Source organism: Canis lupus, chromosome 35 (genome assembly GCF_048164855.1).
Source record: "Canis lupus baileyi chromosome 35, mCanLup2.hap1, whole genome shotgun sequence".
NCBI lineage: Eukaryota > Metazoa > Chordata > Mammalia > Carnivora > Canidae > Canis > Canis lupus.
The window spans coordinates 6,249,204-6,368,322 of NC_132872.1; the positions used below are offsets into that span (position 1 = coordinate 6,249,204).

The 119,119-nt window shown below is 37.0% G+C and overlaps 2 protein-coding genes and 1 long non-coding RNA gene across 5 annotated transcripts; 1 reads left to right on the forward strand and 2 right to left on the reverse strand.

The window, feature by feature from the left end:
* Window positions 1-206: 206 nt before the first annotated feature.
* Window positions 207-33,738, reverse strand: EAF2 (ELL associated factor 2). 2 transcript variants are annotated; one of them, XM_072811592.1, is made up of 6 exons: window positions 33,525-33,738; window positions 24,446-24,540; window positions 17,441-17,577; window positions 14,729-14,874; window positions 10,592-10,852; window positions 207-625 (listed from the first exon to the last, which is right to left on the reverse strand). In XM_072811592.1, the coding sequence occupies exons 1-6, from the start codon at window positions 33,628-33,630 to the stop codon at window positions 579-581; spliced, it is 792 nt and encodes a 263-aa protein (XP_072667693.1). In that variant the 5' UTR covers window positions 33,631-33,738; the 3' UTR covers window positions 207-578. The 2 variants fall into 2 exon arrangements, with proteins under 2 accessions (XP_072667693.1, XP_072667694.1); XM_072811593.1 differs by lacking the exon at window positions 17,441-17,577 and having other exon boundaries at window positions 33,525-33,568.
* A 54-nt stretch (window positions 33,739-33,792) lies between these two features.
* On the forward strand, window positions 33,793-100,149 carry IQCB1 (IQ motif containing B1). 2 transcript variants are annotated; one of them, XM_072811590.1, is made up of 15 exons: window positions 33,793-33,971; window positions 34,419-34,499; window positions 37,378-37,489; window positions 37,920-38,082; window positions 40,283-40,412; window positions 50,327-50,420; window positions 55,244-55,343; window positions 65,222-65,400; window positions 67,395-67,504; window positions 68,131-68,240; window positions 86,809-86,951; window positions 89,210-89,358; window positions 95,116-95,247; window positions 98,563-98,719; window positions 99,576-100,149. In XM_072811590.1, the coding sequence occupies exons 3-15, from the start codon at window positions 37,390-37,392 to the stop codon at window positions 99,803-99,805; spliced, it is 1,797 nt and encodes a 598-aa protein (XP_072667691.1). In that variant the 5' UTR covers window positions 33,793-33,971; window positions 34,419-34,499; window positions 37,378-37,389; the 3' UTR covers window positions 99,806-100,149. The 2 variants fall into 2 exon arrangements, with proteins under 2 accessions (XP_072667691.1, XP_072667692.1); XM_072811591.1 differs by lacking the exon at window positions 33,793-33,971 and adding an exon at window positions 34,148-34,271.
* On the reverse strand, window positions 51,990-85,580 carry LOC140624684 (uncharacterized). The gene is made up of 3 exons (XR_012024137.1): window positions 85,563-85,580; window positions 67,157-67,252; window positions 51,990-52,655 (listed from the first exon to the last, which is right to left on the reverse strand). It is a non-coding gene; the product is annotated as an uncharacterized lncRNA (long non-coding RNA).
* Window positions 100,150-119,119: the final 18,970 nt, after the last annotated feature.

Below are 119,119 nucleotides of genomic sequence, written 5' to 3' on the forward strand. Positions count from 1 at the left end.
GCTCCCTGCATGGAGCCTGCTTCTCCCTCTGCCGGTGTCTCTGCCTCTCTCTCTGTGTCTGTCATGAAGAAATAAAATCTTAAAAAACAATAAAATAAAACAATTATGTAGCTTTACTTTTACCTTAACTTATAGCTTAATTTTGTCAAGAATTAAAGTATTCTTAACCAAAATTTAAGGACTATCAGATATAAAAGGCTCAGAGATGTAATTAAAACCACGGACATTTATTATAAATCAATTATTTTGACATTTCACAATCGGAAAGCAGTAGTGTGGTAAAACACTGTGAACTTGAACTCTTTAGAACACCTGATCTGACACTTGTTAACAATATGTGGGCAAGTTACCTAACCTCTGTTTTCTCATCTGTAAAACCTAATAAATGGAAAGCACATGAAAATGCTACACTTAAAAAAGGTCAAAAATATAATATCAACTGAAAATTCTGAATCACATTTAACTTATTTAATCATCAAAAGTTAAGATACATTTTCTTCAGTCTTAGGAATCTCTAGTCTTAATATAAAGTAAATTATCACATCTTACAAATTTTATATTTATAGCTGGATGTTTCTTCAATCATCACTGTCACTTCCTGATTCACTCAGCTGCAAATCATTTCCTAAAATAAAAAAATAGAACTGTAGCAATTATTTAATATTTTCATATTTACCATACTTATTTTTGGATAACATAAATATCATGCAAAATATAATACCAACAGTGATTCCGTTTGAACCAGCATTTTGTAATGACAAAATAATTAGATTGCTTGTCCTATAATTTAGTCATATCATTAATAATTCCAAAAATTAATACTCCTCATAAAAACATACATCATCAATCTTCAGCATAGTTTTAGTATCATCTGGCAACTATGTCAGTCTTTTTTCACACACCAACACCACCTTTCTTTGTTACTCCTACTGATTAAATTATATCAGGTGATGAGTAAAATGTGGTTTAGAAGATCAGCCTAAATCATTTTGAAGAATAATAAAAAAAAACCTATTTAAAACTAATTCATACTTAAAATTCAGTCAAAATATTAAATAATATATGTTAAGAGTAACTCATCATTGGTTCTTTTTGTAATTCATTGATGTGCTTACAGAAATGGAACTTACATTCCAGTGGAGGGAGATAGATAGTAAATAAACAAATATATAATATGATGCCAAACGGGGATAAATACTATGAAAAAATGAAGATGGGTATGGGAAGAGTGATAAAAGGTGCTATTCTAGATAGGATAGTTGGGAAGGCTTCCTTGAAGGATGACATTTGAACAGAGATCCAAATGTAGAAAGTTATGAAAATGTGGATGGAAGGCAGGTACTGTCCAGGCTCAGGGAACAGCAAATACAAATGCCCCAAGGCAGAAGCATGCTTGCTGTGTTCTCTGACTGTAGGAAGGCCCTGAGGCTTGAGTGGAATGAATGAGGAAGAGATGATAAGAAATGAGGTCAGAAAGATATCCAGAAGACCATGATTTCTAGGTTATCATAAAAACTTTGGATTTTGTTTGAAATGTAATGGGAATTCATCAGAAAATTTTAAGCAAGTAACTGACTTGAAATGTTTTATAGTGAATAAACTATAATATACTCTACAGTGAATATACTATATATACTTGCTTACGCAAGCAACTGATTTGAAATGTTTTACAGTGAATATATATATATATATACACACTCTGTGATATACTATAATTGTATTCCAGCTTCTCACATAAGAAATAATACTGGCTTTTCCTCACGTGGCTCGGAGAAGTAGTGCTAAGCAGTTGGGATTATAATATAATGATAGAACTTCCAGGATTATCAAAAGTACTGAATTTAGGGTATGAGAGAAAGAAAAGTGAAGAAAGACCCCTAGCATTTCTGATCTAAATAACTGGATGGTGGTATCATTTACTGATATAAGAAATACCAGTGGAACAAGATTGTGTGAGAAAAATCACAAGTTCAATTTTCAGCATGACACATTTGAGACACACAGTAAATATTCAAGTAAATATATTATAGGCAATTGGATATATAAGTCTGGAGCTCAAAGTAGAGGTTACTCCTAGAAATAAAGATTTGGGAGTCACCAGCTGCAGGGGTTTATTTGAAGATATGGGATTGGATAATATCATTTGAATAGTAAATTAGAATGGTTAAAAACATTCTTGTATTTTTGAACTACTCCAAAATCAACAAAAAGTGGCATAATTTGAAGCTAATTCCCAATTTAAGAGGAGTAGTTTCTGGCCATAAATAAATTGTTGTAAGAGAGCTCAGGCCACTGGATGAACTCCAGAACTATTACATTATTTGATAAAGAAATCTGCTAAAGCTTCTTTTGTGTATCTGGTTCCCATGACCATTTTATACTTTTCAAGGATTAAGTTTCTATTTATTACACAACTGTTCAATGCCATAAGAATGTTCAACTTGGTATGATACCCATAATCTGAGTTTCTTAGGTCAAACCCGAATGTCCTAAGTTCCACTTTTGTTAACAGACTTCATGCTGTACAGGTTATATGCATGGTATTACCATGCTGTTGACATGTTTGGTTGATTTTTAATTTATCAGGTTAGCCTGTGACCATGACATGCTACTAAAGGAAACATTTCCAATCAAAATGGAATAAAGAGTTAACCCATAGCAAATGCACTCAGACTCTTAAACCAAAGGTTCTCAGTGAGAAAAATAGTGTTCCCGCAGAGATGTTACAGAAATTTATGTGAAATGTTACTTGTCCAAATAATTTGCAGATTACTAGTGGCAGTTAGTAGAAGGGGAATTTAGGAAAGGTAAATGTATTACAATGCAGGGACCAGTCTTGCACAATAAAGAACTCTACTATGTTCTGCAAAACTTTTGAAAGTCCAGTGGTATATTCATTTACTTAGAAGGCCTGTTTGTAAACTACTCTTTTGCATAGATTTAAAATTCACTGAAACTTACAAGGATGGAACTATCATGTAAACTGAAAGAAGACTTTATTTTCCCAGAACTTTACAAAGGTTTTCTTTATTTAATTGTTTTGGAAAACATATTAGTGATACTGATGCTTTTCTAATTCTTAATTCAACAAATTAAATAAAAAGAAAAATTGTTAATATTATGAGTGGTATGTTACCTTGCTTAATTCTAAATTGAGTCATTAAAGATTTCAAGCTATACTACGAAGCTGTAGTAATCAAAACAGTATGGTAGTGGTTCAAAAATAGACATATATATCAATGGAATATAGTAGATGGCTCAGAAATAAACCCATGTTTATATATATGACAAAGGAGGTAAGAATGTATAATAAATGGTGCTGGGAAAATTGGACGAATATATGCAAAAGAATGAAACTGGCCCACTGTCTAACATCATGCACAAAAATAAACTTAAGATGGATTAAGACCTAAATGTGAGGCCTAAAACCATACAAATCCTAGAAGAGAGCATAGAAGCAATTTCTTTGACATCAGTCATTGCAACATTTTTCTAGATATGTCTCTTAAGACAAGCAAACCAAAAGCAAAAATAAACTATTGGGACTACAACAAAATAAAAAGATTTTGCACGATGAAGGACCCATCAACAAAACAAAAAGACAATCTACTGAATGGGAGAAGATATTTGCAAATGGTATATTCAATAAGGGGTTAATATCTAAAATATATAAAGAATTTATATGACTTATTACCAAAAACCAAACAATCAGATAAAAAAGTGGGCAGAGCCAGTAGAGGTAGGAGCCACTTACACCAAACCCTGGTTCCCTGTGCCTAGCAAGTGCCTATGTACTGGAGCAGGACTGATTATGAGCCAGTAGAGTAGGCCTCTCCCGCTGAAGACCAGCACAGCCAGCACCCTACATGCATCAAGTCTACTGATTAGACAGTGCTTCAAAGCATCATCTTCAGTTCTGGTATTAATAGGACCAGGCTGTAGTTTTTTTCTTCTTTTTTCTTTTCCCCTTTGGAATCAGGCTTTTTTGTTAGTTTTATTTCATTTCTTTTCTCTCTCTCTCTCTCTTTTTTTTTTGGATCAGCTTTCTTTTTCACTTTTCTTGTTCTTCCCTCTCCTTTCTTTTCCTTTGGAATCAGGCTTATAGTTTCTTGGTTGTCTCTTTGGGGTTTTTTTTGTTCCTTTTCCTTTTCTTTGTTTTTGAATAAGGGATTCTTTTTAAGTTTTTTCTCTTTCTTTTTTTTTTTTTCCCCAGGCTTATTTTAACAAACAAAGCACACCCGGTTAAAGCTCCAAACACTCCCTACTGCAAACAAGAAGGAACTCTGCAGAGGGCTGACCAGTACGAAAGAGCAGCCAAAACACAACAGCAGAGAGCACACAGCATATACCAGAAACACTTCCTGAAGTACCAGGCCCTGGACAGTCTATGACTCCTTTTTAATACAGCATTACTCGCAGGTGCAGAAAAACATAACAAACTTTTATAACATGCAAAAGACAGAAATTTAGCCAAAATGACAAGATGGAAGAATTCTCCCCAAAAGAAAGGTCAGGAAGGTATCACACACAGCCTGGGACTTGCTCAAGGCAGATTTAAGCAATGTATCTGAACAAGAATTTAAATCAAGAGTTATAAGATTACTAGCTGGACTTGAAAAATGCATAGAAGACGCCAGAGAGACCCTGCTGCACAGATAAAAGGACCTAAGACAAATCAAGCTGAAGTTAAAAATGTTATAACTGAGATACAAAACAGGCTATATGTAATTACAACAAGGATGGAAGAAACAGAGGAATGACTAGATGATATAAAAAATAAAACTAAGGAAAATAATGAAGCTGAAAAAGAAGAAGAAAATAAAACTATTAGATCATGAAGGTAGACTTAGGGAACTCAGCAATTCCATAAATCCAAATAATATCTATATCATAGGAATCCCAGAAGAAGAGCAGGAAAAAAGGGCAAAAGGTTTATTTAAACAGATTATAGCTGAGAACTAATCTGAGGAAGGAAACAGGCATTTTGGTCCAGGAGACACAGAGAATTCCCTCAAAAAAAAAAAAAAAAAAACAAGTTAACACCACAACCTATCTAGTGAAACTTATAAAATACAAAGATAAAAACATAATTCTGAAAGCACCTCAAGAAAGTCCTGGGATGCCTGGGTGGCTCAGTGGTTGAGCATCTGCCTTTGGCTCAGGGTGAGATCTTGGATTCCCAGGATTGAGTCCCATGTTGGGCTCCTTGCATGGAGCCTGCCTCCTCTCTCTGCCTGTGTCTCTGCCTCTCTTTCTGTGTCGCTCATGAATAAATAAAATCTTAAAAAAGAGAGAGAGAAAGTTCTTATCCTACAAGGTATTTGAGACCTTATTCTTATACATAAGAATGGTGGCAGACCTGTCCACAAAGACCAGGCAGGCCACAAAGGACAGACCTGATATACTCAGTGTGCTAAATGGGACAAATGTGCAGCTGAGAATACTTTATCTAGCAAGGCTATTATTCAGAATAGAAGGAAAAATAAAGAGTTTCCAAGACAAGCAAAACTAAAGGAGTTTGTGAACACTAAACCAGCTCTGCAAGAAATATTAAAGGGGACCCTTGGAGCAGGAGAGACCAAGAGCAACAAAGACTAGAAAAGAACAGAAACAATCTACAGGAACAGTGACTTTATAGGTAATACAATGGCACTAAATTCATATCTTTCAATAATTACTTTGAATGTAAATGGACTAAATGCTCCAATCAAAAGACACAAGTTCAGGAGAATGGATTTAAAAAAAAGACCCATTGATATATGCTGCTTACAAGAGACTCGTTTTATACCTAAAGACACTTCCAGATTGAAACTAAGAGAATAGAAAACGATTTATCATGCTAATGGACATCAAAAGAAAGCTGGAGTAGCCATCTAGCCAATCTAGCCAAATTAGATTTTAAACCAAAGACTGTAGGTGAAGAAGGGCACTATATCATAATAAAAGGGTCTATCTAACAATTGTAAATATTTATGCCCCTAACTTAGGAGCAGCCAAAAATATAAACCAATTAATAATAAACTTAAAGAAACTCATTGATAATAATATAATAAAAGTAGGGAACTTTAACATCTCACTCAAAGCAATGGACAGATTATATAAGGAACAAAGGCTTTTAATGACACAATGGACCAGATGGACTTAAAAGATATATTCAGAGCATTTCATCCTAGAGCAGCAGAATACCCATTATTTTTGAGTACATATGGAACTTTCTCCAGAATAGACCACATAGTGGGTCACAAATCAGGCCTCAACCAGCACCAAAAGACTGGGATCATACCATTCATAGTTTCAGACCACAATGCTATGAATGCTATGAAGCTTGAAGTCAACCGTAAGAAAACATTTGGGAAGACCACAAATGGAGGTTAAGGAACATCCTAGAAGATAGAAGGAACATACCTCAACATCATAAATGCCATATATGAAAGACTCACACACAGCTAATATCATGCTCTGTGGGCAGCCCGGGCGGCTCAGCAGTTTAGTGCTGCCTTCAGCCCAGGTGTGATCCTGGAGACCCGAGATCGAGTCCCATGTCAGGGTCCCTGCATGGAGCCTCCTTCTTCCTCTGCCTATGTCTCTGCCTCTCTCTCTCTCTCTGATGAATACATAAATAAAAAAAAATCTTAAAAAAAAAATAATATCATGCTCTATGAAGCAAAACAGAGCTTTCCCCCTAAGGTCAGGAACAAGACGGGAATGGCCACTCTCACCACTGTTGTTCAACACTGTTTTAGAAGTCCTAGCCTCAGCATTCAGAGAACAAAAAGAAATAAAAGGCATACAAACTGGCAAGGAAGAAGTCAAACTTTCACTCTTTGCATACAACATGATACTCTATGTAGAAAACCCAAAAGACCCCAACAAAAAACTGCTAGAACTGATATAGGAATTCAGCAAAGTTGCAGGATATAAAATCAACACATAGAAAGAAGTCTGTTGCATTTCTATACACCAATAATGAAGTAGCAGAAAGAGAAATCAAGGAATTGATCTCATTTACAATTGTACCCAAAACCGTAAGATACCTAGGTATCTTATGCAAATATGCAGCTGAGAATACTTTATCTAGCAAGGCTATTATACAGAATAGAAGGAAAAATAAAGAGTTTCCAAGACAAGCAAAACTAAAGGAGTTTGTGAACACTAAACCAGCTCTGCAAGAAATATTAAAGGGGACCCTTGGAGCAGGTAAGGTAACCAAAAAACCTAACCAAAAAAGGTAAAAGATCTGTAGTCTGAAAACTACAGAACACTTATGAAAGAAATTGAGGAAGACACAAAGAAATGGGAAAACATCCCACACTCATGGATTGGAAGAACAAATATTGTTAAAATGCCTATAGTTCCCAAAGGAATCTATACATTCAATGTAATACCTATCAAAATGACACCAGCATTTTTCACAGAGCTAGAACAAACAATTCTAAAATCTGTATGGAACCAGAAAAGACTCTGAATAGCCAAAGTAATGTTGAAAAAGAAGAGCTTGTTTCCCTCTCTTCTTTTATTTTCTCCCTTTCCATATGTTTATGTTTTCTTTCTTAAATTCCACGTAAGTGGTATCATATGACATTTCTTTTTTATTTTAATTAATTAATTATTTATTTATTTATTTATTTATTTATTTATTCATTTATTTATTTGAGACACAGAGAGGGAGAGATAGAGGCAGAGACACAGGCAGAGGGAGAAGCAGGCTCCATGCAGGAGCCTGATGTGGGACTCAATCCGGGGTCTCCAGGATCAGGCCCTGGGCTGAAGGTGGCGCTAAACCACTGAGCCATCTGGGCTGCCCAACATTTGTCTTTAAACAAGCCATAAGTGACTCTTAATGACAGAGAACAAATAGGGTTGATGGAGGGAGCTGGTGGGGGATAGGCTAAATGGGTGGTGGGTATTAAAGAGGGCACTTGTGATGAGTACTGAGTGTTGCATGTGAGTGATGAATCACTTAATTCTATTCCTGAAACCAATATTTCACTACATGTTAACTGACAACATTTATTTATTTAATTTTTTAAAAAGATTTTTAAAAAACTCAGTTGAGAGAGAGACACACAGAAAGAGCACAAGCAGGGGGAGAGGGAGAGGAAGAAGCAGACTCTGCTGAGCTGGGAGCCTAATGTGGGGCTCGATCCCAGGACTGGAGATTGTGACCTGAGCCAAAGGCAGAAACTTGACCATCTGAGTCACCCAGGTGCCCCTAACAAAATTTAAATTAAAAAAAAAAGAAGAAAAAAAAAGAAGAGCAAAGTGGGAGGCATCACAATTCTGGACTTCAAGCTCTATTACAAAGCTGTAATAATCAAGACAGCATGGTATTTCCACAAAAACAGACATACAGATCAATGGAACAGAGCAGAAAACACAGAAATGAACTCATAACTATATAGTCAACTAATCTTCAACAAAGCAGGAATGAATATCCAATGGAAAAAAGACTGTCTCTCAAATGGTGCTGGGAAAATTGGACAGCCACATGCAGAAGAATGAAACTGGACCACTTTCTAACACCATACACAAAAATAGATTCTAAATGGATTAAAGACCTAAATGTGAGACAGGAATCCATCAAAATCCTAGAGAAGAACACAGGCATCAATTTCTTTGACCAAAGAAATTTCCAGAGGTAAGGAAAACACAAGCAAAAATGAACTATTGGGACTTCATCAATAAAAAAAAAAAGCTTTTACACAGCAAAGGAAATAACAAAACTAAAAGCCTATGAAATGGGAAAAGATATTTGGAAATGACATAATAAAGGGTTAGTATCCAAAATCTATAAAGAACTTATAAAACTTAATAACCCCAAAATTTAAAAGTCCAGTTAAGAAATGGGCAGAAGGGGATCCCTGGATGGCTCAGTGGTTTAGCACCTGCCTTCGGCCCAGGGCATGAACCTGGAGTCCCGGGATCGAGTCCCGCATCAGGTTCCCTGCATGAAGCCTGCTTCTCCCTCTGCCTGTGTCTCTGCCTCTCTGTCTCTCTCTCTGTCTCTCTCTCTGTGTCTCTCATGAATAAATAAAATCTTAAAAAAAAAAAGAAATGGGCAGAAGACAGAATAGATACTTCTCTTAGGAAGACATAAAAATGACTAACAGACACATGAAAAAATGCTCAACATCATTCATCATCAGGGAAATACAAATCAAAACCACCTTACACCTGTTAGAATAGCTAAAATTTGCAACTCAGGAAACAGTAGATGTTGGCAAGGATGTGGAGAAAGGGGAACTGTCTTACAGTGTTGGTGGCAATGCAAACTGATGCAGACACTCTGGAAAAACTATATGGCGGTTCCTCAAAAAGTTAAAATTAGAACTACGTACAACCCAGCAATTGCATTACTAGTTATTTATCCAAAGGATACAAAAATAGTTATTCAAAGAGGCACATGCACCCCAATTTTATAACAGAACTACGTACGATAGCCAAAACATGTGAGGAGCCCAAATGCCTATCAACTGATGAGTGGATAAAGATGACATGGTATGTGTATATATGTATATACATATATACACATACATATACACACACACATATATATATATACACATACATATAAAATTATATTTTAGTTATGAAAAGATCAATATGGCTGCAATGTACATAAAGGATCAAAAATGGGTTTGAGTAGGTAAGTGGTAAACCAGTTAGAAACCACTGCAGAGTTAAAAGCAAGAAATAATAGCAAGTTGAACTAAAGTGATAGTAGTGGAGATGCAGAGAAGTAGATGAATTTGAGAAATATTAAGGAGGTAAAATAAACAGAACTTGATGAAGGATTGACTACACTGTAAAAATGAAGATGAAATAAATCTTTGTATACCATTAGGCTTCTAGATTGCATCATTAGATGAGTCCTACCTTTCTCTAAGAGGAAACAGTGAGCTAATGATTATAAGTTGGTTTTGGGCAAAGTGAACTTGGGATGCCTTTATTAAAAGATGATGTTGGACCTACCTGTTTCCAGAGCTCAGAGGTCTGGGTTGGAGATGCAGATTTATAAGCTATCTATACGTAAGTATTAATTACAGCAGAAATATGGAGGAGATTCTCTAGGGAAAGAATGTGGAGTAAAAAGAAAAAAAGACCTAGAATTAAGGCTTGATGAACTCCACCTCTAATGACTGAGTAGAATATTCTAAACTGCCAAAGGATAGAGAGGAAAGTATCTAGAGAGATAGAAGAAAAACCAGTAAGACATTATGTCACAGAGTCAAAAGAAAAGGAGTAATTCAACAAAAAGGTAATGATTAATCATAGTATCAAATGAATAAGAGTTTTTCTCTTTATCCAAATTTTAGATCATAATTGCTACGATGCCACTGTGAGTTCTTACTTTTCTAATTACTCATGTTTTTTTTTTTTAATTTTTATTTATTTATGATAGTCACACAGAGAGAGAGAGAGAGAAAGAGAGGCAGAGACATAGGCAGAGGGAGAAGCAGGCTCCATGCACCGGGAGCCTGACGTGGGATTCGATCCCGGGTCTCCAGGATCGCGCCCTGGGCCAAAGGCAGGCGCCAAACTGCTGCGCCACCCAGGGATCCCATAATTACTCATGTTTTTATATACTTACTTAAAGTATTCATCAGAAGGCCACTGTGGTCATGAGATCTATTCTGGCTGTCATCCATATAAGGAAACCTACACTGTGGCATGGCAGACAGGGCAGGATGTCCCGAGACATAATTCCCTGGATCAGAAGGAGAGGATCTGCATTCCTCATTATCTGAGTCACTGGAACTATCCTCACTGCTTGAAGATGATGAACTTCTGGAATCCGATGAACTATCACAACTACTCATCTGGTCCATTAGGCTAGCTTCTGCCTTCAGTTCTGAAAATAAATCAGAAATTAACTGATAGGTTAAATAATATCAAATATAAATAATAAATAAAATTGGAATGTGTTAGCTTCTAACTGTTGAGGAATGAATAAGATTAAACATACATTTAGAGCATTTAAATCATTTTATTTAAAGAGCTTCTTACGGGGCACCTGTGGGTGGCTCAGTCAGTTAAGCGTCTGCCTTTGGCTCAGTTCATGATCCCAGGGGTCCTGGGGTTGAGCCCCACATGGGACTCCCTGCTCAGTGGGGAGCCTGCTTCTTCCTTTCTCTCTGCCCCTTTCCCTCTAACTTGTGTGTACCCACACCCTCTCTCTCTCTCAAATAAATAAATAAAATCTTTAAGAAAAAAGAAGCTCCCCTACCATTAAAAGACATAGGCAGTGCCTAAATCTAAATACTACATTTATTATATCATTATACTTAAATATTTATATATTTCAAATAAAATAAAGAATGTAAAAAATTGAAACTGTAAAAATTAAAATCTATTTATGTAGAAACCATCCTCCAATTCCTCTTACTCTCCCAATTCATAAAAGGCAATGCAATATGTACAGATGAATTTCTTTTTTTTTTCCCCCCGGCTTTTTTGACCTGCAATTGACATAAGTGTTTATATTTACAGTGTACCAACAGGCTCCTGGCCCCAGTATAAGTGGCTCAACCTGAGAATATACTTCCTCTTGAACCAAGAATCTGGACATTCAATGTGAGCAGTTGAGTGACCCTGGATGAAGAGAGGTCCCATCTCTGATTTAGCAGTTCAAAGTGGTCAGGCTGGACAATGGAGGCCTCATAGAAGTATGCTGCAAGGATAGCAGCTCTGCTCTCTGGGCCAACCCTTCCCTGACAGAGTTCAGCCTTTGCACCAAAGAGCAGGGTGATGCCAGTATGTACCTGGTGCTCCAGGGCCTGCAGAGCCCCACCTGCGAGATACAGAAGCTCAATCTCCAGAACTGCTGTCTGATGAAGGCTGGCTGTGGGGCCCTGCCCTTTATGCTGCACTAAGTGCCCATCCTGCATGAACTGCATCTCAGCGAGTGACAATCTGCTGGTAGGTGCTGGCTTGTAGCTGTTCTGCAAAGATCTCCTGGACTCCTGCTGCTACTTCAGCTGGAGTACTGCAACCTGACAGCTGCCAGTTGTGAGCCCTTAGCTGTGGTGTTCAAAGGCCAAGCAGCATTCAAGGAACTCATGCTGAACAACAGCGACATCTGCCAGGCTGGTGTCTGAGTGCGATACCAGGGCCCGGCAGACTCTGCCTGCCAGTGGAGATGGTCAAGCTGGAGAACTGCTGCCTCACATGGGCCCACGATAAGGACCTGTGTGGTATTGTGACCTCCAATGTTTCACGGCAGGTGCTGGGCCTGGGTGACAAGCTGTGCCCCAAACTGCTATACCCCAGCTCCTGACACAGGAACCTGTGGTTCTGAGACTGTAACATCACAGCTAGAAGTTGCAGAGACCTTTGCTGCATCCTTAGGGCCAAGGAGAGCCTAGTGGGGCAATGTCCTGGGGGGCGAGAGTGCCTGGCTGCTATGTGAGTCTTTGGGAGACTGGCTGCCAGCTGCAGTACCCATGGGTAAAGTCCTGCAGCTTATGGCCATCTGCTATCACCACTCTGGTACCATGTTGATCCAAAACAGGATCTCTTGAGCTGCAGATGAGCAACAACAAGCTGGGGGATTCTAGAGTCCAGGGACTCCGCCAGGGCCTGTACTAGCCTGGCACCATACTGGGAGTGCCCTGGCTGGGGGAATGCGACATGACCAACAGTGGCCACAGCAGCCTGACCTTGCTCCTGCTGGCCAACCTCAGCCTGTATAAGCAGGACTTCAGGCAACGACTACTGGAACAGCTAGTCCTATACGCCATCTACTGGATGAAAGAGACAGAGAATCGTGTGCCAAGCCTGAAGTTCATCTCAGGAGTAGCTCCCTGCCCCAGCTTCTGAAGCTCTCCTGACAGGCCCTACCCCGCAGGTAACTGACTGCTCTTAGGGTTCTCACTCTGTGTGTCCTAGCTTTAACTGAAGAGAAACACTCAGACCAACTGACTTTTGGGAGAAAATTTTAGACATTTTATAATTATTAAATATTTTTTTATTTTTCGCAGGAAGAAACAAATCCAAAATGTACAACTTAATGCTCTGATATACATTGTGAAATTATTGTGATAATCATGTTTTTCTTTAGATTTTATTTATTTATTCATGAGAGACACAGAGAGAGGCAGAGACATTGGCAGAGGGACCAGCAGACTCCACACAGGGAGCCCAGTGTGGGACTAGATCCCAGGACCCCAGGATCACACCCTAAGCCAAAGGCAGACGCTCAACCGCTGAGCCACCCAGGCATCCCATGACAATCATGTTAATTAACATCATCTCATAGTTTCCATTTATGTATGTGTATGTGTGTGTGTGTGTGTGTGTGCGATGGGAATACATAAGATCTGCTCTTTTAGCAAATTTAGACACCGTATTACTGGCACAAAAATAGACACATAGATCAATAGAACAGAATAGAAAACCCAGAAATGAACTCATAACGTCGACAAAGCATGAAATAGTATCCAGTGGGAAAAAAGACAGTCTCTTCAACAGTGTTGGAAAAATTGGACAGCAACATGCAGAAAAATGAAACTGGACCACTTTCTTACACCATACACAAAAATAAATGTTAAGTAGATTAAAGACCTAAGCATGAGACATGAAACCGTTAAAATCTGAGAGGAGAACACAGGCAGTAACCTCTTTGACATTGGCTATAGCAACTTCTTACTAGATATGTCTCCTAAGGGAAGGGAAACAAAAGCAAAAATAAACTATTAGGACTTCGTCAAAATAAAAAGCTTCTGCACAGCAAAGGAAACAATAAAACTGAAAGGCAACCTGTGGAATCAGAGAAGATAGTTGCAAATAACATATCTGATAAAGGGTTAGTATCCAAAATATATAAAGAACTTATTAAACTCAACACCCCCAAAACAAATAATCCAATTAAATATCAGGCAGAAGACATGAATAGACATTTTTCTAAAGAAGACATGCAGATGGCTAACAGACCCATGAAAAGATATTCAACATCATTCATCATCAGGGAAATACAAATCAAAACTACAGTGAGACCTCAATACCTGTCAGAATGGCTAAAATTAACACCACAGGAAACAACAGTTATTGGTAAGGATGTGGAGAAAGGGGAACTCTCTTACACTGTTGGTGGGAATGCAAACTGGTGCAGCCACTCTGGAAAACAGTATGGAGGTTCCTCAAGAAGTTAAAAATAGAGCTACCCTAGATCCAGCAATTGCATTACTAGGTATTTACCCAAAGGAACAAAAATACTGATTTGAAGGGGCACATGCATCCCGATGTTTATAGCATTATCAGCAACTGCCAAATCATGGAATCAGTCCAAATGTCCATCAATCGATAAATGGATAAAGATGATACGGTGTGTGTGTGTGTGTGTGTATACAATTGGAGAACTACACGCAAATTATGAAGGAAGAGTACAGAAGCAAATACACTGTGACCAGGTGACCAGAGTTCTACTCCTCCCACAACTGCTATACCAACTTGAACATCCAACTTGAACCTAGAAAAAAATGGAGATTTAAGTTTCCTTACTTTCAAAGTGACTGTATCTCCCTAGAAACACCTTCCTGCTGAGAAGTGAGCAGTAATTCAGAAGAACTTACTGTATCTTATTACATCTCCTCACTTCACTATTGAAGTGAGGACACTTTTGATGTCAAAAAGTGTCAAAGTTAGACCCGTTGTTAATTAAAATGAAAAATTTCACCTAACATTTCTTAGTAATGTCTTACAACGAGTATTATACACACTTAGATTTTACCTCTTTCAATATCATCCATTGGAGATGCTGGGGACAGTTTGTCTTCAGATGGAGAATGTTTCATAAGATTTGGAGTCCTAGCTGAATTCCGCATTTGTTGCTGGTGTTGCTCTATGCGATACTGAATTTTACTACTTCCTTCAAATCTGCAATTAAGAATATAAAAGGTCAAAACAGGGGTGATTGAAATTTAACAACTGCAACTTACAAAGTTACTAAAATTGACCACTTGTTTCCCTAGAGATCCTTAAAATGAAATCCAAAAATTAAGACATTAATTTAGCTCATTATTTAACAAATATGTTTTTTTAAAAAGGATTTTATTTATTTATTCATGAGAAACACAGAGAGGGGAGAGAGAGAGGCAGAGACACAAGCAGAGGAAAAAAGCAGACTCCACACAGGGAGCCCGATGTGGAACTTGATCCTGGGTCTCCAGGATCACACCCTGGGCTGAAGGCGGTGCTAAACTGCTGAGCCACCCGGGCTGCTCAACAAATATGTATTTAACAAATACTTAAAAACAAAAACAAAAACAAATACTTATTGAATCCTATTATATACATGACATATACACAGATCCAATAAGGGATACAAATGTAACAAAAACAAAACTACTGCTCAAAACTGAAGAGATGAGACACACAAATTATTAAATAAACTGAAATGATACATACGTATATAACAAATATAACATATTCCCTAAATTCTAAAATTATCATTTCTGTTAAAGTCAAATCACTTTCACATTTTTCTTTTTTTTTCTTAAAGATTTTATTTATTTATTTGAGAGAGAGAGATAGCAAGAGAAAGCACAGTGATGAAGGGCAGGGGGAAAGGGAGAAGTAGGCTCCCCGCTGAGCAGGGAGCCCCGATATGGGCTCAATCCTGGGACCCCAGGATCATGACCAAAGTGGAAGGCGGATGCTTAAATGACTGAGCCACCCAGGCATTCATTTTCATTTTTCATTCCTAACTTTAAGACATGTTACTAAAGGAGATTCACATACTTTCTTTTGAATACTTTTAAGAGTATAAAATGTAGTTATGCTTGACTTCTGTCTCTTCCATTTCCAGTTACCAAATCCTGTCATTTTTACCTTCGAAGAGTATTTAGAACCTCATTGTTATTTTCAATCCTACTTTCAAAAATCATGGTTTATGCATTTTTTTGTTTCCCACATTGTTTCATTGTTTCATTTTACTCAACTTGTTTGGTAGATTGTTTATAAGTGTGTCAATCTTCTTTTCATGGGCACAGAAATCTCTGCTCTATTCAAAGAGGTCTTACTCACTGGCTTCAAATAAGTCAAATATATTCCTGCATTCAAACCTTGCCTACAACTTCATCTTCTCTGTGATATTTTCCAAACTTTCCTACTAATAGAAATTACTAGCACAGGGAGGGGATAATAAAAATAGAGCTTCCCAGGGTCCTTCTTTGATCTGAAGTTAGATCTGGGAACTCATATTTAACAAGCACCCATGGTAATTCTTATCACCAAGTATATTTGGTAGAAAAAAAAACCCAAATCTTTTTTTCTTTTCCTTTAAAGTTTTTATTTAAATTCTAATAGATGAACAGTGTAATACTAGTTTCCAAGTATAGAATTTAGTGATTTATCACATACATACTACACCCAGTGCTCATTACAAGTGCTCTCCTAAATCCCCATCACCCATTTAACCCATCCCTCCCTCACCTCCCCCCATCAGTTTGTCCTCTATAGTTAAGAGTCTGAAACTTGGTTTTCTTCTTTTTCCCATGATTGTTTGTTTTGTTTCTTAAATTCCACATATGAGTGAAATCATATGATATTTGTCTTTCTCTGACTTAATTCACTTAGCATAACACTCTCTAGCTCCATCCGTGTTATTGCAAGTGGCAAGATTTCATTCTTTTTTATGGCTGGGTAATATAGATATAGAGATAGATAGATAGATAGATAGATAGATAGATAGATCGATCGATCGATCTTGACCACCATTGACCATTCATCAGCTCAGTGGGTTTTTGGGCTCTTTCCATATTTTGGCTATCTGTTGATAATGCTGCTATAAACATCAGAGTACATGTATCCCTTCAAATTCTTAACCTCGAGGCATCAGTAAGGACTCCCTAAAACCTCCAATCAATGATACCTTTCCCCTTCCTTTAGGTCCTAGAACAACTTTTGTCTATGCCATTTTTATGGCTTTTAGTGTACTTCCTTTATATTACACGATAATGTACCACCTATCTGCAAATAAGAATTTCAGATGGATATATTCTTACTTTTTAAATGGAATGATCTGTTAATCCAATTAAAATGCAGGGTTAGTATTTGTATTTGTATAGGAAACTTTCATTTTCCTAGTGCCTTACATATTCTAGGTGCTAAATAAATTTTCACTAATGAAGATGGAATGATTTTGGAGAGTTTATAATGGCTCAGTTTAATTCTATGGCAGCATCTACAATAAAATAAAAGGTATACCTATACGTATAGAAAATATTCAGAAACAAAAAGGCTTTTATATATCATAGGAAGAGGTGGTAAAAGCTTTTGACTAAGGGTCTCTACCAAATTTAAACTTGGAAAAAGATTAAAACATTTTTGTGCCACGCAGAAACAATCCTTATAAAATAATGTGACTTAGTACAATAATTCTTTTCACTGACATTTCCTTTGCAATTTATATGTTGATAAAATAATTTAATTAATGACATACCTTGTTTTTTTTACAGTGATGTTGCTGCTGAGTTTTTCTAGCCGACATTCTCCAGTGTCATGGTTAATAATTAAAATGCATTCCTTTAAGTAAGGTTTCTTTGAACCCTTGAAAACAGTTACTGGTGGAGTTGACCCCTGTTTAAAAAGTTAATTATAATTACTTGAAATTTATCACATAAATTTAGTTGGGAGGGCCTTTGGGATCTTCTGTGTTTCTCAATTTATGTTATACCTCATGTCACCTAACTACCTAAGTTTATTACTCTAACAACAAGGATTCATAGTAAAAAAGATAGAGATAAAGCAAGGCTGAGGTCTCAAACCTGCTATTTTTGAGGAAAGGGAAGAGGAAGCACTTGCCCTGAGTCATTAAAGATTTGTTACATTGGGCCTACAACAGGCAATTGGGATTCAATTTTAATGCAACCAATACATTTTATGGATAAGGGAACAAAAGCCCTGAATCGTATTGCCTACCCACCCTCTTCTTCCTTCATAAGTTTTTAAAATCTGGTATTTTCTTAAAGTGGTGCTTCCCTATGCAGATCACCTGTTATATTAAACCCACTGATTAATTTTAGCATCATTAAAAGTGGGACAATCAGATATTATATGCTTCATGATGTGATATAAAAGCAGCATCACCTATCAAGTATTCTTGCCTAAGCGAGCGCACGCGCACACACACACACACACACACACACACAGAATCTAACTCTTATCAAGCCTTTAGAGATAACTATCCATTAATAGGAAATAAAAGGAATAGAGGAGCAGATGAGTAAGATACCTCTGAATAATAATCCAAGGACTCAAATTACAGTTGATAAGAGATATGTGCAACATTCCTTTTAAAGATATTTGTATTCCTACTTAGAATAGATCTTAAAAATATAATACTTATTGTACTTTGAGTTCCTGAAAAATAAAGGACTGGAACATAATTTCTTTTATTGCTCCTAGCACCTAAAGTACAAACCCTTCACAGATACTAAATGGATGCTGAATATGAACAGTATGAACATTTTGATCCTAAGTAACAAGTTAAATAACTGCCTTCTCTATAACTGCCTTCCACAACTTGTTCAAGTTTTTAAAAAGTAAAGTTCTTTTCCTTATTAAATTGAGCACCATTCCTTTTTTAAACTTGAATTACTGCCCATTCCCTTGTTCCACACCTCAAGAAAGGGGTATTAAAGTATTAAAGTGCCAGGAAACTCCTAAGCATATAAACTATCTTTGCCTCTAAATAACTATTTTGTGAGCAAATGAAATTTAAATCAGAGGCAGCCTGAAAGATAAGGACTTAGCCACTGTGAGAACTGGGGGAAGAGGGCTCTAGGGAAAGGGCATAGCAAGTGCAAAGGATCTGAGGCCAGAAAGATGAAGTGAGGGGCAAAGGGTGTGGGAGAGCTTGGGTGGATGGATGAGTGCTAGATCCTGAAGGGTCTTCCTGGCCATGGGGAGGGTTTGAGATTTTTTTGAGAGTCATGAGAAGCATTTGGAGGCCTCTAAGCTGAAGAATGACCATTCATTCATTCATACATAGCATGGGAGAACACATGCAAGTAGGGGGTAGGGCAGAAGGAGAGGAAGAGAGCAAATCCTAAGCAGGCTTCATGCTTAGTGTGTAGGCTGGTGTGTGGCTGGATCTCAGGACCTTGAGATTGTGACCTGAGCTGAAATCAAGAGTCTGATGCTTAACCAACTGAGCCACCCAGGTGCACTTAGAATTACTTAGAATTACCTTTTAAAAAGACCACCTTGGGCAGCCCCAGTGGCTCAGTGGTTTAGCGCCGCCTTCGGCCCAGGGCATGATCCTGGAGACCTGGTATCAAGTCCCACATCGGGCTCCCTGCATGGAGCCTGCTTCTCCCTCTGCCTCTCTTTCTGTGTCTCTCATGAGTAAGTAAATAAAGTCTTTAAAATAAATAAATAAATAAATAAATAAATAAATAAATAAATAAATAAATATAAAAAGACCACCTTGTAAAAACATATGTGAACTTCTACAGAGTGCTAAACACTGTTCCAAGTATTTTGTGTGTGTAATATTAAACTCATTCAACCTTCAAGAAAACCCAAACTACTGAATACTACCAATTATCTCTATATTTACTGCTATTACACAACTTTAGAACCCAGTCATCATCTCACCTAGGTTACTATTAATCCTTCTCTCTACCCTCCTTCCAGTTTTGTCCCCCATTTTCTGACAGGAAAAATCTGATCATGCCTGATTATGAATACCAGGAAAGGAAATTAACCAGTAATGGAAGGGAAAATTACAACCATACTCCCAAATAGAGGGGGAAAAAAGAAGAGATACTTAATGAAACTAATAAAACAAATGAGAGAAAAATTAAAATAACTAATAAACATACTATAAGGTGATAGATATAAAAATCTAGTACATTAGCTTTTAACTAAATGGAGATAAAGTTAAGTTCTCCTAATAAAAACAGAAAGTGTTGAACTGGGTTTAAAAATAAAATAAAATAGGGGTACCTGGGTGGCTCAGTCGGTTCAGTGCCAGACTCTTGATTTTGTCTCAGGTCATGATCTCAGAGTCATGATCTCAGGGTTGTAAGACTGAGCCCCACATTAGGCCCTATGCTCAGTGCAGAGTCTGCTTGGGATTCTCTCTCTCCCTCTCCTTCTGCTCTTATCTCTGCTCAAGTGCTCTCTCTTTTTCTCTAAAAAATAAACTTAAAAAAGTGAAACAGAATATTCTCTTAACAAAAGATATACTGAAAACAAAGTGTCAGCTAAATAAAAGAGACACGGAAATTCCATGAACATGCAAATCAAAAGAAAGCCAGGGTGGCAATATTAATATCAGACAAGAAAGTACTTAAGTTTAAAATCACAAGAACAGGATTAAAAGATATATATAATAAAAAGATACAATTCATTAAAAAATATAACTGTAATAGGATGTTAAAATAGAACCAGTCCTAAAATAGACTGAGGTCCGAGTGTGGTGGGCTATTCTCTCATTTGAGCTAAATACTCGGTGGATGGAACCAAACCAAGTTCATCTTGGGAGGGATGTTGCCCAACAGTTTGGTTTAGAGTAACATAGTAGTGCATCTGACATACAGAACTTTCATAAGTCCAGCATTTGGGGTCATAAGCAACCATTAGAGATACATTTGCTACATAATAGGAAGTGTAGATGGAAGGAGCGGACTATTTCATTGAGGCTCACAAAAATATCCTCAAGATAGGATCAGCACTAAAGAATGCCAAACTTGTCAGCACCATTGGACAGCACCAATGACAAATCATAACAGTTAATTCAGTTTTTTTCCCTTCAAAATTTAACATTTTGAAATTTTATAGTAGTCAACCATAGAAAATTGTTTTTTTTTTTTTTAAAGATTTTATGTATTTATTCATGAGAGACACAGAGAGAGAGGCAGTGACATAGGCAGAGGGAGAAGCAGGCTTCTCGAGGGCAGCCCAATGTGGAACTCAATTCTGGGACTCTGGGACCATGCCCTGAGCCAAAGGCAGATGCTCAACCACTAAGCCACCCAGGCGTCCCCATAGAGAATTATTTGTAAGGAAGAGAGATTTGTAAATGCCCAATATTAACCAGATTATCAGCTTTCATTTTCATTAGTTTCTTCTATTTGATACTACCAAAGAAAATCTAGAGGAATGAAAATTAGAAAAATCTACCCTATGAAGGAACTGCCGTTCCTTCTATAATATAGAACTATTATACTATACATTTATACTATCTTAAATGTATAGTATAATAAAAGTTCCACTTTATAGGATGGCTTCTAGTTTCTAGCCATTTTTACTCAGATAATGAAAAGCAAGTTCATAAAGAAAACAGAATCTAAACACTTTAAACTAACAATCATTACATTTCCACAAAATTAAGAACTCTGAAGAAATGTAAACCTCTTACTTGTTTAAAGAAGTTCTTTAACTATGGGAAGAAAATCCACAAAGTGTATATGAGAATGTAATTTCTATTCTTATTCACAATTGTTCTAGGACTGTATGGCCAGCAGAAAAAAAAATATTGGCTTTCTACAGGTGGTAATTTTAACTATTTTCTTTCAACTATCTAAAAGAGTTATAGGATAAAGTTTAAATTCTTTTGCATTACAGATTAAGCCCTTTTTTATCTGATTCCTAAATACCTTTCCATCTCCCACAATGTCCCTAGTGGACTCCTTCTGGTCTAGTGACAGTGGTTTATATGTAGTTCTTCAAATGTAACAGACTCTTGTTGCCTTGTCTTAGCCCATGTCTTTTTCTTTTCTCTAAAATGTCTTCCCTCTTTTCTTTACCGAATTTCAACTCTTCTTCAAGACAGCATACCTTGGCATCTCTTCTTTTTCTGTTAACTGAGTTCTCTTCTGCATTTCCATAATATCCTGTGTACACAGGATACTCTGTGACAATCCTTACATTTCTATATTTTCATCATTTATTTCCTGTCTTCCTCATTAAATGGTAATATTTTTCAGGACAATGACTATGTTTAGTCAATAACCACATGGCACAGGAGTTATCACACAGAAGGCATATGTATATATAGTCCATCTGTTTCTCTTTCTCATGCATAATATATACACACACAAATATTGAGACATATTCTTTTTGTATATCTCTGGTGGAATGGGGTGCAGGGGTACTACTTCTTCCCAAATTACTTTTTTTGCTGTTTCAGAAATTTACAATTTGAAGGCTTGAAAACTTCCTTCTAGAACTGTCATTCCCTAAAGAGGTATTTCTTTTTTTTAATAAAAAGATTTTATTTATTTATTAGAGAGAGAAAGAGAGAGAGCGAGAGCGCAAGCAGGTGGAGTGGCAGGCAGAGGGAGAGAAAAAAGCAGGCTCCCCACTGAGCGGAAAGCCCAGCATGGGGCTTGATCCCAGGACCCTGGGATCATAACCTGAGCTGAAGACAGATGCTTAAACAACTGAGCCACCCAGGCCCCACTCTAAAGAGATATTTCAATTGAGATCATAATCATATACAAGGTAGATGGTAACCCTTGCTTAAAGGATATATGCAATTAAGAAAGGTTAATTAATAAATGTAAGAATTCCCCCCTGCTTGTAATAGAAAAGCAGTGCAAGGAATGAGGTTGGAAGGATTGTAATTTAAGAAAAGAATATTCTACATGGGAAAGAAGAACTTAGCTAAAGTTTTTTTTGCAAACCAATCATCACTGATCAATAATCCTATGACTTGACACCAGGCTAGGGGTACCTGTTATCAACTGAGGGCTTTTTAATAACTTTTAGAAGTCAGAGGATGGCTTAGGTTTTTCTTTAAAGAGGTTCATAAAGCAAAAAAGGCTTAGATTTATGGGAACTAAATTTCTTTTTTTTTTTAAAGGTTTTATTTATTTGTTCATGAGAGAGAGAGAGAGAGAGAGAGGCAGAGACGCAGAGACACAGGCAAAGGGAGAAGCAGGTTCCATGCAGGGAGCCCGACATGGGACTCGATCCTGGGTCTCCAGGATCACGCCCTGGGCTGAAGGTGGCGCTAAACCGCTGAGCCACCCGGGCTGCCAGGGAACTAAATTTCTAAACTGTTTTAGAAATGCCAGTTTTTCCATAACAGAGTAATACAAAGGTTTATTCATCCATATGTCTTACACTGAATTGGTTTTTCATTTCCTTCAGTTTATAAGGGAGCAAATGTGAAGAAGTCTCCCCCACAAATTTAACCAACCTTAGGAAAACTTCCAGAGGCCATAAATGATACAGTCTGATATAATAGAGGGGTCTCAATAAAAGTGTTGACTGATAAAAATAAGAAAAGATAGAAGACTAGAGGATAGAGCATTTCCTTGCTCTACCTCTAATCACAAATCATCTCATAAATACATATAAGGGAATGTAGATGAACTGGCACAAAACCATTTCCTTTAAAAAATTAAACAAAAAAATCTCAGCCCAGTGCTTTCTCTATATGTTAAAATACAAAGTTACCATACTTGTGCTCTCTGAGAATAGATCAAGTCAGTGTAAAAGAAAAAAAAAGAAACAAGTTGAATGCTAAGAAATATCTAACTCAAAGACTGAGAAAACTAAAGCAGCAAATAATTTGTCTATTTATGTAAATAGTATTTGACAGTGTCACTTGGAAACATTTGGAAATCTTTTAAATAGACAAAACTTTGGTTAAAGCCTCCTGACCTAGCCTCTTTCTTTTCTAACCCATTCCCCCAAACTATTGCTAAAATCACTCTAAAAGCACAAATCTAATCATGTTACTATTCTGCTTAAAAACCTCTAATGGTACTTTAATACCTATGGGATAAAGTCTAAATTGTCCATTAGAACATAAAATATTTTTCATAGTCTGATCCCAATCTACCTTTCCAGCCTCTACTCCTATCAATTATTTTTCATAATTCTGTTATTTATTTACTACATTAATTCATTTATTCCACAAACTTTTCTTCTTTCTCTATTGTCTAGAGGCATTCACATACTATTCTTTCTGACTGGAATAGTCTACTCTCTTTCTGCCTAATGAAATTCTACTTGTTCTTCAAGGCTTAGCTCAAATAGCATCTGCCTGTGAAGCCTTTCAAGATTCCACCAGGCAGAGTATTTGATTCTACTTATGTGCTTGCAAAGAATTTTGTACATGCTCTAATGTATAGCATTAGACATTTGTGTGTCTTTCTGCTATACCAGATTGGGACTAGAAGGCCAGGGATATGCTATTATTCCCAGTTTAGAGTACAAAATCTGGCTCATAATAAGTAAATGTTTAGACCTCCAAGTGTTTCAAATCATTTGAAATGATAGTTCTCGAAACTTATGAAATAGATCAAAGTATTTTTTTAAAGTATTTTCAGATTGTTTTACCTAAAATAGCTTAAAATAGGTGTTTTTGCTTTGGTGTATTTGTTAATTACTTTATCACTATATGAATTGTGCAATTATTTTTATTTAAATTTAGTAAAAATCCTGCAAAAGAATACTTTCAGTCTAAATATATAGAAATACTCACTTCTATATTTGGGAGAGTTATTGTCACCTGTTCACCTTTGCCGACTTCAAGCTCTCCTTCACAGGAAGTGTCAATAGAAGCAGGTTTGAAGTCATCTAAAAATAGAGACAGATACAGGTTTTTATAAAATGGAACAATACCTGGGTACCTGGATATTAAAAATATGAGCATGTTTCAGAATGACAAATCATTTTGTAACAGCCAGTAATTAAAATGGTTTAGAAGAGTCTTCATAATATAAATAAAATCCAATCCAGTTTATTTCTATATGTATAATTCTGAAAAAAAAGAAAAGAAAAAGAAACAGCTAAACTCTAAAACAGTATTCCTCAAACAATGCTCCTTCTGAATCCTGTTTAGGTCAAGATAGACTAGACTAAGATGTTCCACTGCTAAAAACTACATAGTGTCAGTGTTTCCACAATTGGATAAAAACTGGTATAAGTAGAATGTTTTCGATTTTCAGTCTTTCTCTCATATTTTTCTTAAACCACCTTGGGGGCTTACTATCACTTGCCAGCTGTCCTAGCAGAATACATAATTAATGAATACATGGCAAATACCTATTCATGGGAAAACTTAAGAAAAAGCAATCACTGAGTTTAACAGTTTGAATTTTTCACAAATATACCTTAAAGAATATGCAAATTTAACCAAATATGCAACTTCAGAAGAACTTAAGACATATTTTCATTTTGAGTTAAATCATAGTTCAAACGATATCAAAATATATCACCCAGAAGGAGTTTAGGGTGCTCAGATATCTCACATGCTGAACAAGTTTAAAAACCTCCAAGATAGGAAAGCCCCTTAAAAATAATTTACATCAATTTATTCGAATGACTAATAATTATGATATAGAATTCCCTGGGTAATATATATATGTTTTTCTAGGCTAACTCTTTATTAAAATATAGCATACATTGGGATGCCGGGGAGGCTCAGTGGTTAAGCATCTGCCTTCGATGCAGGGTGTGATCCTGGAGTCCCGGGATCGAGTCCCACATTGGGGTCCCTGCATGGAGCCTGCTTCTCCCTCTGCCTATGTCTCTGCCTCTCCCTCTGTGTCTCTTGTGAATAAATAAATAACATCTTTAAAAAATATATATAGCATACATTGCAAACAAGAACATGAATCAAGCTTAATGAATTTTCACAAAGTGACAATGTGAACAGCAGCTAGATCAAGAAATAGAACATCATCAGCCTCTGAAAGGCCTCTCCTAATTACCCCTACCTCATGAGACTGATCTTTATATTCACAGGGAAGCCCCAAAGACAAAATGTCTAAATCCAAAGCACTGAACATTTATTAGAATTTAGGGAACTATAATAGATAGATCCTGGGAAAGGAGAATCTTCCAGCACTCATGAAAGTGCTGTCAATAAACAAAAGCTGGCCCTGCTTCCCAGTGATAATTATAATGGCTAACATTTATGGAACACTTATTTCCTACCAGATGTCTTGCTTAGCATTTCATATTTAATTTGTATAACAGCTCTATGAAAATAAATGAAATCCATTCTTAAATTCCTTAAGCACATATGGATATAAACAATTCACACTAAGTATTCTTTATAATATGATTTATTCTTCATGCTGCTTTAATTCAAAACTGAATGCATGCAATGTCTCTTAAAACCTTGATGCTTATTTCTAGATTTTAAGAAACATAAAAAAAAAACATAAGTGATACAAAAAATGTGAAAGAATTTGATTTACAGCGTATCCCTAGGTAGTACCACTGAAGATAAATTAGACTGAAAATAAATTGAGGAATTTATTAGTGGCAGTAAGGTAATGGAAAGATAAAAAATAATTAAGGTGTTAAGTTTTAAATGCTTAAAAGATGTTCTAGGGAATTAAGTGTTAATATCATTTGATGAAGAGACAACACTATTGAAGAAAACAAATCAGAACTGAAATAAAGTATCTTGAGTATCACAGAAATAAGGAGAAAGTAGAAAGCAGAAGACAAAAATCCAAGAGAATAAACAAAGGTACAAAACAAAACAATGATCACAGCTATTACTTATATGCTAATTATTTTAAAATCTTTCCATATTATTTTTATCTCAAAGCCTCACAAAAATTCTGTAAAGTACTGATTATCCTTATCTTACAGATAAGGCAAATGATGGTGGTAGAATTAAGTCCCTTGCCCAAAATCACACAATTAATATTTGCTAAAGCTAGAATAAGGAACCACCAAATTTAGCTAGACTAAAAAGAAGTTGACCAACAATCTTTGATGTCAGTCTTATTTTTAAAAAATATTTAATTTATTTATTTGAGAGAAAGAACACGAGCAGGTGGAAGGGGAGATAATGGGGGAGGTGCAGAGGGAGAAGCAGACTTCACCCTGAGTGGGGAGCTTGACATGGGGCTCAATCCCCATGGACCCCGGGATCATGACCTGAGCAGAAGGCAGACACTTAACCAACTGAGCCACCCAGGTGCTCCTCATATCAGTCTTACTGATATCAACATTGATGGAGAAAGAAGATACGTTCAATTTGAGCTAGTATCATTTGAAACCCTAAAGTAAGAACTTCATTTTATAAGGATGTATACAGAAAAAATGAAGTAAATACTACTTTAAATATTTTAATATAACTGGGGCACCTGGGTGGCTCACAGGTTGAGCGTCTGCCTTTGGCTCAGGCCCTGAGTCCTGGGATCAAGCCCTGCATCAAGCTCCCTGCAGGGAGCCTGCTTCTTCCTAGGTCTATGTTCGCTGCCCCTCTCCCTGTGTCTCTCATGAATAAATAAATAAATAATCCTTTAAAAATTTCAATATAAGTAATTTATTATCATGGCCCATGGAGGTATCCCTAGTAACAGATTTTGTTGGTCTTAAAGTGTCTGAAACATTTTATCTTTCAAACTTCTGCTCATCATTGTAAATATTCCTCAATTTTTTTCATCATTCACTTCTAAACACTACGTCTTTTTCCATAATATCTTTCTGAGCCATCTCCTTCTATTCCTGCTGAGGACAAACTACATTTCAATCAACAAAAAACTAAACTTCAAAGTACCTACAGCTTGCCCATCTACTTTTCTCTGTTTTTGCTCTTAGAATGTGAATCCTATTTTATTTTTTAAATTTTATTTATTTATTCAAGATAGAGAGGGGGGGGGGGCAGAGACACAGGCAGAGGGAGAAGCAGGCTCCATGCAGGGAGCCCGACGTGGGATTCGATCCTGGGTCTCCAGGATCGGGCCCTGGGCCAAAGGCAGGCGCCAAACCTCTGCGCCACCCAGGGATCCCTGAATCCTATTTTAAAGTCTCTTCTTCCCTAAAGTAGTCATTGGGTGAAGCCATTTCCTTTCTCCAAAAATCTCAATTTTTTTGTCTACTTCAGTAGCATTTACCATACTACTCATCAAAACCTAACATAAATGACGGGGCATTATTTACCTATTTCTGTACATGCCCTTTTGGATTGTAATTTTTTAAAGCATAATGTCTCCTTTTTTAATTCCTCCTGAATTATGGCTCCTAGCATGCCTTTAATATAATGAGCACACATGAGATCTTTGTAACTGACTGGTTCATATTTTTATCCTTCTCTGAACTATCTCCAAATTTAAGTATAAGCTTATTTCAGCTAAATTGTGGGCAAAACATTTGTTTTCTAATTTTTTTTTTTAAATTTTATTTATTTATTCATGAGAGACAGTGAGAGAGGCAGAGACACAGGCAGAGGGAGCAGCAGGTTCCATGCAGGGAGCCCGACCTGGGACCCGATCCCGGGTCTCCAGACCACACCCTGGGCTGAAGGCAGTGCCAAACCACTGAGCCACCCGGGCTGCCCTGTTTTCTAGTTGTTACCTAAAGATCAGACTCTTCTGTATTTCAAGACTCTCATGTCTTTAGGGTAGACACTGCCATATTCCTTTTGTACTTTTCACTAGTACATTTCTGTTCCCCTAGAGGGCACCCATCTCTTAATATTTGACAATAAAGAATTCTGTAGATAAATAGGTAAAACAGAATTGACATCCTAGAGTAAAACCATTGGTCTCTATCCTCCCATATTTTTCTGACAGTGACACAAAGGACAATACTAGGAGATACGACTGTCATTTAACTATAGCTACTACTGCTTCAGAGAAGAGGCCAGAAAGGTAGCCCAAGGCAGTGAAGCAGACCGAGGAGGAACCACAGGGAATAAACCCAATCTCAAGAAGACAATCAGAACGTGGATCCAATCAACTCCTGCCAAGAGAAATATGGGTTTGTTGTGGCCAGGTTATCTTCTAATTTTCTAAAGAGAAGCTGGTAATCCAGATTTCTGTATAAAAGATCTTGATTTTTACACATTTACAACTAATTTATGCTAAAACATAAACAACTATGTGGGTCAAACTCAGCCAAAAGGCTGTTATTCTATAACCTTTGTTTTAGTGTTTAAAAACTGATTATTTTTTTCTTTATATCATCACTTTTGATCTTCACAAAAACTCTTTGAATTAAGGATTCTCACCCACATTTTACCAATAGGAAATACTCTAAAGTAATGAAGCCAGTAAAAAAATCAAGTCAGGAACTCAAGCCACATACTCTATTCACTCATAACATATAGCCTTTTTGTCTTATATTTATAGTTCTTAACTTTTGCATGTATGGGGGGGCGCGGTTGGTAGGAGATGAGGAATAGTCGAAAGTCCCTATGGGAGTCTAATGAAAATTATAGACCAGCTAGAGATCCTCTCCACAGGAAAAAAAAAAAATGCATGGATGAACGTACATATCGAATACTGTATAATTTCACGAGATTTACAAGTCCCTGAAGCTTACCCATAGACGTCTATGAGACAAGAATAAGAGACAGAAATGTACTCAAAATAGCTGTTGCTTTAGTGATAAGAATGAATTTGTAATCAATAAAACTATCAAAACTATTCTGAACCTATTTACATTTCTAATGATTCTGCTGTTAGAATAAATTCTACTTTTTATTACCTGTTATATGAAATTTCTCTTATTTACCGTCAAACAAGTTTTTCTAAGTATACAGCTTTTGAGTTGCAAGGAAATTAAGTATAGATCTAGAATTATAGACTTTGTTGAGTAATCTCATGTTTTCTATATGCTTCCAAATGTCAAATGTTTTTTCAAAGTTGCTATGATTCCAAACTGCATAGTTTCTTTCAGTTCTTGGTTTGGAAAACTCACCACCACTTTTACCATTTATACATTTTCTGTGGATTTCCTTCATCTATGTTATTTCTTCTTCCTTTTTAAAATTATATTTGCTTATCTATTTCAGAGAGAGAGAGAGAGAGAGAGAGAGAGAGAGAAAAGAGTAGGGGGAGGGGGCGAGGGAGAGAAAGAAAATCTCCAGCAGACTCCCTGCTGAGCGTGGAGCAGACTACAGGGTTTAACCTCATGACCTTGAAATCATGACCTGAGCTGATATCAAGAGTATGATGCTTAATTGACTGAGCCACCAGGAGCCTCTATGTTATTTCTTCGTGACAGTACAATTACTTATATTACATATAGAGTTGAAAAATATTTCCTACTTTGCACTTAATGCTTTTTCAGTCAATGCTGATTACTTCTTCTCTATTTCAGCTATAGTGTCACATAATATCTATATCATCATAAAAGAATCACAATTACTATAATAAATTTACTTCCTGGGATAGGAACTAATTCAACTAAGTCCAAAACCCACACCCTTTCCAGTATACCACATTGATCAGAGAACATTCAATGTAAATATAATTTTAAATCCATTTTTCATTAGTGTACCTTCTAATGTTTGCTCACACCAAAGCTTAACAACCACTTTTTGGGATGTGGCTCCACTTGAAGCCTCAAACAATCTTCCTATAATCACTGCCCATGAGTTCATCATTTAGTGTCAGCAAAAAATCATGTCATTTACAAATTTGGGAACTTCAATGTCTAGTCCCTTATCTAGATATAAGTTGAAAAATTGGCACTAGCCTAAATTCAAAATTTATTCTAGTGCATCCAATTACTCAAAGTCTTCCACCCACTGAAGTATCTGCTACTAAACATTTAGCTTATCACTTACAGAATATCCCATGTCTTCCCTACCACATGCCAGATTATGTTTTTGATAGGTTTTATTGCTAAGCCCTGATAACTGCTTTTGAAAGTCTAAGTTAATTATATTCATCTGTATTCCTCATACACACATTAAATATAATCCTTCAAAAATAATAGCGACTACTCTTTATTCTCTATCAGTGGTAGGTTGCTTAGGCAACTTTATTTAAAATCTTAAAAATGGGGGATCCCTGGGTAGCTCAGTGGTTTAGCGCCACCTTCAGCCCAGGATGTGATCCTGGAGACCTGGAATGGAGTCCCATGACCGGCTCCCTGCAGGGAGCCTGCTTCTCCCTCTGCCTGTGTCCCTGCCTCTCTCTCTTTCTCTCTCTCTCATGAGAGAGACATGAATAAAATCTTTAAAAAAAAATTTCTTTCAAGGGGTGTCAGAAAAAATAAAATCTTAAAAATGTCTGAAATGTAGATATTATGATTATTGCCATTTACATATAAAAAAACTGAGACTGAGTGTTTACAGAATGTTCCAAAAGTTACATTACATATAAAGGTGGTGGAGGCTAGAATTCACATCCAGTTTTGTCCAAAGCCTCAGTATATTGGACAGGCATAATTACCCCTGTACATAAACACAGAATATTACTTTCTCCCAGATGACACTGACTCAATTGAGTGTTTGTTATAAATTAGGTCCACCTGAACGAAAGTAGGATTTCCTGTTCTAGAGTTTCATCCGTTATTCTGAGACCTTAAGAGTGCAGAGCATATGGTAAATGAACCTATCCTTGAGCATAATGATTGGTTTTATTCAAATAAATCTAGAAATAAATCCCAGGCTCTGCCTGCTTCAACAAGAATAAAACTGAGGCTGGAAACCCTTTTAATGTCTTTCACAGCCCTAAAAGTGTATTCAAACATCTGGGTTTATTGTGATTATTATTCCTATGGTTGTTTTGTCTATTTTTGGTTTTGTTTGCTTTTATTCTTATAGGTAGATCAACTGATTTTTGATCTCTAAAGGCATAATTCCAGCATGTTGAGAACTTTTATGAAGGAAAAGGTTTGAAGCACCTGCAAAAAGCTTTTCAAAGGCTATTTTTGATTTTCTTCATTTGGGGTTCATACCCTTAAAAAGAATATATACCCAAGTTATATGAAAATATAACAAACAAATGAGCAAATTTTTATACTCTTAAACCTTATGATTTCAAAAATTACTAAAAGGCCACTGCAAATCTGAGAAAGAAGAGGAGAGAAGATACTCTTTGTGAGAAAGGCATGGAGAAACCAGGTAAAAGCTATAACACTTTTGGAAAATGGGACTAAAGGAGGGAAACTAAAATAATAAATAAATAAATAAATAAATAAATAAATAAATAAGGAAAGAAAGAAAGAAAGAAAGAAAGAAAGAAAGAAAGAAAGAAAGGAAGGAAGGAAACTGCATAGCCAGTACTAGCTGTCTCACCGTGGTTAACGTTGGAGGACAGAGTATGGCCAAGAAGAAAAACACTAAGGATGGAGTGCCTGATGGCTCAGTGGGTTGGGCATATCTCAGCTCTGGTCTTGATCTCAGAGTCATAAAAAAAAAAAAAAAAAAAAAAAAAGGAGAAAGAAAAAAAAGAAAGAAAAGAAAAAGAAAAAACAAAGGACGCTTTTGTAAAATGCAAATACATACGTGGAGAGTTAAACCTATTGGTCTTTATACCTTTACTCTGAGTTACTATAATTAGATTATCTACAACTTAACTAAATTTTTGGAGAATGTTGAGTTGTAATTGGGTATTTGGCACTTGGAAAAGTTCAGAGTAAAAGCCATGAAGATCTCTGGACAGGGCAGCCCCGGTGGCTCAGTGGTTTAGCACCGCCTTTGGCCCAGAGCTGATTCTGGAGACCCGGGATCAAGTCCCACGACGGGCTCCCTGCATGGAGCCTGCTTCTCCCTCTGCCTGTGTCTCTGCCTCTCTCTCTCTGTGTCTCTCATGAATAAATAAATAAAATCTTAAAAAAAAAAAGATCTCTGGACAGTCTAAGGACAAGACGACAGGGAAAGGTGGAATGATGAGACACTGAGGAGGAACACAGCTAGGGAAAGGAAGTGAAAAAAGACCTACTTCACAATTTTGCCACAGAAAAATAAGAGGTCATGGTTCAAAGATCTCAAAGTTTCCTTTCCGCTCTGTAATTCTGAGGGCTACTATGCAAAGAATGAAATGTTTTACATACCAAGTCACAATATGCTGTATTTTCCCTCCTGTAAGCTATACCAGCCAACTGTCAAAATAAAAGAGCTCCTTTTCCTACCTCAACAACATAACAGAGCGTGATTGATCAAAATTAGTTCCAGAGGACAATCAAAAGGAGAAAACAAAGGGAAGTAAATATCTTTATTTTTAAATTTTTTTAAATATACCTTTCTTTAAAAAGAAAACAAACAACAACAAAAAAACGAATAACACACCCTCCAGTACTTATGATAATCAGTATCTGATCATTGAATGAAATCAAAGGTTCAAAAGAGATGCAGTTTACTGAGATGGTTCAGAATATCTACCCCCGCCCCCCGAAAAAAAGAAAGAAAGAAAAAGAATATCTACCCAAGGAACAGACTAAACAAGACCTCTCATCAGCCAGAGACAGTAAAAGTGAACTGGGGAGGGAATATTTCCCTATCAGCCTCAGGGCATTGGCTCCCCCTCTCCACAAAGGTGGGTCCTTTGCGCCCTTCCAGCTGTCACCTTACTATTTGCGCGTTCATCGGCAGCACCCCGGGACAGCTCCGCAAAGTTTCCCTCTCTGCTTCCCGATCCCCTGGAATCTGTCCGCACAGGGTTTACGCACAGCTGCTCAACTCCGGCTCCTTCCACGAACCGCCCGGGACTCCAGGCAGGGCAGCGGATAGCGCCGGGCACCCCATTTCCCAGCAGAGCAAGGGGGGGTGTCTGTGGCAACACGATTCCGGAGAGGTTTGTGCCTCCACTTCCCCACACGGCCAGAGTCCCCCCTTCCTCCCGGGGACCGTCCTCACTCACAGCGTACGGTGTGGAAGGCGCAGCGCGGATGCTTCTCAAAACTCTCGCCTAACTTGAGAACCCGCTCGCGCCGGTCCCTGGACGCCGGTCCCGCTGCTGCATTCATCTTGACTCTCCGGCTCCAGCTTCGCCGCGGCCACCTGCGCTCGCTTCCAGCGGCCACCTGGTCCCGGAACAGCTGCACCTGCGGCCGCCAGGGCGGCCTGCAGACTCCGCCCCCGCCGGACGCGCGCGCCCTCCCCCGCCCCGCCCCCCGGCGCCCCTCGAGTGCTGATTGGCTGCCCGGAAGGGCGCCCCGCCCCGCTCCAGGATCCCGCTCCAGGATCCCGCTCCCGCCTCCGGGTGCCTTTCCCGCGTCGCGACGCACGGCGTCCCGGGGAGGCCGCGCGGCGGAGGTGCGTGGTGGGAGTCGGGAGCTGCGGCGGGGGAACGCCGAGAGAGGCTGAGGTAAGCCGGCCGGGGCGGCGGCCGGGGAGCGAGAGGGAGGCCTGGGCCCAGCGTCCCGGCACCGGGGAGCTCCCAGCGGGAGAGTCTGCCCCGTTTCTGTGGAGATCTGTGGTGGAAACTGAGGCCCGGGGAGGGGCGGGAGCGGGGGCCCGCGGTGCGTGTTGCCCGCGGCCTGGTGGCGCCGGAGCAGGTGGAGAATCCGGAGCGAAGGAGCTCGCTGCCTCGGAGCCTCGGACCTGGGACCTCACCGGCGGCGACGCCGTTACCTCGGGATCGCCTCCTGTTCAGAGGAAGTCCCCGGTGCTGTGAGGGTCCCGACCGGGGACGGGGAGGAAGGAGAAGGGAAAACAAACAAAAAAAAAGATTCGGAGTTAGGAACTGCGGCGGCGTTTAGGATCAGCGGCAGCCACGTTGCATCAAGTAGCCTTTTATTTATTTCCTTCCCAGGGATCTTTGGAGGCAGTAACGGCAGGCCCAGGAAGACGACTTCCCCAAGCCTCAGGCCCCAGCTCGTGCTGTGACAACAGGGTAAATAGCATTAATAATTGAAAAATAATTGCCTTTTTTTTTTTTCTGTCAAAAGTTCATGAGTGTCAGGATAAAGATGAGGAGGGAAGGGTTGTGTGAGGAGAAAGTTTACAGACGGTTGCCGGAACGGGTGGTGGCTTTTCAGGGTAAGTGTGTAATTACGCTCTGCTCCCTTACTTGACCTGTACCGTAGCCAAATTTGCAGATTTATTGTTCTGGGCGAGTAGGTGACTAGGGCTCCTCAATCTGTCTGCTTGTCTCAGTTTTACTCTTGAAAGGACTTAGGAAGGCTGTGTAGTGTTGTAATTAAGCACTCAGGTGCTGGAGCCAGAATTTTTTTTTTTTTAAGATTTTATTTATTTACTCATGAGAGAGGGAGAGAGAGAGAGAGAGAGAGAGGCAGAGGGAGAGAAGCAGGCTTCACGCAGGGATCCTGACGTGGGACTCAACCCCGGGTCTCCAGGATCATGCCCTGGGCTGAAGGCAGGCACTAAACTGCTGAGCCACACAGGGATTTCTCCCCTTTTCAAATTTTTTTTTTTTAAGATTTTATTTATTTATTCATGAGAGACAGAGGCAGAGACGCAGGCAGAGGGAGAAGCAGGCTGCATGCAGGGAGCCCGACATGGGACTCATCCCAGGACCCCAGTATCACACCCCGGCCTTCCGTGGCTAACCCACTGGGCCCCCTGGGCTGCCCCTGGAGCCAGAATTTTTGTATTTGAACCGCAGCTTCATACTTTACAGTGTAACTTCATGCAAACTAAAGTATGCTCATCGTTAAAATTGGGGGGTGGGGGGTGGATAATAGTGTTTACTCCTTAGAGTTGTTGAGAGGGTTAAGTGAATTAATACATGAAAGGATTTAAAACCATTCACAGCACACAGGAAAAGCTCTTCAAATGGTTACCATTATTGATGTGTAACCCTACTGTCCGACAACATTTTTTTATTTTATTTTTTATTTCTTGAAGATTTTATTTATTTATTCATGAGTGACACAGAGAGACAGGCAGGGACACAGGCAGAGGGAGAAGCAGGCTTCATGCAGGGAGCCGGTCCTGGGACCCGATCCCCGGGACCCCAGGATCACGCCCTGAGCCAAAGGCAGAGGCTCAACCTCTGAGCCACGTAGGCGTCCCTCTGGTAACATTTTAGAACCATCCTTGGTTTCTACTTTCTTTTCAAAACCTTTAGTTATTCTAGAAAGTAGGAATTGCTAATTTGTTTACAGATAAGAAAACTGATTCAGAGAAGCCCAGTTTTCTGACTATGCGGTCTGTTTTCTTATCATTTGTGTTATCTATTTGGCACTTAAAGTAGTTTATATAATTATTTTATATCACATATGTGTATATATGTGCATGTATACTTTTTTCTTTCCCAAACAGAACATGAATATCAGGGACTTTGGTCCCATATAAAATTCTTGTGACCCATGCATCCAACATTGTGCCCTACGCATGTGTTTGGTGATGATGATAATGTTTCACGGGTGTTTTAGTATGTTAACCAGAGGGCAAGAGCTGTGTTTTAAGCCTATTTTACTTAAAAAAGACTACTAATTAGAAATCTGAGGTTTCCATATTGTAATAAGGAAGAAAGCAGAGAGTCAAGAAATTAAGCTTTGAAATGCCCAAAGTTTGTGCATTTATCCCTTCTTTCAACATACATTTGTATAACATATATTAAACTTTTTCATACAGAAAAGTTTTAGCAAATAAAATTGGGATGCGTTTTTTGACTTTAAAATAATGGATTTTATATACTCTTCTGTTTATAGACAAGCTTCTATTTATGTTATAATTAACATCTCATTTCCAAGTTGTGTGTTGGAGATGAACACACAACAAGACCAACGCCAGGTTCAGTGATTCATTGGGAAGGCTCACAGTTCTTAAGATATAATCAGATTCATAACTATGATTTTTTTCAAGATTTATTTATTTATTCATGAGAGAGAGAGAGGCAGAGAGACAGGCAGAGGAAGAAGCAGACTCCTGCGGGGGCCCGATGTGGGACCCGATCTCTGGACTCCAGGATCATGCCCTGAAACCAAAGGCAGACCGCTCAACCGCTGAGCCACCTAAGAGTCCCATGGCTATGATTTACTACAGTGAAAGGATACAAAGCAAAATCAACACAGAGAAAAGGCAAATGAGGCAAAATCCCAAGGAAAACTGGTGTAAACTTCCAGGAATCTTCTCCCCATGAATTCACATTTGACACACTTAATTCTTCTATAATGAGTTGTGACAGTTTGAAGTATTGTCTACCAGAGAAGCTCACTGGAGATTCAGTGACAAAGGTATTTATTGAAATATGATCATGTAGGTATCCTCTACTACCTAGTACCAGAATTCCAAATTTCTGGAAGGAAACAGACATTCTGCATAAACCACATTGTTTTCACACACTTTGGGCACAGTGAGCCACTCTTACTCGGGAATCATGGAAACCCTCTGAAATCCAAGTTCCTAGGCACCAGCAGGGCCAATCTTGTCTCGGGTCTATGTTAGCTCTTTTCTGCACCCAGTGTCTCTTTTATGATAAAAGAAAGCAGTTTCTATCCCTGGATTATTGTGCAGATCAGAGAGAGTGAATGTGGAGCACCTAGTACTTCCTGACTCTTGGTGCACAATAGATAATATGTACCGTAGCTGTCACAGTAAGTTATAGGAGTTTCTAGCTCTTTTAAAAGTATTCTAGTTAGAAAAACCGGAATCTACTATAAGGAAGAAATTGAAAAATCTACCTTTTACTTCTCAAAGCAAGCAAAGCTAAAGTTTTATTTGTATTGAAACTTTTTCAAACATTATTTAGGGAGCAAATATTTTAGGGCTGTTTGACCTTTACCTTTCTGTCTGTCAAAATATAGGTGATGTAAGAAATGAAGCCAACAGGTACAGACCCAAGGATCTTATCTCTAGCTGCTGAAGTTGCAAAAAGTCCTGAGCAAAATGTCCCTGTTATACTATTGAAGTTAAAAGGTAAGAGAATCTTGGAGCACCTGAGGGTGCATTCAGTTAAACATTTGACTCTTGATTTTGACTCAGGTCGTGGTCTCAGGACTGTGAGATCAAGCCCTGTGTTGGGCTGACTCAGCACATAATCTGCTTAAGACTTTCTGTCTCTCTCTCTGCTCCCCCTGCCCCAAATAAATAAATAAATCTTAAAAAAAAAAAAAATACTAAGAAAGTCTTTTTGTGATTGGCTAACATTGTTTAACAAAATAATTCTATCATGGATATAGTTTTGGCATTGGTTTCTAATTTGTTCAGAGAAATTTTAGCATTGTGACAAAGCAGTAATTTTTTTTTCCTTTTAAAAATATTTTTGGTTGTTATTCAGACTATAAAATACATAAAGCTCTTGGATTTATTGAGCAAAAATAAGTATATTTATTTCCTTTTCCCTTAGAAATAATAAACAACACACCTTTAGGAAGCTCAGAGTTGAAGAAAATCAAACAAGATATATATTGTTATGACCTCATTCAGTATTGCCTTTTGGTGCTCAGTCAAGATTGTTCTCGAATCCAGGGAGGTTGGACTACAATATCCCAACTTACACAGATATTAAGGTAAAAATGAAGCAATAAGTCCATTTGTTCTTGAGGGATATAGTAGTAGATTCTTATTTGCCATTTGCTTCTTTTTATTCTTCTGATTAATAGCACTGGCAACTTTCTGTGTGGTAGGTTGTTGTACTTTACCTTCATACCATATATTATTGTTTGTAACTAAATTTGTTAGTATTTCACCATCTAAAATTTTGCTGCATAAGTCCTAGAAAGACGGTGATCATGTCTTTTGCTCACCACTCAGTTTCAAGAACCTAACAGACTTTTTATTGACTAAAGACTATATGAAGAAATGAAGATACTAAGGCACTGGCTCTATACTGGAAAAACTTACAGTAGAGATGAGATGAATTGATTTAGTTATCTCAATTGTATATTTCTTTAAGTAGCCCAAATTCTGTCGATAAAATTCAAAAGCAGCATTTACTGACCTACTGCCATGCTAGAAATTGAGAGAAAATACCAAAATTGTTTGTTTTTAAAAGAGGCAAAAAATAAACCAGTTGTTCACAGTGCCTAAGCTACTCCTAATTAAGTAACTAAAAGTATGCATTATTAATTGGATCTTACCTTTCACAGCTGCTGTTCCTAATTTGTTACTACTACATAAAGGCCAGGTTCAAGGTGTATAGTTAGAAAAAATAATTAACAAGTGTATATAATGTTCTTTTTTTATATACTTTTTAAAGATTACTTTCTTAAGTAAATAAAGCCTTTGTTTTGATTAGATATGTTAGCTTATGAAAATATTTATTGAGAAAGGCTCTCTGGGGTGGAACCCGAGTCTTAGGAAATCCCCATGTTTCTGAATCTACAAAAACATACTTTTCATTTATTAATGTTCACAATCAAAATAGATACTCTTGAATAATTAACTTTTGGAACCAAAGTAAGAAGAGAAACTGACAGGGCACCTGGGTGGCTTAGTGGTTGAGCATTTGCCTTTGGCTCAGGTCATGATCCCAGGATGCTGGGATTGAATCCTGCATCGGGCTCCCCACAGGAAGCCTGCTTCTCCCTTGCCTATGTTTCTGCCTCTGTGTGTCTCTCATGAATAAATAAAATCTTTAAAAAAATGAGAGGAATTGACATATGTGAGCATTTGTCCATTAACTTTAGGACTGATGTGCAAAAAAAATAAAAAATAAAATAAAAATAAAAAAATAAAAAATAAATACATTGAGCATTAGCCAGTTTTTAGCATACTCCTATGTAATCACTTTTGATTATCAGTGTCTTCACTTATGTTGAATAGCCTCTGACAGCAATATTTACTCATTAGAGATCATTCTTGGGTTGGGGGGACTCTTGTTAGTTTTAGTCTACACAAATACATTTTATTATCGAGGGGTTTGAATATACCCATTTTATATCCAGGGAGTGACTTTTATGTGCAGTTTCAAAGGACTCATTTCTCTAAATGACTTTCTCCTTTAATGTAGATGACAGTGTTCCTAATAGAGTTAGATTTTTACTGTTTACTCTTCTGCTATAAGGAATATGTAGTCAGATATTTTGTAGACTTCTTAGATCTGTTGGAGAGTAGAATTGGTATTAGAGTGTTTGATCTCTTAATCAGTCCCTTGCAGACTAATCCTACCCAAGGTATTTTTTAGCAATTAGCACAAATAATTTTCATGAATTAGACTCCCAAGGTATTATATTGCTTTTAAAGTGAATGCTTTTCATTCACTGAAAACTTGCCTCATTTCTCTTTATTGTGAGTCAAGTGTATTTTGTTTTCCAAAAGATTGACAAGTAGCGGGCAGCCTGGGTGGCTCAGTGGTTTAGCACCGCCTTCAGCCCAGGGCCTGATCCTGGAGACCAGGATCAAGTCCCGCGTCGGGCTCCCTGCATGGAGCCTGCTTCTCCTTCTGCTTGTGTCTCTGCCTCTCTCTCTCTCCTCTCTGTGTATTCTTATGAATAAATAAATAAAATCTTAAAAAAAAAAAAAAAAAAAAAAGATTGGCAAGTAGGTTTTTAGGACATAAGAGTCCTGGCTCTAAGTATAGGCAAAGTCCACATCACTCACTTTTCTAGAAAGTTGTAATGTTAATTTTTCAGCAGAAGTTCTTTTTTGAGTTGGCAACAAAAGCGATAACTAAAAATTCTCACACAATGTTGTCTGGAGAAGCTCTGACATCTAATTGAAATTTATAATTAACACAAACTGAGTCACAGACTTGTGCTCTTATTTCAGCCACTGCTGTGTGGGCTTGGAGCCAGGAGAAGATGCAGAGGAATTTTACAATGAATTACTCCCATCAGCTGCAGAAAATTTTCTGGTTTTGGGGAGACGATTGCAAACATGTTTCATCAATTCAGCTAAGGTATATGTATTTATTTAGTGTTTTTTATTTATTTATTTTTTATTGGTGTTCAATTGGCCAACATGTAGAATAACACCCAGTGCTCATCCCATCAAGTGCCCCCCTCAGTGCCCGTCACCCAGTCACCCCCACCCCCCTCCCACCTCCTTTTCTACCATCCCTTCTTTGTTTCCCAGAGTTAGGAGTCTCTCATGTTTTGTCTCCCTTTCTGATATTTCCCACTCATTTTTTCTCCTTTCCCCTTTATTCCCTTTCACTATTTTTTATATTCCCCAAATGAATGAGACCATATAATGTTTGTCCTTCTCCGATTGACTCATTTCACTCAGCATAATACCCTCCAGTTCCATCCATGTTGAAGCGAATGGTGGGTGTTTGTTGTTTCTAATGCCTGAGTAATATTCCATTGTATACATATATCACAGCTTCTTTATCCATTCATCTTTGGATGGACACCAAGGTTCCTTCCACAGTTTGGCTATTGTGGACATTGCTTCTATAAACATCTAGGTGCAGGTGTCCTGGCGTTTCACTGCATCTGTATCTTTGGGGCAAATCCCCAACAGTGCAATTGCTGGGTGGTAGGGCAGATCTATTTTTAACTCTTTGAGGAACCTCCACACAGTTGTCCAGAGTGGCTGCACAAGTTCCCATTCCCACCAACAGCGCAAGAGGGTTCCCCTTTCTCCACATCCTCTCCAACATTTGTTGTTTCCTGCCTTCTTAATTTTCCCCATTCTCACTGGTGTGAGGTGGGATCTCATTGTGGTTTTGATTTGTATTTGCCTGATGACAAGTGATGCGGAGCATTTTCTCATGTGCTTGTTGGCCATGTGTATGTCTTTCTCTGTGAAATTTCTGTTCATGTCTCTAGTCATTTCATAATTGGATTGTTTGTTTCTTTGCTGTTGAGTTTAATAACTTCTTTATAGATCTTGGATACTAGTCCTTTATCTGATACGTCATTTGCAAATATCTTCTCCCATTCTGTAGGTTGTCTTTTCGTTTTGTTGACTGTTTCTTTTGCTGTGCGAAAGCTTCTTATCTTGATGAAGTCCCAATAGTTCATTTTACTTTTGTTTCTCTTGCCTTCATGGATGTATCTTGCAAGAAGTTGCTGTGGCCAAGTTCAAAAAGGGTGTTGCCTGTGTTCTCCTCTAGGATTTCGATAGAGCCTTGTCTCACATTAAGATCTTTCATCCATTTTGAGTTTATCTTTGTGTATGGTGTAAGAGACTGGTCCAGTTTCATTCTTCAGCATGAGGATGTCCAATTTTCCCAGCACCATTTATTGAAAAGACTTTTTTCCAGTGGATAGTCTTTCCTCCTTTGTAAAATATTAGTTGACCATAAAGTTGAGGGTGCCCTTCTGTATTCTCTATTCTGTTCCATTGATCTATGTGTCTGTTTTTGTGCCAGTACACAGCTTTGTGATGATCACAGCTTTGTAGTACAACCTGAAATCTGGCATTGTGATGCCCCCAGCTATGATTTTTTTTTTTAATATTCCCCTGGCTATTCCAGGTCTTTTCTGGTTCCACACAAATCCACTCTCTGAAGAAAGTCCATGGTATTTTGATAGGGATTGCATTAAACATGTAAATTGCCCTGAGTAACATTGACATTTTCACAATATTAATTCTTCCAATCCATGAGCATGGAATATTTTTCCATCTCTTTGTGTCTTCCTCAATTTCTTTCAGAAACGTTCTATAGTTTTTAGGGTATAGATCCTTTACTTCTTTGGTTAGGATTATTCCTAGGTATCTTATGCTTTTGGGTGCAATTGTAAATGGGATTGACTCCTTAATTTCTCTTTCTTCAGTCTCATTGTTAGTGTATAGAAATGCCACTGACTTCCGGGCATTGATTTTGTATCCTGCCACACTGCCAAATTGCTGTATGAGTTCTAGCAATCTTGGGGTGGAGGCTTTTGGGTTTTCTATGTAGAGTATCATGTCATCAGCGAAGAGGGAGAGTTTGACGACTTCTTCGCCAATTTGAATGCCTTTTATTTCTTTTTGTTGTCTGATTGCTGAGGCTAGGACTTCCAGTACTATGTTGAATAGCAGTGGTGAGAGTGGACATCCCTGTCTTGTTCCTGATCTTAGGGGAAAGGCTCCCAGTGTTTCCCCATTGAGAACGATATTTGCCGTGAGCTTTTGTAGATGGCTTTTAAGATGTTGAGGAATGTTCCCTCTATCCCTATACTCTGAAGAGTTTTGATCAGGAATGGATGCTCTATTTTGTCAAATGCTTTCTCTGCATCTATTGAGAGGATCATATGGTTCTTGTTTTTTCTCTTGCTGATATGATCTATCAGGTTGATTGCTTTACGAGTGTTGAACCAGCTGGTTCAACCAGCTGAATATCCTGGGAATAAATCCCATTTGGTCATGGTGAATAATCTTAATGTATTGTTGGATTGTACTGGCTAGTATCCTGTTGAGAATTTTTGCATCTGTGTTCATCAGGGATATTGGTCTATAATTCTTTTTGGTGGGGTCTTTGTCTGGTTTTGGAATTAAGGTGATGCTAGCCTCATAGAACGAGTTTGGAAGTGTTCCATCCCTTTCTATCTTTTGGAATAGCTTTAGTAGAATAGGTATGGTTTCTTCTTTAAACGTTTGATAGAATTCCTTGGGAAGCCATCTGGCCCTGGACTTTTGTGTTTTGGGAGGTTTTTGATGACTGCTTCAATTTCCTCCCTGGTTATCGGCTTGTTCAAGTTTTCTATTTATTCCTGTTCCAGTTTTGGTAGTTTGTGGTTTTCCAGAAATGCATCCATTTCTTCAAGATTGCCTAGTTTATTGGCGTATAGCTGCTCATAATATGTTTTTTAAATCTTTTGCATTTCCTTGGTGTTGGTAGTGATCTCTCCTTTCTCATTCATGATTTTATTAATTGGAGTCTTTTCTCTTTTGTTTTTAATAAGGCTGGGTAATGGTTTATCTATGTTATTAATTCTTTCCAAGAACCAACTCCTGGTTTTGTTGATCTGTTCCACAGTTCTTCTGGTCTCTATTTTGTTGAGTTCTGCTCGAATCTTTATTAACTCTCTTCTTCTGCTGGGTGTAGGATCTATTTGCTGTTTTTTCTCTAGCTCCTTTAGGTGTAAGGTTAGCTTTTGTATTTGAGTTCTTTCCAGTTTTTGGATGGATGCTTGTATTGCGATGTATTTCCCCCTCAGGACTGCTTTTGCTGTACCCCAAAGATTTTGAATGGTTGTATCTTCATTCTCATTAGTTTCCATGAATCTTTTTAATTCTTCTCTAATTTCCTGGTTGACCCTTTGATCTTTTAGCAGGATGGTCCTTAACCTCCACATGTTTGAAATCCTTCTAAACTTCTTCTTGTGATTTAGTTCTAATTTCAAAGCATTATGGTCTGAAAATACGTAGGGGACAATCCCAGTCTTTTGGTTTGGGTTAAGCCCTGATTTGTGACCCAGTATGTGGTCTATTCTGGAGAAACTTCCATGTGCACTTGAGAAGAATGTGTATTCAGTTGCGTTTGGATGTAAAGTTTTGTAAATATCTGTGAAATCCATCTGGTCCAGTGTATCATTTAAAGCTCTTGTTTAGGGATCCCTGGGTGGCGCAGCGGTTTGGCACCTGCCTTTGGCCCAGGGCACGATCCTGGAGACCCGGGATTGAGTCCCACGTTGGGCTCCCGGTGCATGGAGCCTGCTTCTCCCTCTACCTGTGTCTCTGCCTCTCTTTCTCTGTGTGTGACTATCATAAATAAATTTTAAAAAAATTAAAAAAAAATAAATAAAGCTCTTGTTTCTTTGGAGATGTTGTGCTTAGAAGACCTGTCGATTGTAGAAAGCGCTACACTGAAGTCCCCAAGTATATGTATTATTATCTAAGTATGTCTTAACTTTGGTTATTAATTGATTGAAATACTTGGCAGCTCCTGCATTCGCGGCATATATATTGAGGATTGTTAAGTCCTCTTGTTGGATAGATCCTTTAAGTATAATATAGTGTCCCTCTTCATCTCTCACTACAGTCTTCGGGATAAACTTTAGTTTATCTGATATAAGGATGGCTACCCCTGCTTTCTTTTGAGGACCATTTGAATGGTAATGGTTCTCCAACCTTTTATTTTCAAGCTGTAGGTGTCCTTAGGTCTAAAATGAGTCTCTTGTAGACAGTAAATAGATGGGTCCTGCTTTTTTATCCAGTCTGAAACCCTGCGCCTTTTGATGGTCATTAAACCCGTTCATGTTCAGAGTTACTATTGAAAGATATGAATTTAGTGTCATGATACCTATTCAGTCCCTGTTTTTGTGGATTGTTCCCTTGGGCTTCCTCTTCCTATTACAGAGTCCCTCTTAATATTTCTTGGAGAACTGGTTTGGTGGTCACATATTCTTTCAGTTTCTGCCTATCTTGGAAGCTCTTTATCTCTCCTCCTATTCTGAATGAGAGTCTTGCTAGATAAAGTATTCTTGGCTGCATGTTCTTCTCATTTAGGACCCTGAATATATCCTGCCAGCCCTTTCTGGCCGCCAGGTCTCTGTGGAGAGGTCTGCTGTTAATCTAATATTTCTCCCCATAAAAGTTAGAGATTTCTTGTCTCTTACTGCTTTAAGGATCTTCTCTTTATCTTTGGAATTTGCAAGCCTCACTATTAAATGTTGAGGTGTTGAGCGGTTTTTATTGATTTTAGGGGGGATCTCTCTATTTCCTGGATCTGAATGCCTGTTTTCCTTCCCAGATTAGGAAAGTTTTCAGCTATGATTTTTCAAATACATATTCTGGACCTCTGTCCCTTTTGGCGCCCTCAGGAACCCCAATTAAACATAGATTTTTCTTCCTGGGGCTGTCATTTATTTCCCTTAATCTATCCTCATGATCTTTTGTTTTCCTCTTTTTCCTCAGTTTCCCTGTTTGTCATCAACTTGTCTGTGTCACTCACTTGTTCTTCTACCTCATTAATCCTTGTCGTTAAGAAGTCTAGTTTGGATTGCATCTCATTTAATTGATTTTTAATTTCTGCCTGATTAGATCTAAATTCTGCAGTCATGAAGTCTCTTGAGTCCTTTATGCTTTTTTTAGAGCCACCAGTAGCTTTATAATTGTGCTTCTGAATTGGCTTTCTGACATTGAATTGTAATCCAAATTTTGTAACTCTGTGGGAGACAGGACTGTTTCTGATTCTTTCTTTTGAGGTGAGTTTTTCCTTCTAGTCATTTTGCTCAGTGCAGAGTGGCCAAAAACAAGTTGTATTGGGAAAAGGAGAAACAGAGAGAAGAGAAAGAAAAGAAAAAGAAAAAGAAAAAAAAAGAAGGAAAAAAGAGAAGAAAAGGAAAAAAGGGGGGGAAGCAAACAGAAAACAAAAAACAAGGGGGAGTATCCTCTGATTCTATATACTGTAAATCCCTTGACTTCTCCTGGAACTTTCCAGTGCTGCTTGGTCAATAGTTTATTTTTCCCCTGTCCGTGTAGCTGGTCTTCTGTGGGAGGGGCCTGCTGTGCTGATTCTCAGGTGTGAGCACTTGGGGGAGCTGCTGAGCCACCTGCCTGGTGCAGGGCTCAGTGAAAGTTGTTTAACCTGTTTATCCTGTGAGGCCACTATGAAGCTCTGTGGGGGTTGTTTATCCTGTGAGGCCCCAGGAGGAACAACAACTGTGGTGGCCAGCTCTCCAGCCCTGGAGTCAGCTCCCGCAGTAGCTACCGGAGCTCTCAGTCCACAGGGGCTTGGATGCTCCGGGGGTGGGGGGTGCGGATCTTGGGCTGTATCCCCGGCGCCCTGGGCTACCGGCCTACGCTGTTGGAATTGTGCTGTCTCCCGCCGCAGCCCCCTCTGAGCGGAGCCTCTGCCCAAGCCGCCTCCGAGCTGCTCCCAGGGTCCAGCTGGATGCACGCTGCAGCCCTTTAGGGAGCTCCGACGCGAGGTGTGGCGCGCTCTCCCCGGAGCCTGAGGGCATCCCTGCCCCTCTTGAGATCCTGCTCCAACTCCCTGCGAGTCTGGGAAGATTGGTGAAGCTCCTGCTTCTTTGGGGTCAGGGCTTTCCTGTCCTTGGGGCACTTGCCGATGGGCCTTAGCCCAGCTCCTCACGGGGCCCCTCCCCCTTGGATGCCTTTTGTCCCCCCCCCCCCCCAGCCCCGTCTTCCTACCTTGATAGAAGCGCTAACTCTTCACACTGTAGCATTCCAGCTCTTCTCTCTTTAAATCTCAAGCCATAGGTTTTCAGGATGATTTGAAAGTTATCTAGGTAATTTGGTGGGGACAGGTGACTTGGGGACCCTACTCTTCCGCCATCTTCCTACTCTTCTGCCATCTTCCTACTCTTTCTATTTAGTGTTTTAATAGCCAAAATTCTTGAGAAGATGTTCACATGTGCAGTATTTGCCTGAAAGTACAATTAGCGTAGTAGATTCAAACATTTAAAAATTACAACAAAAAGTAATCTCTATATGTGAAATTTTAAACTGCTGGCTAATGCATTCTGTATGACTTTTTGAAGGATCTGCCTTCTGCGTAATGTTGAACAGCACAGCACCCATAGACATTTATTTCCATAGCATCTTCCAAAAACATCTTCTACTTAAATTAGCAGTAGAGGAAAGTATTGTTCTGTGGCCTAGCACTTTTCTAATAGCTTCAGTGGCAAAGAACAATAAAGGTTATTTATTTCTTCAGACTTTCTATAGTTGAAATATTTCAACCTAAGCATAGGGCTTGTTCAATCCAACAAGTATTTCTTGGATCAGTTATGCTAAATGCTATATGTATTTTTTTTTTTTAACCCATGGGTTACTTACAAGTATGTTGCTTAATTTCCAAATATTTGAGAAATATTTTGTTTTTATTTGAATTCCAGCTAGTTAACATGCAGTGTAATATTACTCTCAGGTGTACAATTTAGTAATTCCACAGTTCCATACAGTACCTGTTGCTCATCACAAGTGCATTCCTTAGTCTCCATTACAAATTTAACCCATCCCCCTAACAACCTCCCCTCTGGTAACCATCATTTTGTGCTCTGTAGTTAAGAGTCTGTTTTTTGGTTTACCTTTCTTTTTTCCTCTATGCTGGTTTATTTTGTTTCTTAAATTCCACATAAGAGTGAATTTTCTTGATATTTTATTGTTACCAGTTTCTACCTTAATTTTCTTGTGGTCAGATAACATACTTTATCATTTCAATCCAGACTTGTTTTATGGCCCTTTTATCTTGGTGAATGTTTCATTGTAAGTCCTTGCTTTGCACTGTGCCATCTTAATTGAATCTCATGCATATCAGAACCATGTAAAGATTTTGATATGCACAAGTTTCATTTAACAGGGTACCATGCAAAAAGCAAGGACTGCCTGTATACTTGAATGTGAACTCTGCATTTGTTGTTCTGTGAATGTCAGGTCAATCCGGTTATAGTATCTATTGGAATCATAAGTTTACAAGGCTGAAACTCTTATCTTGTAGTAGTTCTTGGCTATGAATACATTTGGGCCTACCGCTATATTAAAGATTGAGCCAATTCACAACTTTGTGAATTATGAAGAGAAATAACTAAGTCATCATAGGATATTAAATTCCATTTAGAGTATTTTAAGTATATAATGAATAGACACAGTCTTGTACTTAATGCCTAGGCTAATAGACAGGATATTTAGATATTCCTTATAGAAAACCTAAGACATGTATTTTTAATTAAAAAAACCCAACCAGTTAAAAAATTATGAGTGAAATTGAATGAGACATATAACATGGATAAGATAGTGATTTGAGTATATGAAGTATTATTGGCAGAGAATTAAACTTAGAGTATAGGCTTTCTATGTAATAGGTCACAAATTCTTCCAGCATCTCCATTGGCGTTTTGAGGGATGTTAGCATTAAATAAATTTTGCATATTTGCTAGATTTAATTAATTCAAGTTAATTAAAGTGCCACAAAGTATGGGAATTTGTGTGAGACTTCATTTCTCTTCCTGGCTATGCCACAAACTAATCTTAGGCAGATTACTTGATTTCACCATACCTCAGTTTCCTCCTTTGTAAAATGATTTCTATCTCATGAATAGCTCAGACTATTAAGACAGCTTTATATTTTCTTCAGAGTACTTGTATTGAACATAAGGAGCAATAGTAATTACATTCTTTTCACTTATATAGTCATTGATACTTTTCATAATATCTTCCTATTCTTTATTATGTTATTTGTATAGAGACTAAAAACTTCTTTAGGGGACGCCTGGGTGGCTCAGTGGTTGAGCGTCTGCCTTCGGCTCAGGGTATGATCCTGGAGTGCCAAAATCGAGTCCCACATCAGGCTCCCTGCATTCAGCCTGCTTCTCCCTCTGCCTGTGTCTCTGCCTCTCTCTCTCTCTCTGTGTCTCTCATGAGTAAACAAATAAAATCTTAAAAAAAAAAAAAAAAACTTTTTTAGTAATACATCAAAGGGGGTAAACCACCTACAGAAGAGGGCTGAGGGCCACCTTACCACAGGATAAAATTAAAATAGGGTTGGAGATTACAAGAGAACTTATTAGTTATATCTACCTAGGTGTTTCCCAATCAAAAAAAAAAATTTAATTAGCTAGCATATGGATAGTAGGTCACATGGTGATGCAGACAGGTTAAAATAATACACACACATACATATATATGCATATATAGGTACACATGTGTATATTTACATTCTTATATGCCATAAGAAAAATAATCTATCCAAAAATTTTGAAATGATTTAAGGATAAGTTTTCTTAATCAGTCTTAAAAACCATGAATTTATGGGTGGCATTATCTAATGGATTTTTTTAAGGAAAATAGGAAGTCTAGGAGCCCAACATTATCTTCTGAGATTGACAACAGTGACAATTACCATGCTCTTTCTGCTGTGTCTTTTGGTGAAGCTGGCAAAGGCACTTTCTGGGACTAAAGGACATTTAGTAATGTGACATTTCTTTCTTTTTTGTTTTTTGAATTTTTTGATTGTTGTATTTAAGTTAGCATATGTCTGTGTAAGCACCTATCTAACCCTGTGCTAAAATAACAGGAAGAAAATACTTGTATTATTACAAAGAATAATCAATGCAATCATAATGCTGTCATCATTAGTTTTGTGCTAGTACAAACATGTAAGACATGGATAAAATTAGTGGCCTTTTTACAACTTTCCACTGAAGTTACATGGCCAGCAAATGACAGAATTATTAATGAAATCTGCTTCTTATTTGCCACTGTGACACATATTCTAATCTAGAATAATTTCTCACCCTACTTTCCAGAAAGGAAGAAGTAGAAAATAATTGTCACTTATTTGTTGAGTAAATACAGATTGAACATTTATGATGTCAGAACTGTTTCAGACATTGAATGTTTAGTGGAGAGCTAAGTAATATGGTCTCTGCTCTCATGGAGTCATAGGTTAGAAGCTACAACTGAAATGCACTAATAATAATGCTTTCCATGCTGACACATTTGCATTGAGCAGTGATTTTCAACCTGACTGCATAACCAAATCACCTACCCAACTTTGTAAAAATACAGATGTCCGGCTTTGACTATAGAGATTCAAATTCAGTATGTTTGGGTTAAAGCCTGTACCTGGGTATATTGTTAAAAAAGGAAAAAAAAAAAAAAAAGCTCCACAGTGATTTTGATGCATAGCCAATGTTGAGAAATCCTAGTATATCAACTTGTAGTTCTTAAACCATGTTGTCTCATTTCACCTCTGGGTAACAACCATTTCTTTAGTAAGTAGAGTAGGTATTACTAGACTGTAACACAAGTTTTATAAATTGAGAAACTAAAGGCTATAAGATCATGAATAACTAAGTAAGATGAGGAACCAGGTCCTCAGACTCTCCAGAGAGAAGTTTCCCTTCTTTTTTTTTTTTTTTTTTTTTTAAATAAAGCAATTACAGAAAAGTAAATTGGGTTTATGTGTATATTAAGGGTGAAGAAAAAGATGAATTACTACACTCGTTCCAAATTGTGACCGATTCTCTCTTCTGGCTCTTAGGAGGCCATGTTCAACTCATCCAAAATGGTAAGAGAAAAGATTTTTATGGTAACTGATAATAGGGGCACCTGGGTGGCTCAGTTGGTTAAGCGTCTGCCTTTGGCTCAGGTCATGATCCTGGGGTCCTGGGATCAAAACCTGTGTTGGGCTCCCCACTCAGCAAGTTGCCTGCTTCTCTCAGGCCCTCTACTTCTCTCCCTGCTTGTGCTCATGCGTGCTCTCTCTCTCACACAAATAAATAAATAAAATATTTTTTAAAAAAGATAACTGATAATAATTGTAAAGTACTTGCTAAGTTGATTTTTGTCTTTAAAAATAAATACATCGGGATCCCTAGGTGGCGCAGCGGTTTGGCGCCTGCCTTCGGCCTAGGGCGCGATCCTGGAGACCCGGGATCGAATCCCACATCGGGCTCCCGGTGCATGGAGCCTGCTTCTCCCTCTGCCTGTGTCTCTGCCCCTCTCTCTCTCTCTCTCTCTGTGACTATCATAAATAAATAAAAATTTAAAAAAAAAATAAATAAATAAAAATAAATACATCATTAACTATACAGATAACCACAGTTAAATGAAACTACCCTGAAATAACTCCACACACAAAAATAAAAGCCCATTTGGACATTCCAGCTTTAAATAGCCAATGTTGACAATGGGACTATTAAGGAGAACATTGCTTAAATATAATTTTCTTCTTAGTTTTATCTATTTAGCAAATCCAAGTTAAGGATTAATGATAATTTTAACAATTTAGGGGAAAAAGTTTTCTAAGTTCCAAAGATTATGCCTGTGTTTTAGATTTACTGTGAGAAAAATCCTTATTATATACAGAGTAGATATGATTTAATTCACAGCCTAACTGTTCATGTAAGAGTAAGCTTTTATGTATTGACATTTTTACTGAATTTAAAAGTTCTTTTATAGGGTATTTCTACATTATATTGAGAAATATAAATATGTGTTAGTTTTACATAATGTTTTACATTATGTTTTTCACAGTCTTAAGACTGGGAAAGTAATCTATATTGATAATTGTGGCAACATTTGTGTCTTCTTGAAAGAGTCAATCTAAGATAAATATAATTATATAAGAACATTGACTTTTTTTAGAAAGTAATTGAATTTTTAATTTTAACTTAATATTTTTCTCAGAATTATGAATGCACATAAAGAATCAAATATTTCTGTAAGGATTATTAAAAGCACAATCCCTGACCCCTGTACCTCACTTCATTTCCCATTTTCCAAAGGCAACGACTTTCAATTAGTATAACTAATTGGTAATTATATCCATTTGAAGCTAAGTAGATGCAGAAACCAGGTCCTGTGATTCCCCAAAGAATAATCCCTCTCTCTTTTCTCTCTCTCTTTTAATACTTAGACACTTCCTTTTCTTTTAAAGCATTACCTATTAGTTTCCCAATATTAAACAAATATTATTACCAAGTTCCCAATTTAAACAACTTTTACCAAAAATATATTTAGTTATACTATAGTGGAATGCAAAAGACCTAGTAAAAAAAGAGACAACAGGAGCGAGGGTACCTGAATACTTTTTAAAAAAATAATAACTATAATAAAAGTGACAGTATTCCTCAGGTCAATCTGTAGATTTAAAATATCAATAATGGGACTCCTGGGTGGCTCAATTGGTTAAGCATCTGCCTTTGGCTCAGATCATGATCCCAGGATCCTGGGATCAAGCCCACATCTGGCTGTTTGCTTCTCCCTCTCACTCTGCATGCTGCTCCCTCTGCTTCTGTGCATGCATGCTCTCTCTCTCAAATAGATAAATCTTTTTTAAAAATATCAATGTTTTAAAACTAAATGCTTGTGAAATTCATATACAAAAGTAAATGGATACAAAATTGGGGTCTCCAATAAACCTTTCTCTAAAAAGAATTAGCTTTTTGAAGAAATGGCTATGTCTGGGATACAAAATATGCAAGGTAAACCTGAAATATTTTGAATAGTAGATAGAAAGAATGCAGTCAAAGTTTATTTGGCATTCTGTGAAAAGCACTCGGGAGCCGAGTAAAGAGGTTTCTAATAAGGATAATAACTACTGAGGATTGAAACACATCAGATATAGTGAGACTATTAAAAATTACCATTATAGGGAGCCAGTTCATTTTGAAAACTGGTAAATGAAGAATCCAGTATTTATCTTGCCTTTTCTTATGTATTGATGAGGAGAAATTCCTTTTTATAGAAGAATTCCAACTTGTAGGTGAAAAAGGTAGGATAGAATATCACCATTGTCCAACTATTAATGAAAGAACAAATTTAGGAATTAATCATCCGGGATCCCTGGGTGGCGCAGCGGTTTAGCGCCTGCCTTTGGCCCAGGGCGCGATCCTGGAGACCCGGGATCGAATCCCACGTCGGGCTCCCGGTGCATGGAGCCTGCTTCTCCCTCTGCCTATGTCTCTGCCTCTCTCTCTCTCTCTCTCTGTGACTATCATAAATAAATAAAAATTAAAAAAAAAAAAGGAATTAATCATCCATCACTGTCAAAATTTCAGAAGTACTACTTAATGGCTCATCATAACCTCACATATGAAATGTAGATGTCAAAAATTCAAACCTGAATCATTTTGGCCCCCAGCTCCAATGATCAATTTATAGAAGGTCAAAGAAACATTATATTACCACCCAGGAATGCAATTAGCAAAACTAGATAGTGGGAGGCTCATAGGACAATTGACAATTTTGTCAACAAATAAATTGTAAGGAAAAAAAAAAGTAGAGGAGGAGTCCATGGATTAAAAAATTTGAGGGGGATCCCTGGATGGCTCAGTGGTTTAGTGCCTGCCTTCAGCCCAGGGCATGGTCTGTAGTCCCAGGATGGAGTTCCACATCGGGCTCCCTGCATGGAGCCTGCCTCTCTCTGCCTATGTCTCTACCTCTCTCTCTCTCTGTCTCTCATGAATATATAAATGAAATCTTTAAAAAAATTTTAAAAATAATAAATAAATAAAAGAAATTTGAAAGATAACTAATTACAACGTATAATATACGCAATGTGTGGATCTTATTTGGAGCTTGATTTAAACAAACTTAAAGGGCAGCCCCAGGGGCCCAGCCGTTTAGTGCCACCTTTGGCCCCCGGGTGTGATCCTGGAGATCCAGGATCAAGTCCCGCTTCGGGCTCCCTACATGAAGCCTGCTTCTCCCTCTACCTGTGTCTCTGCCTCTCTCTCTCTCTCTCTTTCTGTCATGAGTAGATAAATAAAATCTTTAAAAATAATAATAAATAAAAATAAACAGACTTAAACACAAACACAAAACAATTGGAAGTTGGAGCATTGGTGGAATATTTGATGAAATTAAGGAATTATGATTATATAGTTTAGATAATAGTTATGTTTTATTTATTAATAATTGAAATCTTTTGGGAGTATGTATTGAAATACTTGTGGATAAAATAATTTGATATCTTAGATTTGCTTCAAAAGAAAATGGGAGGCTAAAAGTAGATGGGCCAGGTGAAATAAGATTGGCCATAAGTTGATCATTGTTAAGGTTGAATGACTGGTACACGCAGAGTCATGATATTATTCTCTCTGGTAGGTTTAAAGTTTTCATTATAAAAAATTTAAATGGGCAAAAGTATCAGTTTTTATTTCTGGGACTGTATAGTTATTTGACACTCAATGAAACAACTACACTTAAAAAAAAACAGTAGGGACTCCAAAAATAAATTGTATAACAATACAAACATTGTAAAAATAAAATGGAATGACTGTTTAATAAATTATTTTAGTATAACTTTTTCCAATATAGAAAAAGATCATATACTACATACTACATGAGTTCAGTGAATTCAGTTAAAAGGAGTTAATAAAACATCTATAAGTAGACAAAAATGAAATCATACACTTATCCAAAAGAATTTTTTTATTATTGGAGTAAAGAAATAAGAAGCCATAGAAATATTTAATAGTAGTGGAATTAACTTTTCTTGCAGTTGTTAAATGTTTAAAAAGTGATGTTTAGTAAAATATTGAAGTATTGGACTCTATAAATAGAAGAACAGTAATTAATATGTGAAAGAAATCAAATATGTTCTCTCAGGAGAGGAAAAGAGTAAAGTTGTTTCATGGAAGCTACAATAGTACTCACAGGTGTGCCTTGCCTGCACACTTGATCCCACTTTAATTAAAATTCTGATCAGTTAATGGAGAAGGAACAAGAAACTGACATTTAGTGGAAACCTACCCTGTTCTAGGACATTCTGCAGTAGTCTGAGAGAGCTATTCTAGCTTTATAGATGAAGATATAAGTGTTCTGAGAGGTTAAGTAACTTGCATAAACATCTAATGTCAGATCTTTATAATTGGCTGCTCAGGGCCTAAAAATTATAAACAAATAAAAAACAAATTTTTTTTGCAAGTAATAATTTCATTATGATTTAAGATAAAATATTAGAAGACATGGTACAGTATGTAAAATAATCCAATGTTTTAAGGATGTAAGCCACTGTTTGCAGTCATATATATCATTTTCATTCCTTCATATCGTCTCTTCTTTAAGAGAAATTTCATTTTATTCACTGAAATTTATAGCTAGAAAGAAATTCAAATTTAGGATATGTTTTATTTTGTTTCTAATTTAATGAGAGATAACAGAGTCTTAGCTTAGTATTTGTGGATGTTTTCTATTTACATTTTTCGTAAAATGGAATGACTTTTTTATGGTAACTTAAAAACCACTCGTCTTAAAATCTTTATTGTAAAGTATACAAAAGCAGGAGTGTTAGTAGAAATGGTAATACTTGGATTTGGTTTTGAAAGGACAAATGAATCCCAACTGTATCATAGAATCCTTAAATTTATTTTTCTCTTCTTTTAGTACTACAAAGTGATCATTTCTTGCACTTACTGCAAACTGACAATGTTCAAATAGGATCTACAGTCATGACTATGCTACAGAACATACTACAGATCAACAGGTGATTTGATTTTACAAAGTATTTATCAGAGTACTTACAATTTTTAACTTTTGGTCCAGAAGCATTACCAGTTTTTTTCTAGTTTTGCCAAAATTATCAATTACATATGACTTGTAAGTGATACTTCAAGAGCTCTGTATTATCATTATCATTCAGAAAAAGAGAATATAAAATACCATCAAAGACTGGAAGTATATTGTTGAATTGGTATCTCAGAGCTTAAGAAGATTTTAGACCATTCTCAGGCTTAGAGGAGAAATATGGTGATACGTGAAGAAAAGTATTGAAATCACAATAAAAAATGCCTACTCATATTTTATTTAGCAAACCGCAAGCTTACTATTATGCCAGGTACTTCAGAATGGCATAAAAGAACTAACTAACAGGCAATTTTTCCAGGTTAAAATGGAAAAGAGGGTATACATAGTTGTAATAATTGACTCTTCCAGTTCCATATGGATCTATTAAGCATCTACTGTGTGCGAACTATGTGTCTGTCATTGAGTTCCCAAAGTTGATTAGGATATAAAACTTGCCTTTAAGTAGCTTATGGTAAAGTGTAAAAGATCAACCCATGAACATAATTATATGTAACATATCAAGTTGCATTTGTAAAAGTGTGCACAAGTATTAGAGGAGCTCCTATCCTACACTGAAGGATGATGCTTCCTGAAGAAGGTAACATCTGAGGTGAAACTTTAAGGATGAAAAATTAGCCAGAGAGGAAGAAGATAAAGCAATATTTCTAGGCAGAGCTAACAATATAAGCAAATGCACAGAAATAAGGAAAAATGTGCTGAGGATAAAAAGTGGGTACAAGTCATCGTTGCTAGCATTTAAAGTATGGCATGTGGAGGTGGCTGCCAAGTTCTGCAGACTTAAGTCATGAAGAGCTCATATGCTGTGTTGAGGAAATTAAATCTTATCTGTAGGTAGTGGGAACACAGAAGGATTTTTAAAGTGAATAAAAATATGTATATTTCATTTGTATTACTCAGTTCACTATGTGGAGGAAGAATTTAAGGGGGAACAAAAGTCTAGACAAAGAAGACAATTAGAGGAAGCAACTACAGTAATCCAAGTGAAGTAATAAAATCTTGGCCTTGGGCACTGGTACCAAATAGATTTTAAAACAAATGGATCTTAAAAACTGAATTAAAATTATCAAGATTTTACTTCCACTTGTGTTTGAGATGGAATAATAGAAATGGATTTACCCTTCCACCTTAGAAAACAATAAGCAGCCAGTTTTTAGGAAACTGGACTTAAGTTAATGAAAGAAAGTGAGTCATAGGGAAAAGGAATGAATAAGGTGAGCTTAACAATTTTTCTCACTCATAACATTGAAAGGGTTCCAGACGGTGGCTCAGAGAGGAGTATCCTAGCCAGGCTGAGTTGAAGAGGTAGAGATGAGAGTCTGGGGAGAACAAAACAGCTAGAGTTCACAAGACAAACCATCAAAGAAAGAGCTACATGCTAAGAGAGAGAGCCCCAGAGGTCAGAAAATCTCTTTCAGTTATTTGATAGAGTACTGATTGGCACATGGATATAAGGAAACTACTCAATGTTAGAGAAAATAATAATCCAAAAACAGTGAAAAGGAACAGTACCAGAAGTTCACACAGAGTCAAGAATATTGCCAGACTCCCAACAGCTGAAGTGGAAAACCTCATGAATAGTGGAACGTTGGATAGAGTACTCAGGAAGGTTTCATCTCAGTACTGGGGGATAATTAGCACTAGATTGACTGCTATTTTGGACCATCCAAACAAAATAAAAGCAGAACCCAAAAGGAGCAAATTATTTCCAAGTAACTGCTCTGGTTTCTAAAACTGGCTTTGTCTTAAAAATATTTATTAATAGGTATACAAAGGCGGAAGTTTAGCAGAAGTGGTTATGTTTTGTTTGGGCTTTAAAAGGATGAGAAAATCCCACTTGTGCCATCTTTGTTTTGATCCCTTTTTTTTCTTCTTCCTGTAGTAATATAAAGTGATGATTTCTTACAGTTATCACAAACTAAAAATGTTTAGATAGGAGTCTAAACATCTAGAGTCACTACAATCGCAGTGATGCTCTAGAACATACCACAGATTAATAGGTGGCTTGGTTTTGTAAAAAGTTACTGATATTTTAGTTTTGGTCAGAACCATTACCAATCTGATACCAATTTTATGAAATCATTGGTTGCATGTGATTTGTATATGGAATTTGAAAATTTCTAACCAGAAGAAAACTCAGAAATATTTTTAGGAATATACATATACCTAGCATCCAACAAGATGAAATTCATGCAAGTATCAGGCATGTAAATATGCAGGAAAACAGGACCAATTATGAGAAGAATCAGTTGACCCAGACTGACATATATGTTAGAATTAATAGGACATTAGGATAGTTACTATGACTGTATTCCATATTTTCAAAAAGTTGAATAGAGACCTATATAAGACCCAGAGTGAACTTGTAGATAAGAAAACTACAAACTAGATATGAAAAATACACTGGATAGGATTGACAGCAAATTAACATAGGAGATTAGCGAACTTGAAGACATAGCCATAGAAACAATCCAAAATTAAACAAAAGAGGGGATCCCTGGGGGTGGGGGTGGGGGGGAGTTGTCAGCAGTTTAGCACCTGCCAAGTTCTGCAGACGTGATCCTGGAGTCCCGGGATCAAGTCCCAAGATCAATGTTCCCCATCAGGCTACCTGTATGGAGCCTGCTTCTCCCTCTGCCTATGTCTCTGCCTCTCTCTCTGTCTCTCATGAGTAAATAAATAAAACTTTTTAAAAAATGAAACAAAAGGAACCAAAAAAGAAAAACACATCAGTGAATTAGAGATCTGTAGGACTATTTTAAACACCTTTATATAGGCATAATTAGAGCACCTACAGGAGGTATTGGAGTCAGAAGAAAATATTTGGAGAAATAGTGTCTAAAATTTTTCCAGATTTGATGAAAACTATGATCTTGCACATTCCAATAGCTCATCAAACCCCAAGGACAGTAAAATATGACACCAAATACATAGAAATCAAAGCAGTAAAGCAAGAGAAAAATCTTAAAAGCAGGCAGAGGGGAAAAAAGACATTATATACAGAGGTATGAAGATAAAAATGATGGCAACTTTCTTGTCAAAAACAATGCAAAGAGAAAGAGTTGAACAGTATCTTTAAAATACTGAAAGAGAGCAACCATCAAACCTAGAGTTTTATACCCAGTGGAAATATATTTCAAAAACAAAGGCAAATACTTTTTCAGAAATCACCAGGAGACTCAGTACCAGAAATGTTGAAGGAAGTCCTTCAATCAGAAGGAAAGTAGATTTGTACAAAGTATTGAAGAATATCAGAAATGATAATCATATAGCTAACTATAAAAGATATTTTTCTTATGGTAATGTAATATAATCATATTTGCTTATACAAAAATAATGTATTTAGGAGTTTACACGTATATGTTAGTAAATTGTATTATAACAATAACATAAAGGCTATGAGGAAAGAAATGGAAGCATAATGTTATAAGCTCTTACACTATAAATAGGTTTCCCTATTATCTGAAAGTTTGCTTTGTGCCTCTGCTTTTACAAAACACCTACATTAGTACCTGTTTTTGCTAACCAAAAGAAATTCAAAGCTGATTTTCACTTCTACAAGATGGTAATTGCTTTTTTCACTTTATGCAGTTTTGACTTATAAAAGGTTTCATAAGAACACTCTAGGAAAACCTGTACATGAAATAGTATATCACTTGAAGGTAGACTCTGTTGAAGGTAATATGCTGTGAACCCTAATGAACCAATAAAATAACAAGACAAGCGGTTATAGCTAATAAGCCAAGAAAGGCAGTAAAAACAAATCATAAAGTAATATTTATCCCAAAGTAAGGCAGTAAAAGAAAAAAAAAAAGGAGAAAGTGAATAAAGGACAATGGAACAGGTAGTCACCAAGAAACAGATTTAAACCTATCTATATTAGATATAACTGGTTGGAAAACCCCCCAGTTAAAAGGAAGAGAGTGAGAGATTGAGTAAAAAAGTAGGAACTAACAATATGCATTCTTCTAGAAATTCACCTTAAATATAGAAACACATAAATAAGTTAAAAGTAAAAGGATGAAAAAAGATAAACCATGCTAAACCTAGTCAAAAATAAGCTGGAGTGTCTATATTAATGTCAGAAAAGGTAAATTTCAGAGCAAAGTATTAATACCAGTGACAGCTATTTCATAATAATAAAGAATCAGTTCATCAAGAAAACATTTATTGGGGATGCCTGGGTGGTTCAGTTATTGAGCATCTGCCTTTGGCTCAGGTTGTGATCCCAGAGTCTTGGATCGAGTCCAGCATCAGACTGACCATAGGGAGCATGCTTCTCCCCCTGCCTATGTCTGCCTCTCTCTGTATATCTCTCATGAATAAATAAAATAAATCTAAAAAAAAAAAACATATTTGTTGATCTAACAACAGAGCTTCAAGATACAAAGAAAAAATTGATAGACTTGCAAGGAGAAATAGACAAATATGCAATTAAAGTGAAATATGTTAATACCCTTCTCTTGATAATTGATGGAATAAGTACACAAAAAATTATGACTGTAGAAGATTTGAACAATATCAACCTACTTGACCTGATTGACATTTTTAGAACACTCTACCAAACAGCTGGGATGCACATTATTTTCAAATGCAAATGGAACATTTACAAAGATAGGCCATTTCTGGGGCCATAAAATAAGAAAATAAATGTATTATTTATAAATTAGTGTAATGTAAAAGGATTTAAGTCATACAAGGTATGTTCTCTAACCTCAATGGAATTAAATTAAAAATACCAAGAAGACCTCTGAAAAATCCCCAAATGTGTGGAAGGTAATACATAATCTAAATAACCCAAAGGACAGAGAAGAAATAAAAATTTAAGTTAGAATTTGTTTTTACATTGATAGAAATGAAAACAGCATATGCAGATTTCTGGGATGAATCTAAATTAAAGCAATACTTAATAGGAAAACTTTTTAAAGATTTTTATTTATTTATTAGAGAGTGAGGACAAATAGGCCAGAGGGAGAAACAGACTCAGGTGAGCAGGGAGCCCGACACGTGGTTCAATCCTAGGACCCTGGAATCACAACCTGAGCTGAAGGCAGACACTTAACTAACTGAGCTACGTAGGCGACCCTTAATAAGAATTTTTTATCACTAAATACCAACACAGATTTCCCCCACTATTTGAAAGTAAAGCATTCCTGTAAAACCTTTCCTAAGCCAAAATGGCATAAAGCAAAGAAACAGCATTAATTTATATGGAGAAAAGTTTTGAGCTTTTTAAGACCCAAAAAAATAGCCTCCCAGGCTGATACCTTAAGACACATCTTACTAAAGGATGCACAGAATAAATTGAGATAAAGCACAGATACAGGCAGTTCAAAGTGATGGCAGTTTGATGCTGAGATACTGAGTGCAGTTCCCAGGGAAGGAGTTCGGTGGTACCACTCTGGCTTCTTGGGATGCACACTGCTTCTATAACAAATGCTGAATGCTATTTTTACTTTTTTCACCTTTTTTGTAAAAGCAACAATCTTCTGATTTCTTTTAGTTAGCAAAAAAGCTGAGTTCTAATATAAGTATTTCATAGAGAGCAAGTGTTGTAATGCAAACTTTTGAAAAGCAGGGGATACCTGTATTAGAAAAGAGAAGTGTCAGATCACTGACCTTAGCTTCCACTTTAAAAAACTAAGAAGAGGGAATTAAATTCAATGAAAAGAAAGAAAATAATAGGGATGCTGGCTGGCTCAGTTGGTAGAGTGTGCAGCTCTTGATCTCAGGTTCACAAGTTTAAGCCCCATGTTGGATGTGGAAATTACTTAAAAAAATAAAATCTTAGAAGAAAGAAAATGATAAAGATCAAAGCAGAAATCAGTAAAATAGTAAACAAAAACAATAGAGAAAATCAATGAAACCATAAGCTGGTTCTTTGAGAAGATCAATGAAATTAATAAACCTGTAACACGATTGATCAGGGAAAAAAAAGAAGAGAATACAACCTACCAATGTTAGGAATTAGGAAACAATATAATAAAGTTTTAGGTATTAAAAATTACAATAAAGTTATAGGTATTAAAAATTATAAGGAAATAATGTGAACAACTTTATGGTTGTTAATGTGAGATGGACAAGTTCTTTGAAGGACACGAACTACCAAAATTTAAGAAGCAACAGAAAAAACAAGAAGCAGTAGATAATCTGAATAGCCTATAACTATGAAGAAATTGAATTTGTATCTAAAACACTTCCTACAAAGAACACTCCATGACTAGACAGCTTTTTCACTGGTAAATTCTACTAAATATTTAATGAAGAAATAATCATAAACAAGTTCTTCCAGAAAATTAAAGAGGAGGAAATACTTCCCAATTCATAATATGAGGTCAGCATTACTTGATAACAAATGAAAGATATTATATTAAAATCTAGCAATATATTAAAAAGTTAATATATTTTTAATAAGTTGGGTTTATTCTAGGAATTCAGGGCTGGTATAGTATTCTAAAGTCAAACAGTGTAATTCATCTTATTAATAAAAGGAAAAACATATCAATAGACACAGAAAAGCATTTGAAAAATCTATTATCCATTCCTGATATTTCAAAAGAAAAACTTTCAGCGTGGTACTAGTAGAAGATAGAACTTTCTTAGTCTGATGAAAGGCATCTAGGAAAAACCTACTTAATGGTAAAATGCTAAATGCTTTCCTTATATGATCATGGACAAGACAAGGATCTCCATTGCCATCACTTCTATTCAACATTGTATTGGAGTTCCTAACCTATACAGTTAAGCAAGAAAAAGAAATTATTTGTACAGACAGGAAGAAACAGGGCTCTCTCTATATTTGGAGTCAGCATTGTCATCTATGTAGAAAAAACAATGGAATGTGCAAAGAAGCCACTAAAACTAATAAGTGAATGTAGCAAGGGTAGTGGGATATAAAATCAGTATAAAAATATAAATTGAGGGCAGCCCGGGTGGCTCGGCGGTTTAGCACTGCCTTCAGCCCAGGGCGTGATCCTGGGGACCCGGGATTGAGTCCCATGTCAGGCTCCTGGCAGGGAGCCTGCTTCTCCCTCTGCCTGTGTGTCTCTGCCTCTCTCTCTCTTTCCATCATGAATAGATAAATAAAATCTTTATATATTTATATATGTATATATATATATATATATATATATATATATATATATATATATATACACACACATATAAATTGAAGTTTTATACCCATCGTTTGATATTCAGAAATTGAAATTTTAAGATACTGCAACTTAAAATACAATAAAAAATATGAAATATGTAGGGTTAAGCCTGACAAAAAGTGGTGAAGACCTACTCACTTAAAACTATAAAAAGACATTGCTAAGAGGAATTAAAGAATATGGAAATATACTTCATGTTGATAGATGTGAATGCAATATTAAAATCTCCGTTTTCTCCAAATTGATACATATTTTAAATACAATCCCACTCAAATCTCATTTTTGTAGAAATTGGCAAACTGATTTCTACAATTCATATGAAAATCAAAGGACTTAAAGATATAAAATAACCTTACCAACTTTGAAAATGAACTAAGTTGGAGAGCTAACATTACCCAATTTTAAGACTTTATAAAGCTAGCATAATTAAGACAATGAGGTGTTGATGCAAAGATACACAAATATATCTATGGAACAGAATGGAACCCAGAAATAGACTTACACATTTATGAACAATTGATTTTCAAGAGGTGTGACCATCATTCAGTGGGATAGTCTTTTTCAGAGTGATAGAACAGTTGGCTATCAATATTTGAGAAAAAGAATTTTAATCTATACCTCTTAGCCACTACAAAAATTAATTCAAAATGTATAATAGACCTAAATGTAAAATTTAAACAACAAAACTTCTTGAAGAAAAATAGCCTTTATAACCTTGAGTTGCAACAAAGACAACCTTTGTTGTCTCACTGGGACACCAAAAGTAAAATCCACAAAAGAAGAAATTGGTTAGACTTCATCAAAATTTTAAGTCCGCTCTTTAAAAGACACTGCCTAGGAAATGAAAAAAGACAAAACAGACTGGCAGAAAATACTTGCAAAGCATATATCTTAAGTGTTTGTATCTGGAATATATAAAGGCTGTCAAAAATTTTTTCAAAAGGCCCAGTGTGAAAAATGAGCAGAAGACCTGAACAGACACTTCATGAAGAAGATACATGGATGACAAATAAGCACACAAAAAGATGTTCAGCAACATTAGTCATTAGAGAAATATCATTATACACTTGTTAAATGACTAAAATTTAATACACTGACCCAAGTGTTGACAAGAATACGGAGGAATCAAACACTGCTAGTGGGTGTGATAAAATAGTATAATCATTTTGGAAAATAGTTTGACATTTTATTTTATTTTATTTTATTTTATTTTATTTTATTTTATTTTAGTTTGACATTTTATTAACAAATGTGTACATACCATATTTTCCATCCGTTCTACTTCTAGGTATTTGCCAAAGAAAAATGAAAGCATATATCCATACAAGGACTTGTACATAAATGTTCATAGCAATTTTATCTGTAATAGCCAATGACTAGAAACAATTGTCCATTACAGGTGAATAAAATATATGGTATGTCCATACAATAGACTACTACTCAGAATGACTACTCATACATGTGACAATCTAGATGAATATATATATGATGCAATTTGTATAAAATTCTAGAAAATGTAAACCAATTTATAGTGACAGAAAGCAAATCAATTGTTGTCTGGGATAGGCTACCAGAGAGATGGAGAAGGGGGGGGGGGGGGGCTACAATAAAACACAAGGAAACTTTGTGACACAACAGATGTTCATTATCATGATACTGGTGGTAAGACGTGTGAAAACAAAAATTTTATTCTACTCACTTACTAATGAAGGAACCAGTAAGATGTTAAATAGGTTCAAAGGAGAATTTGAGGAGGGGAGATTTATAGATTGGTTTGTCAAAGGAATACTGAAATGAATTTGCTAATAGTTAAAAAATCTGATTGATGTGTTATAGAACAATAAATAGTAACCTTTATAGTTATTTTTCCTACTGGATAAAATCCACTTGTATTGTTGAATAACAATCTATTTGCATTACTCTCAGATAAGAATCATTGTTACTTGTTTTCTATAAGCCAATCTCTACTTTTACAGAATTGTAAAATCTAATCAACAATAAATACGTAATCAAGCAAAGGTACACATCCCTAGAAAATCACATATTCCTTTGGGAAGGGGAAGTAAAAGATACCCAGTGATCTCTTTTGACTATTTCTAAGTTCCAGATAAGTTTTCATCATATCTGTAATACAAGATGATAGTTGTTAGTGTTAATGAAGAAGATACTAAAGGAAAGGTAAATTTCTCCTATATTAAATCCATGATAATTGAATTCCTATAGCATTTTTGTCTTCATACATCATTAAGCAATGACCCATGTACTGTTTTGTGATTTTCCTCTTACTGTTGCTTTGAAGTTTTTGAATCATCTATTTAATATTCTGTACATTTATCTTTCTTCTGCAATTTGATTGCAGGTTTTTCAGAAGAGAAGCCATTCTAGCTACTTGTATTCCCTGTTTTACCTAGCATAGTGTATTGCACACAGTAGAAATTCAATTAACAGTAATTGATTGAATGTGATGTATTCTTGGAACTAAGCTATCTATTTAAAAAATGGGTTATCTTCTTGCATTTCAGCACAGTTAGGCATCTAGTTGCTAAAACTTTAATTTTTTAATGATACCTATGCATCCATTAGTAATGGTATATTCTTTATCTCTTTTTTTTTTTTCTATTAGTGGTGATTTACTCAGAATAGAAGGAAAAATCCTACATTCAATTTTAGATGAAGTTGTTTTCAAGCTTTTATCAACTCCTAACCCAGTCATAAGAAGTACTGCTACAAAGCTCCTACTGCTGATGACTGAATCTCATCAGGAAATTTTGATTTTACTGAGACTAAGTGCCTGCTACAAAGGTAGTGCATATATTCTTTCTTTACTGGAGAGTATCAAAAAGACATTTTTATTGATGGTTTATGGAAAATAAAATTCCTATATAGTTTTAAAGTTTTTATTTAAATTCTAGTTGTTCACAGGCAGTGTAATATTAATTTCAGGTATACAATTTAGTGGTTAAATAGTGATGGGGATTAAACAGTGTACTCCTTGTTATAGAAGTATTCAATCACTAAAATTCTTGTATTTTGAAAAAAGTCAATAAAGTGTGCAGATAAAACCCTATTACAACAGATACTAATTCAGGGAAAGGTCTTTATATATAATCAGGCTAGCTCCATGTCTCAGAGATGTTTATGGTACTTTGTTGATGAGGTTACAATGGATACTTACTCCTTCTCTAACAAAAGCAAACAAAAAAAGTTGTGTATGAAGTATACCATATAGTATAGTAAAATAATGACCATAAAGACTGGTGACCTTAACAAGATGAACTTTACCAGAGAAAATAGAGCTGTGCTTGAGAGACTGACAGCCCTTTTGATCTTAACATCAGTTAATATTTACTCATCAGATCTCTCACTGCTGTTTCTCAAAGCAAACAAAAAATCTTCCTCACCTCTAAAATCAAATGCATATACTCACTAATGCAAGGCCATATCATGTGGAAATTTTTAAAGGGTAGAACATTACATTATGATGTATTTAGTATTCAGACTTACAGAGGGTCTCAAATCATGCCTGATAACTTACCTTTCAGTCATTACTATATGAACATTTTAATTATTTTATGTTATAGGAATAGAGAGGGGGAAAAGGTGCCAATAACAGAGCTCTTTAATTGATACTTGCCAGATACACATTTTTAAATTCTGTAATTAGATTTCTTCTATAGAAATGTGACCATCATTTGCTTCAACATGGATAGAACTGAAGGGTATTATGCTGAGTGAAATAAGTCACTTGGAGAAAGACAATCATCATATGGTTTCACTCATGGATAATATACAAAATAGTGAAAGGGATTAAAAGGGAAAGGAGGGGAACTGAGTGGGAAAAATTAGACAAACCATGAGAGACTCCTAACTCTGGGAAACAATCAAAGGGTTGCAGAACGGGAGGTGGGTGGAGGGATGGGGTAACTGGGTGATGGGCAATGAGGAAGGCACTTGATGGGATGAGCACTGGGTGTTAGTTATTCTATATGTTGGCAAATTGAATTTAAATTAAAATGAAAAAAATGTGAATGTCTAACAGACTTCATTATAAAGGAATTTCACTTGAACAGTTCATCTCCTATTCTCAATAGAACTTACTCAGTTTCCTCAAGATATTTTACAATTGTTAATACTGCTGAGAACTTGAGTTTTGAAGAGAGCATAAAGACATGGACAGATCCATATGGTGGCTTCCCCCCTTATACACCCAAGGGCATTTTACTTTATTTTGAATACACACATTGTAATACACCATTCCAGTGTGCTTAGAAATAGTACTTATCCCAAAATAAAACATAATATAGTAAATGCAGTATTTATAGCATGTCTCGTATAATAATTGCTCAGTAACCTATTGATTTGCCCCAAATTACGTATAATACTGTATATTTTAATTTAGTAGTATTTTCTTTAAGAATGACTAATAATAACCTGTTTAAATACTTCCACAATATAGGCATTTACTCAGTATGTTAAAAATGTTTCTGTTTAAGATATTTATGTTCCAACAGGAAAAAAAAATCTCTACTCTTTGACTTACCACAATGATCCCACTTACCTTTTTTTAATTAAAGATATTGAGTAGACAGCCTTTGCATCAGATGAGCACATAAAAACTCTTAGAGAAATATCCTAAAGATCTCAATCTTGAAATCTTTAAGAAAAAGAAAAATCAGGTGATTAATCTTGCTGTTGTATTCGTTTCTAAACCAGACTTTTTAACCTCTAATTAATACTGATTAGATAACAAATCATATTTTATTATTAAGTGTTGTGCCTTTGTTATTCCATTTCAGGACTCAGAAGTCTATTAAACAAACATGAGCCTGGGACAGAGTTTAGTCAAGAACTTGGACAGCTTATTGCCCTTTTAACCCCTAAGGTCTATCAGGAAGTAGAAGATCAGGTAATAAATTATAAAATTAATTTGAATATTTGCTGACATTTCAGTAAAACATTTTAGTTTCAAAATACTGGAGAGTGGTAGCCTCTTAAATCTTTTATTTGCTGTCTTTTCTCTTTTCTTATCTCCCCCCTCCCCCCCACAGTGTTCAGAGCAGTTGGTGTTCTGATGTGTGATGAGTGAAGGAGCCTTTATGGACCAAATTTTTAACCGTACAGCTTTTTTTTTTTTTTATCCTGTTTCAAAAGTTCTTTATCCTCTTGAATGCTTGAATAAGTGAGGCCCAGCATGAGTCAAGCAAAGTCGGTAAAGCATTAAAGAAGCAGAATTATAAAATCCTTATAAAAGGAATAGAAGGAATAGACATAATGTTAATTAAGGAGAATGCAGAGCTTATCAACTATATCTTGAATACATTGTGGATCTTGTCTAATGTACCTCCTTTGGGAGACCAGGTTTAATATTCTTAGAGCTTACCTGTCCTGGATCTATGAAATTGTTGCCTCCTGCCCAGCTTATTAGAGTTAGAGATTAATACTTGCCCAGGCCTCATATTTTATTAAGAGGTTAATTGCTAAAAAAGACTTTTGTGGAGATGTCTCTAAATTAATTCTGGCCTTTAATTTCAGAAACTACATCAAGCAGCTTGCTTGATTCAAGCTTATTGGAAGGGTTTCCAAACTAGAAAAAGATTAAAGAAGCTTCCATCTGCTGTGATTACTTTGCAGAGGAGTTTCAGGTAAAAAGTTTTGGTGAGAGGAATGATGATCTCAGAGGACAGCTATATCTTAGTAAAAACTTAGGGTGCTTTTTCCCTCTGATTTTTTTTTTATGTTTCTTTTGCTCTTTTTTTAAATTGAAGTATAGTTCATATACAATATTATGTGTCAGTTGTACAGTGATTCAACATTTATATACACATTGTGAAATAATCATCATATCACAGTAAGTCTAATTATCAACTGTCACCACATAAATGTATTACAATATTTTTTACTGTATTCCGTATGATGTACTTTACATCCTTGTGACTTATTTTATAACTGGAAGTTTGTACCTCTTTTCACCTATTTTGTCCATTCCCCTACTCCTCTCCCCTCTGGCAACCACCAGTTTATATCTGTTTTTATAGATTTGTTTGTTTTGTTTACTTAAAAAAAAAAGATTTATCCACTTAGAGAGTGAGCATGAGCAGGAGAAGGAGGGGGAGAGAGAATGTCAAATAGACTTCACGCTGAGTGTGGGGCTTGATCTCACAACCCTGAGATCACAACATGAGCTGAAAACTACAGTCAGACACTTAACTGACTTTGTCACCCAGGCACCCCTTTGTTTTGTTTTTTTAGATTCTACGTATAAGTGTGGAATCATAAGGCATTTGGTTTTCTCTGACTTAATTTCACTTAGCATAATTCCTTCTAAGTCCAGCTATGTTATCATAAATGGTTAAGATTTCATTCTTTTTTATGGCCGAGTAACATTCCATTGTATTTATATACCACATCTTCTTTATCCATCTATTGATGGACACTTAGGTTACTTCCATATCTTTTTTTTTTCTTTTTTCTTTTTTTTTTTACTTCCATATCTTGACTATTGTAAATAATGCTGGAGTGAAGACAGCATGCATATATCTTTTTGAATTCGTATTTTCATTTTCTTTGGATAATTATACTTAATGGATTTGCTGGGTTGTAAGGTATTTCTAGTTTTATTTTTTTAAGGAATTTCCATACTGTTTTCCATAGTGGCTACACCAATTTACATTCACACCAGCAATTGCTACTGGGGTTCCCTTTTCTTCACATCCTTGCCAAAACTTATTTCTTGTCCTTTTTATATTAGCCATTCTGACAGATGTGAGGTGATTTCTCATTGTGGTTTTGATTTGCATTTCTCTGATGATAAATGATGTTGAACATTTTTCATGTATCTTTTGGGCATCTATATGTTCCTTGGAAAAATGTGTATTCAGGTTCTCTACCCATTTTTTAATTGAATTGTTTGAGGGTCATTTTTGGTGTTGAGTTTGGATATTAACCCCTTATTGGATATATCATTTGCAGACATCTTCCCCATTCAGTAGATAGCCTTTTTGTTTTGTGGCTGTTATATCATTGTATGAAACCTTTTCAGTTTGACATAGTCCTTATAGTTCATTATTGCTCTTGTTGCCCTGTCTGAGGATGCACATCCAAAAAAGTATTACTCGGGGGTGGGGGGGGGGGGCAAGATGGTGAAGTAGGGTCCCCAAGTCACCTGTCCCCACCAACTTACCTAGATCACTTTCAAATCATCCTGAAAACCTACGGTTCGACCTGAGATTTAAAGAGAGAACAGCTGGAATGCTACAGAGAGAAGGGTTTTCGCTTCTAGAAAGGTAGGGAGGGGATCCCTGGGTGGTGCAGCGGTTTGGCACCTGCCTTTGGCCCAGGGCGCGATCCTGGAGACCCGGGATCGAGTCCCACGTTGGGCTCCCGGTGCATGGATCCTGCTTCTCCCTCTGCCTGTGTCTCTGCCTCTCTCTCTCTCTCTCTGTGTGACTATCATAAATAAATAAATAGATAAATAAATAAATAAAAATTTAGAAAGGTAGGGAGATGGAAAAATAAATAAAAAAGAATCAAGTGGGGAGGGGCCCCTGCGAGGAGCTGGGCTAAGGCCCACCGGGAGAGCCTCCGGGACAGGAAGCCCAGCCCCAGAGAAGCAGGAAATTTAAAAATCCGCACCAGATTCTTCCCAGACAGAAAGGCGCTTAGCCGGGAACTCCGGCAGAACCGCAGGAGGGGCAGTGGAGTCTCCACAGTCTCCCAGAGTCACTAACAGAGGAGGTGCGCCCCAGGGAGAGCACCACACAGACCGTGGGCCGAGTTCCATAAAGGGCTGGAGCGCGCACCCTGAAGGGCCTCAGGAGAAACTCAGGCCGCGGTTCCGGGCTGAGGGGGCTGCGCCCTGCTGCCTTCGAGAGCTTCGGCCCGGGTGCGTGATTCCAGCAGCACAGGCCCCAGATCCCCGGGAAACGGGGGACACAGCCCAGGATCCTGTGCTCCCCCAGGACAGGCAGAGGCGGGGAGGGCACAGGACAGCGAGGAAGCTCCTGCCTCCTGGCGCCCCCAAGCTGTGAAGGTCAGCAGGCTCCATGCACCGAGAGCCTGATGTGGGATTCGATCCTGGGTCTCCAGGATTGGGCCCTGGGCCAAAGGCAGGCGCCAAACCGCTGCACCACCCAGGGATCCCAGGGATCCCTATATTCAGGGTCCTAAATGAGAAGAACATGCAGCCACGGGGATCCCTGGGTAATGTAGCGGTTTAGCGCCTGCCTTTGGCCCAGGGCGCGATCCTGGAGACCCAGGATCGAATCCCACATCGGGCTCCTGGTGCATGGAGCCTGCTTTTCCCTCTGCCTGTGTCTCTGCCTCTCTCTCTCTCGCTGTGTGCCTATCATAAGTAAATAAAAATTAAAAAAAAATAAAATCTTTAAAAAAAAAAAAAAAAAAAAAAGAACATGCAGCCACGAATACTCTATCCAGCAAGGCTCTCATTCAGAATAGAAGGAGAGATAAAGAGTTTCTAAGATAGGCAGAAACTGAAAGAATATGTGACCCCCAAACCAGCTCTGCAAGAAATATTAAGGGGGACTCTGTAAAAGAAAAAGGAAGTCCAAAGAAATAATCCACAAAAACAGGGACTAAATAGGTATTATGAGGACACAAAATTCACATGAATGGGCTTAATGATCCCATCAAAAGACGCAGGGTTTCAGACTGGATAAAAAAAGCAAGACCCATCCATTGGCTGTCTACAAGAGACCCATTTTAGACCTAAGGACACCTACAGCCTGAAACTGAAAGATTGGAGAACCATTTACCATTCAAATGGTCCTCGAAAGAAAGCAGGGGTAGCAATCCTCATATCAGATAAATTAAAGTTCATCCCAAAAACTGTAGTAAGAGATGAAGAGGGACACTATATCATACTTAAAGGATGTATCCAACAAGAGGACCTAAGAATCATGAATATTTATTCCCCTAATATGGGAGTTGCCACGTATATCAAATAATAACCAAAGACATACTTAGATAATAACACACTATTTCTGGGAGACTTCAACACAGCACTTTCTACAAATGACAGATTTTCTAAGTACAACATCTCCAAAGAAATAAGAGCTTTAAATGATACACTGGACCAGATGGATTTCACAAATATTTACAGAACTTTACATCCAGACGCAACTGAATACACATTCTTCTCAAGTGCACATGGAACTTTCTCCAGAATGGACCACATACTGGAGAAAGGGCTTAACCTATACCAAAAGATTGGGATTGTCCCCTGCATATTTTCAGACCATAATGCTTTGAAACTTGAACTCAATCACAAGAAGAAATTTGGAAAGATTTCAAACATGTAGAGGTTAAAGACCATCCTGCTAAAAGATCAAAGGGTCAACCAGGAAATTAGAGAAGAATTAAAAAGATTTATGGAAACTAATGAGAATGAAGATGCAACCATTCAAAATCTTGGAAAAAAACTGGAAAAAACTCAAATGCACAAGCTAACTTGCACCTAAAGGAACTGGAGAAAGAATAGCAAATAAAACCTATACCCAGCAGAAGAAGAGAGTTAATAAAGATTCGAGCAGAACTCAATGAAATAGAGACCAGAAGAACTGTGGAACAGATCAACAAAACCAGGAGTTGGTTCTTGGAAAGAATTAATAATATAGATAAACCATTAGCCAGCCTTATTAAAAACAAAAGAGAAAAGACTCCAATTAATAAAATCATGAAAAAGGAGAGATCACAACCAATACCAAGGAAATACAAATGCTTTTAAAAACATATTATGAGCAGCTATACACCAATAAATTAGGCAATCTAGAAGAAATGGATGCATTTCTGGAAAACCACAAACTACCAAAACTGGAACAGGAAGAAATAGAAAACCTGAACAGGCCAATAACCAGGGAGGAAATTGAAGCAGTCATCAAAAACCTCCCAAAACACAAAAGTCCAGGGCCAGATGGCTTCCCAAGGGAATTCTATCAAACGTTTAAAGAAGAAACCATACCTATTCTACTAAAGCTATTCCAAAAGATAGAAAGGGATGGAACACTTCCAAACTCGTTCTATGAGGCTAGCATCACCTTAATTCCAAAACCAAAGACCCCACCAAAAAGGAGAATTAGAGACCAATATCCCTGATGAACACAGATGCAAACCTTCTCAACAAGATAGTAGCCAATAGGATCCAACAGTACATTAAGATTATTCACCATTACCAAGTGGGATTTGTCCCCGGGATGCAAGGCTGGTTCAACACTCGTAAAGCAATCAATGTGATTGACCATATCAGCAAGAGAAAAACCAAGAACCATATGATCCTCTCAATAGATGCAGAGAAAGCATTTGACAAAATAGAGCATCCATTCCTGATCAAAACTCTTCAGAGTATAGGGATAGAGGGAACATTCCTCAACATCTTAAAAGCCATCTACAAAAAGCTCACGGCAAATATTGTTCTCAGTGGGGAAACACTGGGAGCCTTTCCCCTAAGATCAGGAACAAGACAGGGATGTCCACTCTCACCACTGCTATTCAACATAGTACTGGAAGTCCTAGCCTCAGCAATCAGACAACAAAAAGAAATAAAAGGCATTCAAATTGGCGAAGAAGTCGTCAAACTCTCCCTCTTCGCCGATGACATGATACTCTATATAGAAAACCCAAAAGCCTCCACCCCAAGATTGCTAGAACTCATACAGCAATTTGGCAGTGTGGCAGGATACAAAATCAATGCCCGGAAGTCAGTGGCATTTCTATACACTAACAATGAGACTGAAGAAAGAGAAATTAAGGAGTCAATCCCATTTACAATTGCACCCAAAAGCATAAGATACCTAGGAATAATCCTAAACAAAGAGGTAAAGGATCTATACCCTAAAAACTACAGAACACTTCTGAAAGAAATTGAGGAAGACACAAAGAGATGGAAAGATATTCCATGCTCATGGATTGGAAGAATGAATATTGTGAAAATGTCAATGTTATCCAGGGCAATTTACGCGTTTAATGCAATCTCTATCAAAATACCATGGACTTTCTTCAGAGAGTTGGAACAAAGCAGGAAGGACTATCCACTGGAAAAAGGACAGTCTCTTCAATAAATGGTGCTGGCAAAATTGGACAGCCACATGCAGAAGAATGAAACTGTACCATTCTCCTACACCATACACAAAGATAAACTCAAAATGGATGAAAGATCTAAATGTGAGACAAGAGTCCATCAAATCTTAGAGGAGAACACAGGCAACACCCTTTTTGAACTTGGCCACAGCAACTTCTTGCAAGATACATCTATGAAGGCAAGGGAAACAAAAGCAAAAATGAATTATTGGGACTTTAGAGAAAAAGCTTCTGCACAGCAAAAGAAACAGTTAACAAAACTAAAAGACAACCTACAGAATGGGAGAAGATATTTGCAAATGACGTATCAGATAAAGGGCTAGTATCCAAGATCTATAAAGAACTTATTAAACTCAACGGCAAAGAAACAATCCAATCATGAAATGGGCAAAAGACATGAAGAGAAGTCTCACCGAGGAAGACATAGACATGGCCAACAAGCACATGAAAATATGCTCTGCATCACTTGCCATCAGGGAAATATAAATCAAAACTACAATGAGATCCCACCTCACACCAGTGAGAATGGGGAAAATTAACAAGACAGGAAACAACAAATGTTGGAGAGGATATGGAGAAAGGGGAACCTTCCTGCACTGTTGGTGGGAATGGGAACTGGTGCAGCCACTCTGGAACACTGTGTGAAGGTTCCTCAAAGAGTTAAAAATAGAACTGCCCTATGACTCAGCAATTGCACTGCTGGCGATTTACCCCAAGGATACAGATGCAGTGAAACACTGGGACACCTGCACCCCAATGTTTCTAGCAGCAATGTCCACAGTAGCCAAACTGTGGAAGGAGCCTCAGTGTCCGTCTTAAGATGAATGGATAAAGCAGCTGTGATATATGTATACAATGGAATATTACTCAGGCTTTGTTAACAACGAATACCCACCATTTGCTTCAACATGGATGGAACTGGAGGGCTATTATGCTGAGTGAAGTAAGTCCATCAGAGAAGGACAAACATTATATGGTCTCATTCATTTGGGGGATATAAAAAATAGTGAAAGGGAATGAAGGGGAAAGAAGAGAAAATGAGTGGGAAATATCAGTGAGCGTGACAAAACATGAGAGATCCCTAACTCTGGGAAACAAACAAGGGATGGTGGAAAAGGAGGTGGGTGGGTTGGGGTGACTGGGTGACGGGCACTGAGGGGCCACTTGACGGGATGAGCGCTGGGTGTTATGCTAGATGTTGGCAAATTGAACTCCAATAAAAAATATACACAAAAAATAAAAAATATTACTGAGACTGATGTCTAAGAGTTTATTGCCAGTGTTTTGTTTTAGGAGTTTTATAATTTCATGTGTTACATTTAGGCCTTTAATCCATTTGGTGTTTATTTTTGCATAAAAGACAGTGGTCAAGTTTATTCATTTGCGTGTAGTTTTCCAATTTCCCCCAACAATATTTGTTGAAGAGACTATTATTGTATATTCTTGCCTCCTTTGTCATAGATAATTGACCATAGGAGTGTGAGTTCATTTTTGGGCTCTCTTCTGTTCCATTCATCTATATGTTTATGTGCCAGTACTATATTGTTTTGATTACTGTAGCTTTGTAGTATAGTTTAAAATCTGGGAACATGATACCTCCAGCTTTATTGTTCTTTCTGAAGATTGCTTTGGCTATTCAGTATTGAGGGTCTTATATGGTTCCATACAAGTTTTAGTATTCATTTGTACTAGTTTTGTGAAAAATGCCAATGTAGAGACTATATTGAATCTGTACATTACTTTTAGTATGGACATTTTAACAATATTTATTTTTCCAATCCATGAGCACAGTATATTTTTACACTTAATTTGTGTCATCTTCAGTTTTTTTCATTAGTGTCTTAACAGTTTTCAGAATACAGGTCTTTTACCTCCTTGGTTAAGGTTTATTCCTCGGTATTTTATTCTTTTGATACAATTTTAAATGAGATCGTTTTCTTAATTTCTCTTTCTGCTGCTTTGTTATTAGTATATAAAAACACAACATATCTATAAATTAATTTTATATCCTGCAAATTTACTGAAATCATTCATTCTAATAGGGTTTTTTTTGTAGAATCTTTAGGGTTTTCTATATGTAGTATTATATTCAAGCAGGAGAGTTATGTTCTTATCTCATGGAATTAAAGAATAAATCTCGCAAAAGAGACTGAGTAAAGCAATGAAGTTCATTAAGCAAGGATACAGAATGAGCTCTCAGGCGTGAGAAGGGTCCCTACAGGGTTGTGCCATTGAAGGTTTTTAGGCCAGTCTTTTATTGAACACTTATCCAGGGAGCTTGTGGCCTTGAGATTCTTGTGGCCTTGAGATTCTTAGTTTGAGCAAGGACTATTGATAATGACTTACTTAATGACTTCTGTCTTTGTGGTCTGGTCATTTTCTGTGATTACACTGTAGCTGCCAAAGAAAAATACTCCCTACTCCCTAACATCCCGGGCCAGATGATCTGGTCTATTTCCTTATCTCTGGTTTCCTTATATCTCAGCATTTTTGGATTTGTTTTGTGAGCCTGATTTCATGGCCCCCTACCTATCTCTCCCTATCCCTTACTCCACATCATGTGGAAACAGTGACAGTTTATTTCTTCCTTCCCAATTTGGATTCCTTTTATTTCTTTTTCTTTGTTTGATTGCTGTGACTAAGACTTCTAGAATATGTTGAATAAAAGTGGTAAGAGTGGACATCCATGACTAGTTCCTAATCTTAGAGGAAAAGCTCTCTAAGCTTTTCTGATGTTAGCTATGAGTTTGTCAGATATGTCCTGTATTATTTTGAGGTATCTTCCATCTATACATACTTTATTGAGAGATTTTTTGTCCTTAAATGCCTGTTGAATTTTGTCAGGTGCATTTTCTGCATCTATTGAGATGATCATATGATTTTTTCCTTTGTTAAAGTAGTGTATCATGTATTTGATTTGTGAATATTGAACCATCCTTGCATCTGTGAAATAAATCCCACTTGATGTATGTATTGATGAATTTGATTTTTTAATGTATTTTTAATGTATTGTTGAATACATTTATTGAGGAATTTTGCATCTATGTATGTCAGGGTTATTGGCCTATAATTTTTGTAGTGTCTTTGTTTTTGGTATCAAGGTAATGTTGGCTTTGTAGAATGAATTTGGAAGTGTTCTAAATTTTAAATTTTTTGCAGTAGTTTGAGTAGATATTAACTCTTCTCTAAATGGTAGAATTCACATGGGAGCCTGTTGATCCTGGACTTTTGTTTGTTGAGAGCTTTTTTGATTACTGATTCAGTATCATTACTAGTAATTGGTCTGATAAGATTTCGTTTCTTCCTGATACATTCTTGTAAGATTGCGTATTTCATTTTTTCTAGATTGTCCAACTTATTTCTGTGGTGTTACTTGTAACCTCACTTTCATCTCTGATTTTATTTGGGCCCTCTCTTTTTTCCTTGATGAATTTGCTAAAAGTTTATTAATTTTGTTTATATTTTCAGAGAAGCGGTTTCATTGGTCTTTTCTATTTTTATTTATTTTTTTACTATTGTATTTCTGCTTAGTCTTTATTACTTTTTTCTTCTGTTAACTAAGGGCTTTGTTTTTCTTTTTCTAGTTCTTTTGTATAAGATTAGATTATTTTAGATTTTTCTGTTTTTTGAGGTAGGCCTCTATTGCTCTAAACTTTCCTTTTGGAATTGCTTTTGCTGTATCCCATAGATTTTAGAATGTTGTGTTTCATTTTTATTTGTCTTAATTTTTTATTTCCTCTTTGATTTCTTTGTTGAACCATTGGTTATTTAGTACCATGTTTAACCTCCATGTGTTTGTGTTCTTCAGGTTTTTTTTTTCTTGTAATTGATTTTGAGTTTTATACCATTGTAGTTGGAAAAGATGCTTGATATGTTTCAGTCTTAAATATGTTGAGACTTGTTTTGTGGCCTATCATGTGGTTTATCCTCAAGAATATTCCACGTACAATTGAAAAGAATATGTAGTTTGCTGTTTTGGGATGGAGTGATCTGTATATATATATATATGTTAAATCCATCTGGTCTAATATGTTGTTTAAGTTCACTTTTTCCTTACTGATTTTCTGTCTGGATGATCTATTCTTTGATTTAAGTAGTTTATTAATGTTCTTGCTATTATTGTATTACTGTTATTTTCTCCTTTCATATTTATTAATATTTGCTTTGTAGATTTAAGTGCTTCTACATTGATTGGGTGCTTATATATATTTATAACTGTTTTATTAATATAAACATAAACATATAAATATAAATATTTATTTATAACTGTTTTATTTGCATGGAATATCTTTTTTCCATCCCTTTATTTTCAGCCTATATGTGTCTTAGATCTGAAGTGAGTCTAGTAGGCAGCATGTATATGGGTCTTTTTTAAATCCATTCAGTTGCTCTGTGTCTTTTGTATTGTCCACTTATATTTAAAGTAATTATGACAGGTATGTACTTATTGCCATTTTGTTGGTTTTCTGGTTGTTTTTGTAGTTCTGTTTTTTTCTTCTCTTGCTCTCTCTTCTGTGATTTAATGACTTTCATTAGTGTTATGGTTGGCTTTTTATTTTTTGTGTACCTATCATAGATTTTGGGTTTGTGGTTACCATAAGGTTCATATATAACATTCTAATTATGGTAGACTATATTAAGTTAATAGTCGCTTAAGTTTGAACACATTCTAAAACATTCCCCCATCACCATGTTTTTTGTTTTTGACATATATTGTATTAGGTACAGTTCACTTTACTACTTTTGTCTTTTAACGTTCTTACTAGCTTGATAAATGGTTCATCCATTGTCTTTATATGTTTGCTTTTACCAATGAGATTTTTTTTTTCATAAATTTCTTTCTTCTAGTTATAGCCTTTAGCTACTTAAAGGAGTCCCTTTAATATTTCTTGTAAGTCTGGTTTTAGTGGTGATGAACTCCTTTAACTTTTGTTTGTCTGAGGAACTTTATCTCCTATTCTGATTGGTAATCTTGCTGGGTACTCTTGGGTATAGATTTTTCTTTTTTCTTTTTTTTTTTTTTAATTTTTATTTATTTATGATAGTCACACAGAGAGAGAGAGAGAGAGAGAGAGAGAGGCAGAGACATAGGCAGAGAGAGAAGCAGGCTCCATGCACTGGGAGCCCGACATGGGATTCAGTCCCAGGTCTCCAGGATCATGCCCTGGGCCAAAGGCAGGCGCTAAACCGCTGCGCCACCCAGGGATCCCGGTATAGATTTTTCTATTCAGAACTTGAATATATCATGCAACTTCTAGTCTGCAAAAATTCTGCTAGAAATCAACCTTGAAGGTGTTCCCTTGTTACATAACTAGTTGTTTATCTCTTGCTGCTTTTAAGATGCTCTCTTTTAATTTTTAATATTTTAATTATTGTGTATCTTGATGTAGACTTCCTTGGGTTAATATTGTTTGGAGTTTCTTTGCTTTGTGGACATGGATGTCTGTTTCCTTCCTCAGGTTAGGGAAATTTTCAGCTACTATTTTGTCAAATAAGTTTTCTACCCCTTTCTGGGACTCTACTCATCTGAGACCCCTGATACACATATGTTAGTACATTAGATTTTGTCCTAGAAGTTCTTTATTCTAATTTTTTCAAGTTTTTCATTCTTTTTGCTGTTCAGCTTGAATAATTTCCACTCTACTGTCTTCTAGATTGCTGATTGGCTCCTCTGTGTTGTCTAATCTATTGATTTCCTTCTAGTTTATTTTTCATTTTGTTTATTCTTTAGCTCTGATTTTTTTTTTTAATATTTGTTGAAGTTCTCACTGTGTTCATCTATTCTTCTCCCAAGTTTAGTGAGCATCTTCATAACCATTTCTTTGAACTCTTTATCTGGTAGATTGTTCATCTCCATTTCATGTAGTTCTGAAATTTTTTCTTGTTCTTTCATTTGGACCATATTCCTCTGTCTCCTCATTTTGCCTGACTTTCTATATTTGTTTCTATGTATTAGGTTGATCAATTCCTGGTCTTGAAGAAGTAGCTTTATATAGAAGGTGTCCTGGAGGGCCCAGAAGCACAGTCTTCCTTATGTCACCAGAACCAGGTGCTGTGGGGGTGCTCCCTGTGTGGGCTTCACGCTCTCTCCTTTTATGATTGGGCTGCAACTCTTGTGGGCACACTGGGAGGTGGGGCTATCTACAACTGCCCCTGTCAGCCAATTTGGGTGGGTGCCAGTCCAGGCCAATGCTTTTCACTGAATGCAGTGAGGCAGGAGATGCTTTTAGAAGGTGCTCATTCCAGCCATTGGTACCTGCCAGTTGGTGTGGTGAGTCCATAGGGCAACACTGGAGAGAGACATGTGGTGCTAGCAGAGTAGATAGATAATGTCAGAAATGGAACACACCAGTACTTCTGTTCCTAGAGAAAGTACCTACAGATCCCTGGTCCTCTGGCACACACAGCCTAAAATCATAGGAAATAGTAAATAGTAAATTTCCTATATAGGAAATAGTAAATTTCCTATATATATGGCTAAGGCACTTTTTTAACTGCTGCTTCTGTGCTAGGTCTCAGAGCAAGTAAATTTGTGCATGGGACCTTAAAGAGTAGAATCTTGGTTTCCTATAGCCTTCCTACTGTCTCAGAGTTAAGCCCCCACTGATTTTCAAAGCTGGACATTATGAGCACTTCTTTAGGTGCATGTCCTCAGGGCAGGGTTGCCTGATGGGGTTTTGAACCTCTGTGCCTGTGGTATCTTTCCCCCTGTGGATCACTGCACTAGTAGTATGAATCCGAACTAGATTGCATCTCTGTCCCTTCTACTCTTCCCTGTGTGACTTTTTCTTTATATCTTTCGCTGTGGGATAGCTAATCTTTAGGTTGTTTCCAGAAAGAGTTGCTCTATATTTAGTTGAAGCCTTGTTTATCTGGGGGAAGGAGTGAGTTCAGGATCCTCCTTTCGAACCACTTGCTTCTCCAGCTGTTTCTTTTACTCTTGCTTTCATTCTTATTCTGAAACACATTTCAGTACTCCAGTAACTAGATGTACGTACTTTCAAAGCACAGGACATAATATAAGACAAACATCTGCTGGAACAAATACACAATCCTATTCACCTGATAAGACTTTTTCATGGACCAGGCCTACAGAGAGAGGCAGTGATAGTCAATTATTAACCCTTAAAGTAAAAAATTGCCTTCATATATAATTATGGTAAAAACATGTATGAGTTCATAAAAGTTTTAGTATATTCACCTGAGTTTTGTCAGTAAATATGGAATGGGTAGATACAGTCATTTAGATATAACACAGTTTATCATTTATCTGTTTGAAGTGGACCAAAAAATGAAATCCTGAAGACATGGCCCACTTTTTTATATGACTGACTCATCCAGATTCTTAGAGGCAGTGGAAAGAATAACATATACATACATCCACACAACTACATGACTTAGCTCCTTCCTAGTCATTTACGATGAAATAGAGCCATCTTAGAGGTGATTTTTCAAGCAGCCTTAAACTTAAAGCTAAATTTTCATTCACTGTAGTGAAACTTGCATATTCTAGAAGTCAGTTTTTTAAGAGAACTAAAACTAGTCTTTTAATAACTGCAAATGAATTTCTCAGTTATAAAAATGTTTTAAAATCGTGAACTAGGGATCCCTGGGTGGCGCAGCGGTTTGGCGCCTGCCTTTGGCCCAGGGTGCGATCCTGGAGACCCGGGATCGAATCCCACGTCGGGCTCCCGGTGCATGGAGCCTGCTTCTCCCTCTGCCTGTGTCTCTGCCTCTCTCTCTCTCTCTCTCTCTCTCTCTATCATAAATAAATAAAAATTAAAAAAAAACAAAAAATAAATAAAATAAATAAAATAGTGAACTAAAATTTAGATTTAAGTCATTGATGAAAATCGCCTTTAAAGAAGTTAAAGATAGATTATTAATATTGGCATGAGTTTTGTTTGTTTTTTAAAAAGCATGAATTTTTAAAATTGCCAAATATATGCAAGAGGCTATCTGGGTATTGGGAGAGTTAAACAGACTTGATTTTGTATTTCACCTCAGCAACTTTGGGCTGAATGACCATAGACAAGATGCGCAACCTCTCAGCCCCAAGTTTCCCATCTATTTAATTTATTTTTAAAGATTTTATTTATTTATTCATAAGAGACACAGGGAAAGACAGAGACCTAGGCAGAGGGAGAAGCAAACTACCAAGGGGAAGCCTGATGCGGAACTCAATCCCAGGACCCCGGGTTCATGACCTGAGCCAAAGGCAGATGCTCAACCAGGTGCCCTTCCCATCTATTTAATGGGGATAATTGTTTGTGTCCCTCCTAAGATTATAATAATATAAAGGGTTTGTTTTTTTTTTTAGCATATTACCTCGAACTTAGAAAAAATTATAGTGGGAAAAATGCATATGGTACATTTTTGCCTTTTAGTGTTTTCAGATCCAGTTAGACAAATAGATATGTTAAATAAATAATACTTGTGAGAGGCAGTTAAAATCCATTACAGCATTGCTCAAAGTTTATTGTGGAACCTGCAATGTATTTGTTTAAAAACATTTTTAAAAGGATTTCTGTGGTCAAATAAATTTGGGAAATGATTAATACTTTGAGAGTCACAACGTATATTATTCTCTTCAAAAATCTGAGATGTTCTTGGTATAGCCTTGCCTTCTGTGGTGAACTTAGGTAGAGTATTTATTACTTATGGATTCTACTTGCTATCATTCTCAGCTCTCTGCCCTCTTACATTTAAAGGTACATCTATACCATGGACTCATGGTGATGAATTAATTAATTAATTAATTAATTAATTTTTACTCTCATAGTAGTTGTCAAATCTGCCAGTTTACTTTCTCTTGTAATATTAAAATCTATTTAAAAGTATCCCAGGATTACAGATTTTTGTCCACTTAAAAGTGTATCTAGGGCAGCCGGAGTGGCTCAGTGGTTTAGCGCCACCTTCCTCCCAGGGCGTGATTTTGGAGACCCGGGATCGAGTCCACGTCGGGCTCCCTGCATGGAGCCTGCTTCTCCCTCTGCCTGGGTCTCTGCCTCTCTCTCTCTCATCCCTGTGTATTCTCATGAATAAATAAATAAAATCTTAAAAAAAAAAAAGTGTATCTATAAAATCTAATTAATGTTCCACTATTTTAAAATAGAAATTCCATTGAATAACAAAACCAGTCCAGTTATAAGTATTTCCATTAGAAGAGATTAGCTGTGAAACCAGAATTATTTAAATCTCACATTATGAGACACCTGGGTGGCTCAGTGGTCGAGCATCTGTCTTTGGCTCAGGTCATGACCCTGGGGTTTTGGGATTGAGTCCTGCATCATGCTCGCTGCAGGGAGCCTGTTTCTTCCTCTGCCTATGTCTCTGCTTCTCTCATGAATAAATAATTAAAATCTTTTAAAAAAATCTCACATTGTAATTTGTTTTTTTCCAGTATTTTGAGTTTGAAGTTTTGGGACAGATTGAAGTATAGTTTTAATCTTTGGGTTCTATTTATTTATTACTTTTTAATTTCAAGTTTGCTCAGGCTTCAGCATCTTTTCAAGTTGAAATAGTTTATGCAAATTTTTCTTTTTTTATAACTGGGCTTTCTGCAAAGGTTATTTCTGTCTCTTTGTGGTCAACTTGCTATCTCAGAATAACTTTTCCCTCCTGTGTTTTTTTGTTGGGGGAAGGGACTGCCTACCACTCATAATTATGGGCCCAAATTGATCAGAATTTTTAAATTCCAGCAAGAGGCACTCTTGTGTAGTCACACCTTTAATAATAATGCACTCTCGTGAGGGGGGTTTATTTTTTTATTTTTCATGATGTATAAGATACCATTTGAGCTGCCTTTTTTTTAGACTAATGTATAGTTACATTAGTTTCAGGTATACAACTTAGTGATATGTAGATGGGTCTACACTTATGCTGTGCTACCACAAGCATAACTACTATCTGTCACCATATAATGCTATTACAATACCATTAACTGTATTCCATATTCCATACCTTTCATCCACATTACTTGCTCATGCCATAACTAGAAGCCTGTGCTTCCCACTCCGCTTTACCCATTTTGCCCATCCTCTTACCACTTGGGGGTTTCTTTTTTACTGAATCATCTTTTATGGTCAGAAACGTTATTTTCTATTAGGTGCTCAGCAAAATTTTCAGACACAGCTAACAGCTAACACCAGTTATGTTTGGGAAACCTCCCAACTTACCTACCTTTATCATACTGCTGATACATTTTTAAAAAGATTTTATTTATTCATGAGAGATAGAGGCAGAGACATAGGCAGAGAGAGAAACAGGCTCCATGCAGGGAGCCCGATGTGGGACTCGATCCTAGGACTCTAGGATCATGACCTGAGCCGAAAGCAGATGCTCAACCGCTGAGCCACCCAGGCTTCCCTCATGTTTTGGTGTCTTAATTGTACTTGTTTCACTTTGTAGGGGAAGAAAAATATTTCCCTTTACCTATTTTAGGTTCATTCCCTGGACATCAGACTGACAACAAAAATGGGGGGGGGGGGGGACCATTAACAAGAGAAAAACAATTTATTAACGTGTACAGTGCCCATGATGCAGAAGAAACCTCACATGACCATTAAGTCAAATGAGTAGTTAGAACTTGGGCATATATAGCATCTTAACAAAGAATAATAAATTCATAGCGAAGAGATAGGTAAAAAGAAAAGGATTTTAGACCTCCAAAGTAAGGAAATTCTGGAAAGGTAAATATATTTTGGAATCTAATGAAATATGTGGGTTGTCTAGGTCCATCTTGGCACCAACTTTCCATCTTCTTCATGGCCATAAAACTTCTTTGGGAGGGAGGATTTATTAGTGTTCGTTTGTGAGACGTTTCTGCTTTTAATCCTATGGGGAAGCTCTGGAAAGCTCTTTCTACATTTGTGGATTCTCATTTGCCTCCAGCTCAAAATAATCCTTATGCCAAAATGCATATTCTGCTACCCTTCAACTTCTCCTTGAAATTGAGCTCTGAAGGGCAGAACTATGTTTCTTCTCTGTTTCCCTGAGTTGATGGTACCAAGCAGGCAGCACTCAGATAAATGTTTGTTGAGTTAACGAACTCAACTATTTTGGCAATCAGCTCATATGGGACTCCCCAGTTTCTACTTACTATTCTCTGGCAAAGGAATTCTGAGAGACTTCTGATGTCTTAGTAATATATAGTTGGGCTAGCTCCCTCTTTGATGGTAAAGATTCATGTTGATTAAATGTAACTCATGGAATATACTTATATGAACTATTTTGGGAATATATCTGATCACTCTTCCTTTTCAGAAGTGCACACAGATGCCAGATGGTCAAATGCGTAGTCTTTCTTATAAAGAGACCAGTTAAATGAATATTCTTTTCATTTTTTAGTGATTTAAGAAACTCTCTAACTAGAACTACAGAGTAACTAACTACTAGTAACTAACTAGAATGTTCCTAAGTGGGAGGAAAACGTTCAAATTCAAAATCACATTAATTCTTAATAAATATTTTCAAATATGAAATTAAAGCATGAATCCAGAAACATACATATTTATAATTTATAGTCATTTCAGTCTTTGAACTTTACTTTTCTACTATATTTCTATTTCTTAAATTTTACTTCTAAAAAAAATTTAAAAATTTTACTTCTACCTCCATGTTCCATAGTCCTTTCATTTTTACTGTATTTTATTACTTACAGGCTTTTCTCAGACGCATTTTTCTGACAGATTAAATGCCCTAGCAATACAATTTTAATTATTACTGTTTCTTTTACTAGTAGTAAATTTAAAATAATGATAATGAAATATTAGACATAATCTACCAATGAGGTAATTTAAAAGGAGGTTTTGTTTAGGGCCAGCAGTTGTCTTTTACCTTCCATAAATAGTTAAAGGGTAAAATGTCCTTACCTATATGTTGTAGACAATCTAGAATTTTGCAGGGAGAGTTCTATAAGAATTCTTTGAGAACATAAAGGCCCCTTACATCTTTTCCAACTCTTTGGAAGAGGAAGAGACACTTAGAAACTATTCACCTAGCCCTTATCTTTTTGGTACATGTGCACTTTGAGGTCTTCTCTGCCTTTCAGAATGATAAAGATATTTTGAAACAAGCCTCTGACTCTTGACAAAGTGTAAAGCTAAGAAAACACTTAAATTGTAATTAGTAGCAGTTAAATACTAATAAAATAAACGAAAACCTTACAAAAAATTTTATCAAAATAATTTTGTGAGGTTTTTTGGTTTTAAAAGATTTTTTAAATTGCTTTATGCTTGTTTTTCCTTTTCCAAAAGAACTGAATTAAAAATCATTATAACCATAACTATTTTGAAGTCTACCTGTCTACAAAGCTATAGAGAAGAACCTCATTTGCTGGCAGTTTAATTCTGAAAAAGAATATAAGAGCAAATGCTCTTGAGTGAGATACAAGCAAATCAAGTCTATAGACATGAATAATGTATTCTCTTCTTACCCTTTCTGGTTTCTTTTTCTATGGATATCTGAAAGCATTTTGAGTATGTTCACTATAGACTAATATTTGTGATCTCCTTACATAAGTAATTAAGAAGCAATCAAAACTAGGTAGAATGGCTAAGGAGAAATTTTGGTGAATAAGAAAAGCTAATATACAGATGCCAGTTAAACTATTTGTATCCACATGAAAATTTTCATAATTGATTCTAATAATAATGATTATTAGTCCGTAGTTGAGAAATAGGTGAACATGAAGAAGAAAAAAATCATTCATAATCATTCCATGCAGCAAAAATAAAAATCACTCTTGAAATTTTGTTTTTCAATCCTTTGGGGTTTTTTTTATGTATGTAATACATGTTTATAACATGTTTTGGATGTTTTCTATATCCTGATTTTATTTTCACTTGACATTAGATTTAGGTACTCTCCCAATTTGCTAAATATTTTTTGAAATTTTTATATTTTTATGGTTCATAGAATCCTGTCTAGTGAATGAACCAGTAATTTATTTATCCAATTCCCTATTGTGGGATATACAGTTTGTTTTCAATTTGTTACTGCATATAACAAACTGCATGTATATAATTATTAGTGAGGTTAAACATTTTTTCACATCTTTAAATGGGTATATCATTTATGAAAAAATTGTGTATAAGGTACTTAATGTTTCTATCACAGATCTAAACGAACCAAGATATTACTAAAGCTAAATAAGCAGAAAGAAGAAGAGGACCGCAGATTACAGTTGCAACTTCAAAGACAGAGAGCCATGAGATTGTCCCGAGAATTACGGCTGAGTATGCTCGAAATAGTTCATCCAGGTAGGTGGCGATGTCAGTTTTATAAGTGTCTTTTAATGAACCAGATTTCCTGCTACCTGATGATTTTTTCTTTTAATTTGTACCTTTTTCTTGTTTCTCCTTTCTCAGGTAAACCTTTCTCAGTTAAATCTCGAGTTCTCATTCATTTGGGGAATATAAATAATAGTGAAAGGGAAAATAAGGGAAGGGAGAAGAAATGGGTGGGAAATATCAGAAAGGGAGACAGAACGTAAAGACTGCTAACTCTGGGAAACGAACTAGGGGTGGTAGAAGGGGAGGAGGGCGGGGGGTGGGAGTGAATGGGTGACGGGCACTGGGTGTTATTCTGTATGTTAGTAAATTGAACACCAATAAAAAAAAAAAAAAAGGAAAAAAAAATCTCGAGTCAGAAAAAAAAGTCACTTTTTTTTTTATTAAAGCCTATTAGTTGATGATGAGTGATCTCTCCACAAGTTTTCTTATCTTTCAAATAAATTAGTGAAACATAAAAAGATGTGCTTAAAGTTAGCTTTCAGAAACAATCCCCTTGATTTTACGTAAGGAGTTAGAATACTGCTACATTCTGGAATCAGAACTTTACTCATATCGCAGTATAAACCTTGTGACATCTTGCCATTTTTGTTTGCTTTTGTTTTTGTTTATGTATTTTTGTTTATTGAAGTTCAATTTGCCAACATATAGTGCTCATCCTGTCAGGTGCCCCCCTCAGTGCCCATCACCCAGTCACTCTATCCCCCCTAGCCTGGCTCCCCTTCCACTACCCCTTGTTCATTTCCCAGGAAAATGTTAGGAGTTTCTCATGTTTTGTCACTTTCTCTAATTTTTCCCACTCATTTTCCCTATAATCCCTTTCACTATTTCTTATATTCCCCATATGAGTGAAACCATATAATGATTGTCCTTCTCCGATTGACTTCACTCAGCATAATATCCTCCAGTTCCATCACATCTTGACATTTTTTACACACTAAGCTGAAATTAATATTATAGTATGGGAATCTGAATGGTTTCAAGATTTTTTTTTTGTTCTTCCTCTTCCCTTCCTACCACTTATTCCCAGTATTCTTTGCTAACCTCTTATTTTTCCTTTTTCCTTAAATATAGATGTTTCCCAGGTTTCCATCTTCACTTCTTATTCTCATGTTGCTCTTCCTGTGGTATCCTATCCATAATTATAGCTTCAACTACTGAGTGCTTAGCACACTCAAATCTTGTTTGCATCTTCATCTTCTCAAGCTCTAAACCAGCACTTCCTTTTTTTTAAAAAAAAATAAAGATTTTATTTATTTATTTGAGAGAGAGAGAAAGTGAACGCAAGTAGGGGTGAGGGGTAAAGGAAGAGGGAGAAGCAGACTCTCTTCCTAGCAGGGAGCCCTGCATGGAGCTCAATCCCAGGACCCTGGAAGCACAATCTGAACCGAAGGCAGATGCTTAACCGACTAAACCACCCAAGTGCCCCTAAACCAGCACTTCCTAATAGAACTTTTTACAAATGAAATGTTCTTTATCAGCACTGTTGAATATAGTTCCTACTGGTTAGACATGGCCATTGAGTACTTGAAACGTGGCTAGTGCACACAAGCACATGAATTTTTAACCTTATTTAAAGTAACCATTTGCGGTTGGACAGCACAACTCTGTAGCCAGCTCCCTGTTGGATACCTTTAGTTAGATATCTACAGGCATCCCAAAAACTGGTTATTATCTCCCCCCTCGCTCTACCCATTTCCCCTCCCTGAATACCATCTCAGGTAATAGCACCAGCAGTGTACTCAATTTCCCATTTGTGAGACATCCTAGAGTTCTTTCTTTCTCTCACATATAGCACCTCCCAGAAGGTAAAAAGAGAGTCACCTGTAGTCATCTGTAGACTTAAGAGAAATTTGGAAGTACACAGAGTAGTTAACATACATGCATTTTGCCTTTTCCCTCTGATGGTATGGATTGAATTCCTAGCCACATACTTGTATTCTTTTTTCTAAATATTCTTGCTCCTGGATTTTTAACCCTTTTTCATTCCTCTGCCACAAAAAGTATATGAATCTTTTCCCTAAAGAACATGCATAATCTGAGAAAATTTTTGGACTTTTTTTCCGGCTATGTTAGAATCATTGTAAAATAATAAAATTGGGGAAATTAATGAACAATATTTAAAGAAACAAAAAAACTGTAGGAGTGTTGTTATCATTATCCTGATTCCAGAAATTGAGAAAGCATAGCAGTTGAGTATGTTGTAATAGTGTCTGTCATCTTTTTAGGTCAGGTGGAAAAATATAATCGGGAAATAGAAGAGAAATCAGCCTTGATTATCCAGAAACACTGGAGAGGGTACAGGGAAAGGAAAAATTTTCGCCAACAGAGGCCATCTCTCACGGAATATAAAGCAGCTGTCATACTTCAAAGAGCAGTGAGTCTAACGTAGCAAAAAGACTACTGGATTAGGAGGCAAAAACATGAATTCAAAGCTGACTTTGTATATACCTGCTGTAAACTATTGGTCTAGTCACTTAGGTTTTCTGAGTCTTAGTTTCTATAAAATAAGAACCTCTTTACCATTGGACAAACTGATTTAGACACTCAGTCCTTACTACTTACATAGAACTTTGTACACCATTTATCATACTGCAGTTATTTGTTAATTTTTCTTTCTTTCCTTGGCTGTGACTTCCTCAGAGGTAAAGAACTAAGTCTTATCTATTGTTGTCAGCTCTCAGTATGTGCTTGATGTATGAATGGATATTTACCCTACCCTTTTCACTCAGCTGTTATGTGAATAGAGATGACCCAATTTATGGGAAGGTATTTTGTGAATTGCAAAGCCTGTACTAGTTCAGCCCATCATAGTTTATTTTTTTAATGTACATAAAATGTATCGGATATAACTGGATCAATATAATTCTTGAATTATAGAATCACTTTCTTAAATGATAATATTCCTCAGATTTAGTAATATTTTATTGCCTTGGAAAAGCATGGCACACAAGGCTATTTATTTCATTTAATGACCAATTTTCCTAACATCTGTTATTCAGTTATACCTGTTAACTTTCATTTTAGGATATCAGGTCCTATAGCATTTTATAGTTCTTTATTGCTGAAGTTTGGGTTAATTTCAGTTTTTCACAGCGATAGATTTTGTATAGTTTCTTTCTTAATTCTCTGTGATTACGTTTTACAAAGATTATTTAAAACTAAAAAAATAGGATAGAGTAAGTATTACAGAAATAGGAAGGTATTTATCTGCTGCATCCTTCTTCCTCAGACTTTTCTGGTGATGTCAAGGTCTATCTGCAACAAATAATCCTATACCTTCACCAAACCACACCTACATCTCTGTTTCACCCTCTGTTAAACAGGCCCATCTAAGAACCCATGGATATTGGTATTAGACATACTTCTTTTAGAGGAACCTTTGGGTCCTTTCTAATACCTTTACCTCATGCCTACTTCCTTTTTAAAACTCTTCTCTATCAAAGAATCAACTGGGCCCTTATTAAATTGAATTACTGCCTTGCCTATTTAGATGAGCCCAAAATTTTATAAAAGGGTCCTACACTCTAAAGTGAGATACCCCAGTTTGTCCACCATTCCTTAGAGAAAGAAGCATAGAGGTCCTTATTGGAGAATATCTGAGGTCTATGAATGCAAAGTTGGTTTGGCTTTCACACTTTTCTTTGGCATAAGAGGAAAAAGATTAGTCACATCTGCTTCATATCTCCCCCACCCAAAAGGAATATGGATCTCCATGGTAAGAATAAAAAAGGATGGGTTAGGTCATGTTTTTAGTGTTTGCAACTCATTACTAAAAATAATGGTGAAGTCAAAGCAAAGCTAGCCAAAAAATAGATGAGAAGAGGATTCCTTTCAAAGAGGAAAAAGAATGAAAAATTATGAAGTATAGAGAGGGAAGAAAAATGAAAGTAGTTGAGAAAATTCAAATAGGGCAATCAGTGATCAGTAAATGATGCATTTTGCTACATTTTGAAGTATCTTTTTCTTTTTTTTTTTTTTTTTTTTTTTTTGAAGTATCTTTTTCTAAGACATACTATAGACTTGTATATATACTGGGTCCAATACAATACCTACTAACCATATGTGACTACCTCAGTACTTGACAGATAGCTAGTTGAAATTGAAATGTGCTGTAAGTGTAAATTGCCCCCATATTTTGAAAACTTAGTATGAGAGTGTAAAATATAAAATACTTCATTAATAATTTTTACAGTGAATACATGTGGAAGTGCCAATAATTTACATATATTGAGTTCTAATATGTTTAATAACTTAGTATATACAATATATTAATTTCACCAATTTTTTTCTTTTTTTATATGGCTACTAGAAAATTTAAAATTACAGGGGATCCCTGGGTGGCTCAGCGGTTTGGTGCCAGCCTTTGGCCCAGGGCGCGATCCTGGGGTCTCGGGATCGAGTCCCACGTCAGGCTCTTGGCATGGAGCCTGCTTCTCCCTCTGCCTCTCTCTATGTCTATCATGAATAAATAAATAAAATCTTTTAAAAAAATAAAGAAAGAAAGAAAGAAGAAAGAAAGAAAGAAAGAAAGAAAGAAAGAAAGAAAGAAAGAAAGAAAGAAAGAAAGAAAGAAAATTTAAAATTACATATATGACTTCTATTATATTTCTGTTAGTGCAGCAACTGATCTTAGTAAGAAAGAAAAAGGAATACTTCACTAGTTTCACTGAAAGTAGTAGGAGTATCATTTCATTGAACTTGTCCCTTAGAAGGAACTGGTTTTTAGTGTTTTGGGCAGGAAAAGGCCAGAACTGGAAGAAAGACCAAAACCGTTATTTACCTTTCTCCCTCCCTTATTTTGTGCAAAAGCAAAGGCATTCTCATGTAGCTAGAAATTGAAAAACCCTGTGTAAAACTGCTAATTTCAAATTATACACGTTTAACATAGGCAACTTGGACTTCTCCGTAGTGGCATAGTGTTGAAATTAAATTTGAAGAGTTCACTGCATTTTCCCTTTTAATTCCTCAGGATTTTCTTCTCTTGCTTTCTTATCTCTTAGGCTAAGAAGGAAGATGCTGGTTGCTGGTGTCTGGTCTTTAGGGCCAGAATGAGGGTAATTTTTGCCACTTGATTATAGCAGAAAAGTATTACAGCACTATTATACATATCCATTACAGACTGACCACAAAAACACTTAGTAAAACAAACCATTAGCAGTTGAGAAAATAAAAAACAAGGAGAGAAATATAATTTCAGAGAGTCCTGAAATGACAAAGAATGAAGAAATGGTCAAGGTGGCCTTTTTTGATCTAGGAACAGAGATTCTTCTGTTCTGGTACCTTAATTCTAAGGTTCCCAGCATAACATGTTAAGCCTAGAGTGGTACTAAAAGCAGGAGGTAGAGGAGAGAGAAGGAGAGGCAAAGAAGAATCATCAAGTAAAGGAAAGAATCCAAGGAAAGGAGAGGGTCTCTCAACAGGAGGCTGTAAGCACAGTTGAAGGCTCCAATAACATACTAAAACAGAGATATTACAGAAATTTTATATACTGAGTGAGAAGACCTCCAGCCCTTTTTTTTTTTTCTCCCCTTAGGTTCCAGTGTGCTGTCAGCCAGGCTTATCTCTTAAAAAGAGTAGATGGAGAATATTTTCTTCAGGAAATCTGAGAAAAGTTACAAGTATACTCACAATGGTATACTTCAAAGAAACAGCTCATTTCGGTCTTTCTGTATTGAAGTATGGTGGTTAAGCCCTACCTACCTATCCAGAATTTCTAAACACCTTCTTAGGGCTCACTCTTAAAAATAGCTCAAAATGTCATTGGGTATCTGAGAAAAGCTGAGGCCAAAATAAACACAATAAAAGTACTTGATGGAAATAGAGGCATTGCACGGATAAGAAAACTTTTTAAAAATCTATTATTTCCTCAGAGCTAAGAGAGGATAATGCATGAAACAAAACCGAGATGCTATATAAAAGGGAACAAATAGAATCAAAATCAGCAGAAGAAAAAATAAAAGACAAAAGGGCTAGGGAAAAGTTTGGGAAATCTATAGAGCAGGGAAAAAACAAAAAGATAACCAGTCCAAGAGGTCAAACATTCAAACATTTGAAAGAAAGAACAGAACAAAACCTGGTAGCTAAAATGTATTAGATTAAGGCTGTTATATATTTGAGGGAAAATGATTTCCACCCACACCATCAATTTAAGGTAAGGGTAGACTAAAGACATTTTCATGCATCACAAAGTCTTTTTTTTTTTTTAAGATTTTATTTATTTATTCTTCATAGAGACAGAGAGAGAGAGAGGCAGAGACACAGGCAGAGGGAGAAGCAGGCTCCATGCAGAGAGCCCGACGTGGGACTCGATCCAGGTTCTCCAGGATCACGCCCGGGGCTGCAGGCGGCGCTAAACCGCTGCGCCACCGGGGCTGCCCACAAAGTCTTTAAAACAAAGAAGTTACCCAAGAAAAAAGACAATGTAGAATATAGGAAAATGAAAAGAAAGATGAAAAGGAGTCACCAAGATGATGGTGAATGGAGATACCAGGCATAGAGAGTAGTCAGTTTAGGTTGGAGTGGGTCAGAAAGCTCCAGAATAAATATATGTCCAGCAAAATAAATTTGACAGAATGTCTGATATGTTTTAATGTATTAAGCATTAAGACAGAGTTTAGATACATAATCAGTGATAAGTATGTAGAAAAGTAAGCACAGGAAAACACTAATTCTAGAGAAAATTTTAAAATGTGCAAAAAAGGGAAAGTAAATTATATACTATGTGGATCAAAATTGAATGACCTTGATGTAGTCATAATTATGTAAACATTGGGCATTGATGTAACTAAATTTATCATAATATTGGATGTTTAGGGATATGGAAAGTATGTGGGAGAGCAAGCAGTGAAAGAGACCTAAGCTAAATCCTTATCTTCCATACAAGAAAGTCCATAGATAATACCTATACCTGAAAACTGACAGAAAAGTAGATGGACATAAACATCAAAAGAAAAACCTGAAAGTGTTAAAGTTGTTATCTTTGAGAGAAGGGGCAGAGAACTGCAGGGGGTTTTTTTTGGGTGGGTGGTGAGTAAGAATTCATATAAAACTGACATTTTAAACAATAGATTGTTACATCAACGAGTTTTCTCCTGGAAAGCACTAAATAGTAAAATATTTTATTTATACTTTGTGAGCCATGCAGTCTGTTTTAAGTATTCATCTCTACAATTGTAGCACAAAGGAAGCTGTAGTCAAAACACAAGCATGAAATGTTAATATGTTATTTGTAGCCACTGAATTTGGAATTTCATAATTTTCTCGTCACAGTATATTCCTTTTTGAACTTTTTAACCATACAAAAGTACAAAACCGTTCTGAACTCTTAAGCCATACAAAAACAAGCAGCAGGCTGAATTTGGTATGGGGGCCATAATTTGCCAACCTTTCCCTTAAAGCAATGTGAAATATAACTTTGATGAAAATAAAAACTACAAGGAAGAGTGAAAAAAAAATTGGGCAGAATAATTTCAAATTTTCTCCAAATCTTGCCTGTTCAAGACTTCTAGATTTACTGGGAGTTCTTTCTGAAGGACACAAGGAAGAACATTCAGAAAGTACTTTCATTATTTGGCCCATACTTTACAATTTTACAATATTTTCTCATTTACCGAGTTTTTTTTTTTATATACTGTCCCTTTACCAAGTTTTTTCTTATATACTGTCCCTTTTGTCCTCACATTTTTGTAGTCTAAGTAGAATTGGGGTTTGTGTTTTCTATAGACACAGAACCCATCTTGTGGAGATCAAGTGACTTGCCCAAAATCAGACACAGTCTATAAGTGACTAGTATTGAGACAAGAACTTATTTCCAGTTTTTTCCTCCTAATTGCTTACTATACTATGCCCCAAGTCAGAATTTATAAGGGACTAGAACTAAGAACTCACTTCCTATTTTTTCCTCTCTTTTGCTTACATACAGATAATACATGAATATATACTTGTAAAATATTAAAACACAACAAAAGAATATCATTAAAAAGTCATTGTCCTCCCTCACTTTAGTCACAATCCCATCCCTCTCCCCATGCATACTCAGTTAACAACTGTTATAATGTTGTTACCATATGTTGTAGAATAAAATAATTCTGTTAGTCAGGAATGAAAAATCACAAATCTTTTTTTGCCCCAGACTCTTAAATTCCTAGCAAAGTGCCGTAAGAAAAAGAAACTATTTGCTCCTTGGCGAGGACTTCAAGATCTCACCGATGCACGGAGAGTTGAATTAAAGCAACAAGTGGATGACTATCTCAGAAGACATCCGGTATGCAGGCTTCTGTGCCATATTAGTGTTACATTTTTTCAGTGCATGATATTCACCAATAAAACATTGTATTGTATGTATTTGTGCATTTACTATTGGTATAAGGTAATACGGTGGCTTTACCATAGAGTTAAGGGATTTGGGGCCTTTTAATTATATGGGCCATAGTATAGTCAGTAGGGAAGGAGACTGCTTCAAATTGATTATTTCCTATAGTATATCAGTAAGACATGGTCATTGCCATTTCTAATGTCAGGTTGACAGAAAAAAGTTCTGACTTCTACTTCTAGCCAAAATGGAGTAACAGAGACTGAATTTACTTCCCATCTGAAAAAATGGTTTTCAAGACCATGGACATTAGACAGTGAAGGTTAGTAATTCCTGAGAGGCAAGATGGAGTAAAAGGGACTGGATTTACTTCCTTCCTGAAACCACTGGGAAACAAAAAAGATAAAATACATGAAACAGTGGTTTTCAAGACCATGGACATCAAACAAAGAAGGTTATAATTATTGAGAGGGAACAAAGTGGGCGCTAGCTTATTGCCCTGAGAGAGTTTCTAGGTCACAGCACAAGGAGGAGGAAAGAGGAGGAGCTCTTTGGAATCCCCATGCTGAGGAGCTGAAACTGAGAGTCTACAGAGAACAAGGCAGCTAGATTTCATAGGACAGAGTACAGAGCAAAAAGATAGACAAAGAGCACATCAGATATCTGCAGAATATTACCCCTTGAGTATATTTCAGGAATCTGATTAGCATGTGTATGTAAGGAAACTACCCAGGGCCAAGGAAACAGTCATCTTCAAAGAGAGAACAGTGCCTGATACTCAACACTGGCGCAAGAATAGTACATACTCCCATCAAATAGACCGGAAAAGCTTAATTCACAGGACATCAGAAAGAATGATTAGGAGTCTTGCCTTAGTAGTAGAAAGTAAATAGTGTAGACTGATGCATTCTGCTAGACAAGTCATAAAAGCAGGAGCCAAAAAGATCAAAAGTTTTTTAATGTAATTTAACCACATCTCAGAAAAAAAAAAACCTCAAGATTTTTAGAAATACCAATATATATATATCCAGCATTCAACAAAGTACAAGTTACAATGTCTGGCATCCAATCAGAGTAACAGGCATATACAGAGGTAAGAAGACATGACTCATAATGAGGAGGATATGTAATCCAACCAGTTTAGAGATTACACAGATGTTAGACTTAGCAGAGAAGGACATTGTGGGTGGCTCAGCAGTTCAGTGCCTGTCTTCAGCCCAGGGCGTGATCCTGGGGTCCAGGATCAAGTCCCACATTGGGCTCCCTGCATGGAGCCTGCTTCTCCTTCCGCCTGTGTCTCTGCCTCTCTCTCTCTCTCTCTCCATCTCTCTCATGAATAAATAAACAAAAATCTTAAAAAAAAAAAAAAGAGAGAAGGACATTGTTCATACATTCATATTTTTAAAGGGATGTGTTGGGACAAATGGGTGGCTCAGTTGGTTAAGTGGCTGCCTTCAGCTCAAATCATGATCCCAGGGTCCTGGGATCAAGCCCCCCCCATCGGGCTCCCTGCTCAGGGCCTGCTCCTCCCTCTCCCTCTGCCACTCCCCCATATTTATAAATTAGAGTATGCTGAGTATCTGCTATGAGTGGAATCATGCAGTATTTATCCATTTGTGACTGACTTATTTCATTTAGTCCAATGTCTTTAAGGTTCATCCACATCATAGCTTTTTCATTTTTTAAAGAATTTTTTAAGGTTGAATAATATTCCATTATAAGTATATACCCCATTTTGTTTATCCATTCAGCTATTGATGGACACTTGGATTGCTTCCACCTTTTGGCTATTGTGAATAGTGTTGCCTTGAACATGTATATACAAATATCTATTCATATCACTGCTCTAAATTTTGGGGGGCATATGCCCAGGAGCAGAATAGCTAAATCTTACGGTAATTTTATTTCTGTTTTTTTGAGAAACCTCCGTACTATTTTCCAATGCACTGATCCATTTTACTTTCCCACTGGCAGTGCATAGGGGTTCCAGTTTCTCCATATCCTCGCCTATTGTTACTTTCACATCCTAAGGAGTATGAGGTGGTATATCATTGTGAATGGATTTGGATTTCCCTAATGATTACTGATTTTGAGCATCTTTTATTGGCCATTGGAATATCTTCTTTTTTAATTTAAATTCAGTTTAGTTAACAATGTCCATTCAAGTTCTTTGCCCATTTTTTAATCAGGTTGTTTGGTTTTTTTTTTTTGGGGGGGGCGGTATTGAGCTTTAGGAGTTATCTATATGTTCTGGATATTAATATTTTATCAGGTATGTGATTCACAAATATTTTCTCCTATTCTGTGTGTTACCTTTTTACTCAGTTTATAGTATCCTTTGCTGCGCAGAAATTAAAAATTTCTGGATGGAAGTTCAACTTGTCTATTTTACCTTTTGTTATAACTATCTTCAGTGTTATATTTGGGAAATGGCCAGACCTAATGTCATGAAGCTTTCCCTCTATCTTTTCTTCTAAGAGTTTTATAGTTTTATCTCTTACATTGAGGTCTTTGATTTCTCTTTCTCTCTCTCTCTTTCCTTTTTTAATGCATTATGTATGATTTTGATGCATGCTCTTGTTTAAAAAAGAAGTAGTGCCTTAGTCATATTCTAGTGCTGCTGTTTAAGATTCTGTGACTGAAAAGTATGGTGGTAGCTGGAGAGGGACTGCATCCCAGACCAGAGCCAGGAACTGGAATATTTGAGAAGTTGTGATAATCAAAAGCTTTATCAGCTTCAGAGTTAAGATTTTCTGATACTTCTCTGAACTAATTGTCTTCAAAGTAATTGCATAGCCAAAGGAATATGGTCCTTTAGATTTTGTACCTTAATCTGTGAAACCAGAAGCAATTCTAACATTATGGTTTAAATAAGTTTAGGACCGAGGACAGGTCCTAAACTTATTTAAGTTTAGGGTGATGGAGTCTGTCAGGTGGGGTCTGGAACAAGAGGTTTCCTTGTTACTCCTGTTCCAGGCCAGTATTTTTACCAAACCATTTGTAGTTTTCCCTGTGGTCTCTCAATCTTAACTCTTCTCTCAGAATTCCACAGGAGCACACCAGAAAGAAACTACCCCCTGAATTTTTATCTGAAGCTGCTTTTAAAAGGCTATTTAATGCTTGCACAAGAGAACAAGCTAGATGAGATTCAACTGATAGGATGAGAGGCAGCTAAACATGCTGAAACCTCTTCTAAGTGGTTGAGCAAAACATGGGTGTGGGTGTATGTGTATCTCCTGTAATAATATTTCTGTTCTTTCTTCCCAGAGCTCTCAAATGTCAGATATGACTAGCAGAGAGCTCCATTCCCAAGCTCAAGAACAACTGCAACACTACCTTATGGGCAGGGCCCTAGAAGAGAGAGCCCAGCAGCACAGGGAGGCTCTGATGGCTCAGATCAGCACCAACATTGAACAGTTAATGAGTATGTGCTTGTTCCATTTTTGTTTCCTAAAATGAACACCCTATGCAAGATTTTGTGACATCTAAAATCTTCAGAAGGAAAATACCACTTAATGGTTTAGACTGTCTCTTGTCCTGAGAAATTTCTAGATCCAGAACATGCCAGCCCGTGATCTTTTCAAATACAAATCCCATAAGCTCCTTTTTGGCTGCTCTTCCGAGCCTTGCTATCCTTCAGAGGTATCAACTCAGACAGTAGTTACTAATTATAAAGGTGCTGAGCCCTACTAGCTAGGTTCTTTTGTGTAATCTCAAAAGCTTTTGATCATATTTTAGGAGTTGGTGATGACCGTAGTTACAATGCCATTTTATAATTTTTAATGAAGTGCTTTCACAAAAGGTAATTCATCTGCTCACAGGGACATTTAGTGAGAGATCTCATCCATGAAGCCACAGTGTTTGAATCCACCTGTGAAACACTTTTAATATATATGGAGCAGAGAAGGCCAGAGTTCTCTATTTAGTGCCATTACTTTCGAATTTTGTATTTTTTAATAGATAGAGGGGTGTAATTGAGCCTCTCATATATAGGATGGGGTTCTACTATATTTAAAGAATTCATGTTTTTTAAATCATCTTTAAAAAGCTACATCTTTTTTTTTTTATTCTTTTAAACACAGTGGGGGGTGGGCAGTTGCTATCAGCCACACCTACAACTTGTGAATAGTCATATACCATCTATAGCTAGCAATGGTGAAGATTCAGAGTTGGAACCCTGTCCCTGCTTTATAGCAGAGTTCCAACTCTATAGTTTCCAAGTTCCTACTTGTTTGGTACAGAACTCTTCTACTCACCTATTTATTTTCTGTTTATTACAGAGGCACCGAGTCTGAAGGAGGCAGAAGGGAAAGAACCTGAACTCTTCCTAAGTAGATCCAGGCCTGTGGCAGCTAAGGCCAAGCAGGCCCATCTTACTGCCCTGAAGCATATACAGGCACCTTGGTGGAAGAAGCTTGGGGAAGAAGCAGGAGATGAGATTGATGTTCCAAAGGATGAGTTTAGTTTAGAATTAGGAACTTTATTCATTGGTGGAACCAAACCCCCTTAGGAAGCTATCCAGAGAAATGACACAAATCCTTTATTTTAGATTATTTTGGTTCTGCCTCTGGCATGCTAGTAGACTAGAGCTATCTTTTACTCATGGCTTTCCAGAGATTCCTCTCCAAATAAGATTTTCAGGCAGTAAGCAAAGAGTTGTCTTCCCACTTTTTGCAGTTCTATTTTCCTTTTTCCACACGACCATCCATGGCCACACATACAAATTAAGAATGTGGCTTTTATGTGGAACTAACCTCAGCACGACATTCTGTTTATGTGAAATTTTCTGTTGTTTTGCTGTTTTCCTACCAAAGGTGTCTTCTAAATAAATATTTTCAACATTATTCTCAAAAACTTGTCAAGATTACTTCAACTTTTCACATTTATTATTTAATTTCATATTTCTCTAATATAAGAAGGGTGCTCTTGGACTTTATTAAGGTGAGAGAACAAATGGTCATTTGAAGGGTACTTCACTCTTTTCTACCAAACATTTGTTGAATTCATTTTCTATCTTATTTCTAAAAGAACTACTTTTTTAAAAATCCTAGGATTCAGCACAGGAAAAAATTCTTTCAGATAAAATTCTGTTTTAACTATGAGAATTATGTAACTCATTGGTTCCCTTTGTCTTATCTACTGTGAATCTCAGAGCTAAATATAATGCTTAACTTTTATATGATCCTAGGTAGCTATATACTTATTTGGTTCCAACCTAATATTTTCTGATTTTCCTATTTATCTTTAATTGTATTTTAATACTAGAAGCTTTTTTTTTTTTCAGACCTACTTCTATTTGTATTTGTAACAATACGGAGTTTAAGTTAAAAACAATTAACAAACCATGGACTCAATAAGGTAAGGAATCTGGAGGGTACTTCTTATATAAATGAGTGAAAATACCAATATTTCTGGATGATAAGACCAAATTTTATAACATCCAGTCCTCTAAAATTAAGTTTAGTAAAGTTCTAGTTAGTATCCTAATGTAATTATTATTCATAATTGGGAAATAAATGTATATACTTCATCTGTGATAATCAGATGGAAGTTCTGGTTTCAGTGAGAATGTAGAAAGCTATGTGAAAATGTTGCTCTCGGGTTAAAAAAATGCCAGATAATCTGCAAAAATAATTTTTCTTGAGCCTATTTGATTGCTGAGGCCCTAGGGACAACCAAGTAAATTGAGATGGGACTCAGTATCTGTGAAATGAGCTATTTCACCTTTAGTAGAGCACAGGAGACAAAGATGGCTAAAATTTCAACGAATTCTTAAAGGCCAGTAATGGGGTAGCATGTCAGTTTAGAACATCTAGGAGCCTCAGGCAGGAGAATTCAGACCTTCACCTAATTCAGGAAAGGTTGGGAGCAGGGCAGCAGGCCTGAAGAGATGCCCTTCGTGGTGTAGGCAAACGTGATAGGCTGCTACTGGGTGACATGATCTAAGTCCTGTCTGCATTCCCAAACCCTTCTCTTAAAAGCCTTAGACTGCTGGAGCAGGGGCAGTAAGCCCTCTTAACCCCAAGGATCAGAGAAAATTCCATTGCATGTTAAGGAGGAAATAGAAATAAAAACTATCTGTTTCTGGGGGCAGGATAGGAAACACTCTAGACCTAGACACCAAACGAAATCCAGCATTGCTGAGGGAGAGATGGAAACCAAATTCCTCTCCTGAGAGACAAGAAATCATCTTAGCCCCAGAAATCCCATGTAACACAAAGCAGATGTCTGCCAATGCTAGAAAGGAAACTGCCAAGACCACCATAGATAATGACTGCCAAGAGGGAGAAGAATAGGAACACTGAGAAAGCCCTACCTCCAATCACAGGAAGAAGAGATCTGCCTAAGATTTAGGCCGGATCAGGACAACACAACACCCATGTCCCAACAGCTAGCCTAGCACCAAGTAATGTGCCATGGCAATTTATCACCAGCATGGAGAGAAACCCCTGTGGCAAAGGCATACAGGCATCCTTGAAAGTGGAGAGTGGAGCCAGAATACTAAAAAACCTTCAAGCTTCCCAGACCCCTCTCTAAGCACAAGGTAACAACAGGTTTCAAAAATAATTTGAAGTCTGTGGTATATAGAAGATAAAAAGGAAAACCATGTTGGTTCCTGAAGGTGGCCCTGTGGTTATGCTGGTGCTAGGAGGGAGGGAGCTTGAGGGAAAATGAACCTGCCAGTTTCTTTGTGAACTCTGAGATCGGTAAGTAACTCTCCCTCCCATATGCCCCAGGCGTTTTTCAAACTACTGCTTCTATGCTTAATCTCCATGGGCTGTTTGCTGTCTGCTTGTTTGTTTGTTTATTTATTTATTTTTAATTTTTATTTATTTATGATAGAGAGAGAGAGAGAGAGAGGCAGAGACACAGGCAGAGGGAGAAGCAGGCTCCATGCACCGGGAGTCCGACGTGGGATTCGATCCCGGGTCTCCAGGATCGCGCCCTGGGCCAAAGGCAGGCGCTAAACCGCTGCGCCACCCAGGGATCCCTTGCTGTCTCTTTAAAGATGGGGACTCAGCCTTCTATCGCCCTCTGGGCTCTCTCAGAACTGAGCTGACTTTTTAATGTTCCATGCTTTAAGTCTCCCTGGTTGTAAGAACTCATGAAATTCGGCCCTTCTAATTTTCAAAACCAAATGGTATGGGGATTTGTTTTCCCTGTGCAGGATCGCTGGTGTGATAGTCTGTTTTTTGCCTTCTCTGCACCCACAGCTCCCTCCCTCCTGCAGCTGGACCTACAGAGTTTAGCTCCCTACCATATCTCTACCCTTACTACCCACTTCAGTGTGACCCCTTCTCTACATCTAGTTGTGGAGTTTGTTCTGCCAGTCTTTGGGTTGTTTTCTGGGTTATTTACACTAAAGTGAGTGTTACTTAGATGTATCTATGGGACAAGGCAAGTTTAGGGGGCTCCTACTCCACCATCTTCCTCAGAAGTCTAATGTTCTGAGTTTTTATTGTGGTTTCATAACATAGGGTGATTGTTTGAATCATTGAGCATGTGACTGAAGTCAATCTCCAGCCCTCCCTCACCTCCTCAGAGGTTGGGAGGTCAGGCTGATATTATGTGGCTCAAATCCTCAACCCTCTAATCACATAGTTGGCCTTTCTGTCATGATTCACCCCCTGTTTTGATTCCTTTATTTAGCATAAACTCACATGTAGTCCAGTGGTCTAACATAAAGAACAAAATGCCCCTATTACTCAAATTCCAGGGGTTTAGAAGCCCCATCCCACAACATGGGGCAAAGAGCAAACAAATCTTTATAAAACATCCCCAAACTTACTGTCTGATCTAAAAAGAGTTGTACCTTTGGGCATAAGTAGTATCACCCTTAGTCTTTTCTATTTTATACATATCTGACATTAAGTCAAAAATTGGGGCACACAAAAATCTAGGGAAGAAAATACCTTTTTTCAAGAGATAACTACGATTCAGAGATGACTCAGATATTAGGACTCACACAATAACTACTGTTAATATGTTAAAAGATATAACTCAAAAGTTGACAACATGTGTAAACAGATGGTGAGTTTCAGAGATAGAAACTATTTTAAAAAGAGATCAGTGGAAATGCTGGAAAAAGCACAGTATTAGCAGTTAAGAATTTCTTTGAGGATTTCATTAGCAGGGACACCTGGGTGGCTCAGTGGTTGAATGTCTGTCTTTGGCTCAGGGTGTGATCCTGGAGTCCCAGGATTTTTTTTTTTTTTTAAAGATTTTATTTATTGATTCATGAGAGACACAGAGAGAGAGAGGCAGAGACACAGGCAGAGGGAGAAGCAGGCTTCCTGCAGGGAGCTTGACGTGGGATTTGATCTCGGGTCTCCAGGATCTGGCACTGGGCTGAAGGCGGCGCCAAACCGCTGGGCTATCAGGGCTGCCCCTGGAGTCCCAGGATTGAGTCCCACATCAGGCTTCTTGCATGAAGCCTGCTTCTCCCTCTGCCTGTGTCTCTGCCTCCCTCTTTCTCATGAATAAATAAATAAAATCTTTTAAAAGAGAGAGAGAGAGAGAGAGAAGTTCATTAGCAGACTAGAATTAAGCAAAGAATAAATGAATTTGACAATAGATAAATAGAAATTTTCCAAATGGAAACATGAAGACAAAAAGAATAAAGAAGGGATTGATAAAGGAAGAGAACAGCCTGCAAGAATTGTGAAACAATATCAAATGGCGTAGCATGGATAACTGGAGTACCAGAAATAGAAGAGAAATGAGGCAGAAATAGTTGAAGTAAAAATGGCCAAGAATTTTTTTCAGATTAATGAAACCACAGATCCAAGAATCCTAGAGAAACCTAAGCAGAATAAATAACAAAAAAATATATATAAAAAAATTAAAAACCTCACATTGCTGCAAATCAAAAATAAAGAGAAAATTATGAAAACAGAGAAATAACAGGGCAGCCCGGGTGGCTCACCGGTTTAGCGCCACCTTCAGCCCAGGGTGTGATTGTGGAGACCTGGGATCGAGTCCCACGTCAGGCTCCCTGCATGGAACCTGCTTCTCCCTCTGCCTGTGTCTCTGCCTCTCTCTCTTTCTGTGTCTCTCATGAATAAATAAATAAAATCTTTAAAAAAAAAAAAAAGAAAGAACGAAAGAAAGAAAGAGAAAAAACGTAGAAAAAAAAATCATGTGCCAAGGAACAAAGGTAAGACTTTCAATAAACTTAGCAGAAACCATATAAGCCAAAAGACAATGGAATGACATTTTTAGAATGCTGAAAGAAAAAATTATCAGCCGATGGTTCCATATACAGCAAGAATATCTTTAAAAACTGAAGGCAAAATAAATGTTTTTTCCAGAAAAACAAAGCTGAATATACTCATTGATAGTAGACCTGTACTGTAAGAAGTATTGAAGGAAATTCTTCAGACAGAAGGAATAAGACATAAGATAGAAATTAGATTTTCATTAAAGAGTAAGGGAAATGGTAAAAATGAAAGTAAAATATAAAATGTTATTTTTAATCAATGTAAAAGTTTTCAAATTAATAACTATGTATTTTGTGTTGTAACATGTAGAAGTAAATTGTAGGATAGTAATAGGCCAAAAAAAGTTGAAGTAAATATAATTGTTAATGTTTTAAAATTGTAAGTGAAGAGAATATTTTTAGGTAGACTGTGATAAGTTATGTATATGCATTGCAAACCCTGAAGCAACCAGAGAAACCATAAAAGAAGAGGTATCCCTTATAAGATAATAGTGCAGTTAAAATGCCATCAGGGAAATACAAATCAAAACCACAATGAGATCCCACCTCACCCCAGTGAGAATGGCGAAAATTAACAAGACAGGAAACAACAAATGTTGGAGAGGATGTGGAGAAAGGGGAGCCCTCTTGCACTGTTGGTGGGAATGCAAACTGGTACAGCCACTCTGGAAAACTGTGTGGAGGTTCCTCAAAGAGTTAAAAATAGAGCTATCCTATGACCCAGCTATTGCACTACTGGGTATTTACCCCAAAGATACAGATGTAGCAAAATGCTGGAACAGACACCTGCATCCCAATGTTTATAGCAGCAATGTCCACAATAGCCAAACTGTGGAAGGAGCCGTAGTGTCCATCGAAAGATGAATGGATAAAAAAGATGTGGTCTATGTATACAATGGAATATTACTCGGGCATTAGAAACAACGAATACCCACCATTTACTTTGATGTGGATGGAACTGGAGGGTATTATGCTGAGTGAAGTAAGTCAATCATCATATGGTTTCACTCCTACGTGGAATATAAGAAATAATGAAAGGGATTATAAGGGAAAGGAGGGGAACTGAGTGGGAAAAATTAGGGTGACAAAACATGAGAGATTCCTAACTGGGAAACAAAGAAAGGGTAGTGGAAGGGGAGGCGGGCAGGGGAATGGGGTAACTGGGTGACAGGGCACTGAGGAGGGTACTTGATGGGATGAGCACTGAGTGTTCTATATGTTGGCAAATCAAACTTCAATAAATTAGTAAAATTAAAGGGTCAAAATCTACTTACAGGATTAAGATTACAAACTATAGATAAGTGTTAATAAAACATGATCATTAAAAAAAAACTGGAATCATAAAATGCCCAGCAGAATAATAGATTTAAACCTAACTGTATCAATAATATATTAAATATAAATCATCTAGGTTTTGACTTTAAGAGTCTTACCAAAAGGCTATATGGGACATGAGAAATGCTGTTTTCTAAACCTGTCTTTGTCCCTCTAGGATGCCTTTAAATTATGCTTATAAACTGGCCTATTCTTTCATTAGCTTATTATTTTCTTATATCCTCACCTCACGGGATATTTTTTTCCTGAAAGTTTTATTTAGATAAATTCATTTATCTAAGTTCAAAAGTTTGTTAAATAAATTTTCACTCTGTCAGGTTTTTGCAGGTGATAGGTTTATAAATAAATAGTTTCACTACTACATAATATAAGTTGCCAGTTTTCAGAATCCTTGCAATTTTTCCAGCCTACCCCTGCTGTGTAGTCACACAGCTAGTGCCACATATTGTAGGCTTTTTCATGGTATTATCCTGTGTCTAGCTATCAATTTCATTATTATTCATTACTATATCACACACTATCCCAAAATTTAGTAAGTTAAAGTAATAACCGTTCCATCCAAGATTGAGTGACATATTCACCCCCACCCTGGAAAATACAAAAATAATGTACTCAACAACAGGTTTGAGGCCACAACATCAGCAATGAGGGAAAGTCTATAGGAAACAAATGATGTGAACTCGATGATTGGCATAGCTTAATGTCATGGATGTGTCCTTCCCAGCTTCTGCCTTCCATCTCATTTCCTACACTCACATACAGATGTCCTCCATCTCACTTTTCTTTCATATTCCTAGAGTAATTTGCTGGCATAACAGAAAATTTCTGTTCATCTGTTCAGAGAGGAAGGGACTTCACATACAATATTGTGGTTCCATGCATCTTTCTAGAATGTTTTTTTTCCTAGAATGTTTTAAAAAGCTTGATTGTCATTTCATGTATTCTCCTGTTAGCTATGATTATGACCTTTATACTCATGGAGAAACTGAGATACTGAGACATGGTGACTTTATTTCAGTCACTACAGTCACTTTAATGTTATAATGGAAAGACACTGGAATGCTCAGACACTTGGGCTAGGAATCAATCCTATGTGACAGGGCAATGACAAGTGACAGGCTCAGATTTCCAATCTCTTTCTGACACATTCTCCAGTCAAATGTGCATGGAAAGTATACCTTTTCCTGTCTTGTACCCTTTGTGTTTCCTAACTCTTTGCAGCTGGGTTTTCTGCCTCAAGCTTTGACAATCAGTAACCAGTCAAAGTCTATCTCTCTGTCGTACTAGTACTTTTCAGTGCCCCAAAGTTTCCAGGATGACAGCAAAGCCAGGGGTTACCTATTGATGACCAGAGGCGGGATAGAGGGGTTCTGCTCTTCTGTGAGCAGAGATGATAGAGTAACAGAACCAGAAACAGGGAGGAAGAGAATGAATGGCAGGTAGTAGATTTGTAAGTGGGGGTCCTTAAACATGGAGGCAAATGGTGTGGGGTACTTAAGGAGTCTGTGATTGTGGCTGTAAGTTGACAAAGGGATTGTGGGAGTACATGTGAGAAGACTATATTCTCATTTTTTCATCTTGCTTTGTTGTGTTCAATGTCTCTTTTGCTGCCAGACAACACATGTGGAACTAGCTCAGAAATTTATATTCAGATCCCTGTACTTCCTTCCTCAACCAGTAGGGCCATTATCTATAAAGACCACTGTCCTCTCCCCAGAATTTGTCTCTTTGTCTCTCTCTCTCTCTCTCTTGATCTTAACCCTGAGGGTCTGGAGATGGGGGCTACCCTGGCAGGCCAGTTCTACTCTTTTCCATTTAATTTGATCTTAGAAGTGGTTTGATGATAGTGGGGTAAATACTAGAGCCTAAGGATAGAAGGTGGGCTGTAGAACGACTGAGAGGGCCTGGGTTTCAGTTACTCTCATTTCTGACACACAAACAGCTTATAATGGTCTGTCTTAAAGCTGATCTCATTTTTTTTAAAAGATTTTATTTATTCGTGACACACAGAGAGAGAGAGAGAGAGAGAGAGAGAGAGAGAGGCAGAGACACAGGCAGAGGGAGAAGCAGGCTCATGCTGGGAGCCCGATGCAGGACTCGATCCCGAGACTCCAGGACCGCGCCCTGGGCCAAAGGCAGGCGCTAAACTGCTGAGCCACCCAGGGATCCCCAAAGCTGATCTCATTTTTAAACTTCAGTTATCCAACCTTTAAAACATCTAATGTGGAAATTATCTACAATCTTAATTTTATAGAAAAAATAGTCTTCAAATAATATTGATTTCAGGAAAGTAGTTCTTAACATCTAATTGAACTCAATAGCATTCAAAATCTATTATCTGATTTCATTCTTTGGGTAAGAGACGAAACAACAGGACAGCAACTTTTCCTGGAATCTTTAATTACATTGTTCAGTTTTGACAGTATCTACTGATTCTGCTATAGAAGATAAAGAAATTGGCACACTTTTACAGTTTCTTACTATCCTTTAAACTTTTGTTAGTTTTACTTATTTTTAAATTCTTATGTTCTGTTCTATTACTTTAGCCTCCGTATTTTTCAACTTCCATTTTATGTTGAAATAGATTCAATGACAGGCTACCAGTGTTTAACCATTATGTATCAATTAGTATTTTCATTCACCTCTTGGTTGGTTGGATTTTCCTTCTTTCTCCTGCCTTCCTGCCTTCCTGCTTTCCTCCTTTCCTTCTCTCCCTCCCTCCCTCTTTCCTTCCCTTTCATATTAAGAGATAGCATTTACAAAGTTTATTAATAATGTACAATTTGGTGGAATTTTACATGTGTTAAGAAAACCCAAATAAATTCCTTTAAGGTATCTTTTGCTTATAATTCATTATAGACTGTATTGGAAAATGAGTTAAGGCGTCATTAATTTTTCTTCTTTAGGTTATGCAATGCTACCTCTCTTTTCCTTTTCTCATAAACTGTTTTCATTTTTATTGGCTATTCTCTATAGATTCTCCAATATTTCTTTTTTCTTTCATTTTTTTTTTAGATTCTCTAAGATTTCTTAATGTCAGTATAATTCCTTACATACCTGTTTTTCCCAGTAACTGTGCCACATGCTGGAGATTCAAAGAAAGAAAGTTCTCTCAAGGGCTCTTTGGAGAAAGAGATATGAAAGAATGATGACACCGCGTGATAATAGTATAAAAAAAAGTGTTTCAGATTCAGAAGCAGGAGAAAGGAAGCATGATTAACTCTCTGTAAGTAAAGGGATTGGAAAATTGGGAGCTTGGCCTAAGAATGTTAGTAAGATGTGAAGAGTGGAGAAAAAAGTAGGTTAGACCAAGAAAAACCTATGGATTTACCAAAAGTTTGATCAGAAGTTACTCAGAGTTAAGAATTCAATGGGTGAAAAAGTTTTGTGATACTTAAGTATTTAATTCTGAATTTGACAAAAAGATGTCTTCTTGGATTTGAAATGTTAAATTCTGGTGAATTCAATCCAGTATTCTCTTTATAGTCTTTAAAATGATCTTATAATCTATTTGGTCCTTAGACTCAACATCTGGTTCTGCCCTCATATGGCATATGGGCCCACATATGTCATAGCTAACTATCAACCACAGTATTGTTGAGAGAGATTCCAAGTTTTTAACACAAACATTTTAGAAAGAACACTTTGCTTTTATTAACTCATGTTAATTATAAAATAGACTCTACTCCTCACTCTCCAGTAATAATGACAGTTCCAGATTGCTGTGAGGGCTCAAGTTTTCTCTTCTTGATTGTTTTGCATTTTCTTACAAGTCAAAGTGTGGTCCATGGGCCAGCATGTGGGGGCTGTCAGAAGGCAAAATTACAGATGCTACTCTAGATCTACTAAATCAGAATTTGCGTTTGAACAAAAATTGTTAGGTAATTCATATTTATATTAAATTTTAAGAAGTACTGACCTAGGCTGCTTTTAAAATTCAATTATTGTGGCCCACCTCTTATGTAATTACCCTAGGGTGGGTACCAACCATCAGTGTATTTTAAAAGCCCTTTGAGTAATTCTAATTTGCAGCCAAAGTTGAGAAACTTCTACTTGTTGAGTTTTGGTATAGAAAGAAGAATATCCACAATTTTCTGAAAAGGCTATTAAAATGTTCCTCTATTTTTTAGTGATCTGTCTGAGGCTGTATTTATTTCAAATACATTGAGCAAAACAATGTATCACAACAGATTAAATACAGAAGGAGATAAGAGAATCTAATTTTCTTCTCTTAAAATGGATATGAAAAAGCTTTGCAAAAATGTAAAAAAGTACCTCTTCATTTCTTCAGAATTTTTGCTGGGAAAAATACTTATTTTCATAAAAATGTTTTTAATGTAATAATTTATTATTATTTTTCATGCATCATTAAATAATTATTTTTAATATTTATGGTTAATTCTAATATGGTAAATAAACATCAAGAGAAATAAATAGTAGCTTGCTGGAGCCTTCTTTTAACTGGTTTTTACCAAAGCTGATTGTTAAATTTTTCAGGAATATTGTGAACTAGTTGTACCATAAGAACAAATTCTAGAGGATTCAAAGGTGGTGGAGTAGTAAGCACCAGGAATCTGTCCCCTTACCAAGACAACAATTGTACTGGCAAAATATGTGTAATGTAACTCTTGGAACTCCAGTCTATGGAATGTTTGCAACATCTAGGGGGAGTTTTGGAAGATAAATTGCAGTTAATTTTAGTCAATTACAGCTCTAAGTACAAGAGCAGCTACCCTTTCCCTCCACCTCTGCTCTCCACCCTCGCACCCTGGCAGGTAGCTTTCTTTGCATGTTTCTGGAGCAGCTTGCATACGCTTTGAACCAGGGTGAGCAAAAAGGACTCTGTCCTCCAAATACTGGTGATCCGTGTTTTGGTCAATGATTGCTGCAGAAATTTAGGCAAAAATCAGGGTAGCCATTGTTGTTGTACCTACCCCCATTGTTGCAAGTCACTCTCCCTTTGGCTGAAGTGACTTACAGGGGATTTAAAGGGATGGTGCCCCTTTTTACCTTCTCCCATTTTTTCTTTTCCCCCTTTCAGAAGCCAGACATTAAAAACTAGGACATTCAAAAGCAACTATGCATGAAAATGGCCCATCCACTTTATGGAAGCCCTCTTGAGAGCTAGGATGGTGCCCTATATATTTTTTTAGTCTCTCCATTATGCATTATGCCCTGGGAGGTGCTCAATTAGTAACTGACAAATAATTGAGTTCTCAGTATTTGGCTAAATGTCTATTACATCAGATGTTTAATCCTAAGATGCAGTTATTAATTCAATGAATACCTTTAAACATTTATGATATAAAAGAGGCTGTGCTAAATGCAAAAGACAGATACGGTCTCTGGTAACGAAGCTTTTGTAGAGATAACATTAAACAAGTAAATCATTTAAAGTACGAGGATGATTGTTTTGCAGAGAATGATGTGTACATGAGAGTCACTAACTTAGTCTGGGAGATCACCAAAAGATGTCTCTCAAAGTGAATTGGAGAATGAACTGACCAGCTGGAGTATAAAGGGAGTGTTCTAAGTAGAGGGAATGAAAAAAATACCATCTATTCAACAAATTTATTATGAAGAAGGTACTCAGTAACAATTTGTTGAGTGTAGACTTATTTAGCACACATGGGCTTACCTTGCCATTAGAAGATCCAAGCAATTTTAGGTGCCCTGGGTTTTCATGTAATACATTCTCAAGAATAAATAATAAGCAGAATAGAAAGACTAATAAAAATAAAATTAAAATAATAAATATGGAATGAATAAGTTAGTTCCAAAGAATGCCCATACAACACAGAGAAGATAAGAGAGTTGGGGCAAGCTCTCTAGAATGTGTAACTCTCAGTACCACACAGGCATAAAGAGGAAGTCAATATCTTAATGGAAAGAGTTTCCCAGGGAGCAGAGACCCAACACCAGTGTCTCTATAGGAGTCCTGTAAGTTATCTTATTACTAGGTCTATAAATTATGCAGCCAAATTCTTCATTCATATTAATCAGTCTGTATTTCTTTTGTCTTACAGCCTAATTAAAATGTATGCAAGGAAAGTGAATGAGAAGGTTGATAATCTTGAGGGTTGAGAGAAATAAAGCAGGAGACAGAGGCTAGAGCTGCATATCTTTCAGGGATCAGAAGGGAGGCTGTAATTGCTCTTTATACAAACCTTCTTAACTTCGTTTTGGCTCCAGATTGAATACACCTTCCTAAATGGTGTGCTTAGTACTGTGAAGCAGTAAATGGATAAAATCTCTTAATTGTTAAATAAATATTCTGATAAAACTCAAGGGGAGTTTATTGAGGAGGACACATCTGGGATTTAGAGATAATTAGTAAGTCCATAAACTTTCTTATGATATTGCTCTATAGCAAATCTTCACATTTATTAGTCATATCAGCATGGTGGGGTGACTTTGTTAAGCTTGCTGATACTTTAGTGATAGAATCCTTGAAAGTACATAGGAAACATCTGAGATGTCAGTTTGATATATGACTTGAGTTCTAGTGGCTTCTTTGTGCTAACATAGTAATTCATTAATTATATATTAAATATTGATTGATTAATTAATAGCTGTATCCTGAGGCCATATTATAGTATTTGGCAGTTCTTTTTTTTTTTAAGATTTATTTATTTATTTAGAGAGAGAGAGAGAGAGAGAAAGAGAGAGGCAGAGACACAGGCAGAGGGAGAAGCAGGCTCCATGCAGGGAACCTGACGTGGGACTCGATCCCAGGTCTCCAGGATCCCACCCCGGGCTGCAGGCAGCGCTAAACTGCTGTGCCACAGGGGCTGCCCAGTATTTGGCAGTTCTTCAAAAGAGGATGCTAGGGCACCTGGGTGGCTCAGTGGTTGAGTGTCTGCCTTTGGCTCAGGTCATGATCCCAGGATCCTGGAATCGAGTCCAGTATGAGGCTCCCCATAGGGAGCCTACTTCTCCCTCTGTCTCTGCCTCTCCCTGTGTCTCTTATGAATAAATAAAGTCTTTAAAAAATATTTTAAAGGGGGGCAGCCCGGGTGGCTCAGTGTGTGTATATATATATATATTAAAAATATTTTATTTGTTCATGAGAGAGAGAGAGAGAGAGAGAGAGAGAGAGGCAGAGACACGGGCAGAGGGAGAAGCAGGCTCCCCGCAGGGAGCCCCATGCGAGCTGGGACTCAATCCTGCACCCTGGGGTCATGCACTGACCCGAAGGCAGATGCTCAACCACTAAGCCACCCAGGCGTCCCAAATTTTTTTTTTCTTCTTCTTCTTTTTTTTTTTTTTAGAGACAGAGCCCTGCTACATGCCCTAAGATAACATGATAAGAAAATTCTTCAAACTGATGGTCTGGAAAAGTCCACATCACAAAGCTTGCTTAGAGGCCTGGAATTTATTTTTAGATCCTAGATCAAAAATAAGCTACATCAGTGCTTGGCACATGGTTTGTACTTAGTAAATATTTGTTAAATGAGTATTGAATAAGAGCTTTGTAGTTGTAGCTCCTAAGAATTTTCCACCCTTTGATTTCAGATTCCTCCTGCCCTTGGCTCTAGGTGTCTCAGGATGAGAAAGTCACCATTTCCCCCTATAGGACTTCCTCATACATTAATGAATGCTCAATAATGATTCATATAGAATAGTCCCCACCCTTTGCCTTACCATGTCTTCCAAGGTTTCTGCCTGGCCCCACATGTTCCATGAAGTACCCAGAACCTGCTGATTCTGTGGAGGAATACTCTTAAAGTTAAAAGAAGCCTCAATCAGGTCTCCTGGAGCCTGGCCTATTGCAGACCTTTGAGTCAATTAGCCCTAGTATCTCTAGAACTTACAGACACAATGGGAATTTTGATAGTGATCACTTCCTCAGCTGTCCAAGGAGCAGCTCCCACCCAACCTTTGCCATCTCCAAGGTAAGGATGCCTGGCCTCTTTAGCTCTCCTGCTCTTCCATGTGCCAGGGTTCCTGCAAGGTTCCTGCTTATTCCTGCTCAATTTTGGGCAAACTGATACTGGCTGAAGATGCTTAGCTAGAGCTGAAAGACAGGCATTGGGACCTTAACATCAGGATAGGAAAAGAAACTGGCCAGCTTCTGCATCCCTCAGGCATCTCTGATGTCTCTGAGAAGACTGGAACCAGAACATCAGTTCATTTCACATTTACAGCCCTTCTAAGACCCAACCTGCCATCCTTGCTCTCCATCTCAGAGCTTATCCAGCAGGAGCAAGGAGGCACCTGCAGCTCTGCAGATAGAATAGGTCCCCAAATCTTAATCTCATTCATCCTCAAGGATAGATGATATGCAAGGACCTGTAGAGACCAGAGCCTGGAGCTGGGCAAGAAAATACACATTAAGGGCTTCTGTACATTCTGAGTTTTAAGGAATACAAAAGGATGCAACAAAAGTCATCAGATCTGGTCTCAGTTTTCCTAAAGCCAGTTCAGTCTGTCCAGGGTCTAGTGCCTAATCAGGAGTGCCAACACTCCCAGGAGGAATGTCAGAAGAACAAAAGTTCTGATTCCCATAGAGAGCCATCTCTGACATCTGTTGCTAGGAATCAATTTGTGTGAAGTTGTGTAAAGAATGACTATTGACAAATGGTCTGAAATGTACCCCATGTCTTTTTTAAGAAAAATTTTTAAAGATTTTATTTATTTATTCATGACAGACACAGAGAGAGAGACAGAGAGAGGCAGAGACACAGGCAGAGGGAGAAGCAGGCTCCATGCAGGGAGCCCGACGTGGGACTCTATCCTGGGTCTCTAGGATCACGCCCTGGGCTGAAGGCCACGTTAAACTGCTGAGCCACTCGGGCTGCCCTGTACCCCATGTCTTATTGGTCTCCTTGGCATACAAGAACAGATCCCAAGCAATTTTTTAAGATTTTCTTTCTTTTTTATTCTTATTTCTTTTTTAAGATTTTATTTCTTTATTATTATTTTTAAAATATTTTATTTACTTATTCATGAGAGACACACACAGAGAGAGGTAGAGATGTAGGCAGAGAGAGAAGCAGGCTCCGTGCACGGAGCCCGACGTGGGACTCCATCCCAGGTTTCCAGGATCAGGGCCTGGGCTAAAGGCAGCGCAAAACCGCTGAGCCACCCGGGGCTGCCCATTATTTCTTTATTATTGAGAGACAGAGAGACACGGAGACATAGGCAGAGGGAGAAGCAGGCTCTCTGTAGGGAGCCTGATGCGGGACTCGATCCCAGGACCCCAGGATCACGATCTGTGCCAAAGGCAGACGTTCAACGAACCACTAAGCCACCCAGGTGTCTCGATCCCAAACAATTCACAGAGGAGCAACCCTGTGTCCTCAGCATAGGTGGGACACCAGTCTGCAGATGCAGTCTGTAGGCAGGCCAGTCCTACTTAAAAGATGGACACTGAAGCATAGACAGGTATACTGTACTTCCCAAAGAAGACACTCATGACTCGTTACCTATGAGTGCCAGGAAATACAGAGGAATTATCTTTTCTTAGGTTTTGAGTATGGGTGTTTGGTATACTCGGGATCCTTCTGGAATTTTTGCTAATGTAGGGGAACATAATCCATAAGGACCCAGTGCTCTGTTGGGGCAAGTATAAACAGATATTTTCATACAAAATTCAAATCTCATAATTTATACTTTACTTCATCCCTAGGGAATCCTGATTAATGAGGATTTTATTTGATGACCGTATTTAAATATAACCCACAGAGACCAGCTGTGTGATAGGTCTGTACATCATCAAGCAGTTTCAGCTGTTGATGCAGGCTGCTGAATGCCTCCGCCCTAAACAGCTGCAGTTGGTACTCAGCAACATTCTTTTGCTAACTGGCCTCGATTAGAAGGAAGAGACTGCAGAAAGTGTTCTAAATTATTATTCTAAATTATTTCCAGCAACATTCTTTTGCTAACTGGCCTCGATTAGAAGGAAGAGACTGCAGAAAGTGTTCTAAATTATTATTCTAAATTATTTCCAGTCTTTCAGTGCTCATGTTGGACTCTGGAAAGGCTGTCCTGGTTCCACGGCTCTAACTCGACTCTTAGTTCCAGTGGCCTTGCTATTGAACCAACACTTGATTTGCCCACTGTGGCTTTGACCCTCCTTCTCTCCTAGTCCCCATGAAGCTCCTTTGAAAATAGCCTATTATCTAGTACTTTTATTTTTGTAAATAGTAGCTTCAGCTATAATAAATATGGAGGAAGAGAAGTAGTAATAACAAAGATAATCATAATTAAAGACTTTTTAAAAACCTTAATTAGGTTTTTTTACTTGACGTATAGTTGACACAAAATGTTACATTAGTTTCAGGTGTTCAACATAGTGATTCAACAACTATGTTATGCTATGCTTACCACAGGTGTAGGCACCATCTGTCACCATACAACACTATTACAATACCATTGACTATATTCCCTATGCTGGACCTTTTGTCCTCATGAATTATTCATCCCATAACTGGAAGCCTGTACCTCCTACTCCCTTTCATCCATTTTGTTCTCTGTATTGTTGGGTCTGTTTCTGCTTTCTGTTTATTCATTTGTTTTGTTTTTTAGATTCCATATACAAGTGAATGCATATGGTATTTATCTTTCTCTGATTTATTTCACTTATCATGATACCCTTTAGGTCCATCCATGTCACAAATGGCAAGGTCACATTCTTTTTTAAAGTTGAGTAACATTCCATGATATATTCCATATATATGTATGTGTGTGTATGTATATATATATATATATATATACACTGTATTTGTATGAATTATGCTAGTTTTAAAAAATTAACTAGGAAGCATCCCATTTCTACAATCTATGTAGATTATCTAGCGTAGGAAGTATCTGTTCATTGAAAATCCCAAAAGCATTTCCCTGTAAAACTATCTGGGCTGAAAAGTATACTTATTTCAAGAAAAATGAATAACTTCTCAATTTTTTCTCTATGGTAATGGCCTGTCAGTTTTTTTCTATTTTTTAAATTCAAATTTCACACACACCCTCCTTATTCTTTTAGTAATTTTAGATGTATAAAAAAATCAACAGATACAGTTTCACATACTTGCCCCCCCATCTTCTCATCACCCAGTAATTTCTCCTTTTATTAACATCTTGCCTTAGTGTGGTACCTTTATTGCAATTGATGAACAAATACCAATACATTATTAACTACAATTCATAGTTTACATTAAAGTTAACTCTTTGTGTTATATAATTCTACAGGTTTTGAAAATTGTCATGTATCCAAATTGTCATGTATCCACCATTATGGTATCATACAGAATATTTTCACTGCCTTAAAAAAATCCCCCTGTGCTCCACCTGTTAATTCCTTCCTGTCCCCCCAAACCCTTGGCCAACCACTGATCTTTTTACTATCTCTAGTGTTGCCTTTTTAGATTGTCATATTGTCGGATCATCCAGTATATAGCTGTTTTAGACTGACTTCTCTCATTTAGTAATACACATTTAAGTTTCCTCATGTCTTTTTTGTGGCTTAAATGCTCATTTCTGCTTATCACAGAATGATATGGCATTGTATGGATGTACCATAGTTTATCCACTCACCTATTGAAGAATATCCTAGTTATTTCTAGGTTTTGGAAATTATAAATAAAGCTTCTATAAACATTTACGTGAAAGTTTTTGTGTAGATGTAAGTTTTCACCGAATATGAGTAAATATCTAGAAGCATGTTTGCTGAATAGTATGGTAAGTCTATGTTTAGCTTTATAAGAAACTGCCAAGTTGTCTTCCAAACTGGCTGTGCCATTTTGCATTCCCACCAGCAGTGATCCTTGTCTGCATTTGATGTTGCCAGTGTTTTGAATTTTTGCCTTTCTAGTAAGGATGTGGTGATCTCATTGCCATTTTAATTTGCAGTTTCCTAGTGACGTATGATATTCAGCATCTTTTTATATGCATATTTTCCATCTGTATATCTTCTTTGGTGAGGTGTCTGTTTAGAAGTTTTGCTTACTTTTTAATTGGATTGTTTTCTTATTGTTGAATTTTACTAGTTCTTTGTATATTTTGAATACTAGTCCTTTATCAGGTATGTGTTCTGCAAGTATTTTCTCTCAGTATGTGGTTTGTCTTTTCATTCTCTTAGCCCAGTTTTCCAAAAGATTTTCATTTTAGTCAAGTCTAACTTATCAGGTCACCACCCCCTACCCCAGTTCAGGCTCCCATGGACCATGCTTTTGGTGTTGTATCTAAAAAGTCATTGCCAAATCCAAGGTCATCTAGATTTTCTCTTATATTCTAAAATTTTTACAGCTTTGCGTTTTACATTTAGGTACGTGATCCATTTGGGTTAATTTTTGTGAAAGGTGTCTGTGTCTATATCCTTTTTTTTTTTTTTTTGCATATGGGTATCTAATTTGTTCCAGCCCCATTTGCTGAAAAGATACTTCTCCATTGAATTGCTTTTGCTCCTTCATCAGAGCTCAGTTGCTGTATTTGTGTGGGTCTATTTTGGGGCTCTCTATTCTGTTGATCTCTTCTTTCTCCATTATCACTGTCTTGATTACTATAGCTTTATAGTAGGTCTTGAAGTCAGCTAGAGTCAGTCCTCCAGTTTTGTCTTCCTCTTTCTACCCCCACATCTCCTTCAACTTCTTCTCCTTTATTCTGTATTGTGTTGGTTACTCCAGATTTTTCTTCCCCTATAAACCTTAGAATTAGTTGTGGGATTTTTTTTTTTTTTTATAGTCACAAAATAACTTGCTGGGCTTTCAATTTGGATGTTGAATCTATAGATCAATTTTACTTTTCTTATCCATGAACATGAAATGTTTCTATTTATTTAGGTGTTTCATTTCTTTCATCAGTTTTAGGGCTTCTCTCATATAGATCCTGTACATGTTTTATTTGATTTATGCCTAAGTCTTTCCTTCTTTCAGTGCTAAATACCATTGTTTTTTTATTTCAAATTCCAATTGTTGATTGCTAGCATACACAAAAGCAATTGATTTTTGTACATTAACCCTTTATCCTACAACCTTACTGTAATTATTTATTAGTTCCAGATGTGGATTTTTTTCTGTTGTTGCTTTATATTTTTTGTTTTGTAGTTTATTAGAGATTTTTCTATATGTACACTCATGTTCTGCAAATAGACAGTTTTATTTCTTCCCAATCTGTATATCTTGTTTTATAGTAGAGAGAAATTACAGTAAAATGTTGAATAGGAGTGCTGAGAGAAGACCCCCTTGCCTTGTTCCCAATCTTAGGGGGAAAAATAAAGAAAAAAAATTTTTAGCCAGTAAGAATGATGTTAGCTGTGGGTTTTTGTAATGC

Excerpts from the sequence above, each read along its gene's own strand:
- EAF2 (XM_072811592.1), bottom strand. The coding sequence starts at position 33,630 with ATGAATGCAGCAGCGGGACCGGCGTCCAGGGACCGGCGCGAGCGGGTT. Across the intron at positions 17,578-24,445 it reads TAACTCTCCCAAATATAGAA|GGGTCAACTCCACCAGTAAC; the intron begins GTGAGTATTTCT and ends CTTTTTAAACAG. Across the intron at positions 14,875-17,440 it reads ATCACTGTAAAAAAAACAAG|ATTTGAAGGAAGTAGTAAAA; the intron begins GTATGTCATTAA and ends TCTTAATTGCAG.
- IQCB1 (XM_072811590.1), top strand. The coding sequence starts at position 37,390 with ATGAAGCCAACAGGTACAGACCCAAGGATCTTATCTCTAGCTGCTGAA. Across the intron at positions 68,241-86,808 it reads ACTTTGCAGAGGAGTTTCAG|ATCTAAACGAACCAAGATAT; the intron begins GTAAAAAGTTTT and ends TTTCTATCACAG. Across the intron at positions 86,952-89,209 it reads GCTCGAAATAGTTCATCCAG|GTCAGGTGGAAAAATATAAT; the intron begins GTAGGTGGCGAT and ends TCATCTTTTTAG.